General features: G+C 35.1%; 1 protein-coding gene and 2 long non-coding RNA genes across 3 annotated transcripts; all 3 read left to right on the top strand.

Moving 5' to 3' along the window:
* The first annotated feature begins 5,969 nt into the window (after nucleotides 1-5,969).
* LOC127856358 (uncharacterized) lies at nucleotides 5,970-6,554 on the top strand. The gene is made up of 2 exons (XR_008037978.1): nucleotides 5,970-6,243; nucleotides 6,459-6,554. It is a non-coding gene; the product is annotated as an uncharacterized LOC127856358 (long non-coding RNA).
* Nucleotides 6,555-76,495: 69,941 nt separating this feature from the next.
* On the top strand, nucleotides 76,496-112,334 carry LOC127856354 (uncharacterized). Its single transcript, XM_052392499.1, has 3 exons — nucleotides 76,496-76,882; nucleotides 77,026-78,320; nucleotides 104,226-112,334. Exons 2-3 carry the CDS (start codon nucleotides 77,945-77,947, stop codon nucleotides 105,176-105,178), a joined length of 1,329 nt encoding a protein of 442 aa, XP_052248459.1. The 5' UTR covers nucleotides 76,496-76,882; nucleotides 77,026-77,944; the 3' UTR covers nucleotides 105,179-112,334.
* A 10,612-nt stretch (nucleotides 112,335-122,946) lies between these two features.
* On the top strand, nucleotides 122,947-132,222 carry LOC127856360 (uncharacterized). The gene is made up of 4 exons (XR_008037980.1): nucleotides 122,947-123,206; nucleotides 123,826-123,952; nucleotides 130,724-130,804; nucleotides 131,235-132,222. It is a non-coding gene; the product is annotated as an uncharacterized LOC127856360 (long non-coding RNA).
* Nucleotides 132,223-144,179: the final 11,957 nt, after the last annotated feature.

Here is a 144,179-nt window from a genome sequence, read left to right as displayed (position 1 = left end):
TTGTTATAAAACTACATTAATTGTATCCATACATAGTTTTTAACTCCATATTGGGTGGTTTTGATCACGACCAACATACAAGGTCATCTTTAAAAATTGAAAAGTGGCAATATGGTTAACTAAATAAAGAAAAAAAATGAAATTCTATAAATCACCAGAAAACTTTTAGCATCAACCAGCTAGTGTTTGTTGTAATTTGTGTACACAATGGTAATGTTAATACGATTGAGTTAGTTTGCGTGTAGATTTTTGCGTTAAAATAGTGTCGAATGCTGTCTGTATTATTCCTTATTTTAAAACAAATACAACACATATATTTATACAATGTTTTCCTTTTATTCGCAAACATAATTCAGTTGCACATCAAGCAATTATCGAGTATACAATGGTAGGCATGGTCTCATGTTGACAGCATTCGACGTGATTTATATCGGTACACAAGCTGACAAGAATGACGTATGGTACTTGGTCGAATGACGCGTTTGTTTGAACAATTGTTTTAAGTAGGAAACCCTGCGTTGACGTCACTTTTTATAGCACGATAAGAAAATGGTAACTGTATTGGGTATCCTTAGGTAACAGCGGATATCAAGAGTGACTTAAAAAGGCGTTTACGTTAGTTAAATCTAAATTGTTATTCGACATGTTTATCCAAACCTGTCTTCAAACGGCATGCTCAATGGTACAATGTAGCCGTATACTTCATAATTGATGTTCAATAGCCATTAAAAGTTTAAAAAGGCATTGAATTTTTTCGACAAACAGAGTATACTTCTTGAAGCCTTCCTATAATCAGAACTGGTGTTTCGGAAAACTTTAATGATTCTGGCTTTTAGGAAAACTGCGATGTATGTGTGTGTGTCGTCGTATACTAGTATTCTCCTATTCAGTCGACACAGGCTAATGAGAGACGCAACTTTCTTTGAAAGAATTTTTCATTTAGAGGATTAAAAAAAATGGCTAAAATCCAGACTTTGTGGAAAGTTTGGACTCGTATTATCCTCTGAGGACTTTTCCAAAGACCGGGGTTTCAGTGTTATTTATAAGCGAAAAATACTGACTTGTATTGGTACTAAATAAAGTCGGTTTGCAAGTTATAGTGTTAATTGAGAAATAATTCTCGGCAAAGTGTTGGTTATAGCCCCACTATTACCCCAATAACCAACAGTTTGCAGTTAATTATTTCGGTTCTACCACCAATTTATATATTTCATCTGTATACTATTATAACTATGTAATATACTCGTTGACGCAAAAAATATTAACACATGCTTTGAAGTGACGTCAATACACCAAATGCACAGGTTAATCTGGGACGACAATTTACGTACATACATTAAGTCCAGTTTTTGATAATTAAATACGTGACTATAAAAGAAATACATAAAGGCCGGCTATAGATAATCAATCTCGTGAATGTAATATAAATACATTACGAAGTGAGAATGAACAACACGATTCGCCAATGACAGATTCGGATATGTGTCACGAAGTTTTCTAGCAAAATTATGGCAAACCAAGTGGGCCTTACAATATTTCATCTGAAATTATTAAAACCGCATACACATGTAATTCTATTAAATCATACCTCAATATATATTCAAACATTTTTTAAACTGCACAATGCATCGAAAGCTGAGTAAAGGGTTACATCACTTAAATAATTAAAGACGAAGATTTGAAGAATGCAAAACATCTCCACTCTTGGAACCATGCGCACATACACTTGCATTTTTATCTCCACTCTTGGAACTATGCGCACATACAATAACATTTCTATCTCCACTCTTGGGAACATGCGCACATACACTCACATTTCTATCTCCACTCTTGGAACCATGCGCACTTACACTTACATTTCTATCTCCACTCTTGGAACCATGCGCGCACATACACTCACATTGCTATCTCCACTCTTGGAACCATGCGCACATGTACTTGCATTTCTATCTCCACTATTTGAACCATGCGCACATACACTCACATTTCTATCTCCCATCTTGGAACCATGCGCACATATACTCACATCTCCACTTTTGGAACCATGCGCACATACACTCACATTTATATCTCCACTCTTGGCACTATGCGCGCATACACTCGCATTTCTATCTCCACTTTTGGAACCATGCGCGCACATACACTCGCATTTCTATCTCCGCTCTTGGAACCATGCGCACATATACGCACATTTCTATCTCTTGATCTTTCTGAGTATTTCATTTTCATTTCATTTGGAAAAAACTGTCAAGGATTTTAGCAAAATTACAAGGCCATTATCAGAATTGCTTCCTCCAACATCAGTTAAAAAGGGCAAATCAAAACATCATAAACTTTGGAAATGGACTGACAATGAACAAGAGATATTTGATAAACTGAAGCACATTTTATGTTCTCCTCCAATTTTAGCGTATCCTGATTTCAATAAACCCTTTGAGTTGCATACCGATGCGTCAATAAAAGCTTGAGGTGCTGTCCTATACCAGACTCAAGAAGATAAGAAACGGGTTATTGCTTATGCAAGCCGTGCCTTGAACAAAGCCGAAAGAAATTACAGTGCCTTTAAGTTGGAATTCCTAGCTCTTAAGTGGGCAGTGACTGAAAAGTTTTCAGACTACCTATCTTTAAATCACTTTTCAGTTATTACTGATAACAACCCGCTTACTCATATCCTGTCTAGTGCGAAGTTGGATGCAACTGGTCAGAGGTGGGTAGCTGCATTAGGACAATACTCATTTGATATTGCTTACAGACCAGGCATGCAAAATACAGATGCTGATGGGATGAGTAGGTATCCATATGAACGGGTTGTAAATAATAATGCAGAAATGGTAACAATTGATGAACACACTGTAAAGGCAATATGTAACGGTATGATTACTGTAAATTCATACATTGAAACTTTGCCTATGGCTTCTCTCAATTTTGAGGAAATTGATGAAATAGGTCAAGGACTAGCACAAAAAGAATTAAGAGAAATCAGAAGAATGCAAAGGCAAGATCAGTTCATTGATCGTTGGAGAAAATACAAAATAGATGAGACAATTCCATCTGTATTCATGACAAAAAATGATTTTATTATGAAAAAACAGTTCAACAATTTTAAAATTAAACGTGGAATTTTATATAGAGTAATACATGATGAAGATCAAGTTATAGAACAACTTGTTGTACCAGACTGTTACAAAAAAGATATCCTAAAAGGAGTACATGACAATGTAGGCCATCCCGGAAAAGAAAGAACAATGAGGTTGATGAGGGAGAGATTTTACTGGCCAGGGATGGCAGCTGAAATAGATGATTATGTGAACAAATGTGATAGATGTTTAAGGCGGAAGTCTGTTGTAGGTAGAGCTCCACTAGTGAGTATTACCACAACATATCCTTTGGAATTAGTTTGTTTCGACTACTTGACTCTGGAACCATCTAAAGGAGGTATCAGTAACATCTTGATTATCACAGATCATTACACAAAATATGCTGTTGCCATACCGACAAAAAATCAAACTGCGAAAACAACAGCTGAAGCGTTTTACAACAACTTTGTAGTGAATTACGGAATACCAACACGTTTACATTCGGACCAGGGTGCTAATTTTGAAAGCGACATTATCAAGGAACTTTGTAAATTAACAGACATTAAAAAAAGCCATACAACACCTTACCATCCTCAAGGCAATTCAGGGCCTGAGAGATTTAATAGAACCTTATTGGATATGCTTGGAACCTTGAATAATGAACAGAAAAAAGATTGGAAAAAGTACATTGGACATCTTGTATATTCTTATAACTGTGTACCACATGAGTCAACAAGGTATTCACCATATGAATTAATGTTTGGAAGGAAGCCGAGACTTCCTATTGATGCAACATTTGAAAAAATCAGAGACCAAACAGTTAGTAAGGAGACAGATGACTACATTAAAGAGCTGAAAGAAAGAATGGACACTACCAGAAAGATAGTACAAATTCATACAGAAAAAGCCAAAACTAAACAGAAAAAAGGCTATGACAAAAAAGCAAAAGCTGTCAAAATATCTGTAGGAGATAAAGTTTTAGTTAAACGACTGGCATTTGATGGCAAACATAAAATTGAAGACAAATATGAAAATGAAGTATATGAAGTTGTGCAACAGCCAAGGGATGATATACCTGTATTCAAAGTCAGAAATGAAGATATTGGAAAAGAAAAAGTATTGCATCGAAACCATTTGTTTCGAATGGAGGGACAGGAAAATGAAAGTGAAGAATTGATTGCTGAGCAGTGCAAAGATTATGAAACAGACGTTTCAGTGAAAAAGGAGTTAGGTGACGTCACCAGAAATGATGATTCCGAAAGTGAAGAGGAAGCGTACTTTGTATATACTACATTGACAAATGGGGACGCCCATGCTTCAGTCACTAAGAGTAAGAATCAGGAGATTGAAAATCTGAGTGTTGATTCAGAATCAGAGTCTGAAACAAATGTTGAGTCAGATAATGTTGCAGTGGGAGATGCTGTAAGTAATCAACCTGAAGGGTTGGATACAAAGGAGAATGTTGAGCCCAAAGCTGATAATTCAGAGGTTAGTGAGGATATTGTACCAGATGAAGTGAATACAGGAATTACATCTGAACATATAGAGGCAAATAAAATAGAACCACAGGAAAAGAATAGGAACAGTAGTGGTATAGAAATTAATGCAGAAAGTTCAAGACATGAGATAGATCATAGTGGAAGTGTTAAGAGTAAAACACCACCTGTTCCTCAACTTCGAAGATCTGTGAGGCCTAGAAAACCACCCGATAGATATGGTGCGTATCTAATGACCTCAACGACACCAGAAACACTAGAAAGTAAAATAATGAATTTAAATGTTTTACTTAATTCAGGTGTTTTGGAAGATATGGATGTTGAAATTGCCAATAAATTAGTTGGGGCAATATTTCAGTGAAAACTGACAGGATTTGATATGTTTTTTTACATTGATTTTAAAATATGTGTGTAAACTTGTATATAGTTTTAACAATTACATGTGCATTGAAATGATTTCATAGAAGTATTATTTAGACATTATTGTCTGATTGTTATATTTGGTTTCTGAATACAAATCATTTCACAACATGTAAATGTTCAATGCTATGTTGAGTATTGATACATGTATATAATACATGTTATAATATTGTTGTATGTACATGCATGTTTTAGATTGTATTAAGGTTTATTTTGTATATAACTGTGTATTGCTTACAGTTACATCAAGCTGTCACATAATTTATGATAGAAATTGTGTTTATCTTAAATATGAGATACATATAATCTTGCATAACTAAAAAATAAAAAAAAATATAAAAAAAAAACAACATCATTAAAAATATAATTTAATTGTTCATTATAGTTTAAGTTAATCAAAACAATTTAAATATAAATGATAACAAAATTATAGTCAATGTAATCTTTTGTCTTTAATATAAATGTATACAATAATAAAACTAAATTAAAATAAAATGTTAATAATAAATAAATAAAATTAAAATATATTTTAGATTTTAAAAAAGACCTGCGAGGTCGCAGTTAAAAGGTGGGGAGGAGGAGCTTGGATTGGTTGGTGCAGTTACTATTATGTAGTGATTGAGTGTAATGTAGTTGACATTTTTTTTGTCGTTTAGATCTTGTATAGTATTATTTGTAATAAATACAATGTAGTTGTTTTTAATAAGTACCTAGAAGATAAGTTATGGAAGATTGACGGATTTGACTGATTGGGTCTATGACGGGACGTCATTTCTCGAAGTGGGGGAGTATGTGACCGGGTCGACTTTCTCCCGATTTGTCTTAATAGTGGTTTATAACCCTTACCTATTATTTTAACATTATATTTTCTTGAGTGTGATGACATGATCAAATCCGAGGGAAAAGGTGGAAGACATTTTTATGTAATCTAAAACCACCAGTTAAAACGTCACTCTAGTGGTCAATATTGGTTCGTATGTTTGTATTTGATTGTATGTTATTGAAAACGGTTGCAATGCATTGTTTTCTTTGTATTTTGTTTGAGGTTTGAACATGTTAAATGTTCAAATCATATGATTTCGCGAATGTTCAGAATGGCAGCAAATTAGTATATTCACTTTTAGATAACAACTTATACACTCAGTTGAAACACCATAATATCTGTTTGCATGCTCTAATTTACAGCACCAGTAGGGTGAGAGAGGATTGAAGGAAGAGAAAGAGAAAAGGGGACTCAATTCCACAAATTGGTAAGAATTGTATAAATTGTATTGTGTTGAATGAAATATTTGTTAACTCATTATTTGGAAAGTTGTTGATGCTGCGTTGCTGTATTTATGATTATTGTTGTCATTGTTGTGCATGGATCTTATATGAATGGTTGAGTCATATAAATTACATGTTAAGGCCACTAGAACAGAACTATTGTTTATTGTTTAGTATTTTATTGTTTTATATATTTCAGATCCTTCGATTGAGATTCACTCTGGGATACAAGTTATTTCTTCTGCATAATTTGATTATGAACTTCTAACCTTATTAAAAGAAGTGAACTTGGAAACTGTCTTGAATTATAAATTTATCTTGTGTATTGGTTTACAACACCCGTAACCAAGGGTTACAATATCTTAAATGCACCACTATAAGTCATGAAACCATATTGCCATGGCGTGCAAGGTAATGTGTAAATAAGCATTTATCGTACAGCTTATTTGTATATAATTCTCCACTAATGACGCATGTTAATCGGTCATGTCCCACCCATATTTTAAACGTAAGAAAAGTGGAGGCAGGAAAGCGAGAACTCATTCGTTTGCGTCACCGTTGCTAAACGGTACAGAACAGATTAAACACATTTTAAAAACCTTAGAAACAATCGGTCGAGGGTATATGCACACATGAGGCGCTGACGTGAATTGAATATATTGTTTGTCGAGAAGTTTGTCAGATGACAGCAAACGACTGGCTCTGCAAAGAGGATTCGGTGTATCAAGTTACTGAGAAATCTTCAACTTATAAAATTGTAGGGAAAACAAACAAAAGTTAAGGTGTATCATTGTCTGTATCAGCCAAAAAGTAAACGTTCTTAAAACAAAAACTTGCCAATTAAATATGGCCGTCGCTCTGGGAATACGGGGTTTAGTGTGTGGTCGTAAAATGTCGCCCCAGATTAGCAGTCGAAATGCAATTGTTTTCAAAGTGCATATTTGAACTAATGTTTGTGCGATGATATCATTTGAATTGTTTATGTATATGCACTGGTAAAGTGTATATTTAGCCAATAATTTATTCTTGAATGCATGTCAATCGTTCTAAATTTAAGCCGTAAACTATCGCAAATTTGACTTGATTTGTTAGTTTAATATCATCATTTGCATTCTTAATTTAGTACATCTATAAGCACTGTTAAATTGTCCCGGTGCGATAATAAAAAAAACATGACAAAATGAAACATAGTTGCATATTACATTTGTATATAAATCTTAATATAAATTTAATATCGATCTTCTTACCAGTGCTAGTATTAAAGCCTCGTATAGCAAAAACTTGGCTATGTGCATCTGCTTGAAGTTTCGTCCCAGCCTTCACATGCTAATCCTGGCCGACATTCTCTGCTGACACTAATTTTCGTTTAGAAGACACCTCGTTTCAATGAGTATTCCATAAAAGCGAAAAGTGACTCCAGGATTAGCCTCTGCGTACAGCACCGGCTATTCTCGGACGACACTTTACGAACATGCATTAAGCCGAGTTTTCCCAGAACGAGGTTCATTTTATATCAGTCGTTGACGATACAATGCAAATGTATTGGTTACATCGCAGCATTAATCATACAAATGAGCATTGTTTGTATCTCACCCTTTTACACACCCTTATATATGAGTCGCGTCCTGAGAAAACTGGGCTTAATGCATATGCGTAAAGTGTCGTCCCAGATTAGCCTGTGCAGTCCGCACAGGCTAATCAGGGACGACACTTTCCGCTTAAACTAGATTTTCGGTAAAAAGGGACTTCCTTTACACAAAAAATACCATTAAAGCGGAAAGTGTCGTCCCTGATTAGCCTGTGCGGACTGCACAGGCTAATCTGGGACGACACTTTACGCACATGCATTTTGCCCAGTTTTCTCACAGAACAAGACACATATTTACCACGCATTTTATAAAATTTGCTTAGATACATTCGTATACTTTGATTGACTTTGATTTCCTGCTTGCGTTAATGACAATCTACCGTTCAATAGTTCTCGGCAGATTCCTATTATATACGTGTAACGCTATTAATCATGTTTATTTGCTAGGTCTGTCATAAGAGCTGTAATATTATTTGTTATATGATAAACTGTTTGGACAATGAAAAGAGTTTTGAAGCGAACATCAAGTGATCTAATAGCATGTTTCACAGAAATGTGCAAAATGGCAGCATATTTAATGGAACGTTAATTATGACAGGCGTAGCAATGTGCATTGCCACCACTTTAACTAGTTATATGATTTTTGAAACCATGTCCGAGGTCTGGAAAACGAGGCATATTGCTTTGGTGTAAATTGTCGTTGCATATTAGATAAGCCTGTTTAATCCGCACAGGCTAATCAGGGACGTCACTCTCAGCCTTCACTACATGCACAGTCCAAGTTAAAAGTAAATAATGTGCGTACTTTTAAAGGGATCTTTTCACGTTTTTGTAAATTGACACAATTGAAAAAAAGTTGTTTCAGAATCGCAAATTTTCGTTTTGGTTAGGATATTTGTGAGGAAACAGTATTACTGAACATTTACCATGGTCTAATATAGCCAGTATATGCATCTTTTGATGATTTAAAAACCTGAAAATTATAAAGCGTTGCAACGCGAATCGATTGAATAATTTGGAGAGTTCTGCTGTTTTCGTTTAATTTTGTGAAACTACGAAGATTGCTTATATATAGTATAAAATACGTCTCTCATACATACTTGGCGCATTTGGCCGAGCGGTCTAATTGGTTTTTACTCCAGGACTCCGGGGGTCACTGGTTCGAGCCCTGCTGCTGGCTACTTTTTTTTAATTGTATTCTTGATTTTTACTGGAGTGTTTTAGATCCAATGTTTACATTTATCAATGTAAAGCATTTACTGACAAACTTCAAAACATGCCAAAATCTGTGAAAAGGCCCCTTTAAAGACACTTGATACACTCATGTAAACAGAACTGATTGATGTATATGATAAAATCGCAAGACCATCGCAATGAAATTATAGCTTTAAGTCCAATTAATAACAATAGCATAAACTGCAATAAATTAAGCTTACGATCCTGTATGTAAAAACGTAGCCTTGTTCATGTAGCATGTATGTTTTCACTGCAGTGGTAACTCAATATGGTTTGCAGGGGGTCTCTCGTATAAAGTACCCACTCCTCATCACCCCAGATACTCGGACACCCGCGCAGTAATTGATTGATATACACACAGACACAATCATATTCAAAGAGATCACTTGAAACAATATATCAATCTGTTTGTATTTTCACACAAACTTGAAAAGCACACGTGCCGATGTGGTGTATTAGCGGCGATTTTATGAATGACAGAGCTATGGCCAAATATCTTGATAATCACTGTAGATGGGTTAGCGATGCTAAACTTTATAGCTGTTTAAAGCCATATCAAATTTGGGATACTTGCATATTGTGATGATTTTAATATTGTCACACGCGATCGAGAAATGTGTCAGACTTGCAAAATAATTAGACTTTAACCAAATATTCGGGGTTTAGCCTTATTCTAAATTTAGACCAGTGCTGACTCATCATAACACCCTGGGCATCAATACAAATTTATTTATCATTATATGTTTATTGCTGGAAAAAAACACCATGTGTTGCTAAAAAACTATGTGATAAGAATAATATTACTAACGTTTGCACATAATGTTTTCAAATAACGTCCGATTGTTATACATTGATACTAGTATAAATGATATGAAATAGCCTTTGAGACAACTACAACTTTCCTGGTAAATAAAGCTGGTCGACTTATAATCCTTTCAAAATGAACCGTTATCATTTTCACGAAATTACCATTGATTTGTGTGGGATACAATGTGCAAGTGCTATTCAAGTCTATTTATTTCCACACTTTAGTGGAATCCGGGATACGTCTATTTGAATCAAGAAAATAATGTATAGAAATTTAAATGAGCTATAGATCCTTTTAACACAAAGTGTAATCCACGTTGCAGCGCATGCATATGGATTGATGGTTTGCTACTTAAATCTTGTAAGTAGTACACTTCTTGTGATATATGGATTCCTACAAATAGGCCGAGCTATGTAAAAAAGGGTGTTAAATGCATGTGCGTAAAGGGTCGTCCCAGATTAGTTTGTGCAGTCCGCACAGGCTAATCGGGGACGTCCGTTTTAATTATATTTTCGTTTAATGAAAGTCTCTTCGTAGCAAAAATCTAGTTTTGCGGAAAGTGTCGTACCTGATTTGCCTGTGCGGACTGCACAAGCTAATCTGAGACGACACTTTATGCACATGCGTTAAATCCTCTTTTCACAGAGCACGGCTGTTGTCGTCTACAAATGCAATATGACTTTGCCAATTTAATTCACTGAGTCGTGAATGAAAAGTCGTCAATTGACTTGCCGCGTGATTATGAAATGTATTCACAAACAAAACTAAAAATATAAAATGCTAAATAATGTCATTTTTAAACTGCGAAACTCAATCGTGACATACATTGCAGCCCCTGGATCTGCGCGTAGCATTAAGCGCATGATAAATTCCATGAAATAAACTAAAACTACGTTTTTGTCTACGAAATACAATGTGATAAGCCAATTTAATTCGTCACAACTCTGAGTTGTGAATGAACCTTTGTGAATGAACTTGCCGTGTGGTAAATATAATGCATTCTATGACAATGCCCATGTAACACGACTATAGTCAATTACACTCTACACTACATGCGGGAGGCTATCGCTAGCAGTTTATGTTTGTGTACTTCAGAATTCATTGTACAAGGGTAATACGATAGTTGTATCCCACATTCAATTACATTTGCGGGTGGTTGTTAGTGTCAACAAGTTCAAGTAAACATTGTATTTATTAATTTACACACACACACACACACACACACACACACACACACACACACACACACACACTTACTAAATTGCATAATAGACAAATTTGATAGTTCGGTTATATTTTAACTTAGAGCCGTTGCGGTATGTGGGTTTCGCCTGTGAGGTAATTATAGACATACTATGTGACCGCCTTTACAAAGTATTAACGAATGGAGAGCATTGCCTGGGTATTTATTTCTTCGTGTTAATCGTTATGCAGGCCCATATTTAAAGAAAGACAACGCAACATTCCAGCGCCCTCACACTACTTTGGGGGAAGGGGTCCGCAGCCCTTAGGAGGGGGAATTTTCGAGGCGTTTCCCATTTGGGGGATTTTTTTACTTACTCTCTCATTATTACATTTCTCCATGTTTGCACTATATTCATTGCATTTTTCATAATTTAGTATGTTTGCAAAGATTAATTTGAAATAGAATTGAGATATAATAATCATGAGACACATCTTTAAAAAAAAAAAAATTTTTAGGGGGAATTTTTCCCCTCAAAAGGGGAAAATAGTATACTTTTCAGGTGAGGGATTGGCGCCGAATTTCGGCGGCAGATTTAATAGATTGAGGGCCCTGCATTCAAAGGTCAAACTATTGGTCTATACATGGGCTAAGCTTGGGCTAAGAGTAATACCTCGATTTCGACAAGGTACACTACTAATGGCATATTTAAGTGCGAAAAAATGTGCAACAACTGCGTGTTAAGCATTCACAGATTCCCAACTAACATAATAAGTCTTGTTCTGAGAAAACTGAGCTTAATTCATGTGCGTAAAGTGTCGTCCCAGATTAGCATGTGCAGTCCGCACAGGCTAATCAGGGACGACACTTTCCGCTTAAACTTGATTTTCGGTAAGGAGGGACTTCCTTGAAACTAAAAATACCATTAAAGCGGAAAGTGTCGTCCCAGATTAGCCTGTGCGGACTTTTCGCACATGAATTAAGCCCAGTTTTCTCAGAACAAGACACATTTATTTACTTTTATTTTCATCTATTCGCGTTTTATGTTTATTTCATTATATTATCTTGAACACACAGTTAAATGTTATTATATGTATATTGCTGCGAAGAAAATGTACACGTTATACAAAAAAACGAACTATGAACGAGCCATGCAAAACACCATCCTATTTCTGTTCGCAAACGACATCAATGTTTGTAAAAAAAATATTAGATTATTTTAAAATGCAAATAACTCTGTACAGGGTAACTATAACAGGCAAAAATAAACAGCCCTATGCATGTAATTAAATGTCCATTAATTATGTTGCAATAGTGAACATTTCAGTGATACCCTTTACTAGACCAATTACTTATTGTTCATAAATAGCTTTCTGTTTCTGTATATGTCATCTTATCATTACAGACTTTTACCTCTTGTTTGTACAGCACTTATGACAGACAATGCCAATTTACACGACGAAGGCGTGTCGATAATTGAAAGAAGCAGACATCGAATGGTAGAATTGTCATGACGTCCGCGGGAAATTAACAGAGTTATTAAAGCAAATGTGCGTGGGGCGATTATTAAATACTAATTACTCAAACTACCGTTGTTATGTACGAGTATCAATTAGCAGGTAATTTTTAATACGAGTTAGATATATAAATTCAAACTCATACCGACTTTATTAAATACTCTTAATATTATTTATTTGAATGCAACGATTCAATCTATATTCCATTATGGTTGTCCCGTGTTTGGTACACGTTGCCCTGACCAAGGCTACCCGGGCTTAATCCCCTCAACCGGTGTCAGTGTGGTTGGTGGTCGCCATGACGGCAGATTTGGTTTCCACCGGGTACTCTATCTCAGCCATCTCCCCAAGGCACAACACTACACCCATACCCGTAGCCAGGGGGGGGGGGGGGTGCGTTCGCACCCAATGTTTTTTGACGAGTAAACACAATATTTGTACTATAAGATGCACCCAACTTTATTCGACGCAATAACAGGTAATTTATCTCTTGCCGGAATCCAGCGAGTCTTCGTATTTAAGCGTAACAATAATGTTGAATTCAAAATGCTACCGACAGGAAAGATAGTACATTTTAGATTATTATTAACGGAATGTTATGCCAGCTTCCAGAAATGACGGAATTCAAAAGACAACCGTCGACCAATATTGCCGTAGACTAATGAGTCGTCACTGGTTAATGAGTGTGCATTATACCACGATTTATAAAAATTACAGCAGCATTTTCGTCAGACTGCGTTGTCTTTTTGTTATATCCCCGTACAATCATTTTCGGATCACCTAAAGGGTTTTCAGACAACAAAATATCAGCTATGCTCAAGACAGGATAATTTTTGTTGTTGTATTGCAAGAAAACAAATCATTTCTACAAAGCAATGTAGCTTTTTGTAGTTTACCAACACTTAATGGCATCTGTTCTTCTCCACATACAGAACTGCCCACACTGTTTTAATTATGTCAAACTTGACACTAGGAAATAAGCCATACTTTTAAACTGTTATTATAATGAATTTAAAACGATATTACATTAGGTGGACGTTCACGTTTAATGTTAATTAACTGTGACGGATCTTGAACATATCGGAAAATAAGTCCATATTTTTTCTTCAACGTCCTGGTATACATTTATTAGGACTTTGAGACGATAGGACTAGTAGTTTGTGGTGATAGGGTCTTTATGAAGCCTTAATTGTTATATTCCGAAATTCGTTTAGAAAAAGATAACTAACTTGTTAAAATTATTGTAAAAAATGCAAGTAACCAGTTAAAACGTTTGATTTCTGTTTAGTATTGATGCAGATTAGTGAAGACCAAGTTGTGTCATTCAGTGTTTGTTGTACAATACACTATTAGCACGTTAAGAGCAATGCTAGGCCTCGGATACTATCCATAGTAGCAGACAAACAATTGTTTTGAAAACAGTCAAATATTTTCTTTTAATTTGCTTGATTTAGGAATGGTAAAATCCACCAATTTTATTAAGATTCCGATAAATAATGATATTGTTTGCCGTTCTTATTGTTGATTTTATATTCTATCAATGTGTTGTTGCATATGGAAACAAAGTATTTGCGCGCATACTAGCTTCGGGTATAAAATAATGTATTTCCGTGACTTATCGAAAAAGGTGGTACAGTGGAAACCCTCTAAACCGGATCCTCTTTATACCGGAATCCTCTCTAAACCGGACAAATTGTCCGGTCCCATTTTTTTCCCTATAATACCATGCGTAAAATATTTCCTCGAGACTGGAATCCCCTCAATTCCGAATACCGGTCATTCTTTGGATGAAAATTGGGTCATTCCATACGTAATTGTACACCTCTAAACCGCTCAGGGCCGGTTTATCGCACCTCAGACATAGTGTCGAAAAGTTGTGAATAGCGGATTAAAGACGCGTGAAATTAATAAAGGTGGTCGAAAATTTGTAAACTGTAAAAATCGCAAACCAATTTAAAGATACTTGCCCTGTGATGTATATATCGATCAATAGAGGTGATAATACTGATTATAATTACTGATAGAAAACATAGAGTTCTTCAGTGTGTTTTGTTGTTGATGTAGGAAGCCGTGTTAAATTTTAATAATCTTAATGCTATTATATTTTGTGTAGTTTATTACAAATTCTAATTTAGCGTCATATAAAATGGTGATTTGCAGAGTTCTTGAAGCAGTTGCATTTAGATATTCATTTAGTTTTTCAAACTGGTAATTAAGATAACTAAGACTAAAAGTGTCCGAACCTCCTTCAAAGCGAAGGCGCGTGGAATTGCCTCTAGAAGACAAAATCAAATTAATAAAAGAATCAGAGATGTTCCCTAAACCTACACTTAAGATTATGTCAGAGAAATATAGGGTAGGAAAGTCGACGATTGGGGATATCGTGCGAAAATAGTCTGCGTACATATCTCACTGGGAAAACTCTTCACCAAACAAAAGTCGGTTTAACAATGAAATGAAATTTAGAAACATCAACGAACTTGTATGGGACTGGTTCTGTATTGTAAGGGCTAAGTCATTGCCGATCTCTGGTCCGATCATACAGGAAAAGGCACGAGCTTTGCTAAGGAACTAGGAATTAGTAACTTTAAAGCGTCTAATGGGTGGCTGTGTCGTTGGAAGATGTTTTTCAGTGTAAAAAGGAACTAAATTCACCTAAAAAATGCATACATGTGTAAAATTGTTTGTTTTTCAGGTTGCACTGTTTGTTTTATGTTGTGAATGATATTGCTTTCGAATCAATAGATTAAGTGACATGTGTTGTTCTTATGTGATGCAGTATCAATAAATGTTATATGTAAATTAACTATTAAATTTTGCTGAAAGTATTTTTTCCATATCAGCTATGTAATTGAGCTTCTGAAAGTAAAATAGACAATGTCCCCTCTAAACCGGAATCCTCTCTAAACCGGAATTTCCTCTTGGTCCCGGGGATGTCCGGTTTTGAGGGGTTCCACTGTAATTGAAAAACGGCAGTGTGGAATACATGTATGTTATATCATATTCATGTCGATCAGTCACTGAGTATAGTCAATGAATGTGAATTTTAATATAAATGCCCTATAACATCAGTGTCTGAATACAGATAAAACGCCACCAGAATGAAGGATTTTACTTTTCATTTTCAAAATTTTCTAGGGGGAGGACCTCCAAACCCCCCGATTACAGGAGGGGGACACCCCCTCCCGCTCCTACCGCTTCGCCATTTCGTTGTTCAATAACAATCGTTGATTGGAAAATTCGCACCCCCCTTTTCAAAACTCTGGCTACGGGCCTGACACCTAAACAGAACAAAGCTGTAACTTGCAGCCTAAGTTTAAAAAGAGTCATATCGTTCGTGTCTAGTAAGTTAATTAGGTAGGCTTAATCGGGAACAGTTCGGATCATTACATAATGAAGCATTCATGCGATGAAGGACCTTATCAGCACATATAAAAGTGCAAACACAAGCGGACTGTCATTGTGTAAGAATGAAATTTACATTATCGTCAAAATAAGCGTCTATAGTTAACCTGTAGAATTAAACAGTGCATAGATGTTCAGACTAGAAATGCAAATGATGCTAGTGCACTTTTATCAAGTCGATTATGCGATTTTTTACAAATTAAATTTAGAAAAAAAAGACATGCTTTCAATCATGAGGAGAATACATTTTACATGTAATCTTTATTTGATATTTGATCGGATACTTAATAAAATCACATTTTTTAGTGGGAACTTCGTCAGTTTTGGTAGTTCACTTTTCCTTTTTGGATACAACCTATGTGTGTTATCTATCGCCGTTTTAGCTGTAGATTGTTCAATTATTTGATACACCTTATCCACTTTGCAGAGCGAGTAGCTTGCTGTGATGAATTGACAAACTTCACGAAAAAAAATATCTTAAGTTCAAGTCAACGCCTCAGGTGTGCCTATTGTTTCATCCGATTGTCACTAAGGTTATCCAAATTCGTTTAACCCGCTCTTGAAGTGTTTATCAACGTTTACGTTAAAGTTTGATTTCGCCCTCTCGAACGACAAATTTTCCAACGTTTAAAAACATGGGTGGCAAATGACTGATTCTCGTACGTCATTATTGGCGCAATTCAGAAATTAAAGCCTTGAGCGAAATGCTTTATAATACAAAAACTTGCACTTGAGTCTCGCTATGGTAAAACCGGGCTAAATGAATGTGCGTAATGTCTTGCTCCAGATAAAATTCCATGGCGGAAATTCTCATCCCTGATTAGCCTTTGTTGACATGAATTAGTCTTTGTGGACATGAATTAGCCTTTGTGGACATGAATTAGCCTTTGTTGACATGAATTAGCCTTTGTGGACAGGAATTAGCCTTTGTGGACATGAATTAGCCTTTGTGTACATGAATAGGCCTTAGTGGACATGAATTAGCCTTTGTGGACATGAATTAAGTCCAGTTTTTCAAGAGCAAGGCTTAAGAAAGTTTCAGCTTCATTATGACGAGAAAAACAGAAACCAGTTGTTAAAGCAAGTGTCAGCATAAAAAAGCGTTCATTAAAAGTATATGACCGTTATAATAACTAAGACAGGCATAGCCAATTTTGGAGATTTTCTACTGACGGTATCATTTTATCTCTTTCAGTGCTGGAACCAAATTTTGAAGATTTTTGCAAACAGTTTGGATCCAGATGAGACGCCACAGAACGTGGCGTCTCATCTGGATGCAAACTGTTTGTTATTCTTATAGTATTCTTTAAAAAAAATTGAAGAAAATGCGAATTTTAGAAATTCAGCAGACGGCAATTTCCCAGCATGCAAAGGGTTAATTGCGCCTTATTTGCAGCTAATCGTGCGACACAATCATAAAAGTACATCACCTCTCGAGTTGGCGCGTGTTAACGACCGTCATTGATAATCCATTGACCTAAATCAATTACGATATAGCATGTTGCGTGAACGGTATCTTCATTGACAACCTTCGACGTTTTTACGTAATCAATCATTGATCTAATTACCATTGTTATATTTGTCCCACGGTTGAGGGAAGGTTTAAAGATGATTGGCTTTACAATGAGTATGTTTGGTTTATTATTTAACTTTTAAATATAGTATCGGTAATTAAATCTCCATTCGTCAAAAGTGTGTGGTTAACGTCAGATCTAGATAATGAAATCTGTGTTAGCCTGGTTTCGAAATACTAAGACATACTGTTGTGTTTCTGCATACTATTTAAATGCTATTTGGTTGACCTTTTGTAATTGAATACACATTTTCGTTTATTGAGTACAATGAAATCAATTATATTAATGAGGTATATGTAAGCTTTTTATGAAATACGATTTAAAATTGATACTCTTGTATGCTTTGTTTCTCCACGGCTCAGAAATGTACGGTTCTTGTGCTATGATCTGTATAATATATAATAATTGAGTCGTTAAAAAGTAATTACATTGAAATGTACTCTCTTTTTTGCTGTTGAGTTTGAATTGTGATCCGATGGTGTTAAATTTCATGTACAATGATGTGCTAAATGTATGTTCTAGGCCAAGTCTGATGTTTGGAGCTCCTTAACGCTGGTTTAAACCAACAACAATTTTTCATAGAGCGTTTTAGGGCAGTAGTCCGAGTTTTGTTCATGCTTGTGTTTTAATGTTCATTTTGCCTTGTATAGTGCAATTGTTTTGTTGTTTTGTTGCCTTATTGTCTGGAAAGTGGTTTCCTGCCAATCATAATGATCGCATACGCAGATACCTTGGCGGATTCGTGGACGAGACTTTATACTCGACAATTTATGGAATTAGTCCGTATTGACTCACTGAGTTGCATTACACAGTTATTGGTAATTCATTTTGATTGCGTTGATAGTATGAGCTTCGGTCTGGGAAAACTAGGCCCCATGCATATGCGTAAAGTGTCGCCGTAGATAAGGCTGTGCAATATGCACGGGCTAATCAGGGACGACACTTTCCGACTAGACTGGAATTTATAGTTAGAAGTAACTTCCTTTCAATGAACAATTCTACTAAGGCGGAAAGTGCCGTCCACGACCAGCCTGTACGGATTGTACAGTCTAATCCGTAATATTATATGCATGTTCATTAATGCCAGTTTTCCAAGTAGGCGGATCGTGTAAACTTGCCCAAGTTCTTGTATTATTTTAGTTTCAATGTAAATATAGTTCAAGTCCAATTAAAAAAATTAAGAATACTACACTGTAGTCCACTTTTTCTTGGCCTTATATAAGATACATTATAAATAGTCTAAGAGTATTTTATTACAATCTTTCCACAAATATTCATCTTTTTTTGTTTGATTGTCATAATTTTCTCGTATAAATAACCGTTTTGGAAACGAATACCTGATTCTAACAAATAATTTGATTTTTAAGTAACTTGTATTTTAATTGACAATTTAATGTCTAGTTGTATCGTGTGCTTCCTGTTGTTCAAAACATTTTGTGACATTTATAGTTGTCAGCAATCATTCATGATTCCATGTTCGCACTCATTGCCTTTGTAATGGAATGTTATGATCAATCGGTCAAACCTTAAAAATACGATCGCAAACATGTGGATGTATCAAATACCTTTGAACTTGCTTGGCCGTCTTACAACATATTAAAACATAATTTCCGTGCATGTATAAATAGAGTATATGCGTTATTAAATAATGATCATGTCATGCTATAATCACCTGTTTAATCATTCACCTATCTGTCACAAACCTTTTATTTAGTTCTTTAACAGTACATCCTTTAACAGTCGCGCTCACCTTTTTTTCTATTCGAAATGACTCAGGGCACATTTTGATAAACGAGTCGTATCAACTTATTGTCGTGATTGAATAGTCTGTCTGTCTGTTCATACAACACAATGCGTCCTTGTTTAAACCATATGAACATTTGCATTTGCCCTTGAACTGTTGCCTTAATTTTGAAAGAGGCAATATAGGCGAAAAAAATGACGGTGTTGTTTGAAATCACATTATAGGGGAAATTCAATACAGATTTGCAGTCTTGCCTGGTATCGCGATATAAAACAAATTAAAAACAAATTTAAAGTATGGATCGGTAAAGTAATATCGAGAAAATTATACATAATCAATGGTCGAATACGCGACCAATTGGCAAAATGGTCGGGTATCGCAATATGGGGAAATTAAACTTATCGGTAACATACGTGTGATATTGGCAGTTTAGAGAGGTATCGCAATATGGAGAATATGACACATACGCGATATGTTGGCAGCATAGAGCGATATGTAGAGGATATAAGAGACGGTTTGAAATCTTGTGATAACTGTCTACAACAAAAAAAAAATATGTTAAAGGTAAACCAGGTGGAGATTTTTATATTGACGACAAGTGGAATAAATTAAAGTCTTTTCAAATACTTGAGAGACTGTTATACACTATTTTATATTCTGTCTAACATAAACGCATACATTTCGCTTACGTTTTGAGAAAATATTTTCAACAACGCTACGCAATTCATTCGTACATAAGTTTCGCTTTGTATTGTGTAACTGACATATACATATTAACATTTGTCCATAAACTTTCCATTCATGGGAGTAATTATTTACGAAAGATGCGTCTACATCATTAATAAGACCTAAACTCGTTCTTATAGGTCCTTGTATAATTAATAATAACGGTAGCTGGTACACCATTTAAAATGCTTAAGTGTACGCTAATTACTTGGCACACATGACTTGTTTTACATCACATCAGGTCACATGGATCAAGAGTTTTCAGTTTTGTTGTAGAACCAGAAAACATACATTTGTTATAAGAGCAGAGGATAGCGCTTCAATGCGAATGACCTGACTCCGTTATGTTTAAAGAATTACATAGCACACAATAACATATGAGTCGTGCTCTGTGAAAAGTGGGTTTAATGCATGTGCGTAAATTGTCGTCCGTACAAGTTAACCAGGGGCGATACTGTCCGCTTTTATGATATATTCTGTTTATAAAAGTCTCTACTTAGCAAAAATTCAGTTTAGGCGGTAAATGTCGTCCCTGATTAATATGTGCGGACTTTACAGGCTAATCTGTGACGACATTTTTCGCAAATGCATTAAGCCTTCTTTTCACAGAGCACGGCCCATATGTTTCATGAGAAAAGCAAAACACACGTCAATTTCGAGCGCAATAGACCTACTTATATTGTCAACGATAAAGTCGTGACAGCCAGTCATTACCAGTCACGCTTTTTAATGTGATTCACTATAAGTCTCAGAGTCATTAGGAGTCTTTAACATCAATATAAGGACACACTAAGTTGCATAAATATTGTTTATGGTACACATGCGTGATGACTGGCAAATGATGTGTGACGTCAGAGCTTAATACGGATAAAAAATTGATCAAGTGAAAGCACCTTATAACTTGGTTGTTCGTGTGACAGGTTTTGTATTTATTATATGCCATACCCTGTTTTCCATGTTATATAACCATTACGAATATTTTTATCTTACACATGTGTTATATACTTTTTAAGCGTTTTCATTGGCTTAGTTTTCGTTCGATTTTGCTTATGTTTGACGTTGTGGTTTGGGCGAGATATAAAAATATATTCAAACATAAATAAGAAATATATTATCTATCAGTCTGTAGAAGGCGTCTGCTAATAAATCACATTTCGTAGTGTAAAAATTGACACGAACAATATTTTTAAAACATCATGTTTTATAAAAAGATTACCCTTCGTAAGATATCAATTAATGAAAACATTTTCCTATATAAACTCAAGTTACATCAGCATGAGAGAAAGTGCGACATTTTTTAATTGTTTCAAAATATACCAAGGTAAAAAATGCAAAAGTCATTTAATAAATATATACGATCTGGCACGAGTTGTCATATCATACCATATTTTATTAAACGAGTTCAGGAATTGTGTTAGTCAGCGAGCCTTTGGCGAGCTACTAACAAATTTCCTGGACGAGTTTAATAAAATATGGTATGAAATGACAACGAGTGTCAGATCTTTTTATCACATGCTTTTAAATGAGCAAATTAAATAAGTATTTACGCAAACATAATGATAAATCCTGAATGTTGTTTACATTTCGTGACGTCATTTGACGTTGCAACGTCATTTCAGCAAAATAACAAAAGGCAAAATTGATGAATTAATGGCTGTTCAAAACGATGCACCCCGTTTTCGGGTGATTTCGAGTTGGATACCTTATTTTATATATATTTGATAGTAAATTGTTTTTGCAGAAAAGTTGATTTTTTGTTATAATATGATAATTTATCATTCAAAATGATGTTTTCACTAATTAATATCATAACCACACGCTAACCCCTGTGGCATTGTGCTACCAGACAGTCGTATAACATTCATGTATTGTGTTACCAGACATTCATGTAACGTACCTGCATTGTGTTACAAGAAAGTCATGGTACATCCATGCATTGTGTTACCAGACATTCATGTAACACCCATGCATTGTGTTACCAGACATTCATGTAACACTCATGCATTTTGTTACCAGACATTTATTTTACATCCATGCATTTTTTTACCAGACATTCATGTAACATCCATGCATTGTGTTACCAGACATTTATGTTACATCCATGTTAAGTGTTACCAGACATTTATGTTACTTCCATGAATTGTGTTACCCGACATTCATGTAACGTCCCTGCATTGTGTTACCAGACATTTATGTAAAATCAATGCATTGTGTTACCAGACATTCATGTAACGTCCCTGCATTGTGTTACCAGACATTTATGTAACATCCATGAATTGTGTTTCCAGACATTCATTAAACGTCCCTGCATTGTGTTTCCAGACATTCATGTAACATCCATGCATCGTGTTATCAGACAGTCATGTAACGTCCCTGCATTGTGTTACCAGACAGTCATGTAACGTCCCTGCATTGTGTTACCAGACATTCATGTAACGTCCAGAGAATGTGTTACAAGATTGTCATTTAGAAACCCTCTGTAAGGAACATGTGCACGTATATCTCTGGAAGTTGCTGAGATTATTGCTTCCATATGTTATATAGACCACCAAACATTATGAAACCATATGGGAATAGTGGGAAATGTTATGTATAGAAAAACATTCGCTCAAACTCAATTGTATAAAATGCGCCAGAATGAAGTATGTCAATCGTTTATGTGCCACCCATGTTTTAAGCTTTTGAAAGTTCAACACTGGATAGGGCGAAATCATCCGTTAAAGTCAATGTTGATTAACATTAAACGAATTTGGATAACCTTACGGCCAATCGGATGAGACGATGCGCACACCTAAGGCGTTGACGTGAATTGAATATGTTATTTGGCTTGAAGTTTGTCAATTCATGAAAGAACAGAGTGGATTAGGTGTATGAAGTAATTACGCATTCCGGTGCTAGGATACAAAGTTCGTATTTTTCAGTCGTGTTCTGAGAAAACTTGCCATAATGCATGTGCGTAAAGTGTCGTCCCATATAAGCCTGTGCAGTCCGCACAGGCTAATCAGGAACGACTCTTTCCGCCTAAAATGGATTTTTGCTAATAAGAGACTTCCTTTAAACGAAAAATGTCATTAAAGCGGAAAGTGTCGTCCCTGATTAGCCTGTGCGGACTGCACAGGCTAATCTGGGACGACACTTTACGCACATGCATTATGGCCAGTTTTCTCAGAACGCGACTCATATAAAAAGTTCCCGTTTAAATATGTGCCTCGCTCTGGTATATTGAGTTTAATGGGCGCAAAGTGTTGTACCAGATTAGCCCGTGCAGACTAAATAGAGAATATTAGGTTAGCGTTGAATACAGAGAAGTTTATGTTGCGAGGCTTAGAACGCCGGGAGCGCGAGCCTTGGCGAGCGCTTTCGGTGTTCGAGCCGAGCAACATAAACTTCTCTGTATTCAACGCTAATCCTAGTATTCTATTTATCCCATTTGATTTTTTTTCAACGTGACATTTAACATAAATAGATCTAATAACCTTAACAATAATTTAAATTCAATCTTAAAAGCGCTTAAAATCTAACGAATGTAACCATGCGTAGTGATATAAATGTATTTGTTCTGGTACGCAAAATAGTCTTTAAAAAATTCACACACAAACTGTAAAACAAGTAAAAATATCACCATATGCCTCGATTCAATTTTACGCAGTATCCGAATTGTAACACATTACGACCGCAAAAAGAAGATTTTACTTTACTATAATCCATTTTATTTTCGAAAGAAAATGATCAAAAACCAATATTGCGGCGATTGCTTCCTGAAAAAATGATGTCGATGTCAACATACATGTACACCGTCGACGACCTTGACAATTTCGACGAGTAAACAGACAATTGCAGCGACTGACACTTTATTTGATCTAATATACAGGGCAATACGTTTTCCGACTTCGGACGACGAATTTAAGTACGCGCAGAACGTGTTTTTTTTATATAATGTTATGGGTATGCCGTGTGTGATCAGATGCATCAATGGCGTCCATGTTAAAATCATTTTCCCGAGAACAGGGAACGACAAAAGTACAAAAAAAGCAAAACACGTTCGAACTAGTATCTTGCCTTTAATTATCCTTTAAAATCCATCTAATAATCCATTTAACTCAATAATTGACGATTTTGCATCTAGGGTCTTTAATAATTATTTTAGCATAGTTAAATAAAGACCCTTATGCCATCCTGTCACTATATTCAAATGAGTTTACGAACTCAATAAACTTTCTTCTTCGTTACACGCTACGTCATGTACTCTATGTACATTACTGTTGTTAAAATGAACCGGAGCAGTTTATCAAATAATATCCGTTGGTAAACTCGGTTGCATTTGAAGATTTCTGCATACAAACATAATTATGTTTAAACTTGCACACTTTTTTATTTGTCTATGGTAAATGCGCTTATTGTACAAGAAAATAATTTAATATATAAATACACAAAGAATGAAAACATTCCATTACACAACGGATAATACCCGTGTACAAAATGGGACGTTCCGAAGTCCAGTGTGGTGCTATTTTTACCATCTATACTTTACACAGCTCTATGCCTAACGTGAATTAAATCGGAAAGCAAATATTGCATATTATTTATGAATTGTGCGATATTTGTATGGCTTGTTGTACATTCTTAAATCTCAAACGTATATGCATGGGTTATAAACAATGCACATTACACGAAATAAAGAAAATGTGATAAATTGACAATTCAAATATGTCGATATACAGTACATGTGAAATAAGTTGCGTTTATAATAAATCGTCAAATTTTTTGGGGGGAAAATGATGCAATAAGTGTCATTTTCAGCTGATTCATCATTATACGGATGGCGAAAAATTATGTCATATGACTAGATTAAAAGGTTGAAGGTCGTATAATTTTGAAGCTAAAGTTTTCTCGACTTTATTTCTTATGAAAAATCATTCAGTGGTAAATAGAAAAAAGTCCGTGCACGCGACAGGTATATCCCGCAGTGTTGAATACAGGTTAGTATATTTCATAAGGTGTTATACCGTCAATGTCGCATTGAAAATGGGATAAATTTGAATCCATTAAAAGTTCGCTCATTTGACTTGATGTGTGTGTATTGTGCAATCGCGCCATTTGCATAATGTATTATGACCATCTATAAGCATAACGTATGTGTTAAAGTTATAATTTATTCTCGAAATGATTGAATGCATGTCGATTGTTTTTAATTTATTTCGTACAATATCGTAACTTTGACATGATTTGTGAGTTCAATGGCATTCTTTGCATTGTGAGTTTGGACATCTACATGTATATGCATTGTGAAATTGTCTCAATGCGATCGGAAATGCAATATGACAAATTGAAACATAATAACATATTATATTAATCTTAATATAAATCGTAATATAAGTATGTTATCGATCTTTTTACTAGATGCTTTTATTTGAGAATCGTTTAGGAAAATTGTGTTTAATGCATAATTTTATGCGTAAAGTGTCGTCTCAGATAAGACTGTATAGTCCACACAGGTTACTCAGGGACGACACTTTCCACATAATACTGATTTTATTTTAAAAAAAATAACCGATCTTAATTTAAAAAAATCCATAGTTAATTTCAAGTTTTAATTTATTTTTTACAAAGTCAGTATAATTTTTCCATCATATACACGTGCAGATTTTTAAGATTTGTCTCTGGCTGCTATTTAACACGCATAACATGAAACCTGCTCAGAGACTTTCGTTTGTAACAAATGGACGCTTTTGAAATTAACGTTCAATAATGACACCACACATATTCGCTATAATTACTCTCTTAATTTCCTACGGACGTCAATGACACCGTTCGATAGTTCTCTGCTGCTTCCAATGATGCACGTGTAACGCCTTTATCATGTTAACTGGCATGAACTGCCAAACGAAGTGTGCAAACAAAAGGTAATAGTGTATTGTTTTGGTGACCCATGAAAATAGACAAGTATTTTGAAACAATGTTCAATTAATTGATCTAATAATATGTTACACTGAAATGTTCAAACAAGCCTAATACATAATGAACATTTAAATAAGTCATTCACAGCCCTGTTTGTGTTCGCATGCCATAATTCTCCCAGTACAGAGTTATCGGCATTTTGACATAAACAATTAGAGCCGCGCTCTGGAAAAACGGGGCGTAATGCATGTGCGTTTAGTATTGTCTCGGGTTAGCAGACTAATCAGGGACGACACTTTCCGCTTTAATGAAATTTTTAGTTCAAAAGAAGTACTAACGAAAATCAAGTGTATGCGGAATGTTTCGTCCCTGATTAGCCTGAGGAAAAGTCCCGTTTTCCCAGAGCAAGGAATATATAAATATTTATATTTTAATTTTAATTTATTAATAATTTACACAAATATGCATGTTGTTTGCGTGCTGACATAATGGTGTTTTTCAAGACTCGCTCGTAGTTTTGTTGTTCATAACGAGAAAACATGATTTGCTGCAACATAAATGAAATTACACTAAATTACGCGTTCAATATAATAAAATGGACAAACAAAGGAACTATATGAAAATCATGTTATCGGATGAAGATACTTTGTACAATTAAAGTTATGATGCATGTACAGTCCCAGTTCAAAATAAATTATGTGTCTACTTTTTACGTCACTTAATACAATAAAGCAAATAGCACTTAATGACGTATGTGATAACATCGCAAGACCATTGCAAATAATTATAGCCTAAACTCCCGAACCATACAATAGGTTAAACGCCAATAAAGTATAGATATGATCCGCCATGTCAAAGTAGATTCGTACATGTAATTTTGATGTTTTCATTGCAGTGGTACCTTTATAAAATATACAGGGGGTCTCTCGTGTGAAGTACCCCAATCTTCCACGCCCTGGGTACTCGGACACCCGTAGTGTCATTGATTGATATGAGCGGTGAAACAATCATATACAAAGAGATCACAATTAACGATATTTCAACCTGTTTGGATTAGCATAAACACTTGAAATGAACACGTGGTGATTTATTAGCGTCGTTTTTATGAATGGCAAAGCTGTGGCCAAATATCTTATTGATAATGACTGAATGGGTTAGTGGTACTCACCGTTTCTAGTTGTTTAACAAGCCATGTCAAATTGGGATACTTGCATATTGTTATACTGTCAGTATTGTCACAACAATCAATCGACACATTTGGCAGACCTGCAACACATTGAGGTTCACATTAACGTGGATCAACGGTCAATGCCAAACATTCGGGCTTAAGCCATGTGCTGAATTAAGACACGGTGCTGTCTTGTTATAACAGCCCGGACATCCAAACGCGAAAATGATCATATCATGTTGTTTTCTTTAATATCGGTTAAAATAAAAAAATCACATATTGTTTCAAGTGATGCTTTTCACATACTGGACGATCATTATACATCGATAAAAATAATACTAGACATTTCACGAAATGTGCTAGCTTTTGAAAACAACAACAACACTAGTTTGGAGGTATAAAAAGCTAACTAACTTAAAATCTCTTTATGACGCATGTGAGTTTGGTTGGTGGTCACCATACCGGACAGGTGGGGTTTCCTTCGGGTACTCCGGTTTCCCCCACAGCACAGGACCACCTAAAAATAAAAATATTTCAGTAAATAATAAATAGCTGGAAAATGCAGCTTTCATTCACAATTCGTCCCAACTTTCGTGAGTCTTAAATCTGAATATGAAGGAGTGCTGGTACACACTCCGGGTCCTCACATAATGCAGCCTCAGGCGCGGAGGGACCTCATAAACATCGAAATACACACAATATTTTCAAACTCGAACGTACTTATTCCATGAAACTACCCTCGATTTTTTTCCAATGTATAGTGCAATCCGGGATAAGGTTATTTGAACCAAAATGATTATTTATAGAAAGTTTGAAAAAAGCGATACGTTATTGTAAACACAAATGTTACCAACTTTGCAACGCACGCTTATGATTAAGGACTTGATATTAAATTATCTTGTTAGTTGTTAACTTCTTGTGATATACGCATTTCTACTTATATCTTTTTAAATTGTTTAGAAACTGGTAGATTATTTAGCAATTGATTTAAGTACGTCGTGAATGAATCTTAGTCTATTGCCGTGTTGTTATGAACTGTATTCGGAGACACAACTGAGTCGCGCTCTTCGTAAATGGGATTTAATGAATGTGTTTCAAGTCCGCACAGGCTAATCGGGGACGACACTTTCCGCTGTTATGGTATTTTTTGTTTAAAGAAGGCATCTGCTTACCATACATGTAGTTTACGCGGAACTTTTATCCATGATAAACCTGGGATGACGTTTTTTCCAACATGAATTAAACACTCATTTTACAGAACGAGGCCACATAAATAAATGCAAAAAGAATGTCCTTTACCACAATGAAACTAAATATCGGCATACATGGCATCCCCTGCATTTGCGTATTGCATTTAGCAAATATGTCATGAACAATATTATGACTACGTTTTGTCTACAAAATACACATTGTTTTGTACAATAAATAATGTCAACTTAACCCGACATAGTGTTACGTTGACGCAACATAATGTGGACAACCCAAACCTATCAGTTTCTTCCAACAAAAGGCAGTGTTAACGTTCCATATATTAAATTCGTCATAACACGGACTTGAGAATGAACCCTTGTGAATGAACTCTGTTTGTGGTAAATGTAATGAATTTGATTACACTGCGCATTTGACACGAACATATTCAATAATTGCAACTCTCAAACCCGTTTAAGTTTGCATATCGTAAAATTCATTTTCCACTTGTAATATGATATCTGTATCTGGAATGCGATCACATTACGTGTGGTTGTTAGTGTCAAATAGTTCAAGTAAACTTTGTATTTCTTTAATTAGACGCGCGATGAATTGCAAACTCGACAATCTTTTTAAAGTTCAGTTATAGTTTTACTAAGAGGCGTTGCAGTATGTGGAAGTCCCTAGTGAAGTAATGATATCAAACTTTGTGACCTATTACATCCAAGATTGAGTTTTACGAATGCAGGCTTCGACCGGGTATGTCCACGTGTTAATTCTTATGGATGTACACTAGAGAGAGAGAGAGACGGAACGTTATTCAAGTTCAATGTGTTGAAATGACAATTGCTATTACTGATTGTTGGTAAAGACTGGAGGGCTCCAGTTATTTATTCGTGTTATGCAGGCCCCTGACAAAGCCTTATTTAAAGTTTGCACTGGGTATGTTGTCCGCCTATAAAGACCAGGAGGTCCGTGTTCTGTTTTTAGGTCAAGTTTAGTTCTCAAGAGTTTCTGAAAGCACTATTCCGTGTAATGATCCCAAACCGAATGACTTGAAAGTGAGTAACTTTCGCTTTCAAATCGTTTTCATGTGAAGCTTTTGGAATGAAGTAACACCTCGTATATGATAATTACGCTTTTTATTATAAAGTTGATGAAAATTACCAATGTCTACAAATTAAAGATAAGCTATTAATGGCATATCAAATTAACAAGAATGTGCAATTTCTTTATTTACAACATCGACAGATTTCAAATATGTTTTCATCTATTTGGGTTTTAGTTTAATTATATTATACTGCACATAAAAGTTCCTGTTATTTTATGAATAGTTCTTCGAAGAAACTGCACTTTGTATGAACAACCGAACAATAGGCGAGCATTGCAGAACACCACCAAATGTCAGCACACGACAGGAATGCTTGTATACATTTGGATGTGAGCTCTTACTTTTTGACTGGTATGAAAAAAATACTGACTACAATTATTAATATAAACTTATGTTCTCTATCACCGTATAAGCTGAAGATTGATCAGTGATTTGCTACACGTAATCCACTTTTAAAAACCAGGCGTGTCTTGTCATGAATTGAAACACTTTATGACAAACGCAATTTTAAATTCACGTCAACGCCTCAGGTGTGCATATTTGCTTTTCCGATTGTGCCTAAGGTTATCCAAATTGGTTATCAAACTTTCAAACGTTAAATAACATGGATGGCCGAAATGACAGAAATGCTTTTTAATACATTCCTAAGCGCTCCACATCACAATTAGCGTCGCTCTGTGACATCAGGTCTCATTGCAATTTGCACAGGCTAATGAGGGACGACACTTTCCGCGCGAATCAAATGTGTCGTTCAAAGGAAATCTCTTCTTAAAGAAACTCCAGTAAAGGCCTGTCCGTCGGAGTCATCCCTATTGAGCCTCTGATATTTAAATTGATGTTTCAAAGCCCATAAACACCCAAATTCAGCGAATATTTCATACAATATTTAGAAAAATAAAGTTAACACATAACAAATCAACGTTCCTTATAGCAGTATCCAAAATTTCAACGCTAAATGTGGTCTGGTAACATAGATTTAATAAGATACAAAATGCTCGTGTATTTTTGTAGGACAATATATTCAACACATGTTCATGTACCATGTTAGCGTGCGTCTTTCGTACGATTAGATATCGTTGCAGGAAATTAAAATAGAATATATTGTGCCATAACAAATAAAAACGAGCATTTTGTATCTCGTAAAGTCTATGTCAACATACCACATCTAGCGTTGAAGGTTTGGCTATTGCTATAAGGAACACTGATTTTGTATGGGTTAACTTTATTTTACGAAATTTGTTAACGAAATATTCGTTGAGTTTGAGTATTTATGTTACTTTAAGGTATAATGTCAAAACATAACCAATAGTCCATCCAATCGTCAGAATAACTCATTCATAAAATATATAGGACAACTTTAAAGGGGCCTTTTCACGTTTCGGTAAATTGACAAAATTAAAAAAAGTTGTTACAGATTCGCAAATTTTCGTTTTAGTTATGATATTTGTGAGGAAATAGTAATACTGAGCATTTACCATGCTCTAAAATATCCATTATATGCATCTTTTGACGATTTGAAACCCTGAAAATTATACAGCGTTGCAACGCGAAACGATTGAATTATTTGGAAAGTTCTGTTGTTATCATTACATTTTGTGAATCTACGAGGAACGCTTATATAAAGTAAAAATACATCCCTTCAAAGCATAAGCACGGATAGCCGAGTTGTCTAGGAGGAAGACTTTTTACTTTAGGACTCCAGGGGTCAGTTGTTCGAGCCCAGTTGAAGGTTACTTTTTTTTCTTTTTTTAATTGTTTTCTTTTATTAAATGGAGATTTTTAAATGTTTAGATTTATCAATATAAAGCATTTAATGACAAACTTCAATACCTGCCAAAATCTGTGAAAATGCCCTTTTAATAACAGAACAGAACAGAACAGAATATTTTATTTTAGCTTAAGCATACAGCTCATCGCCATAAACATACATATGCAATAACAGCATGCGTGACAATTATATACAAAACATACATCCTTTTGAGGAAAGATCAATTTAAAAAGTAATGACATACAACATGTTTTAGTGAGAATGTCACATGGATGGGGTTAATACAAAGTGATCATGTAATGTTAACACGAAATTTAATAATTGTTACAAATACAACATTATTCTAAGCTTAATGTCTTTGTGGAAGATATATCATTTATACTACACATATAGCACATCTTCTCGTAGCTTAAAGCATTTTAAACAAAAAATGGCAAGTTTTCTTAACACTATTTTGTTTGAACAATTAAGTAGTTCGATAAACTTGAACATACTAGGTCGTGATCTGTAATACTTTGGAATTAATGTATTCCTAATATCGGCATAATAAGGACATTTAATAACAAAGTGATATTCATCCTCGATATCATTGAGGTTGCATAAAACACATTTGCGTTGATCTCTGACAATGTTCTGGTGTCTACCCGTTTCAATTAATAATTTGTGAGACGACAAACGTAATTTAGCAATAATATTCCTATGTTTTTTATTTTCAACAATATCAAGATACGCAGATCTTTCGAATATTGGTTTCAATTCTTTATATAAAATCATTGAACTAGATGATGTGACACTTGTATTCCAGTTAGTGATATACTGGTCTCGTAATCTGGTTTTAAGTAGCGGTATTAATTGATTAGAGTTTTAATAACAAAGACACGAAAAAACCAGCTTTGGAGATTTCGCACTGACAGTATCATTTAATTTGGTTTTATTGTCAGCTAATCGTGCGAAAACAGCATACACGTACGGCACCTCTTGAGTGGGCGCGTGTTAACTACCGTTATTGATAAGCCATTGAACTATATCGATTTCCATGGATCATGTTGCGTGTACGCTATCTCAAATGACAACCTTGGACGTATTTAAGTGTTCATCATTTATCTAATTGCTATTGAAATATTATCAGTTTGTGCTACGATGATTGACTTTACAATGGGACTGTCTTTTAAATAACTTCAAATATATTTGATCGGTTATTGAATTGTAATTCGCAAAATTAGCCTGCTTTTGAAATACGTTTTAATGTAGCAAGATAAACGATACCAAAACGAAACCATTTATACGAAACCAATATTCAGGAAAAATGGTGTTTGAATGTATCATATTCCTATGCTCATTTGTTGATATTGATAGTTTGGTATACATTGCATTAAGTTGTATATTGTTTAGGATTGATTCGATCTTATTAACGCTGTCTCTGTCAGCTCTATTATTGAATCGAGATTAAGTTGATACTCGTTTTAGTTTAATTTGATCGTTCCTCAGCAAATTACGACTCTGGATCTCTTGTCTGTATATAACCCTTAGTTAAAGCCTAATTAAATTGCAATGTCTTTTCTTTTATTGTTGTTTAATTTGAAATGTGATGTAATGAGGTTAATTTTAATGTACAATTTAATTTTGAATGAATAATTATAAGTCAAGTGTGAGATTTGGAACTCCTTAAAACCGGTCTGACCCCAATGCTTTTGCATTGACCGTTTCAAGGCGGTGACCCCAGTTGTCTTCATGTTCATGACTGTATTATGTACATGTGTGTCTTGTCAAGTGCATTTGTTTTTGCGTCTCATTGTTTGGCAATTGGTTCCTTGCCATTAATCAAAGTCCGCATTTTATGATTATTTTTTTCTAAAATGCTTGTGCCAATGAAGTTTCACTTTTTTGCATTTGACAAACGAAAAGCGTTGTTTATGTCAGACCACATCATAGACTACAAACTTTTTACACAAAGGCATATACCTTTAATTGATAAAGGATATCTTAATGGGTATATTAGCTATTAAATCGATTATTTGAAGCGATAATGAGTAAGTTGTTGATGTTGAAATGTACGTGAAATGGACTGAAAACCGAAACATTTGACCACAGTTCTATGAAAAGACTGTACTTATATTTGCAGATAAACTTGTTGTCAACAATTGTTGCTTTGTATTGTAATCAATTACAATAAAGTTATCGAACAATTAATAAATGAGCAAATAAATAATGCATATTCTGAAATTTCCAACGTGCGTAAGTACGTTATATAGACCGATCCCATGCAAAAGTTCTATATAATTGAGTTTAGAAATAACTCTATATCATCCCTACCTGGGAAATATCAAGTCCGAGCAAACATGTTCACGAACTTTCTATTTGTATAAGCATGCCCACCTACGCAGATGCGTTGGGTGAGACTTTATTAATGAAATTGTTCTGGAATTAGTCCGCATTTAACCAATGAGTGGTGGCCTTACACATAAATTGCATTGATAGTGTAAGCCCCGTCGTCGGAAAATAAAGCTTGATGCCTTTCCGCCTAGTCTGGATGTGCGTTTCGAAGAAACTTCTTTCCAAAGAATTTCTATAAATGCGTAAAGTGCAAATGCATTTATCACAGTTTTCACAGAACGCGGAAATAATAAATTTGTGCAATTTTTATATTTCATCACTATAGTCCGTTTTGAGTCGCATATTATAGGATACATTATAAATAGTATAAAAGCATTGTTTTTCCTCTTTTGACACATATTTACTCTATATTGCATTATTATTCTGTTAGGATTGCCATAGTCTTATATAATGAATAATTTTACCGGACAAAATACAATCATTATTTCTAAATAAGGATTTATAGCAACGTAAGATAGCTTGTCAACAAATTGATAAAACGGCAACAGGTTAAACGTCCTGTTTTTCAAACAGAACATATGCACTTTGTGGCATTTATAGTTTTCATTAACCCATTTATGCCTAGCGTCTAGAAAAAAGGCCTTGGCAAACAGCGTAGACCCAGATGAGACGCCGAATGATGCGGCGTCTCATCTGGGTCTGCGCTGTTTGTTTAAAGGATTTTCTGTAAGAAATATTCCAAATATAGAAATAAATATACTAGACATCCTTAATTTTGGAAATAAATTGTTCCAATTTAGAAGAATGGGAGAGTCCACTAGGCATAAATGGGTTAAACCAGCTGGCGCTATTTTACATCCCTGTCTTAAATAGATGAGTACTTTTTTACTTATGCTGAGACACAGTATTTAATAACAACGCTACACAATTTATACGTGTCTAAGTCTCGATTTTTATTGTGTTACTTACAGATACATATTAACATTTTCTCTAACATTTCCTTCCGTGGGAGTAAATATTATAGAAAGAAGCGTGTACATCATTAATTTAACTGAATACATTTCATTCTTTAATAAATTATAACAGAAACTGGTATAAAACTTAAATGCATACAGAGGTGCTTATTGCCTGCCAAACTTGACTCGTTTAACATAACATGCAAGCCGATACAGATACCATACTTTTATCAATCAAGTTTGTTTTGACGTTCGTTGTAGTACGTTGTGAAAATACATTTTAAACAATAGCGGATTAAAGCGCTATTACATATTCGAATAATTTTAGTTGGTTCATATGTGTTAACGTGCATGACAGATAGTTGCATTAAGCGACTCATTTACGTCCTAAGTATTACTAAGCACACAATGAAATATCAAATATTGGTAGATGGTTGTATAATGTCAGATAAAGGTATGGCAATATGCACATCACATGAAGTCTATACTTTAATCATTAAATTCATTGAATTGATCATATGAATATGCTTGTCGAGCAAAACTCTAGTATTATAGTACTAGCATATTTTGAATTCTTTTAAACATCTAGTTTTTATACAATTTAATATTTAAATTCAATTCATTCATCATCTTATATATCTTGCTTTATAACAGTAAAATTTTCGGTTTCGTTAATTACGTCATGTCAAACAATTAGGACCATAAGCATACAATTTAGCATTTTAATCGTTATTGTTTCTGCCATTATTAATTAAACGAGGATATAATTTTGGTCTTATAAAAGGTGTGCACACGTCTTTCGTAAATATTCAATTCACCGAATGCAAAGGTTATGAACAAATCTTAATATGTATCTGTCAGTGACACAATATAAAGTGAAACTAAGACACGTATGAATTGTGAAGCTTTTGTTTTGAAAGTGTGTGAAGTAAAAATAAATTTGTTCATTTAAGAATGGTCATAAAATAGCATACAATAGTCACTCAAATATTTCATATTTTTTAAGAGACGTTAATTTCCCTGCATCATCTTTCTTCAATTTTCATCATCTTTTTTTCCACTTGTTAAACTATAAAGATATTTGTGTTTCTGTTGTATAAAGTTACCAAAAGCGTCCATATATAAAAAGAGTAATAAAAGCCTCGCCTGTGCTTGCTTTCAAGTGTCAAAAAAAATTATAGCCCAAATATGTCGATTTCGCTCTATGCTGCCAGTGTATCGCATATGTGTTAAATTGATGTTTCTAATATCCTCAATATTAAGATGCCATCTCAAAGCTGCTAATATCTTGATTATATGGCAAATTTAACCTATATTGCGATGCCGGACCATACTAACAATTGGTATTAAATTTCTTTCAAATTGCAATACCGGTCCATGCTACCAATTTGTATATTATATCCGTCATATTGCGATACCATAACATATTGTAATTTTTTTATTTAATTTCCATAATATCGCCGTACCTATAGATACTATAATTTTGTCGCTTATGTAACTGCTAAACTTAACCCATTTATGCCTAGCGTCTAGAAAAAAGGCCTTGGAAAACATCGTAGACCCAGATGAGACGCCGCATGAAGCGGCGTCTCATCAGGGTCCTCGCTGTTTGCTTAAAAATATTTCTGTAAGAAATATTCTAAATATAGAAATAAATATACTAGACATCCCTAATGTTGGAAATAAATTGATCAAATTTAGAAGGTTGGGAGAGTCCACTAGGCATAAATGGGTTAAGGTCCCGGTTCAATGTACAATGTTTATGTTCATATGTTTTTAACATAAACGTTACTTCTGGTATGAGTAGATGACCAGACGATTCAATCACGAAAATAAGTTGATACGACAAATTCATTGAAATGACCCTGAACTATTCCAAAATGAACAAAGTAAGCGTGACTGTGCAAAAATGAATATTGTTTTAAAGAAGAGGAACTGTTTGTAGCAGTTCGGAGAATGATGAAAACAATGTTATTATAGCATGACATTATCATAGCTTAATAACCCACATAGATTTACATATGCGAAAATAATGTTTAAACACTATTTAAAGTTGAAAAGCAATTCGAAGGTTTATGATACATAACATTTTCGCAAGTGATGTTAAAGAGTTAACAGATGGAACATAACAATAAATTACATAGGCAATACAAGCTTACATTAAGTCCTGCAAGTTTGATAAAAGCTACAAATGTCACAAAATGCACCTGTTGTGTTTGAAAAAGCAGGAAGTTACACAGAATGTTGTTTTATATGTTGACAAGAAATGTTAGCGAATAGAGATATGACTTAAAAAATCGAGGGGTGAAAGCGAAACAGTGCTCTTCACAAAATTTTACAGGAGAAGGTTAAAACTGTATCATATAAACAATAACAACAAAAAAGGCTTTATATTTTCAAGTTTGATAGAGAATGTTCTGTTCTAATCACATTTTTAACAAAAAAAATTGAATTTTCACAAACAAAAAAGTTATTTGAAAAAATGTCACTTAGACCCTTTTCGCACTGAAATTTCAAATTTTTTGTACTTGGCGTTAAGCGCGAAACAGTTCTAAGTGATTTTTAACCTAACATTTATAATTAGTTTACAGAATTTATTTTTATATAAAATACTTTTTCTATATTGAAAATAATAATATTGCTAAAAATGGCACTTAGAACCATTTCGCGCTGAAAAAACACTTTTTTCAACTTATTTGTTCAGAGCGAAAAGTTCTAAGCGACATTTAGTGACTTGAAAAAGTATTGAAAATTCTCCCTTAATGGCATATATGTGAAATTGATTAATATTAACATTTTTATAAAGGTATTTTTTTAATATATTTTGAAAAAAATGTTACTTATAACCATTTTTGCTCTAAACAGATAGCATAAATATATTGTTCTTATATTATTTAATAATGCTTAACAATTCTATATGTCAATTGATAATATTTTATTCTTAAAAAATACTTTTTGCAGTTGTTTTTGTTAAAACATTGGATATGTACAAAAGTATTCTTTTAAATGTCTCAAAAACAGAATGATTTTTTATTGAATTCACACAAAAAAAAATAAATAATAATTTGTTGTTGTGAGTGTTTCCAACAATCAGTAACAAGTTAGAAAAGGTGCATTTGGGAAACTTACTTGTTTTTCATTCTTAATTTAAGGTGTAGTTTTCAATTATTTATGCAACATTCTACATGTATCATTACTTGTGAAATTAATTAATGCTCTGGCAGATATTTGGTGTAATTTGTAGGCCTAAGCCATGTCATTAAACAACAAAATTTATACCAAATTAATTAACAATTTAATATATTTAATGATTTAACATCATAACTATAAGTTTAGTACATTCTTACTTTTACTTAAAGTGAATGTGGTATGTCTTGACCTTTTTATACAAAGTACACACTCAAAAGTCAAGCACTAAACAACAACATCCACCATCAAACTTTTTCCACTGAGCACTAGTATAAGCATGGTGGTGTATGTCGGATGAACCTTAAAACACATAGTTATTTGAGAAGGGGCTTTTCCACTGGGATAACTGAACTGTTATTAGGCAATGATTACAAGATTTTCAAATTATCATAATTGGTATACATTTACATCATTCAGCTGTTTGATTTCTACTCCGCAGAATTGTTACAAATTGAAACCCTCTAATGGACAACCATTGGCACAGATACCAACCAAATCACATCACTCCTGAATGGTTACTTACTTATTAAAATCCACTGGTACAGATACCAGCAAAATCAGATTACTCCTGAATGGTTACATGTACTTACTAATTAACATCTACTGCCATAGATACCAACCAAATCACATCACTCCTGAATGGTTACTTACTGTTAAACAACCACTGGCACAGGTACAAACCAAATCACATCATCACTGAATGGTTACTTACTGCTAAAAAACCACTGGCACAGGTACAAACCAAATCACATCATCCCTGAATGGTTACTAACTGTTAAACAACCACTGGCACAGGTTCAAACCAAATCACATCATCCCTGAGTTGTTACTTATTGTTAAACAACCACTGGCACAGGTACAAACCAAATCACATCATCCCTGATTGGTTACTTACTGTTAAACAACCACTGGCACAGGAACAAACCAAATCACATCATCCCTGAATGGTTACTTACTGTTTACCATCCACTGCCACAGATACCATGCAAATTACATTACTCTCGAATGGTTACTTATTGTTTAACATCCGCTTGCACAAATACAAAGCAAATCACATCACCCCTGAATAGCTACTTAATTGTTTAACATCTACTGGCACAGATACCAAGCAAATCATATCACACCTGAATGGCTATTTATTGTTTTACATCCAATGGCACAGAAAGCAAGCAAATCAAAGCACCCCTGAATGGTTACTAATTGATTAACATCAACTTGCACAGATACCAAGCAAATCACAGCATTCCTGGGTGGTTGCTTACTAATTAACATTCACTGACACAGATGCCAAGCAAATCACATCACCTATGAATGGTTACTTACTGATTAGCATCCACTGACACATATAATTATACCAAGCAAATCACATCACCCCTAAATGGTTACTTACTTATTAGCATCCACTTGCACATATACTATGCAAATCACATCACTACTTAATGGAAACTAACTGATTATCAATCGCCGACACAGATACCAAGCAAATCACATCACTCCAGAATGGACATTAACTGATTTACATCCACTGGCACAGAGACTAAGCAAATCACACCACAACAAACTGATTTACATCCACTGGCACAGAGACTAAGCAAATCACACCACAACAGAGTTGAAACTAACTTTCTATGATGGTGTATACAACACACTAGGTGTATTTGGTAATTCGAGAGGAAAATACAAGGATTTAAGGTATCAGCAATTTAACAATTTAAATACACAACTTTACTTTTAAATTATGATCACCTTAATTCTTTTATTGTTTTAGTTTTCTAAAACATTATAGCAAGATATTTTACATTAATAAATTAGGCAGAGCTCAAAAAAGGCTCGTATCTCTTTGAAACTCATTTCAAAAATTAAAGTAGCTTTTCTGCAATTACGTAACTTTCAATTTTTTCAATAAGCTTTATAGTTTAAAAAAATACACATGCATAAAGAAAACGGAATTCAAATTGTGATTCAATGCTTATGAAATTGTTAAAAAGTTATTTATTAATGTTATACATGAAAAAAATCATTTAAGAAAATGTGTAAATACCCAAATTCAGTGCGAAAAAGGTCTAAGTGAATCTAAGTGAATAATATTACACAATGTATCAATATGTTTTCTTAGGTTTTTATCAGTTACAAAATATTATCTGTTCTGGGGGTTCTCAAAATACAATTTTTTATTTTTTGTAAATATATTCCTCAATTATTGCTAAAAGTTTCATTAAGAATTTTTCTTACCATCAACAACCTGAATGCGAAAGAGCTCTTAGTAGCACTTCACTGCACATAGAACCTTTTTGCACTCAAAATATATTTAATTTCACTTAGAGCTTTAGGACAAATTTCAATTTTACTTTTTATTTGATTGCCTGGAACTAATATATTTTAATATATGATGGGCATGGATGTTACGATACAAAATATACAAAACAGTCATTTTGTGACAGTTAGAGCCGTTTCGCTTTAACCCCTCGAAATGTATAAAATATTTGTCAAAAGATTCTAACAAAATACTCTAAGCTATTCATCATGTATATTATATAAAACGAATAAAAATAAAACACAGTGCAGTATTTTATTTCATTTTTGTCTAACACATATAATGTCCTCGTCAAAAGGCATGATACTGGTCAAGGTATCCCGTTCTTACCTTTCACAATTTATGTTAGCAGAGAAATACGCCATGGTTATGACTATACATGCATATACTTAGATACTATAGACAAAAATAAAACATATTATATATTTAATTAGGCAAAAAAAAACGGGAAAAAAATCTTTGTGTATCTAATAGTATGTTATAAAAACATTCAGGATAATACTTTGAAGACGTAATTTAAATTTGTAAAACTGCCAATTGATATACATGTATTTATAACATTAAAAAAAAGCAAAACAGCCTCCATCTGTTTATACTCTCAAGGCAATTAATTTGAGAGGCCAAATAGCGGTTCAATGCAGAATAATCCACAAAAATGCGTTGACACAGTATCGCCCACACATCATCCAATGTAACACGTCATCAAACTTTCTAAAACAAACAGCCAGCTCGTGACCATGTTTGCTCGATCTTGAGGGTTATTTCTGAATTCAATATTGGAACACTTCTGCATGGGGTCGTTTTTTTATAACGCACTCAAGCACGTTTGAATTGCATCATTTGCATGATTGATTTGTTCATATGTTAATTGTTCGATAACACGATTTTCATTAATACAAATACAGAGCAACGGTCGTTCACCTCATGTTAATCCGAAAATTGCCAAGCACTGTAGTACGGTATTTTATACTCTGTGATCATGTGTTCGGAGTTCAGTCCATTTCACATATATTTTTTTATCCCAATTGTATACCGACATTCACGGTAGAATACCTTATGGAATAAACTAGCCTGTCTCCCACCTTGTTGAATATACCTGTCGCGTGCACGGACTACTTTTTATTCTACCACTGAATGATTTTTCATAAGAAATCTCTAGTGTCGAAAAAATTTTAGCTTCAAATTATCTTACACTGCGGTTCATTGCATTCATGGTGAGGAACGAACGACAACACTGCTAGGAGAATGTCAAATTATACGACCTCCAACCTTTAGATCTAGTCTAAGGACAAAATTTTTCGCCATCAGTATAATAAATCAGCTGATTGATTGCGTCATAAAATGACATACTTATTGCGCCATTTGTGTGATGTCATCTTTTAGTGTACACGAAACTAGTAGTAGTCGATGTCTGGGAAAAAACATTGGAGACTCGCATTTTTTTCGTGTTAATGTATCGTGGATGTTATTAGCCCTATGAAAAAGTGCATATTCTATGGACTACCTACCTCGGATGGAACCGGTATGACGAAGGATTTAAATCTACATGTAGATCTAGCTTATTCGTGTTATTGATTTTCAGAATGGGCACGCCTATTTCAGTATTTGGATGTAAAATTGTGTGTGTAGAGTATAGTGATGGGTGTGTATTTTGGTGCAGTAGTCTATTCGAATTGTTTTGCTTATTAGGGCTGCAACGAATCCAAAAAAAAAAAATGTTCGGATCCAAATCCGAATCCAAATATGGTTTCTTACAGTTTTTCGGATCCGGATCCCTCAGATAAGAGAAAATTAGAATGTTCTATCTAAATTAAAGAAATCAATGTTTTAGAAGTATAATTTGACTAAAAAAACAAACATTTATTAACAAAAAACATAACAAATTTCTCGTTTAAAGGGGCCTTTTCACAGATTTTGGCATTTTTTAACTTATTCATTGAATGCTTTATATCGATAAATGTAAACATTGGATCGTAAAAGCTCCAGTAAAAAATCAAGAATAAAATTTAAAAAAGGAAAAGAACATTGCCCGGACCAGGTTTCGAACCAGTGACCCCTGGAGTCCTAAAGTAAAAATGGTTTAGCCTACTGAGCTATTCCGCCAAGTACACATATGAGACGTATTTTATACCTTATATAAGCAATCTTCGTTTTTTCACAAAATTTAACGACAAAAACAGAACTCTCCAAATTATTCAATCGTTTCGAGTTGCAACGCTTTATAACTTTTAGGTTTTAAAATCGTCAAAAGATGCATATAATGGCTATATTAGACCATGGTAAATGTTCAGTATTACTGTTTCCTCACAAATATCATAACTAAAACGAAAATTTGCGAATCTGAAACAACTTTTTTCAATTTTGTCAATTTAACAAAGCGTGTAGCAATGTCAAAATAAACAAAACCTTAACACTTATTCACTTAATAGTTTGCTTGTTAACATGCACTTTTCACTGTTCATACAGTTTGATGTTTGTTTACACAAAAATTAACAGATCAACATTTGTCCGGGTCCAGGCAAGCCCTATGAGCACTGACGAGGTCTCCTGCTGTGAAGAAGATTCTCTCAATGGGCACTGAGGTTCCTTGCATCACAAGATAGCATTTAAACTTAGTATATGACGAAATATGCTTTCAAGACAATACATTAATCAGGAACACAATTCGACAGGTCGCGAAATTATGCAAAATTTACCTGAATAACATTCCAGCCACACTGGATCCACTACCGTTGTTTTTTTATACAACTCACAAAGACAATAAGGATTGCAAACATACTTATTGCCATTAGGAATTGCATTTGTAATGTGTTAACCTACATGATTTCGAATAAGTTTTGCTTTCGGCGCTCATTACGTAATGTCCAATGACACTCTTATACAATAAAAGCCGAAGGATCTTGGATGATCTGCTATTTGACTGTCACACGTCAATAAATATCCACTATTATACGTATATTCTATCTTGTAAATAGAACCAGTCTGTATAAAAAAAACAATACTCGTGGAAACAGAGCTAGGTTACATAGAACTATAAAAATAAATATTCGGAACCGTAATTTCCAGGGGTGGATCCGTACCCGCGAATCTGAAGTTGGATCCGATATCATCGGATATTTCGAGTACCCGTTGCAGCCCTATTGCTTATGGATGTAAGTAAACGTAAGGGTATTTTCTTTGATGAATAAACCTTTTCTTTGTTATTTTATCAAAGAAAGTCTATTCAGTAAGAATTACCCGTTTGCAACAAGTGTTTCAAAGCTTAATAGAATTATTACGGATAATCTTGTGTTCGGGTCACAAACTACACGATGTGAAGGCTAGATCTAGACGCCATCAAAATCTGCAGCGTCTATGAAAAAATTAGGCGAGTATAGTTTGTTTTGATAATTTATGTTTAGAACGACTCTGTTTGTAAATCTACATGTACATGTATGTTGACATCCACATCATTTTGTTATTAGCTATCGCCGCCATATTTGATTTTGATCATTTTCTTTCGAAAATAAAATGAATAAAATCTTCTTTTCGCGGTCGTTATGTGTTACAATTTTCATGCTGCGTAAAATTGAATCGAGGCATATGGTGATGTTTTTTTCTCGTTTTACATTTTTTGTTAAATTGTTTAAGACTTTTTTGCGTACCAGAACAAATACATTCTATATCACTACGCATGATTGCATTCGTTAGATTTTAAGCACTTTTAAGAATGAATTAAAATAATTGTTAAGGTTATTAGATCTATTTATTTAAAATGTCACGTTGAAAAACAATAGGATAAATAGAATACTAGGTTAGCGTTGAATACAGAGAAGTTTATGTTGCTCGGCTCGAACACCGAAAGCGCTCGCCAAGGCTCTCGCTCCCGGCGTTCTAAGACTCGCAACATAAACTTCTCTGCATTCAGCGCTAACCTAGTATTCTCTATAAACATCAACCCATTTTAAACATACTTTTTATTACTTAACCAATTTATGCCTAGTTGACTCTCCCATCCTTCTAAATTTGATCAATTTATTTCCAAAATAAGGAATGTCTAGTATATTTTTTTCTATATTAAGAATATTTGTTACAGAAATTGCTTTAAGCAAACAGCGCAGACCCAGATGAGACGCCGCATGATACGGCGTCTCATCTGGGTCTACGCTGTTTGCCAAGGCCTTTTTTCTAGACGTTAGGCATAAATCGGTTAAACATCAACCCGTTTTAACATACTTTTTATTACTTAAAAAACCCCAAACATAACAGTTTCTACATGCATTCTCCATTTCTGTTTGTTAGAAATACCAAAGACTGGTATTAGTGTTTCTCCATTCAACTTAATGTATCCATATATCTATGTAAAAGACTCTGTATTACTCTGCATCTGTAAATTAATCACCTTCGTAAAAATCTGACTGGTTAATGACTGCCACAGTGTATTAATGTAAAATACAATTAGGTCAAGAACGTATAAATTGACGTCTTTTGCCTATTGCAAGAGACATTTGTAAAGAGATGTCTATGTATCTGTGTCAATCGGTTCATAATGAATTATCTCTTTATTAATAGTGATTTCCTGGATGATGTGTTTATTACGATCAATAAAATTAATTTTTTCAATGAGTTATGTTTTACATTTTATGAAATCATAGTAAAGGCTGTAAATAATGAGCTATATCGAAAGGGTAAAAAAGTAGCAGTAATTGAAACAGCAGAAGTAGTAGAAGTAATCATACCCGTTTCAAGGGGGGGGGGGGGGGGGCGTTGGGTGCGCTCGCATCCAATCTTTTTTGACGAGTAAAATAAATTGTGCTATAAGTTGCAACCAACTTTATTTGACGCAAAAACGGTTATTTATTTTTTCCAGGAACCTAGTGAGTCTTCGTATTTAAGGTTAAAGCGTAATAAATAATGTTGTATTCAATATGCAACCGACATGTCACCATATAATTAAATTCTCGATTAAGTCATTCCCAAGAGAGCGCGTGATTTTTATTTACAATTTTTAACCGTAAAATTGTTGAAATCAACAGAAGTTTTGACAGCAAAATTTGAGAAAATCTAGGAAGCCGGTCCCCGCAAAATGGAATTGGAATCTTTGTTATAAATGGATATTTGTCTTTGTATATTGCATAATTATTAACCTGGCACTCTAATCCATATACAATCGATACTTTTAGATATTTAATACTAAATGATTGTTTTGTAACTTTTGTCATCGTTATTAATGTCTGTTAAAGTCATAACTTTAATAGATATCATAACAAAATGATGAAGCCACGACTTATAACAATTACACATTGTGCACAACATTTTTGACAGACTGCGTTGTCTTTTTGTTATATTCCCGTACAACTTGACACTAACTGTGACGGATCTTGAGCATATAATGGGCAAATAAGTACATCTTTTTTTCTTCGAAGTCCTGGTTTACATTGTTAAGGACTTTGAGACCATAGGACCAGTAGTTTGTGGTTATAGGGTCTAAATGAAGACTTAAGTGTTATATTTTTCTGAAATTCGTTTAGAAAAAGACAACTTATTGGTTAAAAATAGTTTTTAAAAAAAGTAACCAGTCATACCATTTTGATTTCTTTTTAGTATTAATGCAGATTAGAAGAGACCCAGTTTTGTTAATCAGTGGGTGTTGTACAATACACTATTAGCACGTTAAGAGCAATGTTAATCCTCTGGTACTATCCATAGTAGCAGACAAACAATTGTTTTGAAAAAAGTAAAATATTCCCATTTAATTTGCTTGATTTATGAATGGTAGAATGTTGGAATGGTGAAACAAGGTTCCAAGATGCTAATTAATAATGATATTTACGTTCTTATTGTTTGATTTAACATTCTATAAATTTGTTGTTGCATATGTAAACAAAGTGTGTGCGCGCATACAAGTGTCGGGTTAAACACCGTATAAAATGATGTATATCCGTGACTGATAAAAATGTGGTTATTGAAAATTAAAGTTAAATTCCATATAAAAAATGCCCTATAACTTCAGTCTCTAAATACAGTTAAAAAGTGACCAGAATGCAGTAGTTTACGTTTCATTTTCACAATTTTTGAAGGGGAAGGACCTCCAGAGCCCCGATTGCAGGATGGGGACATCCCCTCCCGCACATACCCCCTTCGCCACTTCGTTGCTCAATAACAATCGTCGATGGCAAAAATTCGCACCCCCCCCCCCTTTTCAAAACCCTGGCTACGGGCCTGGTAATAGTAGTAGTAGTTGTTGTAGTTGAAGTAGTGATAGTATTAGCAGCAGTTGTAGTAGAAGATGTGGTAGCAGCGTTGTATTGAGGTTCATGTTTTTATTGGCCTCAGTGTTAAAACAACATTTCTAGTCGTCTATTTTTTTCCCACGCTATGCTATGCTTTATCTGACGGAACACCACGAACCTTGGTCACGATATTATCATTCCGTGTTTCTGTGTTTTGTTTCGCTCGTACGCTAACACTTTATATATATTCTTTTGCAGTAGTAAACCTTATTTATTTTCACAGAATACTATCGAATCTTGCCAAATCAATATGTTACGGTAACTTTACGATATAATCATCAAAAGTACATCGTTTCCGTTTTACATTAATCCATTTATGCCTAGCGTCTAGAAAAAAAGGCCTAGGCAAACAGTGCAGACCCAGATGAGACGCCGCATCATGCGGCGTCTCAGAAGGGTCTGCGCTGTTTGTTTAAAATAATTTCTGTAAGAAATATTCTGAATATAGAAATGCATATACTAGACATCCCTAATTCGGAAATAAATTGATCCAATTTAAAAGGATGGGAGAGTCCAATAGGCATACATGGGTTAAGTTAAATCTTGTGTTTATTTAAATGAAACGGAGACAACTGAACCTTGTTTGCTTAGTTGTTGTGTGGCAAGTAAATTTTGTTAATATAGATATATATATATATATATATATATATATATATATATATATATATATATATATATATATATATATATATATATATATATATATATATATATATATATAGATATATATATATATGTATATATATATATATATATATATATATATATATACATAATTTGACCGCTTTCGAGATATCCCGAAACATTCCATCTCTCACCGAAGTGGAGATATAATGTTTTGTATTTCATTTGTGAGTGTGTTAGCAGATTTTTCGTTTCCGCGCAATATTTGGATGATTCTGGACCTTACGATCATTTGAACCTCGATCGGGAAAAACCGGGCTAAATGCTCGTATGTGAAGTGTCATCCCAGATTAGGCTGTGCTATCCGCACATGCAAAGAAGGGACAGCCCTTTACGCTTTAATGTGTTTTTTTTTCGTTTAAAAGAAGTCTATTCTAAACGAAAATCAAGTCTAGGCGGAATGTGGCCCTATTAAGCCGATGTGGACTGAGAAGGCTGATATCAGATGACACTTTACACATGTGAATTTAGCCCGGCTTTCCGGTAACGGAGTACCCGGGGATAAACTCACAAGTTTGATATGGCTGAAACGAGCGAAATTAGCAAGTCATTAGTAGACCGGGGCCTAAAGGTCGCCAAAGTGAACCGTGCGTGTATCAAGTATGTATTAATGCGGGGAGCCAATGAGTGAACGGCAGTGACTTTCAATTTAAAGGAAAATGAAACATACAGTGAACAGTATTGAGTTTGACAATAGCTATCTATCGTGTTTTATGCTATTTTAATGCGCAGTTAAAATTAGCTGATTTATTTGCCATTTGTCACTACGGTTTAACGAGAAATCAAGTACTTAGTCAGAAGCTTTAAAAAGCCGACCAAAGATTCCCATGAGCTAGTATGACTAAACATAGCTGTAGAATTTGATGAAACATTATGACGTACACTTTGTAACGCTTCCGTTACACTAGTTTTAAAAGATGTGAGTGTCGCTCTAGGAATACGGGACTTAATCCTTATGCGACAAGTGTCGTCCCAGATAAATATGTACAGTCCGAACATGTGCAGATCCTATAAGGCTCATCATATTATTATCCACAGTTTCACTGAGTTTGTTTTTTTGTATTGTGTATGTATATCAGTCTTGTATACAGTACGACACTCTCTATCTGACTGCTAGTAATGTCTTGTCGGCAAAACCCAATCGTCTCTCATCATTCATTGAGTGTTTATGTAAATGTATCCAGTCGTATATATATGCACATATAAATAAATCAATCAATCAATAAAAAATAAAAAATTTACAACACACATATTGAGCCGTATACATATTGATATTAGAAATAATTATTACTAGATGCACATTACTGTTCACATAAGAGACGCTTGTTCGCCCCTAAACTCAGGACATGCTTGTATGGTTCGTTTTAATCAAATAAGTCTTGTGAGGAGTTCCCCGGATATTCCTGTAAGCATTCACATATGAGCCGCATTCTAAGGAAAATAGGATTAATGCATGTGCGAAAATTGTAGTCCCAGGTTAGCCTGTGTAGAGGCTAATCAGACACGACACTTTCCACTGAAACTAGAGGATACTCCCTTTAAAAGAAATATATCATAACAAGGAAAGTGTCGTCTCTGATAAGCTAGTGCGAACTGCACAGAATCATCTGGGACGACACTTTACGCAAATGCATTCAGCAAAGAACGAGGCCCATATGTACGCGACGAGCGTTGACCCAGATATAGGTTTAGGGTTAAGGTTGGGGTTAATTATGTTCTTCGAAATGATGTTGTCAAGTTATCCGATATCGCATACACGACATATTCATAATGTACATGCGCGATGTGGAATTGTCATATCTTCAATGTTCCAATTGACTTAAACAATCATGCATTGCCTGGCTACCATGTTACTGTTAATTTAAATAAGATTATATCGAAGGCTGATTTACTAAAACATTTAAAAATTAAAACACGCAAACACATGCGTTAATGGTGACATAAGTGTTTTTAACGATCGTAATTCGCACGCACTCAACTTTGCAATACTAGTAAACAAAAAGGGTGAAATAAAATAAATAACGGACATTATTTGAACCGTGTTGGTATCAACTCTAGCGATGTTCATTGGTTCATTCATATTTATTTAAAAAAAATTAATGTGGTGTATTCGGTAAATTGTAAATCTCTTCTCACTGTCATATGTTAATGTTGTCAAACTTGCACTTGTCATTTTAATCCTAGTGTTTATGATGTGTCTTCGTCATGAATTGCTTTTTAACCGACGTAAACATATTAAACTCCCACACATGTGATTATCAAGAAGTTTAGGATCATACGATTTAAGGAAACGCGAAGCCGACTAAGCCATGTGTTTGATATATGACGGTAATGGGAACCTCTTACACGCCAGCAAAACTCGCTCACAATTATGGACCATGATAGCAGTTGCACTTAAAATTGCTTTGTCGACGTCAGAAGCATTTCATCATCACAATCGTCAGCAGCCTAAATGCATTCCAATGTCCGAATCCGTAACTATTTGTCTACCAATCTTTACTGCTGAAAAAGCATGGTCTGCAAAAATGAATTACTTTAATTGTTTAACATTTTTTGCAGTAAGAACATGTTTTTTCATACAGTATTAAGCTCACCTTTCCGATAAAACCTTAAAACTGAAAGGACGTCATAGCAAAACGAAAAATGTATTTGTTTTAAAATTCGTCTCCTTAACAATCGTTACGAACACACTCATAGAATTTGCCGTTACAGGTAAGATACATCATTTATTAATATGCATGCATTTTAATATTTAAAAAAATAACGCACACGAAAATGTATCAAATTACGTGAAGACATATGTCCACATCTAAGACATATAAGTTCAATATTTCTACAGTGGTATTTAAAAAAAAAAAAGAAGTCAAAATGCAATCAAGGTTATAAAGTAAGCTCTGATAGCATTGTCAGAATACACTCAAGGTTATAAAGTAAGCTCTGCTAGCATTGTTATAGAACACTCAATGTTATAAAGTAAGCTCTGCTAGCATTTTCAGAAAACACCCGATGTTATAAAGTTAGCTCTGCCAGCATTGTCAGAATACACTCAAGGTTCTAAAGTAAGATCTGCTAGCATTGTCAGAATACACTCAATGTTATAAAGTTAGCTCTGCTAGCATTGTCAGAATACACTCAAGGTTCTAAAGTAAGCTCTGCTAGCATTGTCAGAATACACTCAATGTTATAAAGTAAGCTCTGCTAGCATTGTCAGAATACACTCAGTGTTAAAAAGTAAGCTCTGCTAGCATTGTCAGAATACACTCATGGTTATAAAGTAAGCTCTGCTAGCATTGTTAGAATACACTCAATGTTATAGTTTCAGCTCTGCTGCTAGCATTGTCAGAATACACTCAAGGTTATAATTTCAGCTCTGCTAGCATTGTCAGAATACACTCAATGTTATACAATAAGCTCTGCCAGTATTGTCAGAATGCATTCAAGTTCATAAAGTAAGCTCTGCTAGCATTATCAAAATTCACTTAAGGTTATAAGGTAAGCTATGCTAGCATTATCAGAATACAATCAAGGTTATAAAGTAAGCTATGCTAGCATTGTCAGAATGCACTCAATGTTATAAGTTAAGCTCTGCAAGCATTGTCAGAATACACTCATGGTTATAAAGTAAGCTCTGCCAGCATTGCCAGAAAACGCTCAAGGATTTAAAGTGAGCTCTGTTAGCATTTTCAGAATAAACTCAAGGTTATAAAGTCAGCTCTGCAAGCATTGTCAGAAAACACTCAAGGCTTTAAAGTAAGCTCTGCTAGCATTTTCAGAATAAACTCAAGGTTATAAAATAAGCTCTGCTAGCATTGTCAGAAACACTCAAGGTTTTAAAGCAAGCTCTGCTAGCATTTTCAGAATAAACTCAAGGTTATAAGGTAAGCTCTTCTAGCATTGTATGAATAAACTCAAGGTTTTAAAGTAAGCTCTGCTAGCATTTTCAGAATAAACCCAAGGTTATAAAGTAAGCTCTGCTAGCATTGTCAGAATAAACTCAAGATTTTAAAGTAAGCTCTGCAAGCATTTCCAGAATTCACTCAAGGTTATAAAGTAAGCTCTGCTAGCATTGTCAGAATTCACTCAAGGTTATAAAGCGGGCTCGACTTACTTAGTCAAGAAACAACAATACCGTCAAGCTGCAAGTCTGACTCAGCGTTACTTTGCGAATATAATACAATGCCGTTCTCATTTTAGGAAAAAGTCAAAATACTTTCAGATTTAATTTTATGACAAGAAAAATTCACTACTTCGCGCATACCTTCAAAAGTCCATTTTAAAAGAAATTAGCGAAATTCCTGCTTTCAAATGTGAAGCTTTCTGCATTTAAAATCATGCAAAATTAACAAATTGACACTGTTGATTTTTTTTCCACGAATCCTGCAATCGTTTGGAAAATGTATAAGAATCGTTAAGAGAAAACGGAGCTTAATGCATGTTTATTCCACCCAAATCAGTCAACCTGTCAATGTGCGCACAGTAGATTGCATCTCGTAATTATCGCACTGCAGGCAATTAAAATCAATGCAGCATCAATGTTTATTACATTTTTATAACCACCTTTTTGGTCGCAATACAAAGGAATGCAATGCAGAATTACCGATTGTTTTTTTTTTCTATCAATCAAAAAGTTATGAATTGCATTGTCGACTTAAACCCATAACAGGTCGTAAAATCGTTTGTACTTTAAAAAAACATGTGTTTTGAAGCTGTTCAATTCGAATGATCTGAAGGTAGTTTTGTGTACATGTTTTTTAGATACCTTAACACATTTATGCCTAGTGGACTGTCCAATCCTTATAAATTGGATCAATTTATTTAAAAAAATAAGGGATGTCTAGTATATTTTTCTCTTTATTTAGAATATTTCTTACCGAAATTCCTTTAAGCAAACAGCGCAGACCATGATGAGACGCCGCATCATGCGGCGTCTCATCTGGGTCTACGCTGTTTGCCAAGGCCTTTTTTCAAGACGCTAGGCCGAAAAGGGGTTAAAGTAATATCCTTGACCCTCAAGGACATGTCACGCTGATTTAAAACCGAATGTTTTGAAATGTTATCTGCTCAAGCAAGATGTTATATGGGAAGTAATATTGTAGTTCACAGCTGGAGAGATTTAAAAAGAAAACGAGAACCGATTTGATTTCAAGTGCAGTAAATTTTAAGAAATTTAATAACGAGTGTAACATATAGCCAAACATTTCATGCAAAAGCTACACTTCACTAATCACTTACGCATGCGCGCAGTGAATTTTTATTTAAATGGACAAGTTTTTGTAAGTGATCATTCAATCAATTATAATGTTAACAATAGTGCACAGTATAATTTATCGATAAATTAAATATAGTTTTTATGTTACTATATGATTTCCGATGCAACTTTCTGTTATTATGTTTAAACCTTGCCCTCAGGATTGGGATGCATGTTCAATATTACTGAGTCGGTGTTCCTACAAATATTCCTAAATGGATCGAAAATGGGAAAGTGATATAAGATTCACTGTTAAGTTGACTTCTTTGGATTTGTCTTGATGCCTTGTTTTATTTCTAAGTATATTTTACGCATGATAATGTTCAATTGTCATTTATAGAGATTTGTGAAGTTTTAAGCAATATTGAGTTCTTTTTCCAAATGTTACCGGAAGTTAAAATGGTAGCAATCAGTCCGAAACAAAATTCTGGGACCTTCTGCTATCAAGATGAGTTCTCTAACGAACGAACTCGCATGGCCGCTTACAGATCTTAGCAAAAATCCCGTTGACGTTTGGTTACCTCGACTCGAATATTTAGCTCTTTAAATACTATAACAATAATTGTAATAATGAATAATTATAATATATAATACTTCTCGCTTAAGTCAGCTTTTATGATTGTACGATATAAGACCTAAATCAAACCTTTCATTTATTAAATGATCAGATTTAAGATCAAAGCCTTTGAACGTTTAATGTAAAGCCTTAACAAACATAGTCCAAGTCCTGTGCACAGTGTTACAATACGAACCAAACTGACATGCTCTGAGGAGAGGGGCGAACCAGGGTCGCCTAGGTGCACGACAGTGACTTACAGTTTATAGGGAAATGAAAAATACATAACAATGAACAGTTATGCATTTGTCAAGAGCTATTTTACGTGTTTTATGCTGTTTAACCTCTGTTATAATTAGCATATGTATTAACCATTCGTCACTGAGGCTTAGCAAGACAAGTATAAAGCAGAAGGCTCAAGAGTCAAAACAAGTATTTCCGTGAACCAATGTGACTGAACTTTAGTGTAAACATCGATGAACGTATTTATGCGGTATTTGTGACCAATCCTTACTCAGTGTGAACACTTTGTGTGTTATCAAACTTGCACTTGTCATGTTTGAACGCAACGTTTTCCGAAAGTATCTTCGTCATGCATTGCACTTTTAACCGATTCCATCAAAACTAAATTCAAAAACTATAACAGACGTGTTTATAAATACGTTGAGGATTAAACAATGGAATGATATATCCCGAATACCGATTCGTATGATAAATTAACCCATTTATGCCTAGTGGACGCTCCCATCCTTCTAAATTGGATCAATTTATTTCCAAAATTAGGGATGTCACGTATATTTATTTCTATATTTAGAATATTTCTTACAGACATTCCTTTAAGCAAACAGCGCAGACCCTGATGAGACGCCGCATTATGCGGCGTCTCATCTGGGTCTACGCTTTCTGTCAAGGCCTTTTTTCTAGACGCTAGGCATAAATGGGTTAATGGATATCTGCTGTACGTTAGCAATGTTCAAACATAATTATGTCTCATAATATTAGCAGTTGTACTAAAATAGATGCGTCGACTACAGAAGCATTTTCCATATATACACGTCTTCAGATGCCCAAATGCCATTCAATAACCCAAAAAAGCGTTTAAATTAATCGTTAATGCTGACAATTTTAAAGCAGTGTGTGCAATAATGAATTTTCTTTAATTGTTTCAGATTGATTAATAATATTTTATGCAGTAAACACATGTTTCTCAATTTTAAGCTACCATATGCTCTCAAAACTGAAAACTCGAATGACGTCATAACAAAGGGAAAACATTAAATCATGGTCAATTTGTATTTAAAGATAAATAACTTAGTAAAGGATATGATTATTTCCAGCGGCATTATATAGTTACTGCAAATATTTATCTATATTTAAACGAAAGCATTTAGTAGGCGTTTAGAAAAACAAAAACAATTATGCCTCCTGGTGTCGTAAGATTGTAAATATAAATCATTGAGCCTAGGGGACATACCATGATGATCTTAAAACGAATGGGATACAATGCTAACTGCTTTGAAAAGTATTAAAAGAGGTGTGTAGTAATATTGTTTTTCACAGCTGGAGAGATTTAAATAAACAGTCGTTGAATGAAGATTGCCTATTTCTTTTTGCCTGCAATAAATTTCAGGAAGTCCGATAAAGAATGTCGTACCATATACAAGATTGTTATACACGCATACCAGAAAATACAAACGCAGTGAAATTTCAGCTGCGAGCACTAAACGCAGATGCATTTAAGGCAGTGTTCCGAGAACGATGTTACTTTTAAGGGACATGTCCTGTTTTGTATGGCAGACCGCCAAGGTAACAATGTATTACACAGAACATTAAAACAAAAAAACAAAAAAACAAATGATCACCTAATACAAGATGTTTATTGTTAAAAGGAAAATACATATTCTCCTAATATCAGTATTATATATATATATATATATATATATATATATATATATATATATATATATATATATATATATATATATATATATATAATGCCGTTAAGTACAAACACATTTAGTGAAAAACTCTAAATTAGTGACAATCCGGTGAACCCAATATTACAATATTGTAATAATTTATCAATTCACTATTGTTAAATAAACACATTTCAAAAGTGAAAACCTATGTGTTCCTTTAAACGTCTATGAAATATTACTCAATTAATGTTCTCTACATCACTCCCGTGAGGCTATGTTTAAACGACTTTTTGTCCCCTACCGGTGAAACCGGAGGGGACTTACGGTTTGCGCTCTGTGTGTCAGTCAGTCAGTCTGTCTGTCTGTCTGTCCGTCTCATTTTTCTGGATCCTGCGATAACTTAAAAAGTTCTTCTTATTTTTTCATGAAACTTCCAACATGGATTGATGGTAATATGGACATTATGCACGTCATTTCATTTTGTTACTACGTCAAAAATTGTGGTTGCTATGGCAACCAATTTTTTTTAATTCTGAAAATGGTGGAATTTCTGACAATGGTGGAGCCTGTAGGGGACCAAATTGCTTGACAATAGCCTTGTTTCAAATGATTTTTATGATATTGAGCCTTGTATTTGAAAAACCGGGCTGAATTCAAATGCGTAAAGTATCGTCCGATATAAGCCTTTTCAATTCACACAGGTCAATAATGCAAGATACTTTCCGATATAATAGAATTTTTTGTTTCAAGGAAGTCTCTTTTACGAGAAAATATTAAGGCTGAAAGTTTCGTCCCCGATAAGCATGTGCATATTTCAATAGCTAATCTAGGACACTTGACGCACGTGCATTTAGCCCCGTTTTTCAAATGCGAGGCTCACTTGGTTACATTAAGTATAACATGGACAAATCAAAATACATTAAACATATACATATATGTTATATAATTTTGAAGTATCATGTTACTTTTAAATTGAGCTTTATTTAACGCGCTCTATTCTTTTCTTCATTAATCAATACACAATGTTGAATTAAAGCAAAAAAACGAAAATGAATTCCTATATCATTTATATCATGACATTACAATATAAGTGTAAACAAAGCAAATAAATAAAGCTTTATGAGACAATTGTGAGACATTTTACTTCTTAAATATTAATTAAAATGTACTCATTAACTCTGCATGGCATTTTTACGTGCTAACAAAGCATTCATTGATACAAGCACTATTGTACGTACTGCGACGAAGAGAAGTATATGGGCGTATTCAATATTCAGCATATCAAAAATGACGCGTCAACATGTTTTACTTTTTGCGATAGATAAACTACATATGTTTGTATATTGCCTGACAAAAATATAATGAAACAAAAAAGAACGAAACATGCCTTTGGTTCAATGAAATATGAATGGAATTTAGTGTCGACGAACTGAGTGTAGTCTAGACCCACACTATGCACTGCTATGGATTTTGTTGAACCATATGTGTTCTAGAGATGCAAAATGACCGAGACTGATCGCATAATGATAATGTATATATTCTGGTCTAATAATAAACAAATGTGTGTTTTCTGATATCATACAAGTTTTATATTGGAGCATCGTCACAACGCCCTTGACCATTTTCCTGCAAGTAAACACTATTCGCTCGAAGTGCACCAGTACAAATCCAATCATAATTAAAATTGTTTATTGGTCTCATTATGGTAACGCAATATACAATATTTATCAATGGCGCATGATGAGTATCGACCTGTCACCACGGTCATTTCAACTTCGAACGAGTTGACTCAGTTCTATTCGAGTACACTTGCACTAATACATTATGTTTTTACTGTATTTTGAAGAATGCTCAAGTCTCAAACGGAATGCAACAATTCATGCAGAGAATTGCATAAATATATCAACACCGAAAAGGTTATATTTGTTTGTGCATTTGATTGTACTCTTTGTAGGCTACTATAGCACGCGAAGATACTGTGATTGTGTTTTTTTCCAAACATCACAAAGGCGCAAAACTACCCATACCTATAATTGCCTTATCACCATGTGATTTCTTTGATTTATTGTGACCACATGTTAATTATTTAATAATTGTATATTGTACTCCACTTTAAAACGCCTGTTCTTACTGTTTAGTGATGTTACCTTGTGTATTGGAACGAAGTAATGACATGTATTGTTGATATATTTATTACATCGCTGTTTGCTATTTGCAAAACGTTGATGCACAAGAAATTGTGAAAAGCATATGCAAATGCTGCAAAGGAATTACCTCCCTTGTTTGAAAGCAGGAAAGCATTCTAACCACAACTGTTTTTGTTTCGTCAAAAAAACACACTGTAGAACTGGTTTTGAACGCGGCTTTCAAGTCATATCTGATAGCTTCACCTCATTTGATTTAACTTACAGTAATGACTTAAACATTTATATTAGGAGTATTACATAGTTCGATTAATTTAAACGTTGATGTTTTATACAATAAATTCGGTATTAATTTCTTTTGTAAGCTTTTCAATATATAACAAATACATCTAAAAAAAAATCATTTTATATATCATTTTTGTGGACATAATGTTGATTTCACTTGAATCTTTTGCTAATATAAGACCTGTTTTAAGTCGAAGTGGACGTTCCGGCAGACTTGTGAAAACAAATCCTGCATTAATTTACAAAGTATCAAGATAACCGTAATACCCAAATCGGTGTTAAATGTGTAAATAGTTTTCTTTGGTATATCTGCTTCACATTATTGAATGAATACATCACAAACAATCTACTACTTTAAAACTTAAAGAAACGAGGAAAGAACAATATTTTCTCAACTTTCTTTCAAAACCAAAACCACGATTGTATTTTTAAATTATTATTTTTTTTAAAGTATTCGATAATATAAATGCTACATTATCTAAATGTTGGCTTACAGCAACAACCTTACAGTAATATTTTTGCTTGAACTGAGTCACAATTAAGTTCATTAAAATAACAATATTTGACACGCACAAATATTGAAGATATCTTATCATGGTTACGATAACGTATTTTAATGGGGAGGCGGAAAACTACAACGGGCGAGGCATGGTCAGGGGTGATAACCCCAAAAAAGGGTTAGGGTAAGGGTTAGGATTAGGGGTCGGGTTAGGGTTAGGGTTGGGTTTAGGCTAACCCAAACCCTAACCCGACCCCTAACACTAACCCAAACCCTAACCCTAACCCTCTAACCCCCCCTTGCGCAATACCATACCATGCCTCGCCCGTTGTAGTTTTCCGCCTCCCATTTTAATGTTTCGACCCCTTGTCTATACAAAGACACTTAGAGATAGATGACGAGATTTGCGCAGCGTGGGTCATGCGATAGAATAGTGTAGTGACGTAATGGCGATTCATTCAACAAAAATAGCATATTCGTGTCAGGCACAATATCACGAGCTTTTAACACCGGGTTTAAACATTGATACAAAGACCAGTTACGTCATAACGGTAAATGCTATAAAACGAATTCATGAGATTTGTAAAGTTGTTACAGATAGACTCCGGACAATGCTAGACTTTTGATCTCCTAACAAGTTCTATATTTAAAATTATTTTTGACGATGCTGCGAAGCATCGTCTAAGTTATCATACCATGAAAATATTCTTCACAATGGCGACCTATGTAAAAGACCGAGCCAGTCCGATTGAGATAGCTCGATTTTTGTAATCGGCATACCTCGCTGATTGTCATTGATAAAGGTATAGGAAGTTCAGCTATAAATAGGACAGCATATTCTGGGAAAAAGATTTAATAATAGTTTGAAAACGTTAATTTTAAATCAGTTATATTCAATCTATTATATGTTCATAGATCAATGAAACAACTATGTAATTTCTGTATTTCTGTAAAGAAAACGAATTATTTCGAACCTGACATGTGTAAACGTCGTAGCGACTATTGTATATAAACAAAATAATAGCAGTAACATATCTGTGAAACTCGCTCTTATGCGTGCTTTCTCATTTTGGATATTTAATAAACTTTTCAAACAGAAATTACAGAGCCACGTCAGTGCACATAATATGTTTGATAAATTATTCGTTTGTTGGACATTGTTTGCTGTTATAAACACATATAAGGTCATATCGCGGAGATTTAGTTAATCTTACCATGTGTTCATGGGCGAACTCACGTATTCAAGTGCTCTTACGACTATGTGCTCGTACCTACTTTCGGGAATCATCATGAAATTATTGCCGTACTCAACGAACAAACATGTCTAAGCTTATTGAATTAGAGAAAAAAATAATCGAACGAGAAAAATTATAAGTTAATGCACATGGGCATGTGAAATCACGTCCGTACACATAGCATCATTAACTTAGGAAAGAAAACAACGAAATATAACGTTTGGTATGATATACAGGCGGGTTACATTCTCGATCAAATATAACAAGAAATATCTTTAAAAACATAATCGACGTGTATTTTCTGTACCACTTATCTTTGAAAACGTTATGTTACAGTAAAACTTTTGTGGGTTATAACATTACGTTTCAGCATATAAATTCGTGGAATGGATCAAGCTCCCCACGGGTACTACTTCCCCGTACACCCAATTTTTTTTCGTACCCTACATTTTTCGTACCAAATTTTTTTCGTACCCAGTTTTTTTCCTACCTAAATTTTTGCTCGTATCCATTTTTTTTCGTACCCAATTTGTTTTTTTACCCAAATTTTTGTTTTGGTAAATCTTTTTTCGTAGGCATTTGTTTGGGCATAATTTTTGTATCCAAAATTTTCATACCCATTTATTTTCCTACCGAAAATTTTCGTACTCACATACACAATTGTGGTGATGTAGATAAACTTAAATAGATGCTTTTATATCAATCCTTTTCAAAAGCATCGTCACACCAGTACTGTCAGTACTTTGATTTCCTAACGTTGGCATCCGGATGACTTCTATTTCAAACTATTTGCCATGTTTAAACGTTTGCAATCCAAACGTCCATTTAACGTTGATATGATTCGACTGAGTTAATCGGGAAGAGGACAACAACAACAAGCGAGGCATGGTATTAGAGGAGATAAGCCTGTGTTATGGTTAGGTTAGGGTTAGGGTTAGGGGTCGGGTTAAGGTTAGGGTTAGGGTGAAGGCTAACCCTAACCCAAACCCGACCCCTAAGCCTTACCCTTACCCTAACCTTAACCCTCTAACCCCCATGCGCATTACAATACCATGCCTCGCTCGTGTTCGTTGTCCTCTTCCGAGTTAATCGCTTTTCTTTCATATATTTAAGTCAGTGTAGCACAAGTTTCATCTTCTTGTATTGCTTTGTGATGTTTGTTTGCGAATATATGACGGTAATCTATTTAAATGTTTTCATGTCATGTTCAACATTTTCAACCTCATTTTCGCATGTACATAATGGAGTGTTTGGTAAATGATTATTAAATATGTCTGTATTTAGGTTACTTCAATTATGTGTCACAAAAGTCATTACAATTGATGAGTTTGTATCACCTTGCTCTTTGATGGTATTGTTGTTACGCTGATGTTGTTGCTAGTGATTATCAGGCTATTTTAGCTACTAGTGAGTTACGCGACAATTTTTTATTGTTTTAACAGTTTTTTTAATCGATGGGCCTAAATAACAATACAAATAAAACTAAAATATATCAAGTATGCATGTATTTATGCATTTAGAAAACGCGCTAAAATATATCAACACAAACATTGGATTTATTACGACATACGCAAAGAAGTAGTAGAACAGAACAGAAAAGAAAGTTTATTCATATAACTTGAACATTTTCCGTTCATCGTAACATATACAAAACTGACAATATTTAATCAATAAGCGCATGCATAGTAATGCGAAAATGACACAAAAATAGTACAAAATAATGTGTAAGAAATGCACTTAGGCCATCATATAACTTAAAAATTTGCATTCAATTTATCAGATCTCATTTTAATTTTTTTTTTAGAACTTTGGTTTAAGTAATTGTTAACAAAAGCATACATGTATGCATACAAGGTCGGTTATAATAGAATTTTTAAATATACATTTTTCTTATATATGTTTAAAGAGGTCATACAATTACAAAATGATATTCGTCTTCAATATCATTTGAGTGACATATATAGAGAATACATGGTTGGTGCCGAGATGGAGAAAGTTTATCCGGTGAGGCTTAGAATAAGAAAACAGCAGGGCGAGCTTTTGCGAGCCCTATTTTTCTTTTTCGGGCCGAACCAGATATACTGTCTCCATCTCGGCACCAACCATGTATTCGATTTATCCTGCTTCATGCCGTTGACACATTTTTATCAAATACAAATGATTAATTGACATAACAGTATAATTATTCTTGTCGGGTCTTCTACATTCCTGAGGACCGAATAACTACCGGTCCGATTGTGTCACGTAAAAAATAGTTCCACATTAAACTGTTCCTTTTAATACTTTCCTATTGAAAATATGAGAAGAAATAAAAAACGAATCGAGAATGTGATATTTTTCTTGGTAAACAATGAAAACAAAATGCAGCAGCCAATCAAAAATTAAATTCTATTTAACTTAATGACAACTTTAACCCATTTACATATACAAATACATTTACAACGATATACACATCCATTTTCTGTTCTGCCATCCCTCTGTCGAAGTCCATTTGTGTTGTTCCATCTTTAATATATAAATTTATTTTAAACCACACTATTTTTGATAGCGTTTGTATCGAACACTAACCATTCGGACCAAAAAGCCGATTTACGAAATCGTTATCCTGTCGTAGCGAAATATTTTATTCCTACCGAAGTTAAAACTTATGAATGACAATCACACAATCCGAGATACGTTTATAACTCGTTCGATGCGTTAAAATATTTAAAAAATACTGTTGAAACCACCACGTCAAAACTATTGTCCCTAAAATCTTGAGAAAAACTAGATAACTTGTTTCGTCTGAGAAATGACACTAGATACGTAATACATTGCGTAATCAAGTAAATGAAAATGATAAATACGGAACGCTGGTTCGGTAATATATTTTAAAGAAGAAAAAAGATGATATATAATATAAGGATAACATGCATGATGCATCCCAATAAATTTCAAATGTCAAATATTAGAACATGTTAATCGGCGCGTAGAAAAACATTCTTACGGTTAGATCACGGTCACGTGATGTACTGCCGGATATCAACTAGTTTATCCGACTCTGCTTTATTTGGTCAATGCTTGAAACAGAGGCAGGATAAATAAAGTGAAAGCTCGCCCTATTTTCTTTTTCTAAGCCTCACCGGATAAACTTTCTCCATTTAGGCACCAACTATGTATTCGATTTATCCTGCGTCATGCCGTTGATACATTTTTATCAAAGACAAATGATTAATCGATATAACAATATAATTTTTCTTGTCGGGCCTCCTACTTTCCTTACGACCGAATAACTACTGATTGTGTCACGTAAAAAATAGTTCCATATTAAACTGTTCCTTTTAAAGAGGCCTTTTCACAGAGTTTGGCATATTTTGAAGTTTGTCATTAAATGCTTTATATTGATAAATGTAAACATTGGATCTTAAAAGCTCCAGTAAAAAATCAAGAATGAAATTTAAAAAAGCAAAAAAAAAAAATAGCCGGTACCAGGGCTCGAACCAGTGATCCCCGGAGTCCTGGAGATAGTCTGAAGTTAACACGCATTAGCACTTTCGGCTATTCCGCCGGGTTTACACAGTTTGAGTATTTTATACCTTATATAAGCAATCTTCGTAGTTTCGTAAATTTAAACGACAACAACAGAACTCTCCAAATTATTCAATCGTTACGCGTTGCAACGCTTTATAATTTTTAGGTTTTCAAATCGTCAAAAGATACAGATAATGGCTATATTGGACTATGGTAAATGTTCAGTAATATTGTTTCCTCACAAATATCATAACTAAAACGAAAACGATGACTTGAACCACCCTTTTGTTATGCTGAACCAACTCAGAGCGTGCCATCGTGCCACAAGCGGTCGAACGCTGTGATAAGAAGTGATATGAAATAGCTCACGTTGGTTTTGCTGGTTTTTCTTAATTATTAATCTGCAGACGAAGATCTGATCCAATATGCTCCACCGAGCTATGATTTCATATTACTCTCCGCCAGAAGTTCCTCGACCTTACTTTCAATCAGTGTAAGATGGTGGGTAGACTTGCGTTTTGCTGAGATGGCTGATGCAACATATTACATTGTAATTCTGACACAGTTAAAGGTTGCCATGTTTTCGGTTGGGAAATGACGAGAGGCTGGGTCCGCTCCTTGGACAACTGCTTATCCTTCCAGATTATCTGGCATGGTGCTGTTATTGCTGCAGTCGTTGCCTTTCTTCTGTGCTGAATCAGCTCAGAATGGGCGTTGCCCACTCCTGAAGCTTGTTTTACCTTCGAACTGCAAACTGCCTCCTCTGCCTTTGGTATGAATGGATTTTCGTCGTCAACTTCTGGTATGTGATCGTTCTGAATGGGGTCTGGTTGAAGCGGTTATTCAGTTCACCTATTCATTGCTGCGCCTCTATCGGCCAGGAGGTTCCTATCAGCGTCTACTATGAAACTGCTCGGACCGGTCTCGTGAGGGTCTTGAAGGTGCTGAAGACCTTCTAACTATGTGTGATGATTAATGTGTAAATGTTGTAACATTTCTCAACAATCGACTCTTTGCTTCTGTCAGATTCTTCTTATCCCTTTCTTTGTCTTTCTTTCTTTCTAAATGGAAGCCGTAGCGTTCAATGATAAATGTGTTCAAGATGTAAGTCTATAAAACGGACGACTTCTGGAAAGAGCGTAAAATCATTTTACAATCACACAACTGGAAATTAAAAAAAAAACATTTCAAAGGCTTGTTTTGCTAACGAACAAACCAGAAATGGTAACAGTAACAAGTGAGCGTCGCACTTGAACATACATCAAATCGCCTGCATGTATTGTAACCAGCTTTTCGTTATCAGTTTCAATGTTCGTTCGAATTAAATTATGTCTAAAAATGTTTACTAAGAAAGTTTATGCATAACAAAACGATTGCTGTTTGATACATGTTATTTCTGGTAATTGTACTTATCGATCATGTATTGTAGTGGGATGGACATCTATAATTACTTTTTTAATCGTGCAAAGGCGTAATTAAACAGTTTCCGCCTTGTAAGATAGCAAGCCAGTTAAACGATCATACGATCACTATGTGGTTAAGCTAAGACAAATAGTCGAGAATTTGATGGCGACCAAATCAAATTGTAGACGTTCGTTAGTGGATAGCGAAATAAGTACTTGGAAATAGTGATATAGCGGATACGTGTGGTTAGCCAAATCTGCACTTTTAATAGTGATAAAGTGGAATATATATTTCAGAAGGACAAGGAAAAAACCAAGTATAAATTAAATATCCAGCACACACGTTCCTGCTCTTCAACAATCCACACTGATCTAATCTATTTTCACTTTGCTTGCGAGAATAAGCTTTACACCCGACCTTCGAGATCAGTTTTGGCGACACGGTAGTCGGTATAATGGAAAGTTTAAGTGGAATTTTCATGGGCGTAAAAATCAGTGTACTTTGATTTGTTTGAAAGGTAAAGTTTCAAAATTGTAAATCATTTACATTTAGAGGCATTTAATGTCGTGTGGTTTTTAATAAATGTTTGTGGACACAACATTTTTTGGATTTCTTATTTCTGAATACATGCAGAATTGCGCAATTCATGTCCCAATGTATTTGTGTTCAATCACTGTGCGGACTGCACAGGCTAATCTGGGACGTCACTTTACGCACATGCATAAAACCCCTTTTTCATAGAGCACGGCCCATTTAAATGAAACTTCAATTTAATTACTTCTGATATGACACTAGTTAAATAATATAAATATACATTTATTTTATGTCACTGAAAAATAAAATTTATTTACTACTGATCATTTAAAATAAAAAACATGGACATTACTGCAAATAACATACGAACAACGCCCATCATAAAATAATCAAAAGTGTTCTGATGTATGTTTTAACGCAAATTAGGTGTCTATGCTAAATAAATGAAGAAACTTTTAACCTTAATTAAATCATGTTCTTAAACAAAATTGTCAAGTTCTCCGGCATCGTATAGACGACAATGTCATAAAGTACATGTGCAGCTGTCATAGCTTCAATATTTCAATATGCATATTAATATTGCGATTGGTAAAGTATTTAAAAACCCGCACATATACAAACACATGCGTTTATGGTGAGTCAGTTAATTTTACATACGTTCTTTGCACGTATACATATTGTCAAAAAAGTAAAAAGGATTAGAGATGAAACAAAAACAACAACGGGCATTATTTGCATCTTGTTACGTCTCATTTGTAGTGATGTTCATTGGTCCATTAATTTTATAATAATATCTTAAATGTGAGTCATTCGGCACAAGTGTCCAATCTCAAATCAGTTTGATTTTGGTTTTTCAAAAGTGCGTCATTTTTTACTTAAGTTTTCAGAATATTATTTCATAATGCAATGCACTTTTAACCGATGTAATAAAATTCAATACTCACAACCGTGATTATCAATAAGTTGAGAATCGTTCGCAATAATTAAAGAAGTTTTGTATACCGCATAGTGAAGCAAATGAGGAATGACGCTATATTTATGGAATGCCTTGAGTTTCTTTTAGTACAAAACAAATATTGTTGTTTCCAAAAATCAATATATGTTGTCACTTTGTCAATATATTTAGTCAATCTATAATTATACGAGGTGAATTTATGAAGACATTTAGTAAATTTGTTCTTAAATTGATTATATTATTGATATAAGAAGATATTATATAATACCCATATAAACTTATGTTAAATCTATCAGTCATTATATTTTGAGAATGTATCAATATATTTGTGCAACCATCCATGATTTAGAAGGATGATATACTGTGACATAACGGTATATGCATATCGTTTATTCTTATGATAGTACAGATAGATTAAATAATAGGGAAATATTTTAATAATATGTTTAATTAATTAGTAACTGTTATAATTACCAATATGTTAGAAAATGTTGAAAGGTTATTCACATCAATATTTCTATCTTATACGTAAAGAGAAGTTAAAAGTTTAAAGTGGTCAAACTATTTGAGAGTTCATCTTGTAAAGTAGCTGTATGTTGCGGGTATTTAGGAATTAACATAACATATGTCTTCGGATGGGGTATGTAATGAAGTTTGAAAAATTGATTATGTAAGTATGGTTTCATTTCTCCAATGTAGTTCAATTATCGGGAACATCTGTCGACATGGTCTTAGTTCATGATTAACAATTTGGCTCATAGGTCAACCAAGTTCGGATTGAATGTGTATCGAATGTGTATCGGGGTTTGCATAATCGATTATAGAAGTGTTAGGTTTCATATTACCAATTTGGGTTGTTCATAGAGAGCATCTGTTTGTATGATCAAGTATGCTAATGAAATAAGGTCTCCTGTTCCCAAAGTGATAATTGTGTATTGCACTTTTCTGCTGTGGACAAGCCGAGAGTCCTAGTTTGACACTCGAGTAGAGCAGTCACGCTTTCTTGACGTGGCGGCCATATTGGCCGCCGCGCTGTTAGATTGTATTTCACGAACACAAGCAAGCGTTGTATAAGAGAATATTCAACATAAATGAATCGCGATGAAAACAGAAATGAACTTTGTTTGTTACTGTGTGTTGTCCACGAACAATGTGCAATTACGCTACCAAGTACTTTTATGGTTGCCGTGACTCAGGACGAACATTGAAAAACATTGGAAAACGGAGTACACACAACACTATATGGACATCACAGGCGAACGGAACAAAAAAACGCAACATGGAAAACGGTCAGTGTTTTCATAAATTATGGCAAACATGGGTTTATTTGAAATTTTATCAAATAAGAAATAAAAAGTAAAAGGCGTCATGACAACGAAATTTTTAAGAATTGTTTTAAAGAATTTTGCGTAGTTAGGTATTAAAGAAATAATTAATCATGTACGGAGAAATTATACAAGCTTCAAAATCAATACAGTTTTTATTGATCAGTAGTTTTTCTAAAATATCGGGAAATAAAGAATAAAATAAATGAATAAGAAAGAATTTGAAATTAACAGAATTTTCTGAGTTATAAAAATAATGAAATTAGAGGCGAGCAAATAATTGAGAATATTTAAAGAATTTTATATAAATTGGGTATGATAAGAATACAGAATTGTATACGAACTTACGTTTTTGTGCGCACAAATACATAATAAATTTTTGGTATTTTGTAAAATTCCATTTAATTAAAACGTACAAGGACATAAGAATATCTTATATAATTTTGTTTATTGTTTTAATAAAGAAACTTTGGCGGTGGTTTTATTTATTAATATAATAGAAAAAACTCGGAAATGATACAAATATTCAAAGAATTTACCTAGAATTTTACATTTACAGAATTAAGAAATTAGGAATATAGATTATTTAAGACAGTTTTGTTATTATTCTAATCAAGAAAATAAGGGTGATTTTGTTTATTAGAATGATGAAGAAAATGAAAGAGGACGAATAAATAAAATTATTGAAAATTGTGAGAATAGTTTTCCGAATTGTAAAAGAAAGAAAATAGGAAATAAGAACGGTAATGTTTACTGAGAATACCAATAGGGTAGACGCCAAAAAGAAAAGTTATGTAAATTTGTATATACGTCATTGTGTTGATTGCACATATATGTAGGATATCGGTAATATTGAAGGTCTTGAGTAATTAAAAATAAGAATTTAATGCGATCTGTCGCGTTTAGCGCAGTTAAAATATAATGATATGTACGCATTAAATTTCTAATATAATTGTTTAAGGGTTACAATTATATTTTATGAGCACGGCTGACTGATCAGCGTTCGTGTCACCGAACCCTAGGTTGTGATAACCTTAGCGTCCTCATGAGTTAGAGAATTTATCCCTGTGCCATCGAAGCAAATTACGCTATGGACAGAAGATGCGATGTTGCATTAGAATTATTTGAGTAGTTCGATTAGGAGCAAAGACCTGAATTTTGAGGTATACCGATAAATGTTCTGGTATTATGAATGCATATATATAACAGTCTGCCCTTTTCATATAAGTTTACACACATTTTTAGACCAATGCGCGTATTTAAGAGTGAGCAGGGTCATATGTCCATAATAATAAAAACTATAATGATATAAAGATTTGTGAATTTAAGATACGAACGCGATACGTCTGTAAAAAGTGCAATCCCCTAGGTAAATAAAGTAGCGCATACCTGTCACAAAATTTACTGGTAGCACGTACGTTACATATCGGGCTGTTATGTAATGTTTAAGGGAGTGTAGCGATAGTAATCGGTGTAATAAAGGTTGTATTTACTAAGACTTTCTAGCAAGTTGTCATGACTGTATTTAAGAGTAACTTAAGGGGATGTTTATAAATGTTTGCCATGATTTCGAACAACTGATACTTATATCAACACAACGCAGATGAAAAATTGAGATTTGAATAACACGCCAAAGAAGAGCGACTTCGCGAGACAACGCCTTTCACAACGAATTGAAGAAAAAACAACGTGATCAGCATGGAACATCGTTGGGTTTACTCTCAAAGTGAACACATGGTTCTATCGCTAAAAGAAGACCCAACGAAAGAAGTTTTCGAAGGACAACAAGTGACGCAACACTGGACAAAATACTTGTGACGTTAAAAACTATAGAGTAAGATGCAGCCGTTCAACTGTTTGACATGCGCAGATAACGAATTCGGAATGGTACTTCCCAGGCTTAAGGCATCAAAGGGAACACTGCTACAGTTAATACCTTGTGAGCATTATGGCCAATAGAAGATCTTAATGTCCCGAGAGAAAAGAAGAAGACGCTGGAACCAACAACGAAAATACAACAACAACGGAAACGAAAATAGATGACGCAATATGAACAGCAGAAATAAGATCAGGAACACCAAACGCACGCGTATTGCCAATGACGACCTGACGATCGGCTTGTATTAATCATCACAGCAACAGGGATAGACCCGATTCGCCTACACGACTTGAAGACGGATCGATCTTAATCTCCGCGACGGCAGTAACCGGTCCGACTTCAAGCGACTTCATTCGCCGCGAGCCGCAACTTCAATACTACATGGACGACAACAGATGTACTGAAGACCAACGATCAACAGATGATGTGCTCCAATACATCCCGATTGTTATTGACATTTTATAACAATAACTAATATATCTTTTTCAGCCGAGACGCATGTAAAGAAGAATATTATTGTTATCCGCATATTTCCCATCATAGATGTGTTTATATAAATTATGTTTTCAAGTACTTCGTAATTCGATAATTAAATTTCAAAGATTTTTTTTGTATCATAAAATACAAAAAAATCAAAATAAGAGGGAGGGTTGTGTGACATAACGGTATATGCATATTGTTTATTCTAGATAGAAATATAAGTACAGATAGATTTAATAATAAAGAAATATTTTAATAATATATTTGATTAATTAATTAGTAACTGTTATAATTACTTATATGTTAGAACATGTTGAAAGGTAATTCACATCAATATTTCTATCTTATACGTAAATAGAAGTTAAAAGTTTAATGTGGTCAAACTATTTGAGAGTTCATCTTGTAAAGTAGCTGTATGTTGCGGGTATTTAGGAATTAACACAACAGATGTCTTCGGGTGGGGTATGTAATGAAGTTTGAAAAATTGATTATGGATGTATGGTTTCATTTCTCCAATGTAGTTCAATTATCGGGAACATCTGTCGACATGGTCTTAGTTCTTAATTAATAATTTGGCTCGTAGGTCAACCAAGTTCGGATTGAATGTCTATCGAATGTGTATCGGGGTTTGCATAATCGATTATAGAAGTGTTAGGTTTCATATTACCAATGTGGGTTGTCCATAGAGAGCATCTGTTTGTATGATCAAGTATGCTAATAAAAAAGGTCTCCTGCTCCCAAAGTAAAAATTGTGTTTTGCACTTTTCTGCCGTGACGTGTGATAGATGCATGAGCATCCATCCAATCAACAAGGGTTATTCGAAGGGGTGGGTTTAGAAAATCGCGGAAAGAGAACAGTTAACCTACCAAATATGAGATAGGAAATATCTAAATTTTATGTTCCTGTACCTTGGAATAAAATGCTGTGCTTTGTTGTAAGAAGGACAAATCTAAAGTCCTAGTTAGACACTCGAGAAGAGCAGTCGCGCTTTCTTGACGTGGCGGCCATATTGGCCGCCGCGCTGTTAGATTGTATTTCACGAACATTAGCAACCGTTGTATTAGAGAATATTCAACAGAAATAAATCGCGATGAAAACAGAAATGAACTTTGTTTGTTACTGTGTGTTGTCCACGAGCAATGTGCAATTACGCTACACAGTATCATGCATATGTGACCTTATATCAAGGCAATGTGTCATTATAAAAATTAGACACAACAATGTTCATTCTTTACGTGTAAGACAGTCGAGGCTTTCTGTTGACGTCTATGGTACCACTTATACGTCAGAAATGTTTGCACACAATCATGTCTAGTTATAACAGTTGCGCTAAGTATTGCTTTGTCGACTTCAAAAGCAAATTTTATTTTATCACTGTCTTTATCAGCCCAAATACCTTTCAATAACCGTGTCCGAAACATCTTTTCTACCAATCGTTACTGTTCGAAGATTTAGATTTTTAATGTATTATCAATCGAAGACACGTTTCTACATACTTACCTTACAGTTTCTCTGAAAACTGAACTCTCTGATGACGTCATTACAAAGCGTACGTTCAAATCACGGCCGATCACTAAATACGAATACATTATAGTAAGATAAATACTGAAAATCAACGAATATGTAACAAAATATTTCGAAAAACGAAGTACACCCATACAAAAACAGTGTTCCTTATAGCACTAGCCAACATTTCAACGCTAGATGTGGTATGATAACATAGATTTAACGAGATACAAAATGCTGGTTTTTATATTTTTGTGGCACAATATATTCAATATTAATTTCCCGCAACGATATCTATGCATACGACACACGAACGCTAACTTGATACATGAAAATGTGTTGAATATATTGTCCCGCAAAAAATCTAAAAAAAATTGTATCTTGTTAAATATATCTTACCAGACCACATCTAGCGTTAAAATTTAGGCTATTGCTACAACAAGGTGAAGAATCAACGGGGGTTTTAGGGGTTTACACACGGGCTGTACAGAATGCAAACACAGTTAAGAACTTTATTTTTTCAAATATCTCAAGTAATTAAAAGACATTTGCAAAAATCTTAAGTGCATAAAATAAGTTTTTCTTGCAGTTTGTGCCGATATCTTAAGGTATGAGAATACATACTTGAACACGCCTGAAATCGGTAACAAAATTTCACGTTTCGTGAAGCATAACCGTGCAGTTCACATGGAAATTTGGAACAAGAACACATGCTTATTAAATAAATAAATTCCGATGTATTTTAAATTACAAAATAAAAATATCTGTCTTTTATTTACTAGTTGAAATACTTAAGAAAAAAATGTTTTAAAAAGTTATTTGAAAAAAGCACCAATAACCGGTGTGTTAACATAGATTAACGTTTAATTTGGAACCGTACAAAGTCATGTGATCCTGCACCCTTTACATTGATTTCATATGTTTTAACGTTATTTTTCGAAATACTATACGAAATATTTGTTTGCTTTGAGGTTTAATGGGCATTTAAGCATTATATGATGTTAATGTCTCCAGAGGCATTATTGTGTGACAGTAAGCATTTCAAACGCTGTTACGCTGAATAAACCCCAAATGTAGTTATTTTTAGATTTGATCGAGAATGTAATCCGCCTCCCAGTTTCGCTGAATGGGTCAAGTTCTCCACGGGTACTTCTTCCCCGTACCCCCATTTTTTTTCGTACACAAAATTTTTCGTACCCTATTTTTTAACTACCAATTGTTTTCGTACCCAATTTGTTCGGACCTAAAATTTTGTTTCGTACCCAATTTTGCCCGTACCCAATATTTTTCGTACACTTTTTTCGTACCCAATTTTTTTCGTATCCAAGTTTTTTTCATACCCAATTTTTTTCGTACCCAATTTTTTTTCATACCCAAATTTGTGTTCGTACCCATTTTTTGTTGGCATGTTTTTTTCGTACCCACAGTTTTCGTTCAAAAATATTAGTTTTACCCAAAATTTCGTACCCACATACACAATTGTGGTGATGTAGAAAAACTTAAATTGGTTCTTATATATTCATCCTCTTCAAAAGCATCGTCACACCAGTAACTTCAGTACTTTAATTATACTTAACGCTTTTGTGTGTGTGCCTGACACAGACCTGCTTTTATTATTGAATGCAACGCCAGAACGTCACTGCCACTGTATCATATGTCCCACGCTGCAAAGAGCGTATCATTTATCGCATTGTGCATGAACGAACCAGAGTCGGAATATTAAAATACATTATCTTTAATATTAAACCGTAAATATATATCATTTTTGGCGCGTTAAAGATGTTTATATAAATTTGTTCCGTCAAGCGATGTGTATTTTTAGTGCGCATAGAACAAAATGTATTGCATAAACTTAACCCATTTATGCCTAGTGGACTCTCCCATCCTTCTAAATTGGATCAATTTATTTCCAAAATTAGGAATGGCTAGTATATTTATTTTCATATTTAGAATATTTCTTACAGAAATTCCTTTAAGCAAACAGTGCAGACCCTAATGAGACGCCGCATCATGCCAAGGCCTTTTTTCTAGACGCTAGGCATAAATGGGTTAAAGTCCTCGTCTTTGAAATATATTGTTGGTGCGTAGACATGGCTGATATTGGCGATATAAAGAGTCACATTATACAAGTAAAGATCTATAATCACAGTTCGGTGAATGGAAGTGATGTTTGACTATCTTAAAGGAGAGTTTTTAAATATTGACTTTCCGACTCGTAGCTATAGCTTTTAATGATACATGCGTTCAAAATAACTATCTCTAAAGACAGGCGGATTCTGCTAACTGTGTAAAAGCTAATCGCAAACACAAAACAGGAAATTAAACCAATCAAATACATTGTTTAGGCTTGTTTTGCAAACGGCTACATCGGCTAAAGTAACAATATAACGTAGGCGTCGTATTGGAGCCTGATTCGTAACGCCTACATCAATTATAAACATGGTTACCTTATCGGTGTTTATTCTCAATTAAGTATTAATGTCTGTATTTTCGTTACGAACAAAGATTGCATTATGCTCAAAACAACGATTGCAATATTGATAGATGTTATTTTAAGTCACTGTATGTATAACTCATACATTGGTGTGGTGTTGACATTTGTAATTACTTATAAAATGATGATAGGCGTTAACTAAACAGATTCATCCCTGTTTGTAAACAAGTCTATTGTACGATCGTATGATAACTACTAAGTATGTGGTTTAGCTTCGTCGAGTATTTGATGGCTTCCAATCCCCTTTGTAGGCGTTTGTGTGTTTGAGGTTAGCAAAAACTGCCCTTGTTATGGTGATAACGTTGAGGGTCGTTAGCACAAGGACACAACCAACTTTACTTTCAATTACCAAGTGTTTGTATCTTAACCCATTTATGCCTAGTGGACTCTCCCATCCTTCTAAATTGGATCAATTTATTTTCAAAATAAGGGATGTATAGTACATTTATTTCTATATTTAGACTATTTCTTACAGAAATTCCTTTAAGCAAACAGCGCAGACCCTGATGAGACGCCACATCATGCGGCGTCTCTTCTGGGTCTACGCTGTTTGCCAATGTCTTTTTTCTAGAAGCTATGCATAAATGGGTTAATAATCAACTCTTTATTGATATCCGTGTGGACAACAATGGCTAAACAAGATTTAAAAGGTTATGTTTGAGCTTGTACATGTATTCTACTTTGCATTATCCGTTTGGCATTATCCGTTATCCAAAGTGCAATAGCTAGAACAATGTCTCCGATATCTATTGCCTTTCTTAGATGATTTTACGTTTACAACTTCTGAACTTGAAAGTGGCCGTGCTCTGTGAAAAAAGGGTTTAATGCATGTGCGTAAAGTGACGTTCCAGATTATTCTGTGCAGTCCGCACAGGCCAGTCAAGGACGGCACTTTCCGCTTTATGATATTTTATGTTTCAAAAAGTCTCTTCTTAGCAAAGATCAAGTTTATGCGGAAAGGGTCGACCCTGAATAGCCTGTGCACATGCACATTGTTCCTGTCTCATATGACAATGCCCATGTGCTGCATAAGGTACGTAATTAAGACCATTTTACATTTCGCAAAATTATTCAGTGTATGTTTTGTGCTGTGATGTGTTATGAGACTACCGCCTTGTATAAAAACTTGCCTTAAATGGAAGACCTCCTGATACTTACAAAGCCCACTCTCATCTAAGCAAGAAAGTCTTTCTTAAGAAACCACGCTTTGTGTAAACAGGGCTTAATGCATATGCGTGAAGCGTACAGATTAACCTGCGCAGAAAGTAGACGAATCTTCAATAAAATGAAAAATTCCATTGAAGGGGAAGTGTCGTCCCAGATAAGACTAGGCGAACTGGACGGACAAATCTTGGACGACACTTTTAACACATCCATTTAGCTCCGTTTTCTCAGAGCGAGGGTCATTTTTAATAAGCCTATGGGAGAAGGCTGTACATACTTAGAGATCACTTATGGCGACACCATAGCGGCATTACTGAAAACTTAAGTAAACTTTCGTTTAGTCGTGTTGTAAAAAAACTGCCAGGTTTCTTTGATCTGTTTTAAGCTCAACGTATGAATGTGTCTTAAAATAATCGTGTTCTCGAGGCGCTGGATGACTATGGCGTTTAGAAATAATAAAAAGCATATGGATTGACCAATATTATTTTAATGTCATAATCGGATATCGTCTGTGAGCGTTCGATGTTGCATTACTAAAATAGTTCATGGATCACAATAACTCTGAACTTGTTGAACTCGTTGAGTTATCGATGCACATATATCTGAAATATCTCATCCAGAAGAATGGTTCGAACATGCAGCTTATTTAAGTCTCTTCTTAGCGAAGGTCTAGTTTAGCCAAACGTTCGCAGAACGAGACTCATACTGTAATGCCAGTCTAAATTCATGAAGTCAATGAATATGCGGAAGAATAGATCCGGTTCTGTACTTGGCCGGTTGGAGCATGCCAGGTTACAACCCTCGCTCATTGGTCTTTTCTATACCAAATCTGCTTACTTTTCCCGACCAGTCATGGTAGGCGTCTAGTTGCACCTTGGCGTTTCAGTCGACTTAGACGATGAGGATGTATTTCTTCGGGACATCGGCCATGGTGCGCTCTAGTTTTTCATAAAACGGTTTAATCTCCTCGTCTTCAAAGTCTGATGTAGTTGCGCAGACCTGAATAATTGAGATATTGTGAGGTATCGCTGAGATACGAATAAAGATGAGCCTGCTTGAGACCAGACGACTGCACTACATACAATAAACAAGGCTATTGTCAAGCAATATGGTCCCCTATCGGCTCCAATATTGTCAGAAATTCCACCATTTTCAGAATATTTTTTTTGTTTCCATAGCGATCACAATTTTTGACGTAGGAGCAAAATGAAATGACGTGCATAATGTCCATATTGCCGTCTATCAATGTTTCAAGTTTCATGAAAAAAAAATATGAAGAACTTTTAAAGTTATCGAAGGATCCAGAAAAGTGTGACAGACAGACAGACAGACAGACTCACAGACTCACCGACGCACAGAGCGCAAACCAAAGGTCCCCTCCGATGAAACCGGTAGCGGACAAAAATGTCAGATCTGAGACCACATACTGTTCTTATAAAACGGTTGAAAACATGAGTACACTTGAAAAGAGCAATTGTTTTTTTATGACATTTTGATGCATAAAAATTATTACTGTAACAACGGTCCGTTTTGAAAGTCTGAGTAATATGGTACCTTATTTGCAACTTGTTAACTGGTGGAGTTGATTTATTATGAAACTATATTTCGCCTCGTCTTAATGTCATGTTTTAACCTTATATGACGTGTCCTTCTGTTCTAATCAGACTTATTGTTAGTCCGATCTAGTCCGGATAAATAAAAGAACAGTAGTTAAACCGACCTGCCATTTTTTCATTTAAATGACAAGGACAAAAAAGGCATTTAAATATAACATTAGATTTATCTCTGCCATCAACTATAAACATGCAACATAATGTATTCATATCAAGATTTATGTTTTCTCTTGCATACTTACACAATTGCAACGAATAATTTATTCTTCAAACGTAATCTATCAAGTATTATACAGTTTTTCAATTAGCAGTTAACATTCCATTAAACGCCTTATTGAAAAACCTAAGTGCGTTTAACGCAGTTTAACGTGCGTTAAGTATCGTTCAAGATTTACCAGTGCAGTCCGAACATGCTGATCAGGGACGGCACTTTCCGCTTAAGGTTGACTTTGTTGAGAAGAGACTTTTTTACACGCAAAATGCTATAAAAGCGGAAGGTGCCTGGGACACTTAAGCGCTTGAATATTAAAGCGCGTTGCCCGCAGAGCGATACTAATATGAAACTTAAACAAGACGCGTCGTTCATGCGTCTTAAAAACTACGCGCACTGCTTTAATGGTCGGTTCGATTGGACGTTGTTCATTATTCATAAAATATTAAACCTATATTAGATACATAGCGAGTAGATATCGCTTATCGCAGCGGTAAATTGATAGCTTAAAACGAGCTAAATGCGTGTATCTCGCCTTTTGTTGGCCGCTGTAAGATCACTTTTGATCGATTAATAAGCATTGTCTAGTATTTGTTCAGAGTGGCAACGAAACGGAGTTCGCTAGTTCGTGCTTTCATGAATGAAAGCGGTGGGAAAGTAAGGAAAGATAACACATGCGGTTGTGAAAAGCACGCGCGTGTTTTTATTGGCTGGATATTTAACAGGCTGTTAACATATGAATTAAATAGCTAAGGGAAAGAAGACGTGTGTTTTTTTGTATTCGTTATTTTTTTTCTCGCCAATAGTAGACTAATGAAACGAATGGTTTATGTAAATTGTATGTAAAAATGACTAGGAGTGTTCGGACAGAACGTTCCTGTTTTCGAAATGTCATGATAACAGACGGAATTTCTATATAAGACACCGCAGAGGGCTGAGTCACTAGGCAGTGCTAAAAAGGCTTCTTTTGGAACTAGAAGCCGTCAGAAATATTATTGGTAAAACAGACACCAGTGGGATCGTTTCAGAGTTTTATAAGGCAATCGCTTGGAATAAAATATCGGTGGAAATTAGGCTTACATATAAAAGCGAGGAATTTCCCGATACTTTACTTACTTTCTACTTTTCTTCGGCGTTTCAGGGAGGCGATATCCTACACGTGACCTGTTATGCAAGCGTCGCTCAGTGGTCAAGCGGTGATGGGCAATGGGGGTGTCTAAGCGGACTGTGGGATTCATTAACTCTCGACGACGCTTTGTGACAGGACGTATATACCGCGGGAAACAAGTGCTTAGACGTCGGGATCTTGAATGTTGGCTGGCATTTAATAAATGGACGCTTTATACGTGCATATTTATTAGTTAATTTAAATTAACTTTATTGATTTAATGAAATTTTTGACAGGCGAAAGATGACATATATAACACATATAATTTTGTGGGGCTTATTTTAAAATGAATAATATTTTTTATTTTCAGTTATAAAAAAATAAATAAATTTACAGGAATAAATTAATGACACACAATTGCTGTGTAAGGACAAGTAGGTTTTTGTATTTGAAGTGCAAAGCAAGTCGAAATAACCGCAGGGAAGCGAGTGATATCAACTTGTCTTATCGATAAAGTAGTAATTCCAAAACGTTTTTATCACACGACAAAACCAGAACAGCTGATTTAGCACATGTGTTTCTGTATACAGCGATGACATGAAAAGTAACTTTTTGTGTTATTTACGAGCTATTTGATAGTTAAATATTTTGCATTATCACCGTGATATCTCGTTCAGGCCGAATTTAAGGAATTCGTTTACACGTTTTTACTTCTCAAGTTTGAACTTTAACGCCTCAAGTAAATAAAATCAAAGCACTGCATTAACGTATAAGGTCGGTGTCACGAATAATATATTGCGGTACTAGGCTGTACTATAGCTCAGGCCGCGATATAAAAGACAATAAAAGTTATCGCCATAAAGACAAAATATTAATTTGACAGCGCAGAATAATTAATTAGTAAGCGGAAAAAATAATTTATCTCAAGGTTTGACAGTGTAAGCGGAGTACGATGTCGCTTTGGGGAAATTACTTGCTGCTAGTAAGCCTTCTCTGGATGAGTAATAGAACGTGTTCACAAGAATTTGACCAAATTCACTGGAAAATCCAACGAGAAAGGGCCACGGAAATCATCAAAAACCAGATTTTGAGAGCACTCGCGAGAAATGACGCAGTGAAAGTGCCCCAAGGCGATTTCGAAGATTTAACTGAGACAGAAAGTTTTCAACAAAGTGTGAATTTAATAGCCACAGGGTCAATAGATACTGAACAAAAGCACACGCTCCAACCGGCGCGAGTAAAGCAGTCTGAACTGCACGAGCATCACGTGCAAACAGAGAACGAGCCTCCACAAGAGGCACTGATCATATTGGGTGAAGAAACAACATGTAAGTAAAAATATGAAGATATGAGCTGTGCTCCTGAAAAACGGGGTTTAGTGAGTTTGCGTGAAGTGCAGTCCTAGATTATCCTGAGCAGTCTCCACAGGCTAATCAGGGAAGACAGTGAGCAGTCTCCACAGGCTAATCAGGGAAGACAGTTTACGATTTTATGATATTTTTCAATTAAAGAACATCTCTAGTAAGAACAATCCACTTTAAGCGAAGTGTCGTCAATAATAATTAGCATGTGCGGACTGCACAGGCAAATCTTGGATGACACTTAACGAAGATACATTAAACCCGTTTTCTCAAGCGAGGCTCATGTTTGTATCAAAGACTTTGATAATTACCCAAGTCAAGTGTAAGTGATTATATCTAGGTTATTTATTAAATTTATATAAATGTGTAGTATATAACGTTTGTTAATAATGCCCATTCAAGTATATGATTTATTGTTCTTTTAATGGTTTAGAATAATTGCGAGAGGGGCCGTTTATTGTGTGACTGTATGATTCTATAACGCTATCTGTATGCTATGGTATAACCTGGACTGCAATAATGATCACTTAGAATTTCTGGGTAATAGTTGTGAAACGTTTGGAACAACCCTAATGAGATAGTTTTACAATCAATAAAAATATTATTTCAAACAAAACCGACAAGTGCAAAACCAAAACAAGGGCTAACAACAAAACCAAGTTATCGACTTGGAAATATACTTGGAATATACAATATGTGCAACAGAATGTTTTCTTTCGATTAATATTCAGCGTTTGAACGCGATGAGTACGGTATGTAACAGCGCGATCTCAGTGTCGAGCGGTTTCAGATGTATCTAATGACAACTTTACTGACAACCGCGAGAGGGTTTAATTAACATGCCTTCCTCCCTATCTCTTCATATCTGATCTGCCTTTTCGGAATGCTTTTCATTAAAAGGATCTTACTAATCGATTTATCTCGTAGCAGGAGGGTTAGGTTACATCTGACAAAACGATCACGCGACTAAATAATTCAATAAATTTATTTAAGAACTCAACTTTGGTTTGCGCATTAAAACGCAACTCGCAGTGTAGTTATTTAGGGCATTTTATGGTGTACATGATTTATTATTGAAGGATTAATGGATTTATTAACCGTGGTAGAAGATTAGCCCGTTCTTAAAATGCTGCATTATGTTAGTCTAAAGAATGGAATTCTTGGAATTCCATATATTGTCAAAAGGCAAGATTCTGACTTTCTAGAGTTTTTACTTGTTAGTTTGCAGATTTTAATCATTTCAATAACCGGTGTCTATATGCATCATTGTTGGAAAACCGGGCTGTATCATTGTGCGTTAAGTGTCGTCCCAGATTAGCCTGTGCAGTCCGAACAAAGTTATCAGGTACGAGACTCTCCTTGGCAATGGTATTTTTGGTTTAAAGAAAGTCTTTTCTTAGCGAAAACCCAGTTTGGTTGGATAGTGTCGTCTCTGATTAGCCTGTGTGATATAAGCCAGTTTTCACTAAGCGCGGCTTATAGAAGTTATATTTTGCTCATTAACCGAATCCTCGTCTTCATGTTAACTGGCGTAATATTTATGATTAGTGGTATCATTATTCGACATTATCGTTGTTAAAACATTACCTTCAACGGTTATAGAACATAATTATAGAACAAAGTTGGGAGAATTGTTGCCGTTATTGTTTTCTAGAGACCCACTGCGGGAAGTAAGAGTGTCAAACACGTGAAAGGTTAGTGTGCGTAACTCTATTCACGGTAATTTTCTGATGTAGTAAAACTAGGTTACTTTGTGAAAGTGCATAAGTAATTAATGGACAATAAAAACCGGGGTCGATGGTTATTGCATTCCTGATTTTCCTAAGATCTGGTTTCATGAAGTTCTGGGTCTGTTTATTTTGAGGAATGTAACAGAATTTTAAATTTGCACAGAACATTGTATTACGAGTGTAATGGCCAATTACTTCTCCATTAGCTTTGAGTAGACACTTACTTCATGTGCTATTTTCAATGTTTCTCATGTATCATGTTCTAGTCCCTTGTTTGTACTTGAGGTGCAAACGTTTCATAAAGCGCTTTCGACAGCATTTTCATTTAAACCTCGCTCTGGGAAAACGGGGCATAATGCATGTGCGTTAAGTGTTGTCCCCCATATTAGCATGTACGGTCCACAATGGTAGTTTTCGTTTTAAGGAAGTATTTTTTCGCGAAAATCACGTTTAGGAGGAAATTGTCATCCCTGATAAGCCTATGCGGACTGCACATGCTGATGAGGGAGATCTTTAAGCACATGCTTATTTTCATTTCCAGACAATCACAATATTTAGTAAAGGCAATGGTCATTTTGATCAAAAAGCCGGTTTAAACTAATGCTTGCCTTTTGAAAGTTTTAAGTATTATACCGCGATAACAAACGCAAACTTGACAACAAAAAATAAAACCAAGACATTTGCGGTTACGTTATTTCTTTTATCCTTATTTTAGTTGACATTGGCACTGTCACGAAAATGGGACAATAAATAATGGTTCCTATCAGATTTTGACCGAGAATTTGTGATTGCCTCCTCGATCGATTTCTTATCAATTTTAAGCAAACAAACCGCATTCCTGACAACAAATCAGTGACCTCACCGTACTTGATTTGCCGAAAAAGAAGGTTGTTCTTTTCTCACCGAATGCTATGATGACAGAAGTAGCTGCTTTGACTAGTTTGCATTTTATACAGAGCATATTATAGAACACAACGCCATTCTTCATCTGCAAGAAGACATTTCCATGTACTAATTTTTTATATGAGACTATTAAAGACTATTTCGGCTCTGATATGTTTAGACCCTGGCATTTAAGAACATGCAATCAAAGATCACTTCGTCACAGATCGATTGATCTTCGACCATTTAATGTAGCAGAATCATTTCATATAAGATATTTAGGGTCAGGTCATTAAAATATGTTATGCCCGCACAGTCTGTTAAGGAGCTACAATATCCGCTAATAGGACCGCGAAACTATGCATGACTTTATAGAGGTAAATGTAGCTCCTGACAAGCCAGAGTGGATGCGGAGGCTGGACTGGATCTAGCTTGCCGCATATGTCATAAGACCCCTTTTCGTATGAGGCGTGCCATATTCGGTAATCTTAGCTCAAATATTCTCTCTAGGCCATAAAAAAGGATCATCAAAAAAAAAGAATTTTTAAGAGACCATGTTTATCCATAACCATTTCATCTAAGACCATTGAGCCTTGTTCTGAGAAAACTGGGCATAAAGTCCGCACAGGCTAATCAGGGACGGCACTTTCTGCCTAAATTGGATTTTTTGCTAAGAAGAGACTTCATTCAAACGAAAAACGTCATCAAAGCGGAAAGTGTCGTCCCTGATTAGCCTGTGCAGTAATATGGGACGCCACTTTACGCACATGCATTATGCCCAGTTTTCTTAGAACACGACTCATTTTAAAAGCTTGTCAACTCCAACAGATTTATTGTATATGACAAATCGGCCAATAAAAGTTTGATAGTTTTACTATTTGATTTATTGTCAGAATTTAGAAAAAGCTAAGCTAAATGCAGTCAAATAGTTAATAAAATGTCGGATTTACTTTTGTTGGGAAATAGCGTAAATTACAAGCTATGAAACGATCAAATTTATTATTGCACAAAATAGAGACTTATAGTTTTGTACTGTAGATTCGAATTGCAAGTACGATTCGCTCTACAGCATGTTATTTACGTATTTATTGCACATTTTATGTTCATATAAAGATATTTCCGAAAAAAAACAGAGTTTTGTTTCCGGTTTGATACTATATTTAAAGTTCTGTCATTTCATCTCTGTCCCATTCAGACTGTTTGTACCTGGTAACAATTTGAAGAATGTTTATTTTCGTATGTCTTTTTGTTGTGTCACTCTAAAGGCAATTAAATATTAATGTTTGCTATTTTAGATGTGTCTAAATTTGTGTCTGTCATGACAGTTTCAATTCATTATAAAACAATTAATGGTTATTATTTATGTTCTTCTTAATTTTATTTCAACTATGATGTATGCACGGAAACTTTCAATGAGCTTTAATTGCTTCCTTTGTTATGACAGTATTGAAAAGTCTGTATTTAGAGTATTTAAAAAGTTATATCGATGTTATTGTTTGCGGTTTTGTTCCCAATTTAGAAAGAACAATTAATTCGTTTGTATTTCTCAACGTGACATCCGTTACGTTGACGTAATTTACGTGAGAAACAACGTAATATACGTAGGAATGACACGCTAAAAATGCACTGTACTTTGTATGTAAACGTTTACGTTGGATGAAACGCGTTTAAGGAACAAGAGCTTTATGGTAAGACCACATTGGCATAAGTTTGTAAGTGGCACAACTTATTGAAGATGACAATACAATAACAAGTGCAACTACCCCTACGTCTATTTGTACTGCTACTACTGCAGCAACGACCACCACTACTGGTACTACTACTACTGCTGCTGCTACTACTACTACTACTACACGTTTACTACTACTGCTACTACTTCTACTACTACTACTACTACTTTAGTATACTACTACTACTATTACTACTACTACTACTTCTATTACTACTACTACTACTACTACTACTACTACTACTACTACTACTACTACTACTACTACTACTACTACTACTACTACTACTACTACGAGACTACTACTACTACTACTACTACTACTACTACACTACTACTACTACTACTACTACTACTATCTACTACTACTACTACTACTACTACTACTACTACTACTACTACTCTACTACTACTACTACTACTACTACTTCTACTACTACTACTAACTTACTACTACTACTTACTACTACTACTACGACTACTACTACTACTACTTACTACTACTACTCTACTACTACTACTACTACTATACTACTACTACTACTACTACTACTACTACTACTACTACTACTACTACTACTACTACTACTACTACTACTACTACTACTACTACTACTACTACTACTACTACTACTACTACTACTACTACTACTACTACTCTACTCACTATACTACTACTCCGACTACTCTACTACTACTACTACTACTACTACTACTACTACTACTACTGCTACTACTACTACTACTACTACTACTACTACTACTACTACTATCTACTACTACTACTACTACTACTACTACTACTACTACTACTACTACTACTACTACTACTACTACTACTACTACTACTACTACTACTACTACTACTACTACTACTACTACTACTACTACTACTACTACTACTACTACTACTACTACTACTACTACTACTACTACTACTACTACTACTACTACTACTACTACTACTACTACTACTACTACTACTACTACTACTACTACTACTACTACTACTACTACGCTACTACTACTCTGCTGCTGTAATAGGTTGGCGCGATCGTTTATGCAGTATGAATAATGTTTGTATAATTTACCCATACAGAAGAATCTTCACTTAAATAATTTTAAATTAAATAACAGGGAAGTCATTGAGACTATTAATTATACCCCCATTACCATTGGTAATGGGGACTATATAGGAGTCACTTTGTCGGTCTGTCGGTCGGTCTGTCCCAAAATTACATCCGATTTATCTAGATGATGTCTAGGTCAAGTTTGAATATGAGTTATGCCGGGTCACTTTGTGCGTTTTAAACCGAAAGTTTGTCCGGACCATAACAATGTCATTTATCGTTATATTTTAAAATGACTTGGTGCATTTGTTCACCATCATGGGACGGTGTGTCATGCGAAGGAATTACGTCGATATATCCAAGGTCAAGGTCATACTTGGTTCAAAGGTCAAATGCATATCCGAGCCATAACTTTGTCATTTATTGTGAGGCTTTCAAATCATTTGGTACATTTGGTTACCATCATTGGACGGTGTGGCGCGCGAACGTCAATATCTTCAAGGTTAAGGTTACACTTTGAGTTCAAAGATCAAAAATGGCCATACAAAAGCTTGTACGGGCCATAACATATGTCGTTGATTGTGAGATTTTAAAAGCATTTGGCACATTTGTTCACCATCAATGGACGGTGTGTCGCGCGAAAGAATTATGTTACGTCAATATCTTCAAGGTCAATGTCACACTGTGAGTTCAAAGGTCAAAATGGCCATTTATGATCTTGTTCGGGCCATAACTATGCCATTCATTGTGAGATTTTAAAATGACTATGTACATTAATTTTGTTCACAGTCATTGGACGGCGTGTCATGCGAAAGAATTCAAGAGTTGAAAGGTCAAAATGGCCATAAATGATAATGGCATAATCATTCTTGAAAATCGCCATAACTTAGCTTCTCTTGTTTTGTGAAGACTGCATGCAAAATATTCTGTGTCAATGCAGCATGTGGGGGTACACGTCACGTCTGTGACAAAGCTCTAGTTTGAACGGAAATTAATGTCGGAATTGCTTCAAACATGCTGTTTAATTGTTCGATATATATTATTATTTCAAATCAAAAATACAAAAATCAAATGTTTCGTTATAAAAAGGGGATTTAAATGCACTATTGTCACATCAGACGTTACCATTATCCTTTTACGATTTAAACCGATTAGAAAAAGTCAAGTGTAAGTTTGAAAAATATAATTTGCAAATAATCCGTTGAATTTCATCCATATTTAACGTCCGAATTATTCAATATATGTTCTTTTTCAGATTTATTTGTAATGATCAAACGTCTCTCAGTTTGTTTAATGATCAAGTTTTAGTTCATAAGTAATAGTAGGAGTATAAGTTGTAGTAAAAGATAAAATACATGTAGTAGTAATAGAAATAGACAAAGCAAGAACGCCATTGTGTTGGCGTGGTTAATTACTTTAAGCCGATCTAAACGTACTTAGGAAACTCTTTCTAATTAAATCTGACATTGTCAGAATCTTGTGTAGGAGAAGAAGACGACACTTTGTCTAAGATTCCAAAGCGACTCAAAGCCATAAAGGAACAATGTCGCTTACCGCATGTCGCGTGAGAATACTTAGCGATGTGGCGACATACGTATGTGCGTTATTTGCCATTAGGCCTTTTTAGTAATAGGTACTTGAACGAGAATAAACATGTCATCAGTGAGGTCAAAAAGAAGCCATAACTTCAGAGCTCTTCATCAGTCAGGGATATGTGTTTATTATATGTATTTAACCAATTTATACCTAGTGGACTCTCCCATCCTTCTAAATTGGATCAATTTATTTCCAAAATTAGGGATGTCTATTATACTTATTTCTATATTTGGTATATTTCTGACAGAAATTTCTTTAAGCGGACAGCGCATACCCAGATAAGACGCCGCATCATGCGGCGTCTCATCTGGGTCTACGCTGTTTGCCAAGTCATTTGTTTCTAGACGCTAGGCATAAATGGGTGAATCTGACTGAAATACTGAGAGCCGGGTTCTGTGTAATCTAGGCTAAATTTATGTGCGATAAGAGCCATTCTAGATTAGACTGTGCAGTCCCCACAGGCTGATCAGTGACGCATTTTCCGCTTTCATAGTATTGTACGTTTTAAGGAGGCCTCTTCTAATGAAATTCCAGTGTAATCGGAAAGTGTTGTCACTGATTAGCCTGTGCGGCCGCAGCAGATGCTAAGGTTATCTTTAAATCGACACACCCTTTACACTACGATCCCTGCCGTTATACAGTTTCCATATAATTTACATATACGTCAGCATTGTTAATCGGAACGCAGAATTAAACAGATAGATCGTCTTGGTTAAAGATAATGTGGAAAGAGATATTTTACGATCTTTTAATTTCACAGTTGTCGATCTGCGAACTTCAAAAGAACACCGAACATTGTAATTAACCAACGGTTTCGGCCAACTCGCGTGGAGCTATAATATGAATGGGTCTTGATAATTTCCCCAAATCAGGCGTTGAACAACCTGTGAGAATACTTGCATGTGGAGCTTTTTATTTATTTTGCAAAAAATACACGCGCTCATGATGCGCGTTTTCCTCATTTTACTTCGTAAGATTAAACAATAATCAATCAACATTAGTAATATTGACAATCATGGTGCACACGACTTTCTCGGCAAAGCCAGGCGGTAAAAATTATATCGTTCATTGATATTTTATGGTCCATTGTAATTTTTAATTTAATATAATATGTAGTAAATGCTTATACTGTTGGCGTCGAATGCGATGTTATAGGTGAAACAATAGATATCTGCGAATCAAATCTGAATCAAAGATAAATCCTTTGTAAGTAAACATGGTTCTCTTTATCCCCTGCGCATGCATATATGAGACGCGCTCTGGAAACCCCGGTCTTAATGCATGTGAATAAAGTGTCGTCCCCGATTTCACTGCGCAGCCCGCACAGGCTAATCAGTGACATCACTTTCAGCTAAACATGGGTCATCGTTTAGATGAGACTTTCTTAAAGCGATAAGTTCTGTGACGTCCCTGATTAGACTGTGCTCATTGTAGCGTCACTTTTACATAGATGCATTTATTAACCCCGTTTTCCCAGTGCGAACTCAAATATTTTGCTCCCAGTTCGTCATAGTATAGTATATAGGTCAAGGGCATTACACACTTAAAACGCACGTATTGTTGAAATGTACAATTCGATTGTCAGATACACATCAACATAATGGTCTTGATATGTGATGTACAAGCTATAGGAGTTACCAAGTTGGTAATCATCTCATATGGAATATTGGAGTTTAAGTTCGAATATTGTCTGATGAGCATTAACTTCGAAACAACATGTAACCGACTTACGATCGAGTAGTTATAAATAATAAGCAAACCATATGCATAGCTTATTTCTTTATTCGTATACAAAAGGCATTGTCTATGTAATACGATGAAGTAAAACAAATTGAGCATAATACTGGTTTACAGTAAATTAAACGAATACCGTCGGATGTCTAGTTGCCGTACTGTTATAACATTTGGAATACGTTTGTTTCCTTCCGACTCAGTTCAAAAAGGAGTCGTTTGGCCTATAAATTCATGTCGCAACGACCGAAACGTGGCCCGGAAAAACGAAAGAGCATACTTACGCATTTTTCAATACCGGTCCATATTTCTTTGGATTTCTTTCGCGTTCAACGACCGTGAGTAATTATTTGATATATGTATCACTTTTAATCGTATCTTTTGTGCAAAGTCCACATCAAATATTGCACTGGAGTATCAACTATTGTCTAATTGAGGCAAGCAATTAGATTCACTCTTATTTGGCCTTGTTTAACATACTGTAAAATAATAATTTGTTGCGGGACATTATTTTTCGGTTTTTGTCGTGGGTTTTGCTTCCAAATCTGTTAACGATGGGTACCTTCAATATGATAACGTTAATAGGTAATCGTTTGCGATGATACTTTTTCTTCTGATTGTTTTTTGCTTATGGTGCCAAACACAGAGTTCATTTTTTATACAGAACATAACATAATAGTTTACTCAGACTTAAGCATGTAGATCTCAGCAACATACATTTACACTTATAGCATGCGTTTGAAGTAAACAAAAAGCATGCAATATTTCGAAGAAAAATCAATTAATAATATTCACGAAATAAACACGGACCGTAAAAGTACGGCCTATCGATCCGTTTGACCAGTTGAGAGTTTCAAGCAAGAGGTGTCAGAAAAGTTACCACAAGGATAACTGGCTTGTGGGAGCCAAGCGTTCATATCATGTTTGCGAGAATGTTGCATGTATGGGGTTAATAGATTGACCACATAATGCTAAACGTAGTTTAATAAAATTTCAATAATTTTTAGATTATTCTGAACCTAATTTCCTATTTAAAAAAATTCAATTGTTTAAAACTGCACATATAAGTTACGTTCTTGTTATAGGTTCAATACTATTATAATAAAAAGCAAATTAATTTGAAGTCGGAACACATATCATCGTATTAATACAGGACACATATAATCGTATAAATAAAACATTATGATTGCATGTTATTTTCATTCGTAGCCATAACTTATTTTATAATAATAGGATTAGGAAAAAGTGATAAATTTAAAGATATGATATAAAATAAAAACTCCATCTATGTTACACTAAATTGTAGTTTAGTATTGTTTTAGTATTATCCTATGGTTGACCAACTCTAGTACGGAAACTAAACTATAGTTGATCTATTTGGATATGGTTCCGTATTGAATTAAATAGCACGCGACACGATGTTGCAAAAGATCTAACAGACGTTAGCTCTCTAAAATACATACTAGGCCTTTATCTCAAAGAGGAGCGTGCAACGTCATAATAATCTATATACATTGTACTGCTTAATGTATAGCTCCTGGTCTCAACAAAGGACTTTCAACGCTATCAGTACTTTGATTGTTTGCATTACGGTCGCGAAAATGGCGCGGGGTATTAAGTGCTATAAAGCGGACCTATTACCCATAAGGTGTATGACTGACAGTGTATTAATACGTACGTACATATTCTTGTTATCATACAAATTTAAATTTAAATTCCGCGGTTTTCATCTTGCTCAGTTGATAAACATATCCCATGTATATAATAATAAGTGCGCGTATCTTTTCAATTAATTGTTATTGTAACCCATACAGGTCATTTCTTATACCCATGCGCTACTTCACTATTTTATACGTTTTACGTTAGTATTTTATATCATGTTTCAATTATTAATTTAAAAACTGTGTTTACTATTTAATAAGCTGTGTGTTCTATTACAGAGTAAATAACTGCATGCAAAATTGGAAGACTACAGAGCACTTACCAGGCTCGGTGGCCTCACATTTCTACAATTTAACCCATTTATGCCTAGTGGACTCTCCCATCCCTCTAAATTGGATCGATTTATTTCCTAAATTAGGGATATCTAGTATATTTATTTCTACATGTATTTTTATAATATTTTTTACTGAAATTAAGCAAACAGCATAGACCCTGATAAGACGCCGCATCATGCGGCGTCTCATCTGAGTCTACGTTGTTTTCCAAGGCTTTTTTTTCTAGACGCTAGGCATAAATGGGTAAACCTCGCTCTGGAAAAATAGGCTTTATTCATGTGCGTACAGTATCATTGCGCAGGTTTATTCATGTGCGTACAGTATTATTGCGCAGTTCGCAAAGACTAAAAATGGACGAAAGTTTCCTTTTTATGGAACATTTTATTTAAAGGAAGACTGCGGACTGCACATGCTAATCTGTCACGACACTTTACGCACATGCATTAAGCTATGTTTTTTTTTCTCAGACCGATTCTCAATTGGATTTACTAGTAAATATCATTGAAAATTAACTTAATAGTATAAAACAATAACCTGCCTAGGATTGCACCAATTATATAAAAATGTTCTCATTTGAGGACATGACATACGGTCAGCATGACTAGGTTTTTGAGTCATAGCCGCATTTGTTCCAAAGTTCACGTTACCATTACAGTCAGTATGACTTCGAATGCAAATACGCCCAATCATCGTTATCAGTTCAAACAAATTCAAGCCTTCATATCAACGTCTGTTCTCGCACTCAGTAACTTGTTAGCATTTACTTTTTAGATTATATCGTGACACATTTAGCCGGCAAGTGTTTATCAATGAATACCTTCGACAAAAATAGCTATTTCTAGTGTTACTTTAAGCAATCCATGGGGCGAATTGCGCCCTTGTAATTAAATGTATGAAAAGGTCAACAGCTTTTATCTTAATGTGTCTCTATTTTCTGTCAGCTGAGTTTGATAGACACATAAATTTTCCATCTAATATCGCTTAAACATACCAGCACGCGACTCTCTTCGTATTTACCCCGAGTTCTAGTTTCGAAAGGAAAATTGGCATCAAAGTTGTTTACTTAAAACTGGCTGTCCAGTAAGCGCAGTGGTACGGCGAAAGTGAGGTTCTCTCAGGGTACTCCGGCCCCACCCCCCCCCCCCCCCCACCCCTGAACTAAAATACTACCAAATAAATAAAGTTATTAGTCAGTAACAGCTAAATCGCTTAACATTGCAGCTATACTTCAAATTTCGTCCGTACCAACGTTCGTTAGACTATTAAGCTAGTTAGGTAGGTGATTATGTATGAAGGAGAGCTGGGGCACACGCCGGGTCCACACATAACGCAGCCTCGGGCGCAAACGGACCTCAATAACTTCGAAATGCACGCACACACATACTGCATGTACACTGTAATGGCAAATTCAGCTGAAATTATGAATGCAATCATAGAGATGGTACACCAAAACACTGCCCACGTTGCATTTTAACGAAGAGAATACACGCATATGAGATACCAAAAAATCTTTTAAATGGGCCTTTAAACTTAAAGATTGATTATGACAAGACCTGCTCTACCTTACGGTATAGGGCCCTTAAATATCGAACCCTATTGATACCCTTCATTTGCTCGATCATAAATTATTCGATCGTTTCGCGTTGCAACGCTTTATAATATTCAGGTTTTAAAATCGTCAAAAGATGCATATAATGGATTTTAGAGTATGGTAAATGTTCAGTATTATGTTTCCTCAAAAATAGCATAGCTACAACGAAACTTTGCCAATCTGAAACATTTTTTTTATTTTGTCAATGTATCAAAACGTGAAAAGGCCCCTTCAATCTGTTAATCAACTGTCAAACTGGATCATTGTGATCGTCACCATTTCAAATGAGATTTGCGATTGGGTATGGTGTTTATCATGTTCGTAGTCTTGATACCGGCCATTATGCAATACTGAAAAATCATTCGTATTCGTGAAATATTAATTTTCTTTTATTTTGTGGATTCACCGATCCACGTATATTACAGAACACATCGGAAAATTCATATTTTTTTCCAAAAGCAGAACTCAGCGAATTTATGTGTACACGAAAAAGACGTTTGAAAAGTAAACACAAACGAAATTTCATGTCGTCGAAGATACATTTTTGTACAAGATACAATAGGTGTTTCTAGTGGTAATTACTATGTTTGTTAACGTCATTCTCCAGCTCATGTTTAAATTATTGTTCGTTTTTGTAACGATAAAGAAACCCAAAGTTCTACGGTTCGTGGTACACTTGATAGTGCATATTTGCGAATCATTTTTCAAACATTTATATAAATGAACTATTTAGAGATTAATCATATGTCAAATAGAATTAAGATTTATCGGTGAAACCTTATAATTTCAGTCTTGGTAAATGCATGTATCCTAACTCCTTATCAATTGATCTATATTGAATAAGAACAAAGATAATTCCCTTTCAACAGAATTGAAATATTACAATTATATGCTTTTTTAATTCATCGATGGGAAATACTTTATAATATACGGTTTATTCCAAATAATTTGTTTGCATAACAAACTGAATATATTATAAGGAAGACCTTGTCCATAAGAACAAGAGATTTTCAACAAGGTACAAAGTGATCTTTCAACGTAATTAAATTTCGACATCACCCCACTATATACGACAAATCCGTTAGAAAATATATTATCAAAACAACCTTTGTTTTTTAAGATGTTCATAATGATAATAAACACATAATGTTAAAGACAAATACTTAAGAAATAAAAACAAAACCTACAAATATCTTGTAGTAAGACTATAATACTTTCAAATAGGCAGTTGTGTCATTTCTTCATTAAAGGCAACGTATTTAAAATAATGGAATCGTTAATAACATCATGATTGCGTATGTAACCCCAGTGACTTGAAGAATCATATTACGTGTTTAGTTGTTCGTAAGAAAAGATTATGGAAGTTAACCCATTCATGCCTAGCGTCCTGAAAAAAGGACATTGCAAACAGGGTAGACCCAGATGAGACGCCGCATAATGCAGCGTCTCATCTGGGTCTGCGCTGTTTGCTTAAATGAATTTCTTTATGAAATATTCTAAATATAGAAATAAATACACTTGACACCCCTAATTTTGGAAATAAATTGATCCAATTTAGAAGGATGGGAGAGTCCACTGGGCATAAATGGGTTAACAGCTGATATGATAAAACAAGATCTATATTATTAGTATTAACACCGTTTTTTACAATGTCGTTTAGATAACTAAACGTATTTGTGCCTTTGAAGGCGTAGTGCCGTGTAATTTAAAGATGAAAACAACATACTCACCAATGCTGGACTTTGTTTTATAAGTTTATAGCTACAGGTAAAGGTGTTTCGGTACAACAGTAAAATAACTAATGAGCCTCGCTATGTGAAAACCGGACTTAATGCATGTGCATAAAGTGTCGTCCCAGATTAGCCTGTTCCTGAGAAGCTTATGCCTTTGTCAAGTTTTCCCAAAATGCGGACGGCACTGGCTATTCTGGGACAACAATTTACGCACATGCATTTAGCCCCGTTTTTACAGAGCAATTGTCATTTTCTGCTAATGTATTACCAAATCGAATTTCATCAGAGTAATAAATTGGATGTTTTTTCTCTAAAATCAATTAACAACATCTTACTCAACTTGCTAAACTTTTTTTTGGTTAGTAGACGTTATAATCCTGTTGGTTTATACAGTACAAACAATCAACGTTCGCACCCTATCACACTGTACCAAACAAACCTTTGCCATTTAAAGTTTTCAAGCTGTCACACAAAGTTATCATTTAACTTGCATTATTTATAGCGACCACCTGTCTTTTGAAAGCAGCACAACCCACGTCAAAGAATTAAATAAACATTATGTTTCCAATTTTGGGTACGGACGTTGTCGCAATTCGGATATATTGAAATTCCTGCGTTTAACATTTCCCATGGCACATGTGCACAAAGTTCAATGCAGTGTGAAAGAAATACAGACCATGCACTGGATGTAACTTTCTGCCAAACATGAAAATATGTATACAGACAGTGCATGTTTTTTTATTTATATACTTTGACATGTATTGTCAGAACTTTGGATCGTCCAACATGTCTTTAAACTGAATGGAGCTAAATATGCTTCAAAGCATTTGCATTTACAATGCCATTGTTTTGTCTTTGAATATTCCCTGCATTTTATCTTATCAATAGAGACCTGCACTTTTTTATGTTCGATTTCATCGAAAGCCGTACGCAAAATAGTCCGTTTGTGTGGGAAAACCCGATTTGAAATGCAAGTCCACTTTGTAACCTTTGGTACCTATATAGATCTATTATGAAGACTGCACATGCTAATCGGGGACGACACTTTACGCACATCTATTAAACCATTTTGTCACAGAGCACGGCTCTTATCAATAGCGATCCCGTTATTTTAAATACGTTACCTTTAATGCACTTAAAAATACATGCCATTTCACAAGTATAATAACCTTACTTTAAGATATATGTATTTTATGTGTTGTTATCTCTTGAGTATTTTTCTTAAATAATTGTTGTCCATTAGAATGTAGCCACGTTCTAAACATCGTAAATTACTGCTAAGTTTATTTTGTAATTTTTGTTTTCTGCCTGATGGGTCCGTTCTATTGTGTTGAAATCGAAGTTGAATTACGTTCTACGATTAATTATAATTTAATTGAAATTCATTTGTTCGACGGAACAATAACCTTCTTATAATATATTAGGTTTGCTATACAATAAATCTGCGTAATTAATCGGTGTAATAAATTATTTCAAATCAATAAATTTGAAATAATACCGGTACAATTAAAGTAGATCAATTACTTTGAAAGGGAATTATCTATGTTCTTAATCAATATTGATCAACGGATTTAAAGTTTCGATACATGCATTTACCATGGCTGAAATTAAAAGGTTTCACCGATAAAACTAAATTATATTTAACATACTATTGATCTTATATCAGTTCATTCATATAAAAGTTTGACAAATGATTCGCAAATATGCTGTATCAAGTGTACCACGGACCTTAGGACTTTGGGTTTCTTTATCGTTACAAAAAAATGAACAATTACTTAAACATACAATGGAGATTGAGATTTTTACAAGCATTGTTATGACCAGTCAACTGCCTTTTGCATAATGTATAATCATTAGTCATTGTTAGACATTTGTGCCCTGCTCTGTGAAAAGGGGGGTTTAATGCATGTGCGTTAAGTGTCGTCCCAGATAAAACTATGCAGTCCGCTCAGTACTATAAGGGACGCCACTTTACGCTTTTATGAAAATAAAATTCGTTTTCAAAAAGTCTCTTCTTAGCAAAAATATTTTTTTCGGATTAGACCCCTTTTTCACGGGGCATGTCTCATTAATTTCCGTTGATTTCGTGGTCTACCGAGCGATAAATTCATACAAACACGTGACCGGAAAATGAACATCGCACATTTTTTTATATTTTTTTTTGTAAAATGAGAAATACACGAATTAACGTGTCCTCGGAAAGGTCGTTTAAAAAAAAAATAAGCCGACGAACATAACTGATTTTACCGTGTTGCATTTTTGTCGGGCTCCAATCCACGAAAATGATCAACAATCTACGTTGTCTCAAATCGCGTTGAAAATGTCAATGACAATGAAACAACGTTGAATCTAGTGTTATTATGAGTGGCACTCCGGGAAAACTGGGTTTAATTCATTTACGGAAAGTGTCATCCCAGAAAGCATGTGCTGTCCGCAAAGTCCAATCAGAGAAGCCACTTTTCGCCTTAATTTGGATTTCCGTTTAGAAGAGACTTCCTTTAAAATCAAAGTTCAATAAAAGCGTTGACCCTGATAAGCCATCGCGGACAGCTTCCGGGAACGGAGATTAACCCATTTATGCCTAGCGTCTATAAAAAAAAGGCCTTAGCAAACAGCGTAGACCCAGATGAGACGCCGAATGATGCGGCGTCTCATCAGGGTCTGCGCTGTTTGCTTAAAGGAATTTATGTAAGAAATATTCTAAATATAGAATAAATATACTAGACATCCCTAATTGTGGAAATAAATGATCCAATTTAGAAGGATGGGAGAGTTCTCTAGGCATAAATGGGTTTAAACCGGGTCGCATCGGTCAGAAGCGCGTGTTTTAACCTCTGCGTTAACCGGAAACCCAGGCATATTATATGAACAAGTCCCTTTAAGACCGCTTTGATGTAACTTTGCCTTTCGAAACTAAAGCTCATCAAATATAACGAAAGTCGCGTGCCGGTATGTTTAAGCGATAGGAGAGGGACAATTTATGCGTCTATCAAACTCAGCTGACACACAATATAGACACATTAAGATAAAAGCTGTTGACCTTTTTGTAATTAAATAATATATGCGCAATCCGCCCCGAGAATTGCTGAAAGTATCATTAGAAATTGTTATTTTAGGCTGAGGAATCCACTGATAAATACTTGCCGGCTAAATGTGTCACGATATTATCTAAACAGAAAATGCTAACAAGTTACTGAGTGCGCGAACAGACGTTAAAAATAAAGACTTGAATATGTTTAAGCTGATAGCTATGATTGGGAGTATTTTCATTCAAAGTCAAGCTGACTGTTATGGAAATGAGAACTTTGGAACAAATGCGGCTATGACTCAAAAACCTAGTCATTCTTACTGTATGTCATGTCCTAAAATAAGAACTTCCCGTATTTTGTCACCAATGGTATAATCCCAGGCAGGTTTTATGTTCACTTATAATCCGCGTTGATGGATTTTTTCGTTTAGAGAAGTCTCATGTAAACGACATACCAGTTGAGGCGAAAATAGACGCCTATGATAAGCCTGTGCGGACTAAAAGGATTATTTTGGATGACACTTTACGCATAGGCATTAAGACAAGTTGTCCCAGAACGCGTCTCATATAAATTCCAACGCAGGTAAGTTCTCACCCAAGTCCTTTATCACAACTATAGTGAAAGAGGTCACAACAGTTGCCATTTTTTACCTTGACGCAAATCATTTGAATATTTATATTAAGTTAGGACATGGCAATTTAAGGACAGGAACGGTTTAGGGAATATTAGATTGTGTTTAGTTTGGTTCTTTCCACATCTATCAATAAACTTTTTTTTTAAATGATAAGGGTCCATTTTTATTTGCATGTCCTAGTATAGAAGAAGGTGAGAAAATTCGAAAAATTGTTACATCAATATGACAATTGACTGTATTTTCGCTAAGAAGGGACTTCGTTTAAACACAAAATAATTTTAATTGACGTATTGACGTCCTTACGTCTCAAAACAATATGTTGGTTCAATAAGTAATTTAACACTTCATAGGTGGATTTAAACCGGAGAGCTGATAGAATTTCAACAAACTGTTAATGTATGATGAAACACAAAACTGCGATATAGTAACTTGGCTTGTGCTACACATTTATAGAAACGAATAGAGGATGCGAACGTCTGAAGATATGAACTATGTTATTTTGGTCAAATTAGCATTGGACGATTTTTGGTTTAGTCCTTTCGGTTGTATTCCAAAGGTCTGTGTGCGTTTTGACTGATTTGTCCACATATTTGCATCGGCGAAACACTTTTGGTACCAATTTACCGTTAAAAACTGGAATAACTAAATATGATTGACATGTTTTGGTGCTACTCTTTGGCTTACTACTTGCGTTTTCATTTTGCTGTGAATGCTTACCGATGAAATGATGTCAGGATTCTGAATAAACACATTATGCCCTATTGAAAATCTCTGATAACCAATATGTCGGTTAAACAAATATCGCCTTACTGTGTCATTCTGACTATTCCAGGCCATTGACGTCAATTTGACTCGTCACTATGACGCACCGGACACCAATAATCAGTTTATATGATTTCTTTTTTAAATCATATGTTTATATTAGAGATTCGCCGCGCCCTGATATAACCGGGGATTAATCCATGTGCGTAAAGTTTCTCCTCAGATTAGTCTTTGCAGTCCGCATATGCTGATAAGGAACGATCCCAACACTTTTATGTTATTTTTGTTTAAAAGAAGTCCCTTTTTAGCGAAAATCCAATTTGAGCGGAGAGTTTCGTTCATGAATAGCCTCTGCAGACTGCACAGGTTTATATTGGACGACACTTTTCGCACATGCATTAAGCCCCGTTTTCTCAGCTTAAGGTTCAAATCGAATTCTGAATCACCACCAACATATCTTAATCATTGTAAGTTTCAAAAAAGTCGCACTATGCTGTATTGCTAAGATTCATTCATTCAATTATGAACTACGTTGCCATGTAAATATACAGGAGACTTTTAATAAAGATTAATTTCTATTGGCTTCACAAACTCGCGACAAGTCACGAAGCGTCTGTAGGTGTGAACGTGATTATGAATGCTTGTTGTTGGTAACATGAATTAAAACTACTTATGAATCTGTATTTATTTGGAAAACACATTCCGGATAGAGACATAACCATCATCATAAGCAACAACATTGATTTCTTCATGTACATCGTCATCACAATCCAAACATATACGCTTAGTCCGCATTTCTTTACGTTACACATGTATTATCTGTTATAATATCAGCAAACCTTTATGGGTAACAGCACGCGACATTCGACTGGTTCAGGGCAAAAAGCCTTAGGTGTCACCTCATGTCACCGACTGGTATCACTTTCATATCAACTACTGAAGCCCCCCATCGGCTAAGTCATCTGCCAGATATCGACTTGTTTTGTAGTCATTAAATAACAGGAGCATAGTTCATAAATATGATAATACACATACATATTTGCAGAGATCAGTGAACGTCATAGTGTAACCGACAAAAACTTTTTTAAATCAGTAGTACATATTTATCGTGTCAATATCAGACTTTACTGAAATATATTCCTATGGACAATTTACTTCCCAAAAAACAAAACGCAACCTTAAAATTAAGTGTTTGATTGTTTGTTACTTTTGATCGCCTCTTTTCTGTAGCGTTTATTTGTGAATGACGATTCCTCTTCACTCTATCATCATAGAACTCACTGTATGACGACATCACTGTATGACATCACTGTATGACATCACTATATGACATCACTGTATGACTCACTGTATTCTATCATTGTAAGATCTCTTTGTAAGAAGTTGAATACATCTATGTATGACATCACTATATGACATCACTTTATGAAAACACTGTATGACATCACTTTATGATATCACTGTATAACATCACTTAATGATATCACTGTATGACATAACTGTATGACACCAAATATCACTGTACGACGTCCCTATATGACATTACCGCGTTACAATACTGTTTGGCATTGCTGTATGACATCAGACATCTCTGTATGGCGTCACGGTAATAAATCACGCTATGGCATAACTGTATTTATCCGCACGTACCAATCGTTTTGGACACACAAAGTACAACATTAATGTCATCAATAAAGAAAGTAGTTCTCAAACAAAAATATCCTTTTTCATTGTGTTAAAATTATACACCCACAAAAAAAGTTTAGGGGGTATATAGGAGTGAGCTTGTCTGTCGGTTGGTCGGTCTGTCGGTCTGCCGGTCCGTATAAAGTGCCCGCTCTTTAATTCAAGTTGTTTTCATCCAATCTTCACCAAACTTGGTCAGATGTTGTATCTAGATTATATCTAGGTCAAGTTCGAATATGGGTTATGCCGGGTCAAAAACTAGGTCATGGGGTCACTTAGTGCGTTTTAAACATTCAGCATGGTGTCCGCTCTCTAATTCAAGTGGTTTTCAGCCGAGCTTTATCAAACTTGGTCAGAAGTTGTATCTAGATGATGTGTAGGTCAAGTTCGAACATGAGCCATGCCGGGTCAGAAACTAGGTCACGGGGTCGCTTATTGCGTTTTAAACATTGAGCATGGTGTCCGCTGTTTTTTGTGAAGACAGCATGCAAAATATTCTGAGCCAATGCGGCATGTTGGGGTATTCGTCACGTCTGTGACAAGTTCTAGTTTGTTTAAATATACTAGTACTTTAACATATTAAATAAGACTTCGCGGACTTCCGCTTTAAACTGGAAACATGTGGGGTGGGGTCAGCCTCCCTGATGTCGATTACATCCGATACAATCAATAGAATGGACGTCATGAATTATATTTGAATTGATTCTAATTGTACTATTTTAACTCGATAATTTCAATTGAGCTGTATGTTACTTTTCTCGGTGTAGCGTTGTATTTTTATTCATTTAAATATTTACATTTTTTGCTTCTGATGTCAAATAAAAGCGTATTCGCATAGCTCGTAAACTGTCATCTGCACAGGCAGATCAGACACGACACTTTCCACTTTTATGGTATTTTTCGTGTAAAGGTATTCTTTTTCTTAGCGAAAACCCAGATAACCCATTTATGCATAGCGTCTAGAAAAAGGCGTTGGCATGACGCGGCGTCTCATCAGGGTCTGCGCTGTTTGCTTAAAGGAATTTATGTTTGAAATATTCCAAATACAGATATAAATATACTAGACATCCCTAATTTTGGAAATACATTGATCCAATTTTAGAGTCCTATGGCATAAAAGGGTTGAGGCGGAAAGTGTTCATGAAATATGACAGCGGGATGTTTTTTGAAAAATGCGCCGATGTTAATTCTGCTCAGTCATTCATACACGGAAATAACGTTTGGCCTTGGATTTTAATTTATTTTAATTGTATTCATTCAATTCAACTTCTTACAAAGAGATTGCATGTGGGTTTATGTCGAATGAACATTCCTATGGAAGACGCGGCTTGATCACATTGACACTTCGTTTTCATTATTATTTTAATGTGAATGTAATAACAAGTTACGTGCACTCATGCATTTGTGTTCAAGTTTTCAAAAACGATTATTTTTTTTACCGATTGGTTTAATTCACAGATTTAAACAATCATTGTTTGAAAAGTTATTAACTTAACTTTAAAAATCATTAAGTTTTAAGGATATGTGATCTTTATTCTAAGTTTTCACAATTGTTATATTTATAAGTAGTTGCAAACACCCATTAAATGTGAAACGTTTTGTATCACATTGTTTTAAAAGAAGCATCCGTTTTCGTTGTTAACGTTATGTTACACAGTGTTAAAGTTTTTGTTGACATTTGCACCTGTAACCAAACACGGGCCTTTCCAATAACGTCGTTTTTAATAAGCTTGACAGAGTAATTTCCCTTTATCAAATTTACTATTTACTATTTTACCAAATGTGCTTGACGTGCCATTTATGATTTTATGCGTTACATTGAAACCGTATTATAATACACATATAGTTTTAAAATTGAATCTCTATTATCTATTTTAGATCAACTCAACTCAACTTTAGATTAGCTCATAATTAATAGTAGTACCTGAAATATCTCTGCTCGGAGGTCGATCAACCGGAAACGATGCTTTTGCATGACTTACACATTTCGGTCAAAGTACACTTTTACTATAGCATTCATTTAATTTTACCCAGAACAAATAGATCTCGAACAACTAGAGTACGCTTCAGCTTTCGCTCTCGTTTCATCTTATTAACCCATGTATGCCTAGTCGACTCTCCCATCCTTCTAAATTGGATCAATTTATTTCCAAAATTAGGGATGTCAAGTATATTTATTTCTATATTTAGAATATTCCGTACAGAAATTCCTTTAAGCAAACAGCGCAGACCCTAATGAGACGCCGCATCATGCGGCGTGTCATCTGGGTCTACGCTGTTTGCCAAGGCCATTTAGCTCACCTGAGCACAACGTGCTCATGGTGAACTATTGTGATCGCCTTTTGTTCCGTCGTCCGTCGTGCGTTGTGCGGCGTCAACATTTGACTTGTTAACTCCACAGGCAGCAAATGCCCCGCCCCCTTACGTGATTACACAATTAACCGATCTCCTGCTCGGCTAACAACTTTAATATTCAATTAAATTTGACTTTCTCGCTATATGTCACTCGGCGTTTCATCTACACATGGACACCATTTAAATTTTATAACGCGTCATCTGGTTGGTTGTTCTCGTTGTGTTGGCCAATGATATGGCGTATTAGAACCGAGCATTCGATCGACAAAATATGACAGCAAAACACAAACATGTAGCGAGAAAGTCGAATTTAATTGAATATTAAAGTTATTAGCCGAGCAGGAGATCGGTTAGATATGTAATCTCGTTGCATTTACTGTCTTTTAACGAATCCAGTTGCATTTTGTCTGCAACTGCATGGAAACATATGTGTTTCGATGAAAAAGGTCACGTCCATTGTTCCACAATCTTTCAGCAATAGGCATGTAGTGCGTTACATACCTTGTGTATATATAATACCTTTACGAGGGTTATTTTATCAAACTATGAATTTTTGTCAAAATTCGTTGTTGAAAAGTCAAACCATGCACAATAGGTGTACATTTAACAATCTGGAACCCCTGGGGTAAGCTCGGGGGGGGGGGGGGGGGGGGGGGCAAGGGTCCCGGGGGAGGGGGGGCAAATTTATGATACTGCTGCCTGTGGTTAACTCTCTAGAGGCCACATTTATCGTCCAATATTCATGAAATTTGGTCAGAAGATTGGTCTCAATGATATCTTGGATGAGTTCGAAAATGGTTACGTTTGCTTGAAAAACATGGCTGCCAAGGGGCGGGGCATTTTTCCTTAAATGGGTATATATAGCTAAAGTAAAATCTTGTTAACACTCAAGAGGCCACATTTATTGTCTGATCTTCATGAAACTTGGTCAGAAGATTTATCCCAATAATATCTTGGACGAGTTCAAAAATGATGCCGGTTGATTGAAAAAACATGGCCGTAAGGGGGCGGGGCATTTTTCCTTATATGGCTATAGTAAAATCTTGTTCACTCTCTAGAGACCACATTTTTTGCCTGATCTTCATGAAACTTGGTTAGAAGATTCATCCCAGTAATATCTTGGACGAGTTCGAAAATGATGCCGGTTGGTTGACAAACATGGCCGCCAGGGGGCGGGGCATTTTTCCTTATATGGCTATGGTGAAATCTTGTTAACACTCTAGAGGTCACATTTATTTTCCAATCTTCATGAAACCTGCTCAGTTGATTCGTCCTTATGATATCTTGGATGAGTTAAAAAATGGTAACCTTGGCTTAAAAAACATGGTTGTCAAGGGGCGGGGCATTTTTCCTTATATTGCTATATATAGTAAAACCTTGTTTACACTCTAGAGGCCACATATTTTGTCCAATCTTGATGAAATATGGTCAGAAGATTTGTGTTAATGATATCTTGGATGAGTTTAAAAATGGTTACGTTTGCTTGAAAAACATGGCCGCCAAGGGACGGGGCATTTTTCCTTATATGGCTATATAAGGCCATAGTTAAATCTTGTTAACACTCTAGAGGCCACATTTATAGTCCGATCTTCATGAAACTCAGTCAGAAGATTCATCCCAATAATATCTTGAAGAAGTTCAAAAATGATGCCGGTTGGTTCAGAAACATGGCCACCACTGGGGCGGGGCTATTTTCCATATATGGCTATAGTAAAACCTTGTTAACACTCTAGAGGTCACATTTATTTTCCGATCATCATGAAACTTGGTCAGAAGATTTGTCCCAACGATATCTTGGATGAGTTCGAAAATGGTTTTGGTTGCTTTAAAAACATGGCCACCAGGGGCGGGGCATTTTTCCTTATATGGCTATATATGACTATAGTAAAACCTTGTTAACACTCTGGAGGCCACATTTATTGTCCAATCTTCATGATATTTGATCAGAAGAATGGTCTCAATGATATCTTGGATGAGTTTGAAAATACTTATGTTTGCTTGAAAACATGGCTTCCAAGGGGCGAGGCATTTTTCCTTATATGGCTATAGTAAAATCTTGTTAACACTCTAGAGGCCACATTTACTGTCCGATCTTCATGAAACTTAGTCAGAAGATTCATCCCATTAATATCTTGGACGAGTTCAAAAATGATGCCGGTTGGTTCAGAAACATGGCCACCACTGGGGCGGGGCATTTTTCCTTATATGGCTATAGTAAAACCTTGTTAACACTCTAGAGGCCACATTTATTTTCAGATCTTCGTGAAATTTGGTCAGAAGATTTGTCCCAATAATATCTTGTTATCTCAGGTGAGCGACGTTGGGCCTTTCAGGCCCTCTTGTTTCTAGAAGCTAGGCATACATGGGTTAAGAATAAACACATTTAGAAGTCTATCCTGACTGGTTTTACTCATGCTCGATAATGTTCAATAAGCATTAATAATTTAGAAAGCATGCGCGGGTCGTGACGTGGCAATTGTTTTTATGTATGTAATCATTTAAGGGTCCTTTTTTACAGATTGTGTCATGTAATGAAATTTGTCATTAAATGCTTTATATTGATCAATGCAAACATTGGATATAAAAAGCTCCAAGAAAGAAAAAAATAATGGAAGAAAAAAAAGTAACCCTCAACTGGGCTCGAACTATTGACCCCTGGAGTGTAAGTCTATCACTTATATATCACTCGGCCATCCGTGCTCATAAAATGAGTAATGCATTTCATACTTTATATAAGCAATCCTCGTAGTATCACAAAACATAATAATTATAATTATATAATTTGCAAGATGAACATGTACTTATTTTCCAAAAAAAGGAACAGCGAACATTTAATTGGTCATTTATGTGATGCATTTCAACTAACGCTCAGTGAAGCAAACAAAATCACCGTCATCATCATCATGAACAACAGCATCAACACTTCCGATAAGGCTCATCATCATCATTATAAGTATCATATTTGCCAACAGGACAGCATCTTTAATGAAGAACGACGAATCAGAATTGTGTTAAAAGACCATGATTTCTTATATGTTGTTAACCCATTTATGCCTATCGTCTAAAAAAAGGCCTTGGCAAACAGCGTAGACCCAGATGATGCGGCGTCTCATCAGGGTCGTCGCTGTTTGCTTAAAGGAATTTCTGTAAGAAATGTTCTAAATATAGAAATAAATATACTAGACATGCCTAATTTTGGAAATAAATTGATCCAATTTAGAAGGATGGGAGAGTCCACTAGACTTAAATGGGTTAATAGAGAACTAGGTTTGTTTTCGGTCAAACATAGCATTTCCGAAACCGTTGTTATAACTGTACTTTATGGTGTTTTTTTTTTATCCTTTCAGCATCAAAGAAGAGCAAATGCCTCGTTTTCAATTTTAAGAAGGCCAACAACACGAAGCCTTTTCGTATGCCCCTATACATGTACATACGTAAAGTACGGGATACGGGTCATGACGTCAAGCAGGCACGTGGTGCGCGTGATGCGCAAATCGCAGACACCGCCTCCGGAAGAAATGACAACTCCGGGAAAAAGAAAAAGAACCAAAAGCGCAAAAACAAACGCACTAGGGGCAGAAAAATTCACGTGACTATTTCAGATGGAGACAGTAATATTAATCTTGTAAAAACTCAAAGGCGAATTCAAAAAACTGGTTGGTACCAATTTGATTTGCCAATTTCGCATTTTCCCAGCGTATTCAGTGCGCACGACTCTTACACGTTGTGTTTCCGGTGCAAACGGTGCAGTAAAAAAATCAAGTTGGAAATAGAACGGAAGAGGAAACGGCCCGGGGAACGGGCGTCCGGAAGGACTTTTATTCCGTTTATTCATGTGGACTATAGATCGCCACTACCTCAGTCTAGTTATAGACAAAAAAGATCCAGCCACGGCAACTCTGCATCGCATATACTTCACACCAATCGTCATGACAGGCATATGACGTCAACTCGTCATGACAGTTCTATGACATCATCCCAGAAAGATTTGAGGCCACAGTATATACCAAATTGCTGTGTGCAGAGCACATTTCTACAGAATATTACCGCAGATATTTCGCGTGTGTTATATCCAGAATCTGTTAATGTAACAATGTGTGCGACGTCGACGACAAACATTTTATTACGTCACGACACTGCTGACGTCACGTCATTGATCACGCCGTACAATAAACTATCATGTGAACCGTACTTATTTAAAGATTTTAATTATGTTTATCTTGATAGGCACATGAAATTAAAACAGGGCGTTATAAAACATCTTATTCCCCAGTCATGTCATTGCCTAGTCACAGCGTAAGCATTTTCGTCATTTAATTGAGCCGCGCTCTGTTATACGGGGGCTTAATTGTTTTGCGTAAATTGTCGTCCCAGATTGGGTTGTGCAGTCAGAACAGGCTAATCAGGGACGACACTTTCCGCCTTAACTTCAGCTTTTATGGTATTTTTAGCTCACCTGATTGCTCAGGTGAGCTTTTGTGACCGGTCTTTGTCCGTCGTATGTCCGTCCGTCCGTTCGTCCGTTAACATTTGCTCGTAAACACTCTTGAGGCCACATTTCTTGTCCCATCTTCATGAAACTTGGTCAGAAGCTTTGTCCCAACGAAATCTCGGCAGAGTTCGAAACTGGGTTGTGCCGGGTCCAAAACTAGGTCACTAGGTAAAAAAAAAAGTAAAACCTTGTAAACACTGTAGAAGTCACATTTTACGCCCAATCTTCATGTAATTTTGTAAAAATGTTTGTCTTAATGATATCTTGGTTGAGTTTAAAAGTATCCGTTGAAAAACATGGCCGCCAGTGGACGGGGCAGTTTTCCATAATTGGCTAAAGAGAAACCTTGTAAACACTCTAGAAGTAACAATTTTTGTCCAATCATCATGAAAGTCGGTCAAAATATTGGTTAAATTGATGTCTCGGACGAGTTTGAAAATGGTCGAGATCGGTGAAAAAACATGGCCGCCAGTGGGCGGGGCATTTTTCTCTATATGTATATTGTGGCAGTTTTCCCTATGTTGCTATAGAGAAACCTTACAAACACTCTAGAAGTCACAATTTTTGCCCAAACATCATGAAAGTTGGTCCAAACGATGTTTTTATTGATATCTCGGACGAGTCTGAAAATGGTCGGGATCGGTGAAAAAACATGGCCGCCAGTGGGCGGGGCATTTTCTCTATATGTATAATAATAGTGAAAACATGTGAACACAGTAGAAGTCACATTTTTGGCCCAATTTTCATGAAATTTGCTCAGAACATTTGTTTCCTTGATACGAGAGTTGCGTTCAAAATGGTTCCGGTCAGTTAAATAACATGGCTTCTGGGAAGGGGGCAGTTTTCTCAATATGTCCCCCCCCCCCCTTTCGAAGAAGAGGGGGTAAATTGTTTTGCTCATGTCGGTCCGTCCGTCCACCAGATGTTTTCTGGATGATAACTCAAGAGCGCTAATGCCAAGGATCATGAAACTTCATAGGTACATTGATCATGACTCGCACATGTCCCCTATTGATTTTCAGGTCACTAGGTCAAAGGTCAAGGTCACGGTGACCCAAAGCAGTAAAATGGTTTCCGGATGGTAACTCAAGCACGCTTATGCCTAGGATCATGAAACTTCATAGATACATTGATCAATACTTGCAGATAACCTCTATTGATTTTCAGGTCACTAGGTCAAAGGTCAAGGTCACGGTGACCCAAAGCAGTAAAATGGTTTCCGGATGATAACTCAAGAACGCTTATGCCGCCTAGGATCATGAAACTTCATAGAAACATTGATCATTACTTGCAGATAACCCCTATTGATTTTCAGGTCACTAGGTGAAAGGTCAAGGTCACGATGTCCCGTAATAGTAAAATGGTTTCCGGATGATAACTCAAGAACGCTTAGGCCTAGGATCATGAAACTTCATAGGTACATTGATCATGACTCGAAAAAAGCCGCTATTGATTTTCAGGTCACTAGGTCAAAGGTCAAGGTTACGGTGACCTGAAATAGTAAAATGGTTTCTGGATGATAACTCAAGAACGCTTGTGCATAGGATCATGAAACTTTATAGGTACAATGATCATGACTTGCAGATGACCCCTATTGATTTTCAGGTCACTAGGTCAAAGGTCAATGTCACGGTGACCTGAAATAGTAAAATGGTTTCTGGATGAAACTTCATAGGTTTTTTATCATGACTTGCAGATGACCCCTATTGATTATCAGGTCACTAGGTCAAAGGCCATGGTCACAGTGCCAAAAATGTATTCACACAATGGCTGTCAAGGTCACGGTGACTCAACTTAGAAAAATTGTTTCCGGATGATGACTCAAGAATGCTTACGCCTAGGATCATGAAACTTCATAGGTACATTGATCATGACTCGCAGATGAAATAATGATGAAACTTGACCAGGATATTTGTCTGGACAATATCTAGGTCAAGTTTGACATTTGGTAAAGATTGAATGAACCGACTCCTCTCAGGTGAGCTAACAAGGGCCATCTTGGCCCTCTTTTTCGTGAAAAGAAAGTATCTTGGTAGCAAAAATCCAAAATCAGCGGAAAGTGTCGTCCCCCAATTAGCCTGTGAGGTATGCACAGGCTAATCTGGGATGACACCTAACGCCCATGCATTAAGGCCCGTTTACACAGAGCGAGACTCATGTTGTTTTTATGTTTATAACACACGTGTTTTTTACAGTTCATTTCGTATTTTAGAAAATGTTAACTTTAATTAACTTTGTGTTTGGATTTCAAGTATATTTACTTTTCGCAATGGTACAATAATTGATAATTCTCGGAAAACCGCTTCAGTCCTGTTATATTTAAAGAATTTTATTATATATTTTTAGAAACATTCGTATACAAAATATTAAACGTGTAATTGTACATATAGTATTTTCCAGATATACTTGATCATCACATATTGCGTGTATGAAGCATGTTCACTTATGTAATATCGTTTCAAAGGAGACGCGTTCAACATATTTCCAACATCCAGAATGTGTCCGAACTTTCTCCACTACTCATTTTAATCGTCATTTTTTCCCAAAAATGATTCGAACTGTTGTAAAGCGTTCTATAATGTGTTTGTTGCTACTGCCAGTACTATTTTAGTCAGTTAATCCCCATATCATACATTCCCGGTTACATTTTAAATGCAATTGTTCACAGAATTTACTATTATTTTTGTTAAACATTACATTTTTAGCTTCGCATCTAACTAGCTTGACATATGGTTTAAGTGCATAAAGCGTTTGCAGAGAAGTCACGATCAGTATTACTGCCATTCGTCATACTGTAAGCATATTTTAAGGTTTGCCCTTTAAGTCATTCTGTGAACAAAACACTTTTAAGTAAAGCTTTTAAGTTAAGATTAATTTTATACACACATATTACCATTATTATTCAGAATTGTGACTTTATTCAATCATTCTGTATATGAGAGTTCTCCATCATTTGTATTATATTGTGGGTTGGTTTGGTTAAATGTGTATACATTTACGACCAACTAAAATCTTGTTTGCATAAAAACATGGTATATTCATATAAATGACAGACACTTTACTGTGCATATAATTATTTAAAACTTTTTCAAGTGACACTGTCTAACTATGGTTGTACGAGTACCTTTAAACGTTCACAATCACAAAATCGGAAAGTGCCGTCTCTGATTAGCCGGTGCAGACTTCACATGCTAATCTGGGACGACATTTTACGCACATTCATTTAGCTCCCTTTTCCTAAAGCGTTGCTCTATTTATGATATTATAAACACAAGTATATTACTGCATCTTCCAACTTAACAAAAAAGAGGTGACCGGTTACCAGTTTTTTTTTCTGTTGTTTGACTACTTAACATAGAGACATGCCTGGCAAGTATTTTGGGATAACCTTGATCTATATTTAATTTCAATGTTGTAAAGTACACGCTCTAATTAAAAAAATAGGACATATCGGTCACAAGTAAGAACTACGTTAATATCAGATGAATGTGAGTGTTTTTGTAAAGACATTGTTATAATTCCCGTGCAAAGGTGTAAAATTTAAATTGATCGGTTCATGTGTGGTGTTTTAATGCAAGATCTAAGCGAGTCCAGTGACTACTGTCTCGCCGCAATGACAAATGATGATACATTATGCACAAAGTTGCTCGAAGGTTACAGCAAAATGACATCAAATACAGGCCAAACATTTCATCAAATATAGGCCAAGGTTAGCGTGACAATCGCAAATAAAGTACAATCAACTCAAATTTGGTGTCCACTGGCTCCGGGCCATAAATATGTTGATAAATTATGCAAAAAGGTTTTGCAAGGTTACAGAAATCGTGACAATCGCAGATACATCTAGGCAAACTGAAACGCAAGAACTTTTATAAGAGGAGGCATTCTGGTCACCATCCGTTATGTTTATTGGTTTGTTACCCATTGCCTATACAATACATTACAGTCAAAAACATACTTCAATGAGATAAAGTGAGGTCATCACCCTCGAATCGTTCATCACAAAGCATAAGTTGGTAAGCTGGTTTAAAAGCTTATATTGCTTATTCTATATGATACAATAGCAATCTGATAAACAGATCATACCTTTATGATAAAAAAACGGATAGGATTTAACGTATATGTTATATATTTTACACTCGCTCTGGAAAAAAGGGTCTTAATTCATATGCGAAAAGTATCGTCCCAGATAGGCAAGTGCTGTCTGCATAGGCTAATCATTGACGACACCTTCCGTTTGACTCGATTTTTGTTTTAAAAATATATTCCTGAAACGAAAAAGAAATCCACGAAGGCGGAGTTTCATCCCTTATTAGCCTCTGCGGACGTCAGAGGCTAATCTGGGACGTTACTTTACGCCTATGCATTAAGCCCCATTTTTCGATGTCATGCCCAACGCCTTTTAAGTCCAATTATGTTCAATCAATGCTGGTATTAGCCCGTTTCATAAATAAAAGATAATTGGAAAAAAGCGCTTTTTAATTTAAAAAAAAGTTACATCAGGCAGCTTGAGATTTCGTGGCATAAAAAATCGTTTTTGTGGACACTATAGTACGTAGATTTCCGATTTTGAAAAAAATGATAAATTTGCGTGGGTCATTTTAAGGCGTGATTGCGTTTAATTCATGGATCGGTCAACCAAATAAATCAGCTAAAATTAATGTCATAAGAATAATCATGATTTTACACTATGAGAAGGCTAATACACACTATGAGGAGGCTAATACACACTATGGGAAGGCTAAAACACACTATAAGACGGCTAATACACTCTATGAGAAGGCTAATACACACTATGAGAAGGCTAATACACACTATGAGAAGGCTAATACACTCTATGAGGAGGCTAATACACACTATGAGGAGGCTAATACACACTATGAGAAGGCTAATACACACTATGAGAAGGCTAATACACTCTATGAGGAGGCTAATACACACTATGGGAAGGCTAAAACACACTATAAGACGGCTAATACACTCTATGAGAAGGATAATACACACTATGAGGAGGCTATTACACACTATGAGAAGGCTAATACACACTATGAGAAGGCTAATACACACTATGAGAAGGCTAATACACACTATGAGAAGGCTTATACACACTATGAGAAGGCTAATACATGAAAACTGTAAAATGCGGATTGTATGTTTACGTACATATTTTTATAACATTAAGTTAACACAAGAGAAAAATTATTCGCGACTGAAAATGACGTTATTTTACTAGTATAGATATTTGTCGTACTTTCGACGAAATGGCATTGATATTTATAGAAGCTCGCATATTTTCTTGTCATTGTGTCACGTATTTATTGTTATGTTTATCACACTATAAATATTATAACATTGTTATATTTATGTTACATACGAATGTTATATGTATGTATGTATGCGTTATATCGTATCTTGTAAAAACGTTTTATGAACAAGTTACGACATTTTAAACTGTTTTAAATATTGTGTATTTTAGAGTAACAGTTTACGTTAATTATTCTGTATTTCTACTTAGATCTTTAATTGTTATGATGTTACAACATCTATGACGTTTATGTGTTAGTATCGGACCTCATTTACTATTCAATGATACTAAATAGAGTACGCCAATAACCGGTGAAATATATTTATTACGATTCTGCATTTTTGTTATAAGCAGTTCCGTCTTATCATTAATTGTTATGATTTCGAAATCAACTGATATATTGACTATTGTAAATTTAGTGTTTAAAACATGGAACATATATATTTCGCGTTTCGTGAAAACTGTGCGAAATGCATGTGAGTAAACTGCCGTGCCAGATTAAAATGTGTTAAACGCCCAGGTTATTCAGGGTGACACTTTTCGCTTTTATGATATTTTTCGTTGTAAGTAAGTCCCTTCTTGGAACAAATCCAGTCGAAGCGGAAAGTGATGTTGATTGGCTGAACTGCTTACATAAGGTAATCAGGAAAGACACGTTACGCACATGCATTAAGCCAATCTCCATGCAGAGTTGTCGTTCCTTGCTCTCACATACAATCTCGGCCAGCACAAGAAAATCCTACCAGTACCAGATTATGTAGGATTTTATTAAATTGGTTTAAGTATTATACTATGAAAAGTAGTATCATTTTCTTTTACATTTTGACAAAAGTGTACAAGTTAAGGTTCAAATTAAATATAAAATTGCCTAAAAAAAGTAAAAATTACAACTGTAAAATTGTTGTACCACGTGGCTAGGCTATCATCACGTGGTTGGTTATGAAGGCAGGGATTTGATTCAACTATGCTGGTTCTCTGTAATTGTTCTATATATTTGCCATATATAAGGCGATTCCAACATAACTGCGTTTATTTTTAGAAGACGACGCTATTGTGTTTGAAACGGATTTAATTGAAAGGAAATTATATGTGCATTAATATTTATATGCGTTTTAGTAGTATTGGAATAGGCATGCAGTATTCATGTCACAATTTCATTAAATGGGTTGTTTAAGTGTATAAATATTATTCGAACATCGCAATCAAATAAAGCAGGTTGAATTTTTAACCCATGTATGCCTAGCGTCTAGAAAAAAAGGCCTTTGCAAACAGCGTAGACCCAGATATGACGTCTCATGATGCGGCGTCTCATCCGGGTCTGCGCTGTTTGCTTAAAGGAATTTCTGTAAGAAATATTGTAAATATAGAATAAAATATACTAAACATCCCTAATTTTGGAAATAAATTGATCCAATTTAGAAGAATGGGAGTGTCCACTAGGCATAAATGGGTTAATCTGCATACGAACTGTGCATTCGTATATGTAAATGTGTGTTCTTTTATAATGACTCAACGTATTTATTTGAACCAAACTAAACTCTGTTCTTTTAGTTTCACGAAGATCTGTATCATGTTAAAGATTTGTTCAAGTTTATTCTTGTCATTATTTTGTGTGTTATAATATGTTGTAGGGTATTTTAATAAATTAAAATACATGTTTCTATTTTATTGTTTATTACCGGGTAGATCGGGTGATAATTGATTGAACTTCTTTTCAATAACAACTGAGCAGTGAGCATGTGCGAACAGGATCGTCCACGATAAGCCCGTGCTGTCCGAATAGGCTAAATTTGAGTTTTTATGGAATTTGTTGTTTAAAAAAAGTGTTGTCTTAGCGACATTTGAGTTTATGCGGGGATTGTCGCCCCTAATTAGCATATGCCAAGTACACAGGCTAACAGCGCATTTTTCATAGAACGAGGGTAAAATATTCGCTATTATTATTACATTTAAAACGTAAAACATTGCTTATTTAAACTGTTTCTTTTTCGATTAAGTCTTGCAATTTAAAATAACCCCGGTACTCGGTCTAAAGAACCAAATGAGCTATGCACAGCATAGTGTTGAATCACTCGAAATGTTTTGCTTCATTCGTATCCGTAATGTGTCTGTTGCTTCCGGTCAATATAATCATTCATTTACATAATATTAAATAATTGCCACTGTTTAAAACCGAACGGACTCAGTAACATGTCGGTTAACTTATTATTGAAATCACTTCTTAATTCAACCAAAATAAAATATGAAATTCATTCACACAAAATATCAGAGGCATTTAGACGTTTGTGTATTATATATACAACATTTATATTTGAGAAATTGCACTCATGCTAAAATATTAGAGCATCTTTGACACATTAACACTACGTTGTGATTTGTTTATGGCAAATACAATTAATTTGGTATATATTGTTAATAACAATGCAAGAGCCTCTCTTGTTGTTGATGTTTTACATAAGGAAGCGATTTCGGAAATTGATCTTTGGAATGATTTTGAACATGATGAGAACGTATTCGTTAACTGCCGACTAAATAAAGTAGTAATACAAACGATAATGAAACTACGACTGTGAGATACTTGATGGTGATGATGATGATGATGAAGAAGAAGAAGATGATGATTATGCTGATGTTGATGATTGTGATGATGATGATGATGATGTTGATGAAGAAGAAGAAGAAGAGGAAGAAGAAGAATATGATGATGATGATGATGATGATGATGATGATGAGGAGGAGGAGGAGGAGGAGGAGGAGGAGGAAGAGGAGGAGGAGGAGGAGGAGGAGGATTATGATAATGATGACGACGACGACGACGACGGCGACGATGACGATGATGATCATGACGACGACGACGATGATGATGATGATTATGATGATGATTGTGATGATGATGATGATGATGATGATGATGATGATGATGATGATGATGATGATGATGATGATGATGATGATGATGATGATGATGATGATGATGATGATGATGATGATGATGATGACGACGACGACGACGACGACGACGATGATGATGATGATAACGGCGACAACGGATTCGAGTGTGATTATTATGAACATGATTGTGCAGATTACCGTCTTGAATATTATTACCTCATGGAAATTATCTTGAAGGCACAGCGCTCAGAAAGTAATAAAACGGAACATTCAACGCAAAATAATGCAAACTAATTTAAATGAATGCGTGCATTATTCCTGTTTGTTCTTAAGAACCCACTGCCCTAGTTTTCATATAATATTTCCGAGTATGATGTAACAGTTACGCATTCCTGTGTATTAGGATAATTCTTGTCTAACATGCTGTTAATTAAACATCAATTTAATGGAATTTTAAACGTATAGGCATGCTTTTCTAAATCATGATTTATTGATGCTGGAATTAATTTGCTAGAACGAGATTGTCCGTCAGTTTTTTATCTTGAGATTAAATGATATTATGATAGCGGTAAGGTAATGTTCGTAAAATATTGGAAATCAAGTAATCAGATTAAAATCTCATACCAACAATTCAGATAGTTTTGACCGTTCCTTAACGAAAAGCTGATTTTACTCACATATCAGAATATGTAAAGTATGTTAAATACTTTATTATTGGCATGAGCACACACAAAATTAACAAAAAATACAAAGAAACAGTGTCATTTCTATTCATAATAATGAGACGGAATGTTGTCTCCAAAAAACATGGGTAAATAAAAACGAGTGACGTTTGAATGCATCCTTAAGAAATGCAATTTATGAGGCGCCACCTCAATTTTACAAACAATGCAATAAATAAAAGACATTTCAAGCCAATAAGAATACGGTGAATATGTTATGAAACTATGCAAGCCTTATTTTAATAAAATTTCTAACAGATGTTCCAAAAAACATTAGAAATGAAACATTTGACTTATGGAAAAAAAAGAATGAATACCATTGTTCGCATGCCGAAATTAAAGGACATATTGGCTTTAAGCTCGGTAACACATTCTTGGATTATAAATAAATGACTTTGTGCTATAAACTATCCCTTCTGCTGGTGAACCTAAAGTTCAATTTTATTCACATTTAAAACTAATGAAATCACCAATGACTGGAAATTTGAATGAATATCAGCCCATATTTATAAACATAAATGTAAAAATGTATTTAATGTTTGCCTGGTAAAGTTCGAATTTCAAAAAGGTCTCTATGTCTGGAAAAAAATAACAAATTATAGTTCCAAAACAGTATGGAAAACCCGTATTGAAATCACGACATTGTATTTACATACATGGATAACACACACACTTTGAACCGTTAAAAATATTCATGATAAAACAGTTCACGTTGTTTTACAGTGTATTTCTAACGGATAATCTACACGTGTATTTGGTCTAAGGGGATATCGCTGTTTTGTTTAAAGGGACATTTTCATAGATTTTGGCAGATATTGAAGTTTGTCATTAAGTGCTTTTATTGATAAATGCAAGCATTGGATCTCAAAAGCTGCAGTAATACACAAAGAATAAAATTATATAAAGAAAGAAAAGTAAGCTCAAACTTGGCTCGACCCAATGACCCCTGGAGTAAAAGTCTATAGCTTAAACCATCCGTGCTAATACAATTAATAACGTATTTTATACTTTATACAAGCAATCCTCGTAGTGTCATAAAATATAACGACAACAACAGAACTCTCCAAATTATTCAATCGTTTCGCGTTGCAACCCTTTATAATGTTCAGGTTTTTAAATCGTCAAAAGTTGCTAATAATGGATATTTTAGAGCATGGTAAATGTGCAGTATAACTGTTCCGTCACAAATATCATAACTACAACGACAATTTGCAAATCTGTTTTTTTTAATTTTTATTTTGTCAATTTACCAAAACGTGACAAGTTCCCTTTTGTACATTATAAAATCCTCGTTCTTGGAAACTGGGCTTAATGCATGTAAAGTTTCGTCCAACATGAGCTTGTGCATTCCACACAGACTTATCAGGGGCGGCACTCTACGCTTTTGTGTTACTTTTCGTTTAAAGAAAGATTTCCGTAATTGAAAATCCAACGAAATTCTTCGTCCCTGATAATCATGTGCATTAAGCAAGGCTTCGTTCCTGATTATCATGTGCATTAAGCAAGGCTTCGTCCCTCATAATCATGTGCATTAAGCAAGGCTTCGTCCCTGAATTTCATGTGCATTAAGCAAGGCTTCGTCCCTGATAATCATGTGCATTAGGCAAGGCTTCGTCCCTGATTATCATGTGCATTAAGCAAGGCTTCGTCCCTGATAATCATGTGCATTAAGCAAGGCTTCGTCCCTGATAATCATGTGCATTAAGCAAGGTTTCGTCCCTGATAATCATGTGCATTAAGAAAGGCTTCGTCCCTGATAATAATGTGCATTAAGCAAGGCTTCGTCCCTGATTATCATGTGCATTAAGCAAGGCTTCGTCCCTGATAATCATGTGCATTAAGCAAGGCTTCGTTCCTGATAATCATGTGCATTAAGCAAGGCTTCGTCACTGATAATTATGTGCATTAAGCAAGGCTTCGTCCCTGATAATCATGTGCATTAAGCAAGGCTTCGTCCCTGATAATCATGTGCATTAAGCAAGGCTTCGTCCCTGATAATCATGTGCATTAAGCAAGGCTTCGTCCCTGATAATCATGTGCATTAAGCAAGGCTTCGTCCCTGATAATCATGTGTATTAAGCAAGACTTCGTCCCTGATAATCATGTGTATTAAGCGCAGTTACCCAGTCGTCCCTGATAATCATGTGCATTAAGCGCAGTTACCCAGTCGTCCCTGATAATCATGTGTATTAAGCGCAGTTACCCAGTCGTCCCTGATAATCATGTGCATTAAGCGCAGTTACCCAGGATGAGGCTCATAATAATGAAGCTCCAACAGTTTGTTTCGCTCTCTGCTACTGAACCGAAAAGAAACACTGCCCAGTGTATTCGTACATTCCATTCAAATGGAATTTAATTACTTAAATTCATAATAAATGCCACAAATTCCTGTAGTATTTTACTCGTTTATCAGTTAAGCGTTTTCACACGTGTGTTAAAGCTCACGTGTCAGAACGAGGAATGGACATTTAATATGCTACACTGTCTGGAGAGTGTTACCGGAAAACAGAACAAACCACAACCGTCGACTGAACCATGACGCAATATATGTATTACGATAACATCTTGTAGTCACACCTAAAAGACTAGCGGATGAAAACTAACATTTCGCCAATGATAAAGCATCTGGGGTTTCTGCTTTTCTTCATTGAAAGCCCAATTACAAGTCAATGAGACATATAGCTTCCAAATTTGCAATGAACCAGATACGATAATTATGAAATAAGGTCATGTTCACATAGACGCAGGTGGTATAACATGTGCATATAACATGTACATAACTATAGACGTGAACGCAATTTACAAGATTATGAAGGTGATTATTCGCACGATGGTCATACGGACACTTCGATAACGGATGGCATTGCGATAGCATACACAAAAAGGTCATTTTTGAATGTCAGTTTCTTAGTTTGTTCTCATTTATATCGTTATCATTAGTTTTCGAGACATTGGACATGGATAAAGAAACATTGATAGAGTATTGCCAACAAATGCGGACATTCAATCTGGAAACAGCATGAACTGGATGACCAGTACACATTTGAACAAAATAAAACTACTAAGAAATAGTTTGCAAGAAAGTGTTTGCTCTAGAGTAATTATTATCCATCAAGTACTGAAAGTTGGATAGTATTCAATGAGCTATGAACGCAGACAGAGCATGATTAATAGGTGATATGCATGATGTTATAGACATTTTGATTCCCAAACAATGAAACGCTTGATAACGGAGAATGTCAACAAATTGGGAACTCTTATATTCGTGTTTTATCTTCTACTTGAAGTGCGTTTATTTAGATAATGACTATTCTTACCAAATTGTTTTCTATACAAGCTTGTAGAGTCTAAACCGTGCTTCAAATACTGAAATTTTGATAATTGTCCATTAAATATTAACGAAATAGAGCTTTTTTAACAGGTGGTATACATGCTGATTCAGACCATTATGATTCCCGATAGAGGACACTTCGGATAGCGGGGAGTTTCCCAAAGTAGGCACTCTGATATGTTGCTCACTATCTAGAGTACCGCTGTAGGTCCTTGGAAGCAGATATCGAGAGGAATACATATAAGCTTCAACGTTGCAAACGATATAAGATTAATATATTAAAACTTCACGCTTAAATATCCTCATTGTAATCCCCAAGATGTCGTGTCATAATTGAATATGGCATGAAAAAGAAACTATAATCACATTCCTATGTTTCTGGAGATGCATTCTTCTTTTTTTTTCAAGTGATTGAAACTATAGACGAAATGTTAGATCAAAGTACTTACAGTACTGGTGTGACGATGCTTTTGAAGAGGATGTATTTGAAAGCATCAATTAAAGTTGAACTACATAATCACAATTGTGTAAGTGGGTACGAAAAAAAATTTGGCACGAAAATTTTTGGAACGAAAAAATTATGCCAAAAAAAAATTTGGTTACGAAAAAACAGAGTACGAAAAAAAAATGGGTACGAAAAATATTTGGGTACGAAAAAAATTTGGGTACTAAAAAAAGATTGGGTACGAAAAAAAATTGGAAGAAAAAGAAAAAAACAAAAAGAAAATTGATGTAAGCTTATTGAAGAAATGTACAGAAAATATGTTAAATAAGCAATAGCGATATTTTTCTCAGCCACAAAGAGGGCGATTACACTCAATGTGTTCACATTTTTTACCATAGGCTTTGCCAATCACCTTTATAGTATGGGTGGCTTTGTTATTATTTATTGCTATCATGTAACTGCATGATTGTGTATATGTTTACAATACACAAGCAGCATAAATAATAATAAAAAATATACTGATTGAGCTTATAATAATCTGATAACTATAGCCAGATCAATTAAGTACATAAAATACAATTTTTTGTCCTGATTTCATGAAGACTTGAGATATTTATGCACATAGATATGGGTTGATCCACAAATGAAAAGTATTTTTGATCTGTGTTCGGTGCAGGCTTTTTTTCCATGACTGTGAAAGTTAAACTTTCATGTGAAAAGGATGTCAATTTTTTTCTGATGTATTTCATTCAATCATTGAATAAAATGAACTGTTCTGCATACAATTTGCCATTTTGATAGGTGTTTGTTAGGTGATCAACTGGAGATGACCAGGGTGCCAGAGAAAAGGGTTTACATTTGAGATCTGGTCAGGGCTTCATTATAAAAGTGGTTAAATGGTATACATTTTATATCTGGCAAGTGCTCAAGAGAAAATGTGTACATTTCAGAAAATTTTAAAAATGTTTAAATAACGCTTGACAAATGCTCTTAATTCATCTAGCATGAACACTTGTACTATATATTTTTAACACTAAAAATAATATTTAATGTACAAATTTAATCTACCAATGTGTACAGATACTACTTAGCATATATTTGACTGTATTGAATGTAGGAACTAGCTAAAATATCCATAATACAAAAATAAGGGGGTGAAATATTCATTTCCTGAAGCTCTGACGCTGAAGCTATGTTTATATATCTTTAAACACACTGATTAAACAAGTAAAACAATACAATGATATAACAGAGGGAAAATCATCCCCTCTAAACAACGTGATACATAATTATGTTTAATATTTTTGGATCTGGATCTGGATTGGTACACAGCAGGACCTTTAGGTATGCGCACTGCGGGAGAGAGATGGGAGTGACTTACATTTTGGATTTAATTTAATCACTGACATTTATCACTGAATTGGAATTCAAATCGATGAAAAACACTAAAACTGATTACGCATTCGACAAAATTATTTGGGACAGTACAAAAATGAGCAATTTTTATCAACATTATATGTAAACAAAACTAACTTTGACAGAATTGTAGACGATTTGCTTAATGATGCAACAGATATTAACTCGTGCATTGAAAGACTATCCTCATTAATTTATGATATTTCTTTCGAAGTAAACGGTTAACATATCACCGTGTCTAGTAATAAATGCCCAAAACCTCCCAACGTGAGGGAACAAATTCCTTGGGTCGATAATACATGCAAATATTACAAAAGCGAATTCTATAGTTGTAAACGGCGTTTAATCAATAACAATACAAATGAAAATATGGCTCTATTTTTGAAAGCCAGAAACGAATATTCGAATATTAAAAATAAAGCAAAGCGGGATTATTTTGCAAAAGAAAAGCAAACATTATCTACTCTAAGTAAAACAGATACCCGTAAATTCTGGAAATACATCAACAAATTTAAAAACAACACAAAAGCAAAACCTAACAATATTGATGTCGACGATTTCATTCGCCATTTCAAAAATTTATCTAATACACAAAACCTTAGCAATTTTGATGCAAATGATCTCTCACTTGGCGACGCCAATATAAGCATCGAAGAACTAGATTGCGATTTTTCAGTGGATGAGATAAGTAAAGTCATTCCTAGTCTCAAACGTAATAAAAGTAGTGATCTAGCACATATTGTTGCCGATTTTTTTATCGATTCAAATACGTTTATTGCTTCTTATCTTACTCACATTTTAAATTTTATATTTGGAAGAAGTTTATATCCAGAATCATGGTGCAAGGGGGCAATTGTACCGATTTTAAAAAAGGAGATATTACTAACCCAGCAAATTATACGGGAATCACTCTCATAAATATAGTTGCAAAATTTTTCTCTCTTGCTCTTAGAAATAGGATTGATAAATGGTGCGAAAATAATCAGACATTTAACAAAGCTCAGTATGGATTCAGAACAAATCGCACCACGGCTGACTTTTCCAGGAGCACAGCTTGCTCATTCCAAAGAGCGTCCTTCTTGGCCTTGTCTTTGTACGAAGAGTTTTTTGTTCTACAAAATGGGATGCTCCTTCAGTCACTCTTTTTCTTCTGATGATAAATCACTTCTGGTCGCTAGCTTACTTTTTTCAATTTACCAGGGCTGTCAGCGTGGTGCATGCTGCAGGCAACAGACTGAATGTCGGTGTCCGAGCCCCGGAGATGGTGAAGGAGAAGCTACTTTTTGGGGTTAACCCCACCCACGCATCTTATTTTTTGGCATTATTGAATTTTTTCTCTGCACGCATCGACGACTGGAAAGAAAATGAAATTTCTCCCCAAAAAACCCCGGCCTTTTATACTACCAGTATGGTCGCCGTGTGGTCGCCAGGCAGTCGCCGCGCAGTCGCCGTACGGTCGCTGCGGGGACGCCATGGTCGCAATAAGATCACAGTTAGAACACCAAGGACGCCGCTTAGACGCCGTATGGTCGGCTTTGGTAGCCGTAAGGACGCAGTACGAACGCGGTAAGGTCGCGAGAGACGTATTAAGGACGCCGTGAGGACGCGCAGAAGGCAATAAAACAGGACGCTGGTGTGACGGGAAGGCGAAAAACAGGATTTTTACCGAAAAAGTCATTGGCGTCCTTTCTACGACAATCAGATATTTCCAGAAAAACAGTCTTAGGTCGCCGTAAGGACGCCAGTCCGGTGTGACGGGGCTATAAGAGAAAGTTAAAATGAATGATAGACGCAGTCTTTTCCAATGACGACGGCAAACTATGACTGTAGGCGACTATGTTGGAACATATGCTGGAAATGTGAGTATAAATCCTGAATGTTCAATAAAAATCGATTGTAAATAAAATTACTGTTGTTCCGCCGCATTTATGCGAATATACTTTTTACACTCTTTAGTTAGGGTAAGCAATTACGTAACTTTCACGATGCTAAACTTTCAGCTTTTCAGTGGCATTGTCAATCATAAGGGGCAGAAATGCGTTCAAAACGCCAATCCTAAATTATCCCAAATCCATAAATTATTTTTAGAGCAAAACGAACTTTAACGTGGTTTTATAATGTTTAGTCGAATGCACGTCCTTACAGCTTAAAAGGAAACGTTTTCTTTATAATAACATAGAGACTTACTTTATCTTAGTTTCTTATACATTTCTTGATTCGCATTAAATAGATTTACAGATCGTGTATTGCCGTATCCAAGTACGTCGTTCGATTCGATTGTGTCCGTCTTTGACGATCTGACTATAAAGATTAACGAATTGATCGTAACATATACTTTTTCAAGCTAGCAGTCGGATTCATATATAGTGTTGTACCAGTTTAATTTACTATCAAGAGACAACGTTCTGTCCCTTTTTATAACATAAATGTATATATATATATATATATGAACAACAAAAAAAGATGTCATATATAGGGCTGTAACGAATCCAAAAATATGTTCGGATCCGAATCCAAATAAGGATTCTTACAGTTTTTCGGATCCATATACCTCAGATAAGAAAAAAATGAGAATTTTCTGTCTAAATTAAAGAAATCAATGTTTTAGAAGTATAATATGACTAAAAACATTTATAACAAAACATAACACAGTTCTCGTTTAACATCTTTTTTCTGATTTTTTTTCTTAAGAACCGGTAGCCGAAGTAATGAACTTTTCCTGTGTTATAGCACTACTACAAGGATGTTATTTTTTAAACGCAGGTTTACACTTAAATTCAAGTTAAATGCATGACAGTGACTTCAGGCTTTGATGAAGAGGCTTATTTATTATTGAAAATGTTGCACAATATAACAGTTATAATTGAAGAACTTATGTTTTAAAACTTTTAATAGATGTATAATTCTTAATGGAATACCTATGCTCATATACAGTAAGGACAATGAACATGTTATTATTTAAAGTGCATGGAAATGAACAAATGTAAACTCTTTCTTTTTCTATTTACGACATCACTCAAGGTTTGCTGATCCTTTGCTTTCTTGGGTTGAGATGGACTAGGCGTTTTAACACTTATGGAAAGCCAAAGGGGACCCCCGCTAAAATACATATACTTATATAGCAACTATCGGAATTTTCATTTTCGCGGAACTTTCACTTTCCGCGAAAAAACAAAGCCATCATGGCCATAAAACATTAGACAAAAAAATCGAAATCTAAAAAGCGCGGAACTTTCATATAGATCTTTATTTTCCGTCGGAACAATTATCTTTCAACCATGTAGAAAAAGCGGGCTCAATTAATCGCGCGGAACCTTCTCAGTACAAAAAGTTGTGTATGAAATCGCGCGGAGATTGTAGAATGCTATTTTAAGAAGTCTATTAAAGAGAGAAAATCCACTAAATACCGGATCCAAAAAGCGCGGGAAACAAATATCGTCCGCGAAAATTGAGCATTGAATTACTGTACAAAAGGCGGGTTGCCAGGTGTTAGAATCCCTAGTTACCCGATGTAATTCGATTGGATCCGATACTTAGAAAAAACCAATCAGAAACTTTGTAACAAATGCAACACAATCAGTAAGTGTAACGTTTCAAGATGGCGGGGCGAATTGCATGGTTATCGTTTCTAAACTTTCTTCTCGATGGATTCGCAGATAATTCGAAAATAGATGAGATTGGGATCAATAGCTTTATTGCATACGATCATTTACATGTATAGCCAGGTTTGTATTTGTTCTTTTTTAATAGTGTGTAAAACTATCTAATACTATGCATAATGTTGACCATCGGCCTTGTTAATAATAACTGTTAATTTTATTGTAATCTGATTCTCTTGTATTCGTTCAATTGAACGTCAATTTTTGATTTCAACCTATTTATTAGAATAAGGTATTGTTTCGAATCCGTTTTTAGTTTTGTTATAGCTGACGAAGATTAAAGCATTTCGTCATAAGTTAATAAATAAAATTATAAAAGGGTCGTCCAACAGATTTTGGCATGTATTGAAGCTTGTCATAAAATGCTTTATATTGAAAAATTTAAACATTTGAACTAAAATCTCCAGTAAAAAAAACAAGAATACAATTTAAAAAAAGGAAAAAAAGTAACTCTCAACAGGGCTCGAACCACTGACCCCTGGAATCCTGGAGTAAAAAGCCTCCCGCCTAGACCACTCGACCATCCACGCTCACATTCAGAGCGGATGTATTGTTAAGCTATATAAGCAATCCTCGTAGTTTCCCAAAATATCGAATCGCGTCGATACGACGCTTTATCTGTTGGACGGCCCCTTTAATTTATTTATAATTTTATATATTTATATTTTATTTACAATTTGTGTAGGTGTGTGTTGCCAGTAATGGATGAAGATATGCCAAACAAATTGTGCCACTCTATACAGACAGATTTCAGGTCTCAATTGCGACTTCAAAGGTCAACCTATCACTGATATCAGATTTGTCAGCTATTGGTTTGTATTATTCTTATCCACATAATGCCATTGCAGCAAGAATAACTGGATAAATTAACTATTCAATAGCTAGTACACGTAATTTACATTAATCATATTTCTAAATCATGCACTAAATGCGGCAAATTCTCTACTTGAAAGTGTTGAATGTTGGAAGTTTTTGTATTTTACTCCCAAACTTCCTTTAAGAAAGTGCTGTAGAGTGATGGAAAATCTACTTTTTTTGAGTATTTATAAGTGAAAAGACCCTTTTCACAATAAGCCAATAGCGCGTAGTCAAATGACTAGCAGAATTCCAGAATGAGGCTTAATGTGTAGAGATTTCTAATAGTGCATCGCAATGTCCCTCTGCTTTTGATCATTCGGCGACTTAATGATATTGCCAACACAAGTTGACTTCGTCAAAAATAGCCGTTAATATATACTTTCCATTTTAAGTGCCAATATATGAAATACATTTTCTTGATTAAAGTACTTGTTTGTATTCATTTTTGCACAAATTCTGACACTCTCTGACACTCCAGGTATGGCTTTCAATACTTAGTGTGTGTAAATTGACAGTCCAAAACTTATTGGATTATCTGACACTCTTTGTTTGCAAATTATTAGGGCGATCAATCAATTATTTTGTTTATTGATATATCTTGCGTTTAAATGCCCCTGTATTCAGCACAAACCCATAACCTCGTTATGATCAGATACTGTGCAGACAAATACTAAATAACAACGTGATGTCATAAACCACAGGTTGCAGATATCTGGTCATTGAACACATTTAATGACACCTCCATGTAACCATGACTACCTTCCACCGTTCTTTACTTACGTTCATTTTCCTTTGGGTATATTATTCCTTTCAGTTAATATATTAAAAGCGTCCATTGATTTCCGGTAAGCATGGCCGAGGTTTTATTCATTGTTGAAAATATGCCTAGAAATGTATCGTTGTGTGTTGTTTTTATATCCATTTGTTTAATAAATGTTTATTATGTTGAAAAAGACCAGAACCTCATTATTATGCTATAAAATTAAGTCAAACCACTATGACGTAGATCTTAACTGTATCACTTTGGAAATGTCCGAGTAATGCCGCATGAGCAGAACGTATATTCAGTTTTACTGCCGACTTCGTCGAGTTAACATCGCGAAAATATGTAATTAAATTATATAATTAACATACATTAGGGACTTTGGGCACATAGCGACTGGCTATCCTCTTCAAACGTTCTGAGAGCCTTTAAGCTGGATTCCTACCCCTCAGTAGCCCGGGTCGCTAATAGTTAATATATAAGTCACATACCTTCACACAAACACTACAAGGCTCCATACATAGGGTAACGAGTAACACAGACTCGGAGTCATAACGAAGTGTTCCGAAACAAAGGTCACCATACATAGCTCCGAGGCATAGGTCTCCATACATAGTCCCGAGGACATAGGTCTGCATACAAAGTCTCGAGGACATAGGTCTCCATACATAGCTCCGAGACATAGGTCTCCATACATAGCTGAAGGCATAGGTCTCCATACAGAGTCCCGAGTCCCGAGGACATAGGTCTCCATACACAGCTACGAGACGTAAGTCTCCATACATAGCTCCGAGACATATGTCTCCATACATAGACCCGAGGTCATAAGCGTAAATAGTGAGGTTCGAGGTCATATGGTTATAGCATTTGATTACATTTGATTTACTGTTCCAAAACAATTATTGTATTAATAACCAATTATAAAGCAAGGTATCCTGAGGAAATTTATATACTATTGTATTGTGCTTTGGGTTATTGTCTGAGCCATACTATAAAGACCGACGCTCGGTCGCAGACACGTTACACAATTTGGTGGCAGCGGTGGGATAGCAGAATATCAGACCGTTATCCATTATCCACAGCAACAGTATGGCTTCAGGCGTAGACCGAGAGCTCGATGCGTTGTATGAAGATTTAGAGCAACTTCGAATACAAAACCAGAGGCTCAGACTAGAAAGTGAGATCTCCGGGCTAAAGCTAGAAATGGATTACATGGACACAGGGTCGACCGACCGCAAAAGACTGTCTCGAGGTGCGGGTATGAAACAAGGAGCGTCAAGTCCATGTATCTCGGATACTCGAGCACCAGACCCGAAATATGCTGAAGATACCCCGAAGTATGTGACTAAAAGACGGAGTACATCGCGACCCCAGGCGGAGACCCCGAGCAAGGAGCGTACCGCTATAATGAGACCTGCAATATATGATGGTTCCGGGTCCTGGTCCGATTGTAAAGCGCATTTCGATGCTTGTTCAGAGTTGAACAGATGGACTGAAAAAGAGAAGGAACTTTACCTTGCCGTATCGTTGAGAGGTCAGGCGCAGGGTGTATTTGGGAATTTGTCCAAACACTGCAATGACTATACAGAGCTTGTGATAGCTTCGCAAGAAATGTTTCAGCCGCACAATCAAACATTATTGTATCGAGTTCAGCTTCGAGAACGAAAACAGCGTGCATCGGAAAACTTGTCAGAACTAGCGCAGGACATGAGAAGGCTGACAAATTTTGCTTACCCTACTGCCCCAGCCGATGTTAAGGAAACCCTGGCAAAAGAGCAATTTTTAGATTCGCTACATAGCGTAGAGTTGATGATACGCACCAAACAGGCTAGACCATCGAGTCTGAATGATGCTGTGCGTCATGCACATGCAGTCGAAATGGAAGCCTATTACAAAGCTGAGCAAAAGCACATTGCCCTAAGTCAGGTGCTGGCAACAAGTACTGCGAAGGGGCGATAGCCAGATCAAACATCAGAACGACATCAAGTCCTTGCAGTCTTCAATTCAACAATTACAAAACGAGTTCCGTGAGTGGAAACGACAAAGTAATAGTGCTCCGAGGTCATTTCAACCTAGGAATACGAGCTCAGAAAGACCACAGAATAACTACCAAACACCTAGATGAAACCCAATGCGCACTAATGTTCCCAGGTATAATAATAGCCAAAGGTCAAATACGAATGCGTCACATAAAGACCGAAGTACATGTGACAAGGGTGGTGAAGTTAAGAAATCCACTTTCAATGGGGCCGGTTTATTCTTCGTCACAGCACACATCGATGGTTCTGCTGTAAGCTGTACACAGGAGCTACACTTTCGATGATGTAAACACAGACCTGGATTTTGAACCGTAGAAAGTGTACCGACCTCAAAAGTTTTGACAAGAACATTTTCGCGGCATGTGGAACGCCGCTTACTATCAAAGGTCAAACCACGCTAGATCTTCACATTAGTGGGAAAACATACCCGATCACGACGGTAGTAGCAGACATTGATGGAGAAATCATGTTAGGTCCTGACTTTTTCAAGCAGTATCAATGTCATATTGACATGGCGTCAGAGCAGATACTCATTAATGGAGACAGGTGTTCTATCAAAAGCAAAGGAGCTTCAGGATGCGTGGGTATCACCGGCGTCGTATGATTTCAAGATAGAGCATAGACCACGTCGGTTGCAAGTAAATGCTAATGCTCAAAGCAAGAGGAAATATACACAATGCTTTGAATATTTTCCTGACACAAGAGAGGGGAAACCTACAATGGATATCATCAAACAGATGAAACCCCAGTATACTGATTTAATAGCTGATATTTTCTCAGCTCAGAACGCTGACGCAGATGTTTCACGTCTGAAGCAGTGGATCCTGGATAATGCACGACCAAATAATGCTGACGTTGCAAAATGCAGTTATTTTCTCAAAACACTACTAAATCAATGGGAGCGTCTCGAAGTCAAAGATGACTTAATAGTGCGAAAATGGGATGTGTTTGGGACCAATATTTTGTATTGGCAAGTCATCGTTCCGTTGAAACAAAGGCGAGTTGTGTTAAAACTCATGCATGGTATCAAGGCATCAGGACATCTTGGTATTAAGAAAACGTTTGAAAAGATAAGACAACGATATTACTGGCCTGTATTACGACATGATGTGAAGATCTATGTGAGCGGTTGTGACGTTTGTGCTAAACGCACGCGTCCTACTCGATCAAAAAGGAGGACCATGGCGAAAACGAAGACTACCGCAAGTACTAGCACCTCATTTGCAGTATGCAAAAAGGATATTCCGGTTACGGTGAGCTTCCGAGACCATATTATGTCGTGTGCCTTGAAAAGAATCGCATGCACGTTATGTGGAGTGAACTTCAAGAAGGTCGTATACCTTAAACGACATTATGCCCGAACGGGGCACGATCAAATCTCACAGGGCAGTAACACGGGTTGTTCTGAGTCTGCCAGTGCTTGCGCGAGTGCAGTGAATGATAAAGGAGATCACGGTGATAGTGACTGGGATTCAGATCCCAAGGTCAGTGTGGAAGAGAAGGGCTCTTCTTCAGATGAAGATAGTGACCTCGAATTAGGTAGGACAGTTAGAAAGAGAACGTTCAAGCGAGCTAAAGGTCCGGAGTCCGAACGCCCTGGATCCAGTTGTCCAGTCAAAAACCTTGATGAACAGTGTGGAGGTGTTGATAAGGTAGAGACTGGGAAGTGGTTGCGCAGTAGCGGCGTTCGAGCGGCTGACAAACCGAAGGTACATATGAGAGAGAATGCCGTTCAAGTCGACTGTGTCGTCCAAATGATTAAGAGTACACAGGATGCAGTTATCGTTGCTGAAAGGGGGACACAGACACCAGACACAGTGCAAGTGCTAAACGAATATCAGTGCAACAAATTGCACAAGTGCAATTTCTGTGGCATATATTTTGAGAATATGGCAATGTTCTTCATCCACCAGGTTTGTCATACCAATGGCCAGCCTTGGAGGTGTAATGTGTGCGGACACACATGTAATGACAGGCAGTCATTCTTTATCCATGTCACGATGCAACATATTGCTTAAATTGTCATATATGATTGTTTTATTTTTTGTAAATCGTTGACACTTAGGTAAAGCGCATATTACTATCACAGAGCATTATAGAGTATCATGTTTTGTTAATGATTGTTGTTCGTTTTAAGACTGTTTCATTTGCCATGTTATGTTGTTTAAAAAAATATAAATACATGAATAAGCGGGACGCTTAAAATCGGAGGCGTGGGTAATGTGGTGATTTTTAACCTACCACCGTTCTTTACTTACGTTCATTTTCCTTTGGGTATATTATTCCTTTTATTTAATATATTAAAAGCGTTCATTGATTTCCGGTAAGCATGGCCGAGGTTTTATTCATTGTTGAAAATATGCCTAGAAATGTATCGTTAGATCCGAGGTCATGAGCGTAAATAGTGAGGTTCGAGGTCATATGGTTATAGCATTTGATAACATTTGATTTATCTTTCCAAAACAATTATTGTATTAATAACCAATCATAAAGCAAGGTAGCCTGATGAAAATTTTATACCTTTGTATTGTACTTTGGGTTATTGTCTGAGCCATACTATAAAGGCCGACGCTTGGTCGCAGACACGTTACAGTAGCATTGCGTAGTCATTTCTTGGAATAATTTAACGCCAAATACCCAAGTGTTGCTTTTATTGTACATAAAAGATATTGTCAACATTGTAAGTCATCTGTCCAAACATATTGTCAGAAACTAAGTACTGTATAGATATAAGCCAGTTTTATCATAATGATAAAGTGCTTTATACCTATATATTTTAAATATTAAAAAAATTAACGCTAAACATTAGTGTCATTTTCTTCTAAACTATAGGGCTCTTTCTTATGGTTGTATTAACTCTTACACGTTCTATCATTCACGAAATAGTACACATACTTATACACCCATACCTTTGAGAATTGTAGTTATATAATACTATGTATTGTATACTGCTAATTTATTACTTCGATTTGTGCCATAATCCATGTTTAGTCTTCAGACCACATTTACTATGATACTTATGGGTAACTCGTATTTTTATAAAGATTAAATAACATTTATTAATATACACTAATAGTACTAACTATTATGTTGTTGAATTATTATTTAGGTGTTATAATTTTTATTTTAGAATTACTTCTCAATTTATTGACTTAATACACGTGACGGTTGTCTGTATGCATTATGTATAACTTAGTTGTAACCAGTGCCAGTGCGCATTTAAATCTCGATATTCAACTCAATTTGCCTAGCAAAAGAAAATGCAGTTACACGTTCAGCCTCGTTCTGCAATTCGACGCGTCACGTGATATGATAGACATCTAAACATAGTATCAGTGTTCATATTGTGAAACTGGTCTATTATTCCACAGTGCTCCAGCTAGGATTTGAAAAGGGCAAGGTTTTTTTTGTCAAAAGGGTACTTTGGACGCGCAGTATTTTGTCAAAAGGGCACTTTCGAGCGCGCGAACGTTTCGGGAATGCTTCCTCTTATATGTTAATTTATATGTTATTAATAATTGTTAGAATATAGTATTCCCATTATTATTAAACAATTCAAATATAATGTCTACAATGAGGAATAAATTATTTGCAATGTATTGTAATAAGAGATTTATTAATCATCATATGCATTTTTGTTTTGTTTTTTAAGGGCGGGGGGGGCCAAGAAAAGAAAGGGTGGAGGTTCGGGAGGGCAGGGCGGAGGTTCGGGAAAGAATGACGGGCGCCCTTCAATTAAGGCCTAGCTGGAGCACTGTTCCATTATGATTAACTTGATGAAACATGTTTATTTTTGTTAAATATCTGTTAAATATTTTTAAGTTTATATTATAACATAAAAGTTATGTATAGGGAATTGAGTTAACTACACTTTCTTTTAAAAGAAATTTATATTGTAAATGTATGCTTCATTTATTTTGTAGGAATTCTGTGAAACTGTGGCACCATGTATGGAACTTGCGCGCACAATGTCTGTTGGCAAAAGGATATTGGAATTAGCAAAGGTAAATTTTATGTGAAGAAGTTTTGACAATTGTGAATCTGATTAGTTTTTTGTTAGACTCGCAGAAAGTGGCCCTAGGCTTCATATATAAATAAAAAGCTGAAGGAGTATTTATGAAAAATCCTGTAATCCAGTGTGCAATCTGTTACATTTAATTTATTTACAATCAAATGAGACATAACTTAGAAGCTTCAATTCATTTACTCAATACTCTGTCAGGCTGGCATAGTGGATATGGTGTCCGCCTAGTGATAGGAACGTTTTGGGTTCAACCCTGTTTATTCGCGTTCTCTTTATATTCATATATACCAAGTACTGATTATTCCCAGAAAACCGACTCTAGAATGTCTAAATAAGCTTAAAGTTTTCAATGCAATCAAGCTTAAGTAAAATGGCTAAACTCTAGCATGAATTATACTTTTGTAATTCAGGGACTCAACATAACACAGTCATTTCAACATTTAGTCTTGTCAGCAGTGATGGAGCAGTACTTCAGATTTCCAGAATCTCGTTATGAGCTGAAGATCATTGCCGATGGATCTCATCAACGATGTGGACTGCTTGGTGTTGTAGGGGCTGTTGATGGAACCCACAGTGCATGTCCTGCTCCAACATCCGAGCATAGGTCCTTGTTTATCAGCAGGTTAGTTCTTCAAGCAGTCTGTGACAGTCACTTGAAATGTTTGGACATATGCCCTGGATGGCCAAGTTCTGTGCATGATGCCCATGTATATAGGAACAGCCCATTGGCGCATTAAATGGAAAATCGTCCGCATGATTACCATGTCTTCGAGGATTCAGTATACCGCCTGACAAGAAATCGTCTTGTTCCGTATGGAGGCCATGGACATTTGTATCATTTGCAAAAGATACTGCGATATGTATGCCTGTGTTCATGCTTAATAGTTGATTAACAATTGGAAGCCATTACCTGTTTTGTAGGATGATGTTGGTGAGACAATGGATTTTGTGAAGGTAAAAAGACTGGAAAAGATAATTTCAAGTCAAAGAGTTATGCTATTGTTAAGCATGCTTGAATGATTTGTAATATTTGAAAGATAGCATTATTAACAGAATACAATGTCCATAAATTGAATATTCTACTGTTTTCAGCAACATTTAATTTGTTAAAGTACAACATGCTCTATTGTGTTTTATCGTGATCTGTTTCGTGAACAATGACATTTCAATGTATATTTGATAATTTGTCAATGGGTGTTACACGCATTAGCCCTACCATTAGCTCAAAAAGTAATTGCTTAGTAAGTTTGCCACCTAGAGAAAAATACTTCTCAGTAACAGTTGCATTAGGGAAAGTCTAAGGCTAGTAAAATTTAGATTCCTTTGGGTTACCCAAGGTTACCAATTTATTTTTAATGAATTTGCAATAAAAAGCTTTGACAGAATTTTCCAACAAGTCATAAAATGTCGAAAAAGTGTATGGAATAAAGTGGAAGTTTATTTAATGTGTAATGCACATGTATATGCTTCTTTGATTCAAAGTTTGTGTTTTCACTAAAACTGCAAACATAGTAAGCTTTATGGAATTGCAACTTAATAAAATATACAGATTGAAATTGTATTATTTGAATGAGTTTTCTAATGCATATGAGTCTCTTTCTGTGAAAAAGAGGTTTAAAGCATGTGCGTTCCAGATTAGCCTGTGCCGACTGCACAGGCTAATCAGCGATGTCATGTAACACACATGCATTTTACCCGCTTTTCACAGAGCAAGGCTCATATATGTTCAATAAACGTAAGATAATCAAAACCAAAATGAGAATTTTAACCCTTTACCACTCAAACACGCACTAAGACGCATTCGAGAATAAATCTAATCTAGTAAGAAAGGTACTAGATTAAACTTTTAAAGGCTTTGTTTCCAACCCAAGGATACTGATGAGCAGCAAATAGCATACGACCTGAACAGACTGAGAGTTATTCGCAGGCTGTTCAGGTTTTATGATGTTTGCATGTAGCCATTTTAACTTTGTCTCAGAGCAGGAAAAGGTTCATAATAACACAACAGCAATTATACTTCAGTTATTTTAAGACTTCCCGTCAAAGTGCCATAGCACCTTTAAATTTGGTATGTATTTATTTCATTTCAAAGAATTGCTCAGTGTTAAAGATTTTACTCTAGTAGACCCTGTTTCGAATCCCCATGAAACCAAATTATCGTTTTCTTTAATCAATGCAGCCTGGCTTTAATAGAGCCGATGTTCATACTAATGCAGTAACTTGCAACTGTCTTACTAGAATCGGAGATGGTGGAGGGCAAACGACTATACAACTTATATTATCTATTCATACACAAACAAAATACTGTACATTGGCAGTATCTTGTACAGCATACATCTAATGCTACAGCAAATTTGCTTACAAATAATACTTCAAGAAACACAAGTTATCAAAAACTTAACTTTATTGCATTAACCATTCAGAACGGCCACCGGAAAAACTTTTCGAAACCGAAATTTCGCAAACTTAAGTACCCTTTTTCTTGAAGGTTTACTTATTTGTGATAAAGTATAAGATAAAAGTCTAACTTGTGATTAATAATTGGTTATTTTTGCTTGAAAAATGCGTTTTCTCTACTATGAACTTTATTTGCAAAGTTGTGGTTCCCATGGGATTTTTGTATTTTCCCATGGGATTTTTCATTCTCCCATGGGAATTTTAGTTTCTCCCATGGGATTTTTCTCCAGCTTTTTTTATGGGAGAAAAAATCCCATGGGATTTTCAAAAACATAAAACACGTTCGTTTGTGCTTAGTTATCGATTGTAAGCATTGTTAAAGCATTTGTGCTTATTTTCGTTCAATTTTCTTTGATGGAAAAAAAATCCCATTTTTTATGGGAAAAAAAATCCCATGGGATTTTTTTCTGATTTTTAGAGATTTATTCATGTAACCTTCAGAAACACTACCTTTTAACAAATGATGAGCAATTCTCGCGATTTCAACGCGTTAAATCGTGTTTAAAAAAAATTAAAAAATTTCCCCGTGGGATTTTTGTTCCCATGGGATTTTTTTCCCATGGGATTTTTTCCCATGGGATTTTTTTTCAATGGGATTTTTTTTAAGGTATAAGTTTCTAAAAGCTATATAATAATAATAATAATAATAATAATAATAATAATAATAATAATAATAATAATAATAATCGTGCTCAATATGATGAATTTGTACTTTTAAGCGACTAACATTTTTATTCGAGCCGATCGTCGAGTCCGAATGGTGAGTATAAGAGCAATTTACCAGTACAAATAAATCTCACTTGTGTAGAGAACGCTACCGTACTATAAAATAATCTTGATAATAAGTCATATCATTTCTCGACAGAAAATGAAAACAGTATCCATATTGATGTCAGCAATGTCCCCTGCTATGATAAATATTGACAAAATAAAAAACCTTGACAATAATTCCGTGTCGAATACGCATTAGATTATAGCAATCAAATTCATATAAGCATTGATAAGATAATATGCGAAAATGGGTCTTATGTCATATACGGCCAGCGTAGCTCCATTCCATAATGTCCGGTATTAAGTCACGTCAAGTTTCGTGGTCGAATTATAGCATAATAATCATCTTCACATTACGCGAATCAAATGAGTTTCCCTACATATATTGTGTTAAAATTTATGTTACACTAATGTGCGATGATGAAAGGGGGATTTCGGTAATTCTACATTCGCCCGCCTAGTACCGAAATCCCCATATTTACGCCTTAAAGGGTCAATAGGTCATCGGTATGAATGTTTTTTGACTTCACATGAATGTTAAGGTGCAAAAAAATGATATTAATTTTAATTATTAAGCACTCTTGACATTAAGTTGCCTTTCAGTGGGGATTTCGGTAATTCTACACTAGAACTTAAACGCGCGCCGGTACCGAAATCCTGCTGTACAAACCTTCAAGTGTCAACAAAATTATAATAGTGTTTTTTTCATTAGCAACCAGTGACATGTATTATCTCCCATTCGGTTACTTCTTTTGGAAAATAATTAGCGGGGATTTCGGTACTGCTACATTCGTACGCCCAGAGCCGAAATCACCCATGTTTACGCCAATCCCCCATATTACGCCTTAAAGGATCTATATGTCATTATGTTTGGGTTTTGGCTTTGCATTAATGTTGATTTGTACACAATCATATTAGTGTTAATCATTTAAACACTCTTATCAGAATATTTTTTCCATTATTAAATAGTTTATTAATGTGAAAAATGTGTAAACGAATGTAAAAAAGGTAAAATGTACATTTAAAACATAGGTTACACAAAAGTATATGTAAATATAACATGACATAGTAATAATAAGTCTTCAGAAAGTATTTTCCAAACAAATCTGATGAGACAAATGATATCGTACTACCTTATTTACAATATGCTATACACTTTTGCAATTTAGTTATCAATGTTTAATCAAAGCATAAATCAGCATGTGTTGCCTCTTAGCGGGGATTTCGGTAATTCTTAACAAACACATAAACCCGCGCCGGTACCGAAATCCCCGCTGTACAAACCTTCAAGTGTAAAAAAATACTGATTTAGGTTTAAATAAAGGGAACAATAGTATTTTTGGCCACCAAAAAGCACTTCCGCGTCAACAAAACGATTGAAATTATGTCAGAAACCCAGCTTTTCATTGTATATATTGCAATACACCATCAGCCGCCGAGAGCGGAATACTGCGCTTGGCCGCTAAACAATGTGGATTGCATCAAATTAAATGTCAATTTTCGATTTTATTACAAAAATAAACACTGCCTTTTTATAAATATGTCAAGCACGTACACTTAACAAAAAAATCGATATATCTTTATGTAATGTAGAAAAGTAAAGCGCTTTATATATAACAATGTTTTATAATGTCTCTCTGGTTGAGTAAATAAAACTAAACAAAACCATGTAGAACATATAATATGTTTTCATAATTAAAAAAAAAATATTTAATGATTCACGTGATGTTTTATAATTGATATAAGTTCACGTGTCATTGAACGAGTTAAGGGAAAGATGCGAATTAAATTACACATAACTAAAAACTGATACTATACTGTCAGCTTGATTTATAAATTGTGTTCCATCGCGCCAATATATTCATTGTTCCATGAAATTGTGTATAAAAACAAAACGATTGAAATTATGTCAGAAATCCTGCTTTTCACATGAAATGATCTTTAACACTTTATTTATTCCAATCAGGTAAATAACAAATACAATAATAGGGGAAGTCTATACTATGTATTAGAAACCTGTTGTGGTGATCCCTATCTTATCCGCTCAATACACATCCACCTGCTTACTGTACAGAAAAAAATAGATTTACTTCCAAAATAACTGATTTCATTAATTGCTAACTTGTTGTCTACATTTTAAATTAACAACGATAATGGATCAACATCACCGTTGCGCAAGTATTAAGTTCACAGTAATCTGTACTTTAAATAGAGATAGCCTAATTAAAGACGGTGCTAATAAAGAACAAAGCGTGAATGTGGATATTAAGAAATAAGATCCTTTTTTGCATGACACTGGCAGTATATCATTTTATCTTATATAAATAAGCCACATTTAAGACATGGATAAAATTAAAATAAGACACATTTGCATCTTTCATTTCTTGAAAAAAAAAATAAGCACGCAGTCACATATAAATAAGATACATTGAAGACACAGAAAAAAATAAATAAGACACATTTGCATCTTTCACTAAATTTTCTTAAAAAAACATGTGAAACTGAAGAAAAACATTTATTACTGACACATTATTCTAAAAGTCGACTGACAACTTAAGTTCAAAGAGGGATTTACAATTAAATAAGATCCATTTTCGCATGATGCTGGTTGTAGAGCGAGCAATACATTTCTTACTGACACATTATTCTAAAAGTCGACAGGCAACATAAATTCAAAGAGGGAACCACAATTAAATAAGATCAATTTTCGCATGATACTGGTTGTATAGCAAGTAGTCACATAATAATTACAGCTTGCATTAGTTGCAATAATTTTGTTAAGTGCGCGTGCTTCTGAACGTTGCGTTAAGCGAGAGTGTTGTCATTTTGTTAGTTTTATATTTTGGTATTATGTATGATTATTGCTTGTTTTGAATTTGAAATAAACGCTTTCTGGCAAATAAGCATCGTCTTAATTTTAATACAAATAATGAACATTTGACATACAAAATGTCCAATAACATACCGGCAATAACATTATATATATGTTAATTTCTTTACATGTTTATACCGAAATTATAGCCGACATCGGCAGTTAGGGAAATTTTGTGACACACTTTAACACATCAAACATGCATGATAGTTCTTTTTTCATATGATATTCCCCTGGTTGCTTACCGGTGTATTGATGCAGTTGATAACGAGCACCCCGCCGGGACTACAGTAGGGTGCTAATACACACGTGTATCGTGTTCAATACCCGATCCATGCTACAACGTGTAAGAACGGGAATTTCGGTAATTCTACCTTTTTAAGCTTGCGCACCTCTAATGGGCACATATCCAAATATAATTTAATTAATTATTTTCCTAATCAACATCATTTCACTAAACTACATGCAAATTTGTAGTAGGCTTTCCATGCTTAAAAAAAAAAACCGATTTTTTCAAAACCACCCTAACGCTCGGCTTTTGTCCAGTTTATTTTCACCCCTGGGGTATATAAAAGTTCCATAATTCATTCAAATTTCCAAATATGGGCATGCAGTTGGTGTGTACAGATGCAGTAAAGGTGTTTAAAGTTTAAACAAGATGAAATAAGTATTATTTTACAGACATTTATTTTTTGCAAATTTTAATCTATGGAATAGCGCCATGAAATGTAAGTGATTTCAGCCAAGTAAAAATTGGGTCTGTTAAAATCAAAGTGTCATAAAATTCAAAATAGTATCATTTAAGTTATATTTTAAACTTAGTTTTTATAGAAACACTATATACAGCAAAAATACCAAATAAAATAGACAGATTTACCGTTTACTTTTTGAAATAAAAATAAAAATGCAACATGCATCATTCGTATTTTCAGCAGTAAATTAATCAATTTAGCCATAACGTTGTTTTAATTTTAAAATTGAAGGATGTGCATACAATTTTCAACATATTTAACAATAAACATAGCTTATGTGCTATATTAAATCAAATTACGTTAGAAAAGAAATAAAACGCGTCGCAAAAAGTATGCGATGTCGGCAGGAATCGAACCTGCGCGGGAAAATCACAAAAGATTTCTAAACCATCGCCTTACCCACTCGGCCACGACAACTTCACATCTGTTTAACCTTAAATTAGATATATATAAGTAAACAGGTAAAAAGGCTCGCTCGATCTTTGAAGAAATCGCGAAATTGTATTTTTCAGATGATAATTGGATCAAAGTCAATATTTATAGTGAAAATAATGTATTCTAAATGAATAAGTTAAACATATATCAAAATTCGAAGTTTGAAAAAAATAAAATGCATCTCTCGGAAAAAAAGCGATCATTGAAGATCGGCAATGATCGTAAAATAAATCGCGGGAAATCATTAGAGGTGCGCTACCTTAAGGCTCGGATATCGAAATCACCGTTACTCCGATAAACGATCATAATTAGGCTTATGTATGAAGTGAAAGGACAGTTGAAAGTTTCCATTTTGCACGTTAATGATTCTGATAATATGGTGACAAAGGCAGCAGTCCTATGTAGTATTGTGTTTGACCGGAGAGTAGCGTGATCTGTGTCGGTGTTGGGCGCTCTGAGGGCGCAATCCGGCTACATAGGTACATAGGAACCTCTTGTGGCTATAGTCCATGGATCGGGTTCGGCAGACAGGGAACATGTAAATTTTTATATGTATGTTTTATACCTTAATTACCTAAACGTATATTTATCCTGGTTACTTATTTACTGAGGTTTGAGTTAGTCGCAATGATTGTAGATACGTTGTACTATATTTAGTAAGTATTTGGAGGACGAGTGGCACGGGCACGCGCTTTATTATCACTTATGCAAGGAACGCGTTTTGTTTATATACGTATTTTTGATATTCCGATAGGCTTAAGGGAGGTAACTTATTCAAGTAAAACGCGATATTTTTTGCGATGCCTTTTTATAACTCTTGTTTAATTAATTACATACGAATATACAGCTAAATTTAAGATGACTTTTACCAGAAAAAAATTTCGGAGAAAGATATATTGAGATTTTGATATTCCATAGAATGCGAGTCTCCATATATATTTTCTATTGCAGGGGAGGTAATTTAAAATGTTAAAGTCTCCGAATTGGTCTTTGTTGTATCTATTTACGTTTATTTCCAAGCTAATGGCGATTAAAAAATTAATTATCATTAGTATGTGCTCACATGGATATTGGTACGGATATATCGTGTTCATATAATTGTTACTACATCCATTTCATTCATCATTCAGGTCGGGCTACACAAATCTAGTGAAGAGGCCAGTAGGACCTGTAAACAAACTCTGATACACACACTCTTCACTCATCGTGGCGCTCTCGCATGTCTGAGGCGATATATAAGACCAAAGACATATATAATACTGTATTCGCTGGTATTTTCGGTTAATATGTTAGATTGCTTAGGACACAATGAATATAGTGTATTTATATTTAATCGAAGTGAGCTCATTGTTGTTTCTGGCGGTATTCAATTTTTGGTAATAGTTTCGCGATTAAAGACGTCGGTTCTCGGTTAGGTGTGGAATGTTCTTATTTGTTAATGTGCCAAGCGCTTAAAGGCGGTTTATCGCACTTTATTAGTCGGCGTTTCAAGAGAATGGGTAATAAATGCAAATCAGTAGGTGCTTAGAACACTTAAGTACGGCAAGAACCACAACTCACTCTGCTAGGAACGATTACCACTGCCTGTCTGCAGCAGACGACAAATAATTCTGCTCTAGCAGTGAATGTATATACCAGGTTGTAAACGCCATTGGCCAGTCTAGTGTTTATCATTAAAATATGCACATATTGGCTGCTTTCATGGAAAACGGGGCTTAATGCACGTCAAATAAGATTAGCCTGTGCACAATGATAAGCATATGCAATGCGAACAAGCTAATCAAGGACGACCACAGCGAACAACTTCAGTGCCTTCAGCGCTTTGATTTATAATATACATTATGTCCTATGTTATACGGCGTATAGCTACTAATATATGTGTGTATAAAATATGTTAACCGTCTTTATTTTTTAAATAAATGAAATCATACTGAAACTCTACGAATTGAGGATTTACATGTTTTTATGAGCTGTCAAAGATTATTACAAACAACAATTATTATCTTTTTTAATGCAGACACTTTAAAAGACTGTGGGTGAGGACCCAGGATCCTGCGATAAATCAAACGGAAAGGTACTTTAGGTACTTAAGCTACGTTGATGAAACTCGGACATTGTTGTCTTCAATAAATACTGTTTTTGAGTGAGGTAAAACTTACAAATGTATTTGTTAGCCAATTGACGTGTATCGTGGCATTTTGAAATTATTTTTAAAATAACTGGGCTAAGCATTGGTTTCGGTAGAAAAGTACTGCAACAATTTCGCTAGATTTGAACACATTTTAACACTCCGCATTATGATATTTTGATTCAATTTTTCATATTTATACCAAGTGAGTTTTCATTTGACCGCCTTGCGGATACAGATCCATTAGTATGTGCTTGTGTATTATAATAACAATTAATAAGTTAATTTACTACTTACAGTATCGTTATTTTCATCAACATCATCGTTTTCATCGTTATCATCATCATCATCATCAACATCATTATCATCTCATCATCATCATCATCATCATCATCATCATCATCATCATCATCATCATCATCATCATCATCATCATCATCATCATCATCATCATCATCGTCATCACCATCGTCATCATCATCGTCATCATCATCATCATCATCATCATCATCATCGTCGTCGTCGTCGCCCTCGTCCTCGTCCTGCTCCTCCGCCTCCACCGCATCATCAGCAGCAGCATCGTCATCAGCAACAGCAGCAGCATTATCGTCACTATCACCAACAACATCGTTATGGTCGTCATCGTCGTGATCATCATCATCAGTGTCATCATCATTATCATCGTCATTGTTATCGTCGTTGTTCTCCTCCTCGTCGTCGTCATCGTCATCATCGTCGTCATCGTCATCATCGTTATCATCATGAACAATTTCAACAACCGTAAAACCTATCGCTCAGCTCATTTTTGCAGTGAATTCGGATGTTATATCAAATCTTTTTGATTAATAGAGTTTGCTGCTTAATGTATTAATAACTAAATAATAATGTTGATAATATTGAAAATAAATGGTTTCAATTTTATTTATCCGTTTAAGATGCAGTATTTGACCAAGTCAATTTGTCGCTAAAAGTATTCATTACACATTCAATCCAAAAAGCGTTACGAGTTGCTATTGAAACTATAATCGCATTCCGATACAAATGGTGTCTGAATTAGGGCCTGTTTAATTTCTACGCTTTATTGCAATTCATAAAAATATTGATAAGGGTACCGGTATATCTAGACACACTCTGTTATCCAAACAATCCTTGTGATCATAAACAAATAAACAATGAAATATAAATAAAATTAGATGATAAAAAATTGTATCTTCCTTTTTGCTGTTGCTAGTTATCAACAGAGTAGCAAAACTTTTAAATATAAATTATATTCAATTCATAGCACGCTTAAAGATTTGAAGTTTATCTAAATCTATAAGCACAAACATATTTATGTTTGTTAATACAAAGCTGTAGCAGTTTTCTGATTAAGCTTGAAAAGATGTGATTGTTGTTGTTGCATTAATAGTATCATTAGTTTGTATTTCCAGATTAGGTATTCCACCATACATTTTGTTTTTAATCAGATGTCTTATAATTGGCATTGCAATATTTCAATAACGAGTAATCAACACAATTGACTTTATGTATTTTTAATTGTTTATCCATATTATCATTAACACTTGAGGGAAAAATAAGCTGTGTCATTTTTTATTTTTTATTTTACTTATGGTTCAGACAATTCTGCTTTTACTATATGCCGTAATAATTATAAGTTTCCGGTCACTTAAAGATATTGTTTTTCGTGTTGGAAAATTTAAATACGAAAAATATTTAGAGACAAGTGTGTTATGTTTGTTTGTCAATTATTTAATTGAAGTAGAAATAATACATCAATGTACATAATTTTATTGTGTTGTTCCCTTCGTTCTTTACTTTAAAAATACAACTTAACAGCTTTGCAATCAACTGAAATAATATATAAAAAGTAAAAACAATAAACGTTTGGCTTAATACGGAACAGAACAGAACAGAACAGAATAGTTTATTTTTGACTTAAGCATGTGAAGCTCATCGTCATTAACATACATATAAATAACAGCATGCGTTGAAGTACACACAAAAACACACATCATTTTAAAGAATAAATAATCTAAATAAACACGAAATAAACATAGTTCGTGAACATATTTCGTGAGAATGGTACATGGATGGGTTTAATACACAGTGGTCACACAATGTTATGCATATAGGTTTACAAATATAGGTATAATTACATATTTATGACCTTATTTTTTTGTAAAAATGTATTTCTATTTAACACTACATATATATGACATTTTCTCTTATTTTAAAGCATGTTAAACAATACATGGCTAGCTTTCTTAATACAGTTTTGTTTGAGCTATTAAGTAGTTTAATAAACTTGAACATATTTGGCCGGATTCTATAATATTTCGGAATTAATGCATTCCTAACATCATTATAATAAGGACATTTAAGAACAAAGTGAAATTCATCCTCGATGTCATTAAGGTTACATAATATACATTTGCGTTGATCTCTGTCAATATTCTGGTGTCTGCCCGTTTCTATGGATAATTTGTGAGAGGACAAACGTAATTTTGCAATAATGTTCCTATGTTTTTTGTTGTCAACAATATCAAGATACGGTGATCTTTCAAAAACCGGTTTGAGTTCCTTATATAGGATCATTGAGCTACACGACGTCACACTGACATCCCAGTTGGTAATATACTGGTCTCGTAATCTGTTTTTGAATAACGGGATAAAGTGATCATTGTTAACAGATTCGGGGAATAGCCATACATCGGTGAAACCGGTTTGGTTAAGAATGTCCCGTATTTTCGATGACCAATTGTTAGCATTATTTTTACGTTCAATTTCTAATCTTTGTAAAACTACAACTTGTTTAAGAATACAATTTCCCTGTTTCACAGTATGTAATTTCAAAAAATATTTAACCATCCTGACATATCTGTCGATATGCAAGGGAAATCGACCAACTTCGGCATATAGCGATAGTGAATTTGTTGACATTTTTACGTTCAAAAGTCTTTTACAAAATTTACGGTGAACGCGTTCAATATTTTCCGCTTTGATGGATCCCCAAACTTCGCAGTTATAGTTTAAAATGGATGATACATATGCGTCAAATAAATTAAACATGATATTTATGGGTACGTTCACATCTTTCGTTAGGTTGAACAAAGAATGCATCGCTTTTAATGCTTTGCCATAAAGTGTATTTGTTGCGGGCACGAACGATCCGCCACTTGACATCACAATTCCAAGGTAATTAAAATTGTTCACAATTTCTAGTTCTTGACCTTTATAAGTCCATTTGAATGCTTTACTGATTGAACCCCCTTTTCGGAATACCATGACCTTTGTTTTTTCAATGTTAACTGTTAAATTCCATTTATCGCAGTAGGCTTCTAAATTGTATAATGACTCTTGAAGACCCTCTTGTGTTTCAGAAAATAAAACCGCGTCGTCTGCGAATAATAAGAGATAGATAGATATTTGTTCTAATGTCATGCCGGCGTTTATTCCATTCTGCAGACTTAATTCGATGTCATTAATAAAGAGTGAAAACAATATGGGCGAGGTTATCTCCCCCTGAAATAGACCAACGTTACTATTGAATATGTCTGACAGTGAACCCATGTGTTTAACCTGTAATTTGACTTCATTGTACATGGATCGAATAAGGGTCAAGAGTTTACCGTCGATGCCCATATTAATCATTTTACTCCATAATTGACCGCGATTGATGACGTCATATGCTTTCCGGTAGTCAATATAGCAACAAAATAGTTTTTCTTTATTCTGCAACTGTCTTTCTATGAGGGCATTAAGAATAAATATTGCATCTACTGTGCTACAGTTTGGTTTAAAGCCGAATTGCGCATCCGTTAAAATGTCATTAGTTTCCGCCCATTGTTTAAGACGTTCATTAAGTATACTTGTGAACAGTTTGGCAAAACAACTAATTAACGTAATTCCCCGATAGTTATTTGGGTCTGTAATATCGCCA

This window comes from Dreissena polymorpha, chromosome 13 (assembly GCF_020536995.1).
Source record: "Dreissena polymorpha isolate Duluth1 chromosome 13, UMN_Dpol_1.0, whole genome shotgun sequence".
Taxonomy (NCBI): domain Eukaryota; kingdom Metazoa; phylum Mollusca; class Bivalvia; order Myida; family Dreissenidae; genus Dreissena; species Dreissena polymorpha.
The sequence above is the reverse complement of the archived record's forward strand: the minus strand, read 5'-3'. Positions and strand labels throughout refer to the sequence as shown.

Excerpts from the sequence above, each read along its gene's own strand:
- LOC127856354 (XM_052392499.1), top strand. The coding sequence starts at position 77,945 with ATGTCGCTTTGGGGAAATTACTTGCTGCTAGTAAGCCTTCTCTGGATG. Across the intron at positions 78,321-104,225 it reads ATTGGGTGAAGAAACAACAT|CATCAAAGAAGAGCAAATGC; the intron begins GTAAGTAAAAAT and ends TTATCCTTTCAG.